This window comes from Haemaphysalis longicornis, unplaced genomic scaffold (assembly GCF_048455015.1).
Source record: "Haemaphysalis longicornis isolate Haplotype H1 unplaced genomic scaffold, Haemaphysalis longicornis Haplotype H1 scaffold_7, whole genome shotgun sequence".
NCBI lineage: Eukaryota > Metazoa > Arthropoda > Arachnida > Ixodida > Ixodidae > Haemaphysalis > Haemaphysalis longicornis.
The window spans coordinates 39089377-39233555 of record NW_027526422.1 but is presented as its reverse complement, the minus strand read 5'-3'; the positions used below and the strand labels follow the sequence as shown (position 1 = coordinate 39233555).

Below are 144179 nucleotides of genomic sequence, written 5' to 3'. Positions count from 1 at the left end.
GGGACTATGCGGTACCATCCATCACTGCTCGTAATGTCGGACTCGAACACGGCTCGTTTCTCGCACCTGTCCTCCCCACGTGCGATCCGAAGCTGAGAGCAATCGACTCAGAGGCGTGGGAAGCTCTTCGGGGAAACTGTACGCAGGGGAGCGCAGTGCTGAGAAAAGTACTGTGCGCACGTTAGAAGTTATTTCTTTTTAAGTGGCTGAGGGGAACGAAGTGAGTGTACATAGAGTAAAAAAAATAAAGAAAACTGTAATACAACGGTTAGAAGAACGTAAGAACTGCGATACAAACACAGTGATATATGGCCATTACGCGGCACTGCGATATCGTAACAGGTCGTTACTCTTTGCTGTGCAATGAGTGAAAATTAATTTACGACACAACTTGAAAGCACCGAATGTACAGAGAATACAAAGAAATTTTTAAAATATCAAGGAGGCTGTGCTGTGTGATTCTCAGGACGCTTATTACAAATGTGAACGTAGCAAAGCAACGTAAGATCACAAGAGACGGAATAGGGGTGACGTTAGCCAGGATGTGAACTTGGCAAATCGTGCAACAAGACTGGTTTCGGGGCTAACGTATAGTGATTCATGGTAGTATGTGCACCGCAGAGAAAACAGACCTGGACGTCAATTAAGCATATCTTATGGCTTGTGAAGGCGACATAATTTTTTTTTTTATCTAAACACCGCCGAGTGCTCCTTAGAGTTTTGAACTGACACTCACGTGTTTGAGTTTTTGTGTGTGCTACGTTTCGCGGTTCTGGGAGTGTATAGGTGCGGGTTAGTTTCCAGAGTCTCTACCTTACCACATCTTGACTGAAGATCAGAATCATTTAACAGCATTTTTTTTTTTTTAGAATTCAAGTGCCGTTATTGTCACGCGGTGCGTTGGGTAACGCCTACGAAAAGATCCATTCCTTAGATCCATTCTTTTGTAGCCACGATGTCTTCATCGTCCAACGGGAGGAGGTTTACACTCTATAGTGGTACCAAACGTAGTGCCGCGAAATGCGGCCTAGCTAGCTAGTAGCTCTTGAGAGCAGAATGCAGAACATTCTCATTTCATTTTCATTTATTCCATTTACTTCACGTTTTTTGGTACACGAGAAGGCGCGAGAAAAATCCACCCAACGACCGCTTGATGACGCCCCCGCCCCACAGGCAATAAAACGCGTCGTAGCCAGTGCGTGTGAGTTGGCGTTGTCCAACAACGTACTACGCCTAACATTTCGTTGCCTGATATTCCTGCGAGCCCTACGGGCTGGAGTATTTTCTTTGGAGGAGCATACAAATACTCGGAACCCTAGCCATAAACACCTTCGGTGTTAAATGCAGTCTTAGTGAAACCCGACTCTGTATTAGGAATGTACAGTCTTTGTCAAAATTTTGTCGGCCAAGCCGAAAACGCGCAGGCTGCAAAAATTCAATGTCCAAGCTTACAACCCGAGCGAGGCTGAATATATTTATGCAGGAAAGCTAGAGAAAACACCTTTTTTTAGATACTGCCTTAAAACATTTTTATAACATTAAAAGGTAAATCCGATTCTTTGAATTCTTTGTGGTCGAGAAGGCATAAGATTGGCCCACAAAAGTTTTGTATACTTCCGGAATATCAAGACTTCAAAGTCAGCAGTTTTTGCTTTTGTCTTGGTGAGTAAGTCGGTCGGTCACTTTTTTTATGACTGATTTGTATCACGAGAGGCGTATCGCAGCGAGACGTTTAATTGCTGCATGCAATGTATACGTTTCGCGCGTTGCGCTTGAGCAGTTACATTTGGTTCAAGTTTGAAAGAATGAATACAACAGTTCACACAGTGGTTTTAAAGAAAACCTTAAGTGTCCTCATGGATGCCGTTGTGCGCCAATACGCCCTGCAGGAAAGCCAACTCTCTGCCGATTATGATTTATTATCGTAGGTAGAGTGAAAGAAAATGAAACGCTTCCGGTGGCCGGAACCGATCATGGGTTCTTCGCGGTGTGGAGCCAGCGTCTATTCGATTGCTCCATGTCGATACGGTCGAAGCGAACACTAAGCAACCGGTGCCGATTCGTGCCGTACACTCTAAACCCAAACGTTAGGCCTACGGAGTGCACGCCCGAGAGTTGCAGCGGGTATTCTAGAAAAGTGGTGCGTATCTCCAGAGTAGCACATACTCCTAGTGTTGGATTGGCCGACAGATGAATCCACGGCAAGGAAGCTTCGCCTTCAACCATCGTCGTCGTTAGACGGAGGGGTGCATGATTTTTGTTTATTCCCTTACTTTGTGCTGAACAACTAATTGCCTAGGCCATGATATCCTTTGTTCATCGACAGTTTATAACCCAGTTTCGGGGAACATGCACCGACATCACAACCACAGAACAGTTTCTGTAACGCGGAAAAATACTTTCCTTTTATTACCCGCATTCTGGGCTGGTCTTTGTGCGGTCAAATTCATAAATATATTAAGAAAAAAATTCGGTTCAGTATAAAACAGTGCATTTTCCTTTTATTCTGCAACCGCAGTTCTCATTAGCAGTACTTCCAAAATATTCCTCTGATTTGGCACTCCGTAACTGACCTTTGAGTTCAAAACCGTGAGACATCTTCCGCTTTTCGATGTCGTACGCCTTGGAGACGAGCACATACATACCTAGATCACAAATCAAGATGGAGCGAAAACCTGAAGTTTTGGCGTTCAAACTGCGTCCACCAGTCTCAAGGGCTCTAACAAAAAAGCACCATTTATGGACTCGACGAAATTCGGGAACTGTTTGAAAGACACGGCACCTGTGCAGGCGTGTGTGTGTGTGTGCGTGCGTGCGTGCGTGCGTTCGTGTGCCTGGGGTGTACACGCGCGCGTTTGTTTGCGTGTTATTCTACGTTTGTTCTGTGTCTTCAAGGCGTGGTGCGTTTCCTAACGCAAGGCGTTCGTGTAGGATCGTTCATTTTTCATTGAAGCGCTCAGCGTTCTAAAATGCGAGGCGGTCGTACATCTGCATTTGTTTTTATATTTACTTTAATTATTTTTACTCTTATGCATTGTTTTTTTCTCCCTCTTTTCACTCCAAGCTCAAGAACAACGCGCCACAATAAGCAGGCGGGCAACTGCAAAATGCCAGAAACCTCTCTCTCTCTCTCTCTCTCTCTCTCTCTCTCTCTCTCTCTCTCTCTCTCTCTCTCTCTCTCTCTCTCTCTCTCTCTCTCTCTCTCTCTCTCTCTCTCTCTCTCTCTCTCTCTCTCTCGTTTCTACGATTCACGCTAACATGTCCTAGCCACTGTTCATGCACTGAAGCTAAAACGTGTGGGCATCGCAAAAAAGCGTACGAGAGAAGCCGGGTTCCTGGTGGCGACGCGATGGTTTATGTTTTCTCGAGAGATTGGGGGAGCACTCCGGCTGAGTTGAGCTGCTCGTGCAACGCCTTCGTCCAAGCGGCTGCATAAGATCAGCATAGTGAGTGAGACCTTCGCCCGACAGTGAGACCAGGGTTGGGACTGGAGAATGTAGTGGCCTGAAGGGATGAATAATGCCTCTGGACTTAACGGGTCGCCGCCTACTTGCATCGGGAAAATTGCGATGCAGTGAATTTAGTGGGTCGCGGCGTTAGGACTACAAACGCTCGAGCGTCGTTCTCGGCTCTTCCGATCAACGCGGCCATCGACCACTTTGTGCATCGTTCATATTTCGTCGAGCCTCGCAACGTCACCCCCTATATTGGTCCCCTTTTTTGTACCATATGCTCAAGTTTTGCTCTCCCTATGCAGAAAATTTCTGTCACCTCCATGCTTTCTGAAAGGTTTCGCGGATACTGAAAGCAAGATTTTCATGCAGTGCGATCTTACGGGTATGGGCCTGTTTGAGCAACTAGAAAAAGCTATTCAATCAAGAATACACTTGCTTCAGAATTATCTTTATCATTATCAGTATACATTGCTGCTTCAGTCTTTGCTTCTCGGTTTATGTGCAGGGGCACTGCCTGACGCTATAGAACAGCGTCGGGTTGTCTGAACTTTGTTGGCGCGAGTATTTATCAAGTTGTGTACGTAAAAATAGCCATACTTTGCACCACCTACTTTGTAGCTCGAGGTGTCCTGAACTCATTAAACATGCACTCTTTAAAAAATGTGGCAATCACTAATGGAACACTGACAAGATACTTATCCCTGTATACACAAGGTACTTAGTAACTGGAGGTAGTAAATGCAGCACTAGTCAGGGGGATTGGAAGGAATAAAATGGGCGCTAAGCAGACGAAGACGAAGTAGACGCACACACCACATACAGGCGCCATACAGCACACAACATACAGACACCACTTAGCGGCCCTTTTATTCTTTCCAATAAGCATGAATCAACTGGCTCAACGAGTTTTGTTTTGTCGGGGTTACTGACTGAAGCAGGGAGTAAGTACCACTACATTCATTAGTGAGGTCCTAGCGATAACACCCTTCTGAGCTACATACGTTTACCAACCAGCCATACATAACCTAGTCATACATAATCTAGTGTATACTACTTCCTACACCCAATTAATTTCCTCACCATGCATTTCCTACTGGCAGAGCCTACGTACCGTACCGCGGGGTAGTAAGGTTCGTAAGGAGTTAGTAAACACGGCCGTTAGTGCCATGTTACGACCTTTTTTTTAAGAGTGTGAGGCTATAGGATGCGGTAAATTTGTCATCTTTTTAACCCTTGGAAGTCTTTAAAAACCTATGAACAGACGCCTTTTATCTTGTAGAAAAACACGTTAAGCAAATAATTGGCCTATCAGAAAGCACGCGCCTTTCCATTCGCAGACTTTCCGGTGAAGCCAAGGGCGGATGAAATAGCATTGTGAGAGAGAGAGAAAGAAGGCTATTTAATGTAAACTGGTGAGGTCAGCCCTGCTAGGGACAAGGCTTGCTACACCAGATGGTGGGTGACTACGTTGATGAGTGGTGAATATTAGACATTAGGGTTACAGCAGGAAGAAGACAAACAAGAAGCGTTGAAAAAAAAGGAAAGTAAAAACAAGAGAAATCTGCCAGCAGAGTCCGGACATAAAAATACAATTGAAAAGAGAATCGTTAATGTAAATACTGAAACAAAACGAAAAGTAAACGACGCGAAAAAAAAAGAGTAACACCAACCCAGGAAAAATAAATAGATGAACGCCAGTGACACCAACACAAGCAAAGTAAAGTGATGAACGCCACAGTGCGAAAGAGAAGATATCACGACACACTTGCTCTGTCTGCTATCTAGAGAAATTTGTCTAGTTCAGTGTCTCGTAGGAACTGGAGTAGAACTTTTGTACCTAAGGTACTGTCAGCAGTATTGCATTTTTTGTGCATTTTATCATAGTTATAGCATAACTGGCGTGGATGCAAAAAAAAGGCGAGACTGCCAATATGACTCTTAGGCCATAAGGTACGTTTCAAAGAGTTTTGAAGAATGCCTGTTTGCTATTGTCTTTTGTCTACTACGCTACTAAGTTACCAAGAACTTGTAGCATCATTACTGTAATTGTGGTTACTTTTAACGAATTACTGCCGAAGTGCTTGGCAAACACGTTCCAAAGAACAATCACCGAAAATAAACAGGAAAAAGCGGAGGCAGCAGCAGATCAATGAGAAAAATAGAATCAAAGGATATGAGACCGCTATCAAAAGTTTTTGGAATACGGGCCATTTTCTACTGTAAGACGCAGCCACAAGAACCCCACGTGAAACAGAATATTCACTCGGGAAACAAGCCCTGGCGCTGTCCACACGTTAGTAGCTCTATTCGACGGAAGGGTAAAACAGCACAAGACCAAGAAAGCGGCAGAGACGTGGATGACATGTTCGATGGAGCGAATATAGGAGGAAACACGGCTGTCGATCTCATCGATTTTGGAAGGGGAGAAACGGAGTGACGATTTTGCAAAGCCTATCCCTGCCGCGCACAATGGACAGCCAGCTTTCCTCCCTTCCAGACAACGCCGTGCTTTTTTTATTGGCTTCGCTGAGGCGTTGAAGACACCGCAGGATGGTAGCAGGTTGTTGCTAGAATGTAGTAGTTTCTTCAGGGACTGGTTCGATCACCTCCGTCTCCTTAATGGTGGCTCTCTGCTAGTAAATGGTGGCTACATGAACCCTCGTCCTCTTCTTATTTTCATCACTAGTCGCCTTCTAGGCGACCATCGCTCGATTAGTTCCCACGCGCACATGGCGATAAAGATGTCACTTCTGTTTCGGTGTCGCTTATATCGCAAAAGCTTTATTTGCCGCAATATTGACTCTAGATTGTCTCGGAGCGGTTTCTTTCTGCTTGGTTTGTATACGAAGGCGGGCACTTACGCTCCCATGCTGCATTAAGCTGCCGAATTTCGCATTTATCATTTATACTGAGCACAGTGGGAGGGCACAAACTGAGATTAGTGTAGGCAATCAATTTCCCGACACACTCAGAGCTGTGAAAAGTAACACGTGCTTCTGTGGGATTATTGCAGCCGTCAGTCTCAAGTAAGTCGATAGGTGGTATCGCCTTATCTGCAGGCTAGAAGGAAAAGCAGGATTGATTTGTGAGGAGGAGGAGGTCAGATACAGAAGCACAAATCCAACCGGAGATATGGGGCTACAACGCGAAAGCATGAAGCTTATAAGGCGTGTCATTACGCGGGTAGCTAAACGTTATTACCAGAACGACGCGAAAAAATTGGCCGCGTATCTGTTCCTTTCGTTGCAAGTGTCGAAAAAAGAAGAAAGTCTTTTTTTTTTCTGGAGTGAATGTAGTATACAATTTCGCAAACATCCAGCATCCATATTTTTAAAAAAAAAAGAAACACTGTAAATATCACTCATGTATCGATTTCTTGCCTTATATTTGCATAATGTATTGTAACTGTTCAAAAATGCTGAGAAGTATGAACATTGACACCGGACTTAGACGTTTAGCTTTGGCTGGGCGTGTATAAGGCTGCTGCGCAGCTTTTGTTTCACTTTGGCCGGGTGGCTGAATCGAGTCACAGAAAGACCAAAATTTGTGCTTTTAAGTAGCCCAAGAAAGACAATCGTCTTTGAAAATTTATACCCAACAATTATTGAATACGGGTTGACCAGCCAACCAGTATGAGTTTAGTGGTGAGTTTAGGTGGACACTAGAACCCAGATGAGCTTAGGTGCATGGTGTCTTCTTCCGGGCCATTTAGTATGTTTTCAGGTTCGCTGTAGTAATTAAGGGAACAGTTACTTGAGAGTTAAAGTTTTTCTTGAGGGTGATGGATGTAAGCGTAGGCTCAATACACTTTTCATTTTGTGTAGTTAATGCACTCTGGTGTGTTCTACATGATGGTTCAAGCTGCAAAACTGGCCGAGATCAAAACACTGAAAACTACCTTGCCCGAAGACTGCGTTGTAAAAATACTATGCAAGAAAGTATTCCGGAGAAACGAAACATTTTCGCCGTAGGATTTTGTAACACCAACTAAAAAGCTCGTCAGAAAACCACTCCAAGCTGTTCGTATCCTTAAATTAATGCTTCTGATATGCAAAGTGGGCAATTGATCATGCACACAAAATATAATAAATGAAAGCGGGATCGAGACTTGTTTTAATATTTTATTTCTTCTTCCTGTTCTTGCGCAGACTGAAGACTGTGTAGGGACAAAAGTTTGGATGAATGTTGGTTAGAGAGGAGGAATGCCTTTATTATCAGAGGTGGCATGAATGCCCTGTTGGGGAAGGAAAGGGACATGAAGGAAGGGAGGGAATAATGGAAAAAAGAACAATGTTCAAGGTTCAATCCCCTGAAATCGTGGATGGCATTGCAAAGTCCGTGAACATATAGTTCGCAAAAACCGTGAAGAGATAGGTGCGACGATTTTTATAGGTGTCGGTCCAGGTTATTACACCAGCATGTAAAGACCACTGGTTAGTGCGTATTCAATATCTTTCTCAAGCACTGAGGGGCCCTCTCGAACGCGTTGCAGATGCGCTAGCTTCTTCATCTCCGGGTGGAGAACCGAGGTCCAATAGTGGCTCGCGACCGGTCTTGAAGTGCTCACAGTGCCATATCAAATGGAACAGGTTAGGGATACACTTCTCGTCACAATACGGGCAGCGTTGGATGTGCGAGCTAAAAAGTGTGGATAAAATATTTTTTTAAGAGGATGAGCCCTGCAAACCAAGTCGAAAATATTTTTCTGCGTTTTCCTGATGAATATTCCGGCGTTATAAATCAATCGCTAAACTGGGCACTGCAATTTCTCAAGACTGCCTATTACGCCAAAGGATTTAGTTTCCGTGGTATGGAATGAATGATGGGGGTTATTTATGCAACGTTCCGGCAAAAACACTACCGTCTTCATTATTTTCACTAAACTGTAATGGCTACCTAATCTCATAAGCATTGGTCAGAGATTCGATGTTATCTCGCAGAATTCGCTACCAGGCTTTCTTATTGAGACCGTAAGATAAAAGAATATAACGTACGCGCGCTAGATTATTATCCTTGTATGTCAAGGATAATATGTCAAGGATAATATGTCAAGGATAATATGTCAAGGATAGTATGTCAAGGATATGTCAAGGATTCCAACTAACTCAAGCCATGTGTAGCAAAGGGGAGAATGCGGCAGGTCATGAAAACAGATGAAGAATTTTTTGAGACAGAAAGAAAGTGGTGAAGAAATGCCCGCCGGGTGGGATCCTTATTAACAGCCGGTTGGAATCCTTATTAACCTTATTAACAACTGAGCTGTTTGAGCTTTTAGTTCTGCCGTGGAGCGTAACCAGAAACCACAGCCCAGCTGTGCGCCTCCTCGCGTTGCCTAGCAACCACCGTCGCCAACCGCCAGCGAGAACACTGAGCCATGTAACCTCCTTGCACCCTGCGCGCGTAGGAAAGAGCCCGCGGTTAGTGTACGCTCCACCCTCCTCTCTCCGAGCCACGGACGGCAAGTGTGAAGGCGGAGCTTGTCCGTGACGTCACATACAAGTAAAAGCTGGTAACGCCGGCGTGGTGACAGACCTCTCGCCTCCTCTACTCCGTGAGCAGGTGCAGCTTCCATGGGAAGACCGAAGGAAGTCCAAACGCCCGAAGAAGACGCGGCTTACTACGAAGAGCTCCGTACTGCCAAGCGTACTGTCCGTACTGTCACCGCCGAACTGTTTCGGAAAAACGTCAGCGAGTTGCACAAGATACGAGCTCGCGTACCTTGTACATACTTGTGTGACCGAGTGTTGATTACTCTTTGGAGGGCAAACGACAACACCACGCGGAATTGTTGACCGAGTCTCGAGACATAACCACATAGAAAACTTGGCCGACTCTCCATGCCTAACCCCGCATAAACTTAACCGAACCAAGAATAAGCTCGGTGGGTGCACCAGCTTCCCTCTTTGTTCAGTCTTTGCTCCACTAGTGCGAAGCTACCCCATTCTTTTTTCGCTTTACAGTCATGCAACGCGACAGAAGCGAACTCTTTTCTTCCTTCATCGCAAGGGAATATAGCGTAGAACAGCTATCACCTGTTACAAACTAGTCTTAATTTGAGTTTGCCACTAATAGCCGCGCCTAGATCCAGAATAGTGTAACATATAAACATTGGTTTCTTTGATTAGATGAAACACCTTAATTTCCCAGCCACAAAATGACACAGTAATAAATTAATAAATTGTGTAGGAGATCATTGACGCCCTGGGGGAAAGGTTGGGGAAAGGTTTATTCATGGTCAGGGAGGAAATGCTGAAAATCTGAGCACAGTCCTCCTCCCTGGTGATTCCTTTTCTTTGGTAGCCAATGTCCCACGTGCCCCATGGGCGGATAGCACTTGAATGGGTGTTTTACCGCTTCTTACATAGCGTGATCTCATATTCCTCGCCAGAAAATAAAATAAAATAAATAAATAAATAAATAAATAAATAAATAAATAAATAAATAAATAAGTCGGCCAATAATCACTTATTGATTAATCATAACCTCAATCAATAAATCATATTGTTCGTTGAGCTCCGGAAATGTACTGGTAAAATGCGCCTTGTAAAGCGTGCTTTGCCTGTTAGACAGGAATGCCGTGCGGCAGAAATGAACAAGACCTCTAGGACAACCAATTATTTTACACGAGTTGTGAATACAAAAGGATTAACGTCGAATTGAACGCCGATGAGTCCTCTTTGAAGTTGTGTGCTATGAGCAGCGTTTTGGAGCTTTTCTGTGGGCGATACGTTTCGCAGCATTGCCAATGAATTCGTCACTCTCACTCATAGCCGCGTCCGCCCTGCGGCCCTTTGTGGGCGCAGCGCCGAAAAGCGTCTTGATTCAGTGCACGACGGGGATTTCCCAACAGGCTTGTTTGCACCCACGTTCGCATCGTCACGCAAAGAGGGCATTCAGCGGAACGTCCTTTGTTGGTCGCTCATTTGCTACTTCGGCAATCAATGGGCTCACATTGTTTGTGTAGACCTCAGTAAACGACTCTAAAACACGTTTCGAAGTCGATGGCCACAGCGCAGTACCTAACCGTCTTTACACAGCTAAAATCATGAAAGCATAGTTTCATTCTCGATGTGCGCTCTTCTTTAAATCCGGGGGAAGTGGGTTCAGTTTTAACCCAGGAGAAATTTACCGGAAATGCTTCTCTACTGAAACATACCGTGTGCTATTTCTCGGTTGTGCCGGGTTTTCCAATACCGTAGGTTACGGAATATTCCGTATTAGAAACGGAAACCTTCCTGCATGGGGTATTTTTTGATAACATGCACACACAAACTACAGTGTGGAGGTCATGACCGGAGGTGGGTTGACCTCTTGCCGCTTTTTCATCGACGTCTGCGAAGTGCGCGCACAGGCACGTCGAAGCCTGTTCTGTTGATACTTTTTGTCAGTGCCGTCACAGCGAAACGTCATGCATATTATGGCCAGCAGATGGCTATTCACACCAGAATTACGCATAATTACTTTTGTCTGAAGATCATGACAGGGCAAAAAAAAATGAAGGAAGCTCACACAAACCCATGAGACTTGAAGGTAGCGAAGCTGTTCGCAACCTTCACGACCACATGAAGGTTTAAGTACACGATTGCAGCCGATTTGCTTCTTCTTCGCTGCTGCAACCATCTTTACTCCATCATTGTTGCTATAAGTGTGGGCTTCTTTCATTTTTTTGGAAGTGATAATCATTGAACATCACCTTGGAGGGGCCTACGCTATGACGTGTCCTTCTCGTTCCGAGCATGTGCTGCCACAAAGGCGGAGAACGCTGGAGATTTTTTTTTTTGCCAGTTTGGCCAATCTCTCAAAGTGGGTATGCTTAGTATGACAAACATGCGCCAGAGATGCTGTGCGGTCGCCGCGAGGCACGCACACACGAGCTGTCTACATACCCTTGTTTTTTTAGTTACCTACCTGGCAGTCGCCGCAGTCTTGGCCAATCTCCCGAAGTGAATATTCTTGGCTTGACGAATGTGCGCAGGGGCGCTGGGAGGCCGTCGCGAAACACGCACGCACGAGCACTAGGCATTTTCTTGGTTATGTTACCTGCAGGGCGGCAGCCCCGACGCCCGCACTCACGTGCGCGGGCTCGGCAATTTCTTGGTATTTGTAACTGCGGACACAAATATCGCGATTTGCTAAAGTTTCGTTGTTGAAAAGTGATGTCCTGCAGCCTTTCGTTCAGCGGTGAGGTTTTACTCCCTCACGCCTGGGTAGTGCATAATTAAGCAAAAAGGAGAGCGGTCAACAGCATTAGTTACTGCAGCCCGTTCTTCGAAAACATAGCTGACCTTTTCTTTTCCCCCGCTAATACAGGCATGGCAGGCAGAAGCCTTCTTTTTATTAATAGTTCGAGCCATATTTCACCCAGAAATATCTCTTTTCTCCTTTTTTGGTTTACTGATAGCTTAACGATTTTTTGGTCTTCACAACAGCGTCAGAGTCAACAAAGAAAGAAAGCATTTTGAGCTACCGATTGAACTTGCGACAGCTGCTGAAATTCTCAGTCTTCCAGGGGTAATAATGTCTGTAAAAAATGAGCACCAGTTATGCGATAATTTCTCCATAACGCGTGACAAGAGATGAATTCATTATGTATTGCTAATATGCGAACCGCCCCCCACCCCCCTCTAGAAAAGGCTGTTATCGAGATCAACAAACAGAGATTATTTGCTTCTCCAGGCTTCAGACCGTAACAAAGAAGAACGCTAAATAACACTCTACGAAAAGCGATGTTCTGCTCTACAGCAACTAAAACAACATTAAAGATATAAAATGGGGCTGTCCGCTTCTTGTTTGCGCTCGAGGTCGATGGTGGGGAAAGATATAGTTCCTGCGCGTCAGAAGGAACGAAAACCGCTTCGTCGCTATTTTTTCTCGCTTGTCTCATCTCGGTGAAGAGGGAAATGGGCAAAGGAAGGGGCTGGGATAAAAAATGCTCTTTTGGTTCCGCGGACCGGAAAAATTTGCTTCATGGGCCAAGGGCAAGAGATTTGTCCAAGGGGAATTACTTTGTCAGCCGCTCTACCCGACAGCGAGCATACATCTGCGGTAGTTTCGGAGGGAAGACGGATTCGGGAAACTACCGTCTTTGCAGCTTATAGGATGCCAAGTCTTCTGCTGCGATTCGGGAATCAAAGTGTTTTAACTAAAGTAAGCTTTCATATGGCCGGTAAGAAACAGTTTTTCAAGCCGGTAAGAAAAAGTAAATGGAGTGCAGTAGGCACAACAAAATTTAAATAAATGTTTTGTTTGGCCTAGATGTCAAAAATACATTCGTGTCCTTGACTGCAACATAAATATTGGCTAAAAATCACCGATTTGTCACACGACGACGATGGTTGAACGCGAAGCTTTCTCATGACGAATTCCATGGTTGTCGTCTTTTTGGACTTTGACTCGCAGACGATTTGGGCTCTGACTCGTTAATCTTTTAGTTTGGCTCGCACGCAGTTTGGCATTTAATCGCAACGACCTTGACTTTGACCCTTCTCCATTTGATTTCGCACGAAGAAAGCTTCGCGTTCAACCATCGTTGTCGTTAAACGGAAGGGGGCACGATTTTGCTAATTATTTTTCACTTCCATGCACCCGTCTCTAAATCCAAACTGCTTCGACCATGTCGTAATGGCGGATAGACGTTGGCTTCATAACACGAGGGACCGAGGTTTGTATGCGACCACAGGAAGCGTGTTTTTCTTCACTTCACCAACGACCAGCATAATTCATAGAGAAAGCTGGCTTTCCAGCAGTGCGTTTTGTGGTGCACACGGACGTCACACTGAGACATACAAATATTCACTTTAATATCTTACCACCCCTATATGTTTCGAAAAATGTTATAACTTCACTTACTTTACTTTACTTCAAAGTACTTCACTTATTTCAACCTCGCTCTTATTTCACAGCATAGTGGCAGCCCTTACATTTATTGACGACCATTTAAATTGAAGTTTTGAATATTACCCCCCCCCCCTTTCCTAACCACCATCAAAATGAATATATAGGTTCTTTGTTAGTTTTCCGTTGATTCAAAGAATGCTACTCGCAAATATCGCTCGCTTAAAGAATCGAATGAGGGGCATGCGAAGCGTTATACACTCACTCACTCACTCACTCACTCACTCACTCACTCACTCACTCACTCACTCACTCACTCACTCACTCACTCACTCACTCGCTCACTCACTCACTCACTCACTCACTCACTCACTCACTCACTCACTCACTCACTCACTCACTCACTCACTCACTCGCTCACTCACTCACTCGCCCACTCACTCACTCGCTCACTCACTCACTCGCCCACTCACTCACTCACTAACTCGCTCACTCGCTCACTCACTCACTCACTCACTCACTCATGCACACACACACACGATAACGCACGCACAACACACACACATGAAGTGAAAAAGCGTGGTAGTGCGAGCTTGTTGGTACGTTGGTACACACACGCACACACGCGCACACGCGCACACGCACACACGCACGCCCGCACACGCACACGCACACGCGCACGCACGCACCTATGCACGCACGCACGCAGATTAACTGGCGGTGGCTTCTTTGTGGTTTTACCACACATTGCACGCTCGCATCGTGCAAAGACGCACACACGCGCACACGCGCACACGCACGCACACACACACACACGCACGCACACGCACACACGCGCACGCGCGCGTGAACACACGCACACGCACACGCGCACTTGCACGTGCACGCGCACGCACGCGCGCACGCACACGCACACACGCACGCACGCACGCACGCACGCACACACGCACACATGCACACGCACGCACACACGCGAACACGCACACAAACACACACGCAGATTAACTGGCGGTGGCTCCTTTGTGGTTTTACCACACATTGCACCCTCGCATCGTGCAAAGACGACTCGTAACATTTAATTTTAAGGCCGAACGAACCAGCGAGTCGTGGTCGGATGGATAATTCCGTAACACCACAAGACCCGTAATTGCTAAAAAAGTAGTAATGCTTGCGACTAATCACAGGCGTTCACCACTTTGACCAGAGTGCAATATAGTGAACCCACAATCACGTGTAACACCAGGCGCCTGTAAAGGGTAACTTGGGCCATGGTACTGCTCAAAGCACGGCGAAACACTCCAATTAATTGCATCCCAATTAGATAAACAAGTACCGTACCAAAAAGGACAAAGTTGTTTTGCCATAAATGCGGATTCACTTCGTAAACCGGCACCCCAATTCATTTTTACCCGAAATCATTTATTGATCTATTACGCATAGATCCTGTGTCTGACCTCGGCGTCATCGAGAAAAGGTCCTGAAAATGCCAACGGCGTAAAGAGAATAAAACTAAATGAAATAAGGTCAGGGTACCATTAGTCATTTGATCATTCCATCATTCGTTACAGCTAACTAAATGCGCATCCAGTGCTTGAGTTGTGGCCTTTAACTTGCTAAAGTTTCGACACACAGAGTTTACCTTGTATGCCTGCGCCAGAAAAAGAACCGCCGTGGGTGGGATCAAACCCGCATCCTTGGGCTCAGAAGCAGAGCGACTTCAGCCACTTCTAACTTGGAGCTACACTGACCACCGTTATAACGACGTCTTGGAGAGAGGAAATCGCCTTCGTTATAAGCGGTGCTTCTTTAAAGCGGGGATTTTCTGCTCTTGCAGTTGAAAATGTGAAAGAATCCGGGTAATTTCAAAACGAATGTGTTCAGTTACAACGAGAGTTAACTGGATTTCAAGCTCAAACTTGCGGGCGCACGGGACCAATTATCGTCCGGGTGCTTATCTCATTCGCGGCTAACCTCTAAAGCCGTCCTCGGGGAGTGCAGCCAGATCGCAGCCAAAGTTCCGCAACATCAGTAACAGAGCTGCGCCGGAGGCCGTACGTCGCCGTGATTTTTCCCCCTCCAGCACACGCCTCGAGCCCTTTGTGCCTGTCTCCATGTCTCCGCGTGGTCGCTGTCACTGGCGCGCCCAGCGGCGGTCCCACATTATGCTCTTATGAATTGCCCATCGGGGCCCTTTTTCCGTTGCCGCTGTCAGGGGCATCCATAACGGCAATGAAAATGCAATATTGCGCCGTCCGACTTGACAGCAGCCGCTGTTCGACTAGAGAAAGAAGGCGGGGAGTCGATGTGCTGCACTGCCTCTCGCGGAACTGTCCCTTTCTTTTTTACCCCTCCGAAGCCCACCAGCAGCGATGCACCCCCGAATTCAAGGACTCGCGCCTTCTCGTCGTCGCGGTCGTCGTTGTCGTAATGGCACCGCAACGATAGCTAGCCTCGTCATTCTTCCCGCAGCTCCGGCCGTTCGCGGCCCGTGGTCGACACTCTGATGTAGTCCACTTCCCTGGAGGACATCTGAAAGCCATGTGTGCGGCCCTGACTCAGCGAAAGGCGCTCCCGTCTTATATATATTCCCGTCCACACCTTTTCCCAAGAAATTGCTATTACGCAACGTAAAAACTTGCACGTTCATGCTGCTGTGGAGTGAACAGCTCGAACTTGCTTGTGTGTATGATGCTAATATATATCACCCATCCATCAACTCGGAGGAGTTGGTCCGCTCTTATGGACGCTGCCATGAAGACCTTTGCTGGAGAAGACACGAACTGCGGTTGCTAGGCGCGTATGCTCGACAAGAAGCAGACGGCGTGTATTTTCATCGATCGATACACATTCCTTTTTTATTTCTTTGCGACATAACCAGAGCTATCTATGATGTGGAAGTTTGTGAATGCGAGTCTTTGAAATTCCGTGTTTGCTTTTCTGGGACTGCATTGTGCCCCCCTTTTCTTGTGTATTGCCTAAGACGTGTAAATAAAAACGTGTATATAAGCGAATGCGTGCGTATTTCTGTGCATGCAGAGGCCCATTTGCAGTGCACTGGTAACTGATAATTCTCATTTGTGTCTCGACTAGGGAAACGAACGATACGCACGCTCATTTATGGTGTCCATTGAATTAGGCACTTGAAAAAGTGACTTTGACTGCCGTATACGTAATTTTGTCGCGGAACAACGCAAAAAGTTGTGATACGTATTTCTGTATACGAAAACAGCCGCAATTAACAAATCAGGATTGTGAGTGTGCATAGATGTCCATGATGCAGTCCGGCGGCAACGTTTCGACTAGAAAACGTGTCTTCGTCAAGGAGTACTTTTGTCGAAACATTGGCGCCTGGCTGAGGCTGCAACCACTCCCAAACATTTGTCTCCCATGTACTTATAAAGAACGCGCAGTAGAAGGAAGTACAATATGCTTCTCATTCACCTCCTGACGTCAGCCTAGCAAACAGCTTAGCCAGCTTGATGAGGCATAAACAAAAAGCGAACAGATGTCCTCACTTTGTCATCTTTCCCTCACCTGACGAGGCTTTCCCGCTCTCCTATTTCTTTCTAAAGCACTAGGCACGTGTGCGTCCTGTTAAGAGCTTTCCCCAAAAATGTCACTAACCATGCGATTTTCTTACTGTCAATTGTCCACTGCATATGCAATAATGCGACAAATCCTGCCCTTTCCCCCATTTATCCCCTCCGCCTCCGCAACACTGTGTTATTGGATAACCAAACTCTCAACGGTACAACGATAGCATGGGAAGTCCCTGACATCCTGCCTTTTTAACAGCGAACGTGCTAAGCAAATCGTAACTTTTTGTGTCCTCAGTTAAAACACCAAACAATGCCGAGCGCGCACACGTCAGCGTGTGCCTCGCGGCTACCGGCGACCATTTAAAAAAAATTAGCAGTGGCTTAGCTCGGCTATGGCAGGGCATATACGTAGCGTGAGCTAAGTTTCAGCTGGTGATTCTTAGCTTTCCTGGTTCTCTATGGTTAGCTTGATTATCATGCTTACTGCTGCTTCAATGACGCACACACGGTATACGCATTATGTGACAAATTTATATTTATCAAGCGGCCCCGGCGCAGCGTCCCCAATCGCCCCGGCGTCGCAAACGCCGGTGTTACGACGCACGAGTCATCGGTTGCACACCCTGCCACCCCTCGCATGATCGTCAAGTGGACCGGGCCGCCACGTGCGGAACGGAGGTCGGCGAAAACGCTGGGCGCGTGGGGTGTGTAAGAGGCGCCGGGCAGCGAGCAACGTTCTGTGCGCCGTGTGATGTCACTGCTCCTCGCGCAAGCGCAATACGGTTCTCCAGGAGCCGTGCGAAACTGCTCAACCTCGGCCAGTGTAGCTCACGCTACAAAACATGAAAAAGCCCAGCGCTCGTGCGTGCGTGCCTCGCGCCGACCGCCCAGCGTCCCTGGCGCACGTTTGTCATGCCAAGCATACCCACTTATGGAGATTGGTGAAGCTTGGCCAGAAAAGAAACAACAAAAAAAGACTCCAGCGTTCGCCGTAATTGTGGAAACACTTGCTCCGAACGAGAGACACGTCATAGCGTTCGCCCATCCTAGGTGATGTTCAATGATTATCACTTGCAGAAAAATGAAAGAAGCTCACGATTCTAGCAAAAAGGATGGAGTAAAGGTCGTTGCGACAGCGAATAAGAATGAAATCGGCTGCAATCGTGGACTTGAGCATCGTGTTGGTCATGAAAGTTGCATACAGCTTACTGGAACGAATAAAATGGGCGCTAAAAAGACCAAGACGAAGTAGACACAAAAAACACACACAGGCGCTATTTCTTTGTGTCTACTTCGTCTTAGTCTCTTTAGCGCCCGTTTTATTCTTTCCAGTAAGCATGAACCAACTAGCTCATCAAGTTTTGTTTTGTTGCGTACAACTTCGCTAGCGTTCAAGTCTTACGCGTTAGTGCGCGCTTCCCTGCATTCTTTTTTTTTTTTTTTGCATCTATTCCACCAGCCAACCGGCAACTGCTTGTGTAAAAACATCGTTTCTCGTTTTCCAAAGTCCTAAGGTTGTAAATGACTCGCACACCGCCGCTGAAGAAATTACCTCGTTGGATCGAATTGGTTGTCCCCAGAGCCGTCTACGCTGTCGCATTCGCTCCTTCCTTTTGTAGGAAACCCAAGCAGCAGGAATACGTTGCTATTCGAGAGGGTCGAGAAAAAGCGACAACACTACAGGCGGCGATACGACACCGAAGCACTTGCTATGCGACACCTCCGCTGTCGTCTAGTTTTCCTTTCCGTTGACTCGCTGTCACGTTAACAACTTTAGGCTAGGTGCTCCGAGCTGACGACGGAAAACGTCGTATTTCACAAGTTACGGCTAGGCGTGACAGCCCCTCGGTACGACGTTACCTTTGCCTTACCGCCGACTAGAATCGTCTGCAATTGACAAACACTAATCCAACCGTATGGAGCCGAACATCACTTCCCTTAAGATATTGACGCACTCCTTCACTTAGGAGCGTTTCGTTCGAGCTTACATGGCGCGATTTGGCAAAAAAGAATAACCGAATGGAATTGTTAAGCCGTAGTAGTACGGCTTTCCAAATTTTTTTTCCCACTGTTGATTTGTGTTGATCGTAAAAAGGGACAACAACGGAATAGTTCAGGATCGTTTGCACCCGTTACGGTTTCCCTTGATGTTTACTGAATCAAGAAATTCTGGAAGGGAAAACCACGTATCAGCCTATAGTAAATGATGTGATCCCTGCGGATCTGCTAAGATGCAAAGCGTGAAGTCACTCGGCTTTATTAATTTTCTTGTGAAAAGCGAAAACGCTCTTCTGTTCGAGATTTCCGCGCACGTTAAAGATCCCCAGTTGGTCAAAATTAATCCGGAGCCCCCCACTACGGTGCGTCTCATCGCCTCCGTTGCGTCGGCGCGTTAAACCTCTTAGTAAGTCAATCAATCAATTTATAAATATACTCGGTCCGGATGACCTGAAGGGTATTAGGAGTGAGGGGGTGTTGTTTGTTTTCTTTAAATAGGTGAGCCGGTATGAAACGACTACTGCACGTTTATTTACACGAGTTACGACTTAGTTCGAGCCCACACTTTGACGAAGCCAATGGGGGTGCATGCTGGCAGGTAAAAAATGGCAGCATTTCTACTCCTAGGATGATGGCGAGGGTGTAGAGTACGGGAACTCGAAATGACATCCAAGTTGCTCCCCGAGTGACAACCGGTTTGCGCCCCGACCGTCATTCGATTTGAGGCGTGACTTGCACCTTGATTACTCCCTAAATGAAACTGCAACTCACGGCTCAAATTGAATTTCGCTTGATTTTTGCTTGATGGTGGTGTGCGCCCGGATGGACGCGGACGGACATTGGAAGGTCCTAAGGTACTCCGCACAGTTACTGGCGAGGGAGTACGCCGTTTGACTCTCGGGTACTAACTCCCGGTCGTGGCCCAATTGGTAAGACGGCCGACGCTAACTCTGTCTGGTCTACCAGACACAAATTCGATTCCTGCCGGTGCCTGTGTGCCTTTTTGCGATTGTAGATGCCATGCACGCGGACGCGGATGGACATTGTGGGGGTCCTAAGGTACTCCGCGCCTAAAACAATCAACCAGGCCGACTGGACCGGAGTCACCAACAAATGTGGTACCAGCAGCGCGAACTAAAGCTCGGCACTTCTTTCTATGGCTCTGGCGTGCACAGAACGCGCCTTTTTTGACGTAGTAATGTATCCGAACGAAGGAATAAGTTAGTGCAGACGACGAGGATGAAGAGCGACAGGACAAGACGAGCGCAACTTACTTCAAACTTTATTTCGCATTAAATGAGAACAGCTGCTGAGCGCGAGGTCGCGGGTTCGATTCTCGGCCACGGCGGCCGCTTTTCTGATGGAAGCGAAAAGCAAAAACGCCCGTGTGTACGAGATTCCGGAGCACGTTAAAGATCCTCAGGTGGTCAAAATTAATCCGGCGCCCTCCACTACGGCGCGCCTCATCGCCTGCGTTGCGTCGGCTCGTTAAACCACACAATCAATCAAATCAATCAATTAAATGAGAACACACATACATACTTTCCATCGGTATCACCCTCAAGTCAACCAGCAGCTGTACCACCTAATTCGGCGTAACAAAAATCCCATGTCAAATACAACAAACAATACAATTCGATAAAACGAAGTAACGAAACAGTACGCACCAGATAACAGATGCAACCTAGAGACTACACAAGGCGCCTAAAATCAACACGTGTCATACCTGCAACCAAAGATGAAAGATTATTAAAAACACCAAAACTAGAATGATAACAGGGGTGGGAGAATAAAAGTGCTGAACAACACAGCGGGTGCGTTTCCAAAGAAAATTTCCCCGAAGTTCTTTTAAGCATTACACTGTAAGAAATCTAATTCTGTGGCTAGAATTCTTACGGAGGGCATGGTAACGCAATCTTCTCCATAGTCTCTAATACCCCAGCCACACGGCAAATTTATTAATATTCCCATCGAATGTCATTCGTTATACTTAATGCCATCTTCTTGATGCTCTGCTACACGGCCAAAATAAATGTCATTTTCAAATGATGGTGCTTGCAATCGCTAAAAACTTTCGTAGAGAAAATATTTCGATAAGCGCTTCAACATCCGCTAAAACTGAGCGAAAAGAGCTTAAACAACTTTACTGCACTTCTGAATGCACTTTAATCCCTTTAAGAATGCACTTTAGGCTGGCGCCCACCACACCGGATGATGCTGGCCAGGTAGCGAGGCTAACAGTTTTATTTTTTACAACTCTATATGGCTTGTTTCACATGAATAAATAAATCACTCAGAATTATACGCATGTAAAAATATTATCATGCTACTGACGGTTTAGTCACCAGTTTTGGGCAGGCATTCCCATCGAGTCTCTGGTGTGGAGATAATACATTTGCTGCAGAACGCAGTCGAACGGGTTCCGCAAACTCATTCGGTCCCTAATGTCATTCTGATCGAATATCATTACATTTTTTCGTGTGGCAACAAAGAATGAGGTCATTTTTAAAGAATGACATTCCGTGGGAATTACCTTAAATTTGCCGTGTGGCACGGGTACTTTATTGGTCTGTAGGCTTCAGTAATTCCTCTCTCTGTTTGGTCTTTAGTTCGTGATCAGAATTCGGTATCTGCAGGCTTTGGAACGCCTACCATGCTTTGCAATGCATAGCAAGAACCCCCCCTCCTCCCCCCCAATTCATTTATTTAAAATGTCGGAAACGCACTTTGTGTTTTTCTTACCACTTCAACTCTCCAACCCCTGTTGTAATTCTAGCTTTGATGTTTTTATGCCTTGTTGGCTCTGATTTTAATCTTTCATCTTTGGTTTTAGGTATGAGACGTGTTCGTTTTAGACTCCTTGTGCAATCTCACAGTTGGATCTGTTATCTGGTGCCTACTGTTAGCTTACCTCGTTTTATCGAATTGTTTGTTTGTTGTATTTGACATATAATTCTTGTTACGCCGAATTGGGTGGTGCAACTGTTGATTGGCTTGTGGATGATACCGGTGGGAAGTACGTACATATGTGTGTTGTTTGATTGATTGATTACGAGGTTTAACGCACCGACGCTACACAGGTGATGAGGCGCGCAGTTGTGGAGGGCTACGGAATATTTTGAACACCTCTGGATATTTACATGCGCCGAAATCTTGAACACACGGGCGCTTTCGCTTTTCGGCTCAGTCAGAAAAGCCGCCATCGCGGCCTATATGCGAGTTGTCATTTCATGAAAAATAAAGTCGGAAGTAAGCGGCGCTCGTCTTGTCCTCTCTGTCTTCGTCTTGGTATTCTGCACAGAGTAATTCCTTCGTGCGTCATAAACTAACTAACTAGCAACAAAGTCTTACTAAATATAGCCGTTTTTCGACCCTATGTTTCACATGGATGTGGTGGCTATAATTTGTATTCGTAAAATACGAATCACTGAGCACTGATAATTAAAAGAACGCTGGAAAACATTCAGCTGGAACGCACGGAAACGAAGGATGGTCGAGAGAAACACGGGCACTGAAACACGGACAAAGGACACTGCTAACGAACGGACCAACGGACAGACAGACGGAACGACGAAAGGACAGACATATAGATAATTTTGCGCGTTTACCTAGTTCAAGAAGACCACCGTCTTTAAAAAAAAAAAAGTGCCGAAACGAGCAAACCACTTCTTTCGCTCAATCTGGCCATGAGCAAAAATTTGCTTTCAGCTGAATCTTTTCCTTTTATCAACTGTGCAAGTTTGGCGCGAACTTTATTAATATTAAAGAAATAAGCCGTGAGCTGCGGTTTTCGAAAGTGTGGAATTGCTAAAGCTACTAAGGAATACGCTACAACGATGAAAAGAAAATGGCCGCATATCTGCTCACTTTGCTACAAATATCGCCGACGGACGATACTCGTCTGGCGCCCCATCCAAGAAAAAGCCTCACTTCTCTTTTCCGCGCATTTTCTCTTCCGTCTCGCTTCTCCCAAGATAAACGCGCCTGAGGTTCGCTCAAGTCGACTTAAATTTACCGCGTTCCTCTTCTCCACGCCGGGTGCCTCAATGCCAGCGCCGCCGTACGACGGAAACGCGCGTGCTTGGAGGCACCGTACCGCTACGCTACTCCACGCTAGGGTGCCGGCAAGCGCGCGCATCCTAAGGTCCCTAAAATTACTAAGGTAGCGCCATCTTTAGATCTCGCCGCCTTTCGCCCTCGCCCGCGCTCCTCTCTTACTTCGTTTTTTGCCATTTTCTTTTTCGCCGGCGAACGCCGCGCGCCATTGGCCAAGGGAAAAGTCACGTGGTTTTGTTTTTTTTGCTCCGCCGCCGGGTCGCCTCGCCGATGCCTCGCCGGCTGGGACATTGCGCAACGCCGCCGCTGCGACGCCATTGCTGGCTTCCGAGCCACCGTCGCCACCGTGCTTCAGACCGGCTTTATCGTAGGCGCCAGCTAATAGCAAAGTAAGAATTAGCTGCTCGTTTCGAAAAAATGTCGCACCGGTGTCGTTTTAGGTTGCTTCTCGGTGTCGATGTGTTGTGCCTTAGGCAGCGCGAATATCGTCAGGCAGGGCACAAGACTTCGTTATTCCGTCCGGGAAACGCGACGCAGAAAGGAGAAAAGTTTGGTTGCATAGATTTGAACGGGCATACTTCAGGCCGACGCTACCATCACTCTTTTGCGAGGTAAGTTTCTGAATGCTTGTTCTTGCTCTGTTAAATTCTGCGCGAGCTTGAGCGGTCACTTACGAAGAAATGCGTATTCCCTTCGCGACCGTCGTCCACGCTTTGTTCTGAGTAGGCATTGCGCGCAGCGCCGAGTTCGTCCCGTCGTAAGCTTTGGTTTGGATAAGAGGCCGTGTATTTGTCATGTGCGCGCTTAACTTCCAGCATCAATATCAGCGGCGTAGCATGTTCAGTCAGTTGTCGTAAGGTTTTCGTGACGCGAGAATTGTTCACCTGAATTCATGCTTGTTTTGGCCGACGGCAGCTTGCGTCTGACCATGTATCGTGTGCGTTCCGAGTGCGTGTACGCTCTTTTTGGCGTGAAGTCATGTTTTGTGTGTTAGCTACCCGGGTGGTATTATAATCCCGTTGTTATGACATCGGAGTGATTTGCTGCGTAATATGGGCTTGGTCGGTGCGGCGCAAATTGAGGCTGTTGCGAGAAAAAAAAAATTGCGGCTAGGTAAAACAATTTAAGGTCAGCTAATATAGTGACCGCGCCGTTGACGTACGTTTGATGCGCAATTTCTGTTATCGCTTTATTAAATTCGCGCACGTTTGAATGAGCACTTCAAATGCATATTCGCACCGTAACGGCTGTACGCCCTTTCTTCCGTGTATGCACAGAGGAACGTTAATTACGACTTACGTTTGCATTACACGCGATGCCGTACATTTGCAGTGTGCGCGCTTACTTCATCCTAGTAGTCAATGGCGCAGCGTATTCAGTCATTGCGATTTGAACCAAAACACACTGGGCGACTATATTATTTTTAGCAGACGTATTTTTGTCCAGCAAAGCGCTTGCTAAACGGGTTTAGTGTAGCGAGTTGAGCGGACGCGGCACTGAGCAGATGCGCGAACACGAATTTGACCATGCTACGGTAGAACAGTCACTAACTCCCTTCTGCAATGCATTATTGCCTATATTTGCGGAGTGTTTGTGGCGCATCTCAAACTCGGTGGCGACATTTTTTTTTCCCTTCTCAATAGGATTATTTCACGGATCAATTTGAGCAACGGATATTGGAGAAGCTTGGCGTTAAAAAAACTAAACCCAAATGCCACTCCCAACATTTTTTCTCACGGGAAGCCACGTCAGCAGCACAAGCCACCTGCACGACGTCATTACGGACGTTTGTTCCAATAAAATATCTATTTGCTGGCACCAATTCATTTTTGTGATTTATTGTTTTCTCTTGATAATCATCGTGACATTGGTCCTCTTTCGAATTTCTTTCGGGTGTATCCCTGTGTTAGTGCAATGTGCAAATCTGCCAGAATATGTCCCAGCACAAAACAATTCTGTCCAGGCGCCTCCATTAATAACGGCTGTAAACGACCGCGCCCGGTGAAAAAACGTATTGCATGATTAATTAACTCTAGACGGGGCTCTAGAAATCCTCTAGAAATTAACGGGGCTCTAGAAATCCTATAAATGCTACCAAAGAGCGATTTCGGCGCGAAAACAAGAGCAAACTGCAGCGAGCGCCCTGAAGCGTAGCGAGGGGCGTCTGCTCTCAAGTGGCCAACAAATATGGCGGCCCCGCCGCGGAGTTAAAGGGACGGCGGCGCCGCGGGTGAGGGGAGAGAAAAAAGAGGAGGGCAGCGGAGAAGGAGGGAGCAGTTGGCGCTACCTTAGTTCTTTCAGGGACCTTAGCGCATCCAGGCATCCGACTGCACGCTAAGGTCCCTAAAATTACTAAGGTAGCGCCATCTTTAGATCTCGCCGCCTTTCGCCCTCGCCCGCGCTCCTCTCTTACTTCGTTTTTTGCCATTTTCTTTTTCGCCGGCGAACGCCGCGCGCCATTGGCCAAGGGAAAAGTCACGTGGTTTTGTTTTTTTTTGCTCCGCCGCCGGGTCGCCTCTCCGATGCCTCGCCGGCTGGGACATTGCGCAACGCCGCCGCTGCGACGCCATTGCTGGCTTCCGAGCCACCGTCGCCACCGTGCTTCAGTACCGGCTTTATCGTAGGCGCCAGCTAATAGGAAAGTAAGAATTAGCTGCTCGTTTCGAAAAAATGTCGCACCGGTGTCGTTTTAGGTTGCTTCTCGGTGTCGATGTGTTGTGCCTTAGGCAGCGCGAATATCGTCAGGCAGGGCACAAGACTTCGTTATCCCGTCCGGGAAACGCGACGCAGAAAGGAGAAAAGTTTGGTTGCATAGATTTGAACGGGCATACTTCAGGCCGACGCTACCATCACTCTTTTGCGAGGTAAGTTTCTGAATGCTTGTTCTTGCTCTGTTAAATTCTGCGCGAGCTTGAGCGGTCACTTACGAAGAAATGCGTATTCCCTTCGCGACCGTCGTCCACGCTTTGTTCTGAGTAGGCATTGCGCGCAGCGCCGAGTTCGTCCCGTCGTAAGCTTTGGTTTGGATAAGAGGCCGTGTATTTGTCATGTGCGCGCTTAACTTCCAGCATCAATATCAGCGGCGTAGCATGTTCAGTCAGTTGTCGTAAGGTTTTCGTGACGCGAGAATTGTTCACCTGAATTCATGCTCGTTTTGGCCGACGGCAGCTTGCGTCTGACCATGTATCGTGTGCGTTCCGAGTGCGTGTACGCTCTTTTTGGCGTGAAGTCATGTTTTGTGTGTTAGCTACCCGGGTGGTATTATAATCCCGTTGTTATGACATCGGAGTGATTTGCTGCGTAATATGGGCTTGGTCGGTGCGGCGCAAATTGAGGCTGTTGCGAGAAAAAAAAAATTGCGGCTAGGTAAAACAATTTAAGGTCAGCTAATATAGTGACCGCGCCGTTGACGTACGTTTGATGCGCAATTTCTGTTATCGCTTTATTAAATTCGCGCACGTTTGAATGAGCACTTCAAATGCATATTCGCACCGTAACGGCTGTACGCCCTTTCTTCCGTGTGTGCGCAGAGGAACGTTAATTACGACTTACGTTTGCATTACACGCGATGCCGTACATTTGCAGTGTGCGCGCTTACTTCATCTTAGTAGTCAGTGGCGCAGCGTATTCAGTCATTGCGATTTGAACCAAAACACACTGGGCGACTATATTATTTTCAGCAGACGTATTTTTGTCCAGCAAAGCGCTTGCTAAACGGGTTTAGTGTAGCGAGTTGAGCGGACGCGGCACTGAGCAGATGCGCGAACACGAATTTGACCATGCTACGGTAGAACAGTCACTAACTCCCTTCTGCAATGCATTATTGCCTATATTTGCGGAGTGTTTGTGGCGCATCTCAAACTCGGTGGCGACATTTTTTTCCCTTCTCAATAGGATTATTTCACGGATCAATTTGAGCAACGGATATTGGAGAAGCTTGGCGTTAAAAAAACTAAACCCAAATGCCACTCCCAACATTTTTTCTCACGGGAAGCCACGTCAGCATCACAAGCCACCTGCACGACGTCATTACGGACGTTTGTTCCAATAAAATATCTATTTGCTGGCACCAATTCATTTTTGTGATTTATTGTTTTCTCTTGATAATCATCGTGACATTGGTCCTCTTTCGAATTTCTTTCGGGTGTATCCCTGTGTTAGTGCAATGTACAAATCTGCCAGAATATATCCCAGCACAAAACAATTCTGTCCAGGCGCCTCCATTAATAACGGCTGTAAACTACCGCGCCCGGTGAAAAAACGTATTGCATGATTAATTAACTCTAGACGGGGCTCTAGAAATCCTATCCTATAGAAATCCTCTAGAAATTAACGGGGCTCTAGAAATCCTATAAATGCTACCAAAGAGCGATTTCGGCGCGAAAACAAGAGCTAACTGCAGCGAGCGCCCTGAAGCGTAGCGAGGGGCGTCTGCTCTCAAGTGGCCAACAAATATGGCGGCCCCGCCGCGGAGTTAAAGGGACGGCGGCGCCGCGGGTGAGGGGAGAGAAAAAAGAGGAGGGCAGCGGAGAAGGAGGGAGCAGTTGGCGCTACCTTAGTTCTTTCAGGGACCTTAGCGCATCCTAAGGTCCCTAGGGACCTTACTGCACGCGCTTTCTACGCGCCATCTATTGCAACCTGTTTGCATCTACTGTTTGCGTCGCGGGCGGCTGCTTTTGTAGTTTTTTGGGCGTACTTTTCGGTAAATAAAGAATCTAGTACTTTTATTAAAAGAATCCGGCAAATGTCACTTATGTGCCAGATAGGCGTAATGTTTTGTTTTTACTCAACAATTTTGACAAGTATGAACATGGCCGCAAGAATCAGATGTTTGGATATGGTTGTGCGTATATATACGTATCGTTCAACGTTTGTATTACCTTTTCCCGGGCGGCTGAATCAAGGGGCAGACAGACCGACAGACACTCATACTAAAATTTCCGCGTTCGAGTAGACCAAGAAAGACGACGGTCTTTTTAAAAAAAGCAGGTGAGTCAAAGATTGCATACCACGTTTTTACAAGCTTCTTGCTTTCTTACGTCTTGATTTCCTTCTGCCGTCCTTTTGTTCATTCTTTTTTTTTTGCGGTCTTACTTTTTCCTGCCTTACTTTTTTTTCCCTTTCTTTTTCGAGCGCTACTCCTTCATTTCTTGTTCTGCAGTGATGTGCGCTAACAGGAACTAACATACATTGCCCCAATATAACGCCAGCCCTCAAGCGAATAATAAAATGGGAGTGCAATAAAAGTATAGTTTAACTTGTCATGCTCGCCCTAAAGCCTAAAGCCTACAAGAAAGTGCCCGCCAGCGTAGCAATGCAAACTTATGTGCAGGCACCGAGCTGTTCTGCGTGCGCCCAGGAGATTTTTAGCTACAGACACATTTCAAATCCCACAAACCATAATTGCAGAGATCAGTGTTTACTTGTACGTTCAGGCATAGACTGCTTTGTTGTATCAATCCTACTACTAGTAGCTGTAATACTATCACTACGCATTGTTGTATAATTACATTTGCGAATAAAAAGCACACCGAAATTAATTGTGACTGGGGGCAAATAGCTGTTGGGTGCTACGTGAATATCTTTTTCACTTTAGCGTGATAAATCCCTCACGCACGAATAGATCATGTTGGGTTTTCACCCCAGAGAGAGAGGGGGAGAGAGAATAAACAGTTTTACTAATTGAATCGAGGCTGTTAATCCACTTTGATCGCTCCCAATCGACGCGGCAATGCTCGCCCACAATAGTACTTTGTCTGCACCAAAAAAGGATATTTGTAATTGCGTATTATTTTGCAGGGCTTTTTTTTTACTTCATGCGAAATAAAGCATGAGCACGAAAGTTGGGGGAAGGTTGTACTGGCTGCTGTGTTCATCCTGCTAATCTTTTTCTTTTCAAGCAACCACTCACAGAAAACGTGCTCCGTAAATACGACAAAGGAGCGACGCGACACAAAAAGGGAACGCTGCATACATCGCTTTTTCGACAAAAGAGCATCAAGTATCGGCGTCGGTTTGTGCGAGCCAGAAGCCAGAATCACCAGAAGAGCGCTCCTTCTCGACCCGAACCACCCCATCCGGTAGGAGATAAAAGCGTCGCCTTGTACATTCAGTTCAGCACACCCGGGATGCATGATTTATATATACGGAGAAACTACTGGGAGCCTTGGTGAGCTGTGGGCCGGGCGCATGCGTGACGAGATGCACGATTAGGTCGAACACCCTGGAGAACCCCTGCAGAGTGACGCGGCCCAAAGTCATCCATCTCCATCGAAGCCCCTTAAGACAAGCGACCTAGGTACGGAGCGGCGGCAACCTGTGGTGTTTTTGTTTCACCAGTTGGCGGCTGCAGCGCCGGAAATGGGAGAATTAACAGGGAGCCCCGCTAATTCGCATGAGCAAATGTCCCCTGAGTGCGGGGGCATGTGAGGGCGTTTTTGTTTTATTCTGTTCGTGAACACCAAATGACCTGAGAGGCGTGGTGGCTGCAGCAGGTAAGCTCTGTGCGAACAAACAAACCTGAAAAGGCAAAATAAGAACTTGATGAAATTGCGGACTGGGAGGCTATAACATGAGGTCGCTTTCACCGATTCGAACGCACATCACCCGCGGCTGGCGCTGTGAAATATGAGGCTGTATTCACACAGGGGGTCGGAGGCTTCGGTAGCGCGATAAAAAAAAAAACGTGCTTTTTCGCTTTTCCAAAACAGGAACACAGGAACCGAGGTGCAGTAGCTTTCCTGCGACAAATTACGAATGATTCAGGAGATCAAATTTGTAATCGGCGTTTGTACTGAAGGTAAGCAGACCACCTGTGGAGGGGGAGGAACGGACAGAGGTGTAATTCCGGCATACTTTTATTCGTGGCATGTTCTATTTATACTCTCTGGGACATACCTTGCGGATCCCGTAGCCTCAACTAAGCCAAGATTTTCTAAGATTCCTTTCACCGCTAAACAATGCGGACGTACGTCATGACATTGCCATCGTCATCATCATCTTCATGACCCGCTCCCTAATACGTGTGGAATGTCCTGCACCTTACTAATGAATGCAGTGGGGAGATGAGTGGGATTATGCTCCGGCTGCTGCTGTGAGCGAGAAGATGGTGGTGGATGAGCATAACGAACTTTCGCCACAACGAGGCTCTCGGTACGGGAAACTCGCTTAATTATAAGCACCAGTTCGTTAAAAGCGGCGATGTATTGCTCTCCCTGCAGTGTAGTTTGGACCATAAAAACTGCTGATCAAGCGATACTTGGAATAAAACGATTTCGCTATACAACTTTTTGCTTTGTACCTATGACAGGTATGTGTTCGCTTGTCTTCCACATCAAAATATTTATCATTTCATATAAACAAATTGTTTATCAGTGTTTATCATGGCCAGTGTTATGTCACCCAGGGGCATGTAACAGTAATGATCTATCTACTTAAAGGGGCCATTCGGACAACACACAAGTTTGGTTCATTCGAAAGATTGCTTCGTTAGAACCGTCCTTACAGCACGTTAAACGTAAACTTCGCTCGAATGAGATATATAATTAGGAAAAAAAGAATTACAATGCGACCCACTAGCTCATTTCTCGCACTAAAACATATGACATAATATACACAGCTGTGCGATTGGCTGAGGCCGGCAAAAGCAAACGCAAGTTAGACGGGGCTTACAAGCTTGGAGAACGAGCTGTTTTCGCTTACACATAATGCATATTCATTTTATAGCTTAAGGATGGAGGGATAAACAATGCAAGTTGCGAAAGTTCGCATAAACATAAACGACCCAGTGTGTACTGCTGTTGGTACTGCGTGCCCTATGCGCGTTATAGATGCACAGCAGTGCGACGCTTTGGGGTTGTCTCACGCAACACTGGCCGACTGGCGTAAGCGACATTGTCTTACGTGAGCCTGCTTTTCAAGCGTACCCGAAACGATTACTTCCAACCAAAACAAAAACAAACCAAACGCAAATATGGTCAAAAGCAAAGCGAGGGCGGAGAGCGGTCCTGCACAGTATAATGGTGCCACCGAGGCGGACTGACGGTAACGAAGACGCCGCGGAGTCCGCTGCCGACTAAACGGCGTATTTGTTCGCTTGAAGACCCGTCCTTGTTTCGTCATCGCAGACAGCACGAAACACATTATTTAGTGGTATAATCAAATTTTCAACTTAAATTGATTATTATTAGTGAATAATATTAGTTAATAAAGCATCGTTTGCTGCCGGACAAGCGCTAGGGTACTATAAAACACCAAATATTTCGAATAAAACAAAGTTGTATTTTGTCTGAATGGCCCCCTTTAAGACTGACATATCATTCGCTCCCCATTAACCTGAAAAGAGAAAAAAAAAAAAGACGGCATGTCTGTTTGCTAATTTTACGAATACATCACTGACCTGCCGTGTTTCTTATTCTTGCAAAATAGTGAGAAAGGAGAAATTTACCCGAATGTTCATATACGCATACCCATTTCCCAGTTCGGCAAGAGATGTTTTTTTGGGGGAAGAGGGGAATATGATCATTCGAGTTTAGCACACAGACCATCCCCTTTGATAAAATTGCGGTTATTACTAGCCAGCAGGCAAAAAGAAGTTGCATATGAGCAGCCTAAAAAGCTTGCACAGAATAGACTCGCGGAGAGTGAGGAGCATCTTTGTAAGAGACAGGCTCTCGAACTAGCGGAGGCTAAACGATATACATCAGCGTCTACACAAAAGTATATGGATGCAAGGGCCTCAGGATAGGGTGCCTCACATCAAAAGAAGACAGTCCACCTCGAATACCTGACACAAACGGTCGAAAAAAGAGGAGGCGGGAGACAGTAACTAGCGAAATAAAAAATGAAAAGGCTTTTATTTTTTCGTGTTTGTCAAATAAAAATGTCTAATTGCTAGAAAACACTGTGACATACTTTCCATAACACTGAAATTATGTCTAGAAGCTGCTACTCCCCCGTAAAAGACGCTGCATTCCCCTCCACTACTCCCCTTTCTCTTCCCTAAACCGGCCTTTGGCCCTCCTTATCAATAAAGGTGCTACTACGACTACTACTTCTATAAGTTGTTGGTTCGTATTGTACAACCATTTTGAGGTTAAAACTACTTAAAACGCGCTATAAATCGGCGCGCAGCGATGGAGAGCAACAATTTCGCATGACAGGGCGTCCCAAAGCCGGACACACACAAAACGCGCGGAAACTGTCAAGAGGAGGACCGAAAACTACGTCATCGCTCCGCCAGACAATGATTCCGCTACCGCTCCTTCCGAGTCCCCCCAATCGACGCCGCGCAAGCGCAGTAAAGCCTCCCCCTCGCCCTCTTTTTCCTCCTTCGCCCTTTCCCCGTCGGCGTTCCTCTTTCTTTTCCCCAGCCGGATTCATTTGAAGGGAGCGGCGCTTCTTGCCAATCCCCAGAGCGAAACACGTGGTCGAGCCGTCGGCGCCGCTGGCTCAGTTTGGGGCGACTGCGCCCGGGAGCAGTGCGCGTGAGACGCCGGGACAGACGCGGTCGCGTCTCGCGCTCTCGACCATGTCCGCTTCCAGCGCGGGCCTGTGCGCCCTGTACGGAGCCCTGGCCGTCGTCTACCTGGGCCTCGCGGCCGACTTCTACGTCACGTACAAGCTGTCCAGTGACGTGAGCGTCCTACGTGACCTGATGTCAGGCCGTGACCGTGATTGGAAGTCCCGAAGCAGCATGGGGATGGTGGTGAGTGACGTGGTCGGACCGGAGGTGTCGCGAGTCCGCAGGAGCTCGCACCGGCGGGGCAGGAACGCGGCTGGTCACGCCCGTGGTTCTCGCGACGGCGGCAGGAGTGCGGCTGGCAGCAGCGGCAACGAACACGACGAGAACAGCAATGTGCCCAGTGTGGAGTTTTTTCCGAAGCCCCAACAGGCGTCGGGAGGGGCGCACGACGGAGAAGGATACGTCTGGCTAACATCGTACTCGAGGATCCCGGTGAGTTGTGGGATACCAGATAAATTGCGATAAAACAATTAATTTTAAAACCCGTGGGAACAAATTTCAAAAATCGGAAGTAGCCGCCTATTTTAAATGTTAACATACAATCAGCACTTTTTAAACCTCCGTGGCGAATTGCGCCAGTCCTGCTTGAAAGACGGACGACAGAATATCAGTTGTCGCAGGTACATGCACGATTCTTGGGTGTTTAGAAATCGTCTTAATTTTCGACGAGCCTCAACCGATTTGCTTAATAATTCGAGATCACGGCAGAGCGTGCAACTTGCAACCAATTCTAAGAAGCCAGCTGCTGTAGTGAATTTTGCAGAAGTTGCGGTTGTGTATGTAAAATGTGAAGAAGTCTGTATTCCTTTCAAATTCTCAGGAGTATTAAGAACTGTCCACCTACAAGAATATGCCTAGCTTTAAATTGTAGCTAAGTAATATTTCACAGTTCCTATAAAACACGGAAAGCCCGGGATGCAAGAAGGCCCATTTAAATACAAGGTTGACGATGCAGGGTTTCTGCACATATCTACCGATGACCGAAGTGACAAAAGTCCCTGAAATGATTTTTGGATTTTATCAACACGAAAATGTTTTATTCCGGGATGCACAAAGATTTCGCTGACGTCATAACCGCCACGGAAATCACGCCAGTACAATGAAACAAACGGCCTGTAAAGGGTGGATTCCTGCACACAGGGTTTTTTTGTGGGGATTCAACCTTTACTACTAAAAACGGGAGTATTGCCTAGGACAGTTACCCCATGTAACAGAAAAAAAGTATTTTGTGCCTAATAAGCTTTTTGTGCCTGCCCTAAGCAGCGCTAGCATTAAACCAAGAGCGTAAAATATAGGTATACTAGTCCTTTTTGGTAAGGTGGCATGTCATCACCGCGCTACCAAGGAGAAACCAATAGCAATCATCATCAGAAGCCACCCATTATACTTAGGGTTGTTCGTTTTCGGGTTTTATATTTTAACACGAAAGTGTTTTATGCCGGGATACCCCAACATTTTTGTTCGTTTTTGGCAACGTAATGACAGCGGTGCCAATCTGAGCTCAAAAATACTCTTTAGGAGGTGCTTTGATTCGTATACTCACAAGCGCTCACATCATGTACTGGTCCAACATAGAGGAATTTCCGTCCTTACCTAATAAAGTGTTTAAAACAAAGCTCCAGGATTTGGCGCTGTCGGCATGTGGGAAACAAAGAACGAGGTAGTCGTGCTCGTCATATTTTCATTTACCGCTTTGCTTAGCTGTAAAGCAAGGGCACTTGCACAGTACGTCTTGCACAAGACTTACAGTGTTACCGCGTAATGCCAGCATCAGATAAGCATGCATTGGACAGTTTATCGCACTGGAGCAATGTTGTGCCCGTGTTTTCTTTGGATACATTTATTCCTTTGTGCTGCATCATCCGTAGTTTACGACGGAAACAAAGGTGTCGTGAACGCAAGCCGTTTCAAACTTTTCCCCGTATAGTTCGGCACACGTTTTGATCATTAGGAAACTCCACCAGGAGTAACGTGATCGCCGAAAGCTATAAACAAGAATAGGCGGAAGCAGCGACACCCGCTCACGGTCGATAGAAGGCGGCATGCATCAAAAGTGAACACGCGAGTTCTGTGGAGTCTGGCAGTGAAAGTTATTTTTTGTTTGTTTGTTTTAAGGCTGGCGATGGATTTTTTTGCCATTCGTTCAAAAAAGGGAGATCAAGAATCTAAAGGTTTCAACAAAGAGTACAACAAGAATCAATGCGAAAGAGGCAAAGAACCCAGGGTTCAGCCCTTTTCCAATAGAAGCGGCAACAACATGTAGTATGAAGCTATGTATATTCATAAACCCCAGAAAGCTCACACACACTTACTCGGACAAGGATTCAACCAGTGATGTTAGCGTGAAGCTTGTGACAGCCCATTGTATTTTTTTTTTCTTTTTATGAGCTGCATCGCAACTCGGTTTCTCGTGACACCAGATGACAGACCCGTGTCCGTCGTTAGAATGACGATCACTACTTCGCTTCCCAGAAGGCCCGTGACTTACAACTAACTTTAACTGTTTACTCATCCTCCTCGTAGTCTTTTGCGTATCAATGTCGTATCAATTTGCGTTTCGTTGCTCATTGCGCAAGAACAGAAATGGTTGGCCACTCTCTATTAGGAAGAGGGGAACCGCGGTCTCTAACATTATTCTCCGACCAAAGCTCGCGATAAGCAGATCAACTCCCACTAAGGGAGGAGCGTGGCATACCGATGACAGTGCGTCGCGACGTAGTACGTAGAAAATGCCAACATTTAGCTTGGAATCAAGCACATGTTATTTTATACGATGAAATGCCGAACTAAAGTCGTGGAATTAAGATGGCACCGAGTTTGGAGGGTAGCAGCCTGAACACTCACGTGAGGCACATGCCGCCAGGAGAGAGGCTGATAGATAGAGAGAGAAAGTTTAACAGCGCGCACTCTGCGGCTGCAGATCAGGTAACAAAAGCGTTACTCTGCGTAGCATCAGATAAAAAGAAAAAAAAAGCAAGCCTGAGCATGCCAGATTTCTGCACGCATTAAGGGAACACTCATGTGACCAAAATTAATTAGTTGTTTTCCACTGCATTATGGAGACGTAGGCAACCTTGGCTATTAGCAACACATTGGCCGGGTGAATTTTGGGCCTGTAAAATCCCGATTTGCACTTCGTGTTCATAAACAAAACTTAGTAATTATAAGTAGATAAGAATCTAAATGAGTTGTAATTTGCTCTACGTGTTTATGGGCATGAGCGCGTTTCTTTTTGATACTTTTGCCAACACAGGTTGGATGTGAAATGAGTGCTGGAACGCGGGCAAAAGAATGGGGACAGTGCCACCCTTTTTCTGTCGTACAAAAACCAGCGTAGAATCAATAACAAACGCGAACACTGGCAAACTGCCTCATTTTGTGGAGGGGGATTGGGTGGTAGAACTGTGCGCATCAATGAAAAGAAAAGTGTTCACACCTCGAGTGTGTCTTTCTTCCACCAGCGCGGCTTTTGGGGCAGTAGCGGTCAAGTCGGTGCAAAATGTAAATACCACGGGAATACGGGAACTTCAGGTCGACTTATAACACTCTAACTGTGAGCAGTTCAATGACAGTCTACTTAAATGAGTCCTAAAGATAGCCACGCCAAGTGCGAACCTTGCGGTGACCTATCGCTTTTAAATTATGTCAACAGGAAAAAACATAGTGCTCCACTGCAATAGAAAGCTCGCTTATTTAATTAATCCGTTTACAAAGCGGAATACCTCATTCCTAATTCGACCTTCGGCCCGAGCTCTGCGAGTCGAAGTAAAGAACTGATTTAGGCGTTCAATTTCCCAAATGTGTAAATATTGCAAACACGGAACAAGGGAAGCACTCGGTGCCAGATATCTACATCTGAGTTTACACCACGAGAACCCGACAGCAGACCACGTGTGGTCGGGGGCATGAATGGTTTTTACATTTCGTCTGCACGAAGCCCAGGACTTTCGCGGCCAGCCAATCAACCCATGATGACATGACTATCAGCAGTAATAGCACGCCATTATTTCGGTGTTTAACGCACTGACACTACACAGGCGATTAGGTGCGCCGTACGGGAAGGCTCCGGATTAATTTCGACCACCTGGGGATCTTTAACGTGCGCCAAAATCTCGAACACATGAGCGTTTTTGCTTTTCGCCTCCATCAGAAAAGCGGCCGCCGCGGCCGGGGATCGAACCGACGTCCTCGTGCTTAGCCGCACAACGCCTTAGCCACGTATTTGAAACAAAACAACAGTGCACAACTAGTACTCGCAGTGTTGCTCATAATTGAAAATAAATGTGTGCTTGATATTCGCAATACCAAGTAAAAATAAACCGCTTTGAAGAAAATATCTTGACCCAAAATTACAAAAAGAGCTCGCGCAAGCCTGGACAACGTGGTAGTGTTCCAAGTTCAAGAGTAACAAAAAGGCCCAGTAGATGACTCGAGCAGTGGAGCGTGGAACAATTCAATTGTCTTTGGCAAACCTCATCCATGTTTATCGTTGTAAAAGTGAAAGGGAGGGGAAAAGCATGACATCTGACAGTCGAACCCGCGTCCTTGTGCTCATCAGCCCAACGCCATAGCAACTGAGCTACCGAGGCGCGTATTGATAAAACACGTTATCCCAATACTACCACGCTAGTGGATGCGCATTGTAAAGTTGCATACTAATGCCGAGCTAGTAAAAGGACTCTGCGATACTTCCGATAAACGCTTTCACTCTTTACTTCTTGTGTGGAAGCACTGCGAAAGCTATAGTTATCAGCAGCACGGAGCCGCACTGCGTGAATTCATAGTCGCAGCAGATACGTCTTTCGTATATGCTTTGCTCTTGTGGCTCCCTTCTTAAAGGGGCTGCCGTATGCGTTCATGGCTGCAACTGAAGGAAAGCCGGCCAATAGCCGCTACACCACTACAAAAACGCCAAGATCGGAAAATAGAAATCTTCTGGGCAAGTTCATAAGTTATCTTATGAGCATAGACCAGTAATTTTTAGCTGAGGTACTTTACGAGCCTCTAATCTAAGTACTGGATGTGTTGGTTGGCTACGTTTTGCAAGCATTTAAGATTACAAAAAAAGTTAAAGTGTTGCAGGGTCGTTAAGTAGCTGCAACGTAAAGAGTAACGCAGAGAATTATGATGATGATGATGATGATGATGATGATGATGATGATTATGTTTAGCTGCTTCCCCTTTGTAACGCGGTGTTGTTGCACAGTGACTTTAGCAGTAACGCCGCTGTATGTTCCCCTCGTTCTCAAGAAATAATAATAAACGTTTACCCTGTATGGTGCTTTTCTGCTAGTCAAATATTTTTCTCGGATGTCTTCCTGTCTTATTCTCTGCTCTTTTCCCATCGACATTCTAACCTTCTCTTGCTAACCTCTACTGCCTTCCACTTCACTTTTTTTGTTAAGCCTAAAGTCGAAAGCTTCGGGAAGCTCGATGGCTCCCTCACTGAGGTCTGGTGGGATATCTCTGCTCTCCATTACAATATGCCGTCTGCGTACAATTCTGCCTGTACCTACTCTCGAGATGCACCTCTTGTCCCGTCGCCAGTGTCGAATGAACAAAGCCACCCTTTCTGCTGCTTTATGCAAGCATACCAGGTACAAAATCTTAAAACACTTCCCTACGCACCCCTATTATTAAGTGTCTTTCGTGTAAGAAAGAAGACACTTAATAATAGGCCATCTCTTGGCATTTAAAACACAATCGGCTGCTGTCTGCAATCAGCACGTCTGGTTCCGGACAAGCGTTCCGCTCACTGCGACCAAAGGCAGGCTGACGCTTCTACCGAGCTCCGCGTCAACTGAGGCGCCCGTTGTGCTTTTGGCGCCGCCGGGATGCCTTGAATTATAAATGAGACACGGCAGAGCTCTTCCTGGTTCGCGTCGGGCACGTGCCTTTGCCTTATTTTTTTTACCCGCCCCGCACACTTTTACTCGTTCATTTACTTCATTTTTATTACCTCGCTGCCACGCGCCACCCGCCGCTTCTTTGGGAATTTTCAATCAAAAGAGTTAATCTGTCCTCTTCGAGGCAGTTGTTTATCCCCGAAGTGTTTATTTTGGGTCTAAGCGACGCGTGTGTTCGTAAGATGGGCGCATGGTTCGCTTGGGCCGCCACACCTGCGGGGACGTATGCAAAGGTTTTTTCGGCGTCTTGATGAAAAACGAAGCATATAAACGGCGAATTCGAGCTCAAAGATAAGGCGCCGCGAGAGTTATATTCTCAGAAAGCCCCGCGGCGCTACCATCGGTTCAAGATATAAGAGGCAACTAGGAAGCGTTACCTTATTCGGTTGCCTTGTTCCACTTAATTTTCTTTTTTTTTTTTTTTCCAGTTTGCAAGGGCGTTAGAAACCGAAGAACTTCGCTCTGAGTTAATCCGACTTGAAGCATACTGGCTGTTTTCTTTTAACTTATCTGTTCACGGCAGCACTTGCTGCACTGTGTGCCTTTGCTCAACAGGATAACAAAAAGAAAGAAAATAGAAATCAACGAAAGCTAATCCGCTTTCTTTTGATCTGAGCGCATGCGAAGACTCTGGATTCTTCGTCTGGTTCTTAGAGTTAAAAGCCTGGTAGCCAAAGTTATCTGTCATTTTCGCAAAAGGATGCACACGCAACCGTTGAAACGACGCACTACTAATAAGCGAGCTTAACAGAAAGTACAGCACGCCTTCTGGGCACTAGACCTTTTATTTCGTAGATTATGTTCGTTCCCGAAATGTACATAACGCGAGGGAAATAGGATCAGGGAATCCTGTCCTCACGCGCAAGACTTGAATGGCGTATCTGTTGTAGGTGATCATTGATGCGCACAAAAGTTGAGTTTTAGTGCAGTTGTGGTATCGTGGTTTTCGTCGGCAGCATGGCATTTCAACGACCTTATGTAGAGCAAGGCCAGAGAAAGCTCGTCGTTTTGGTGGACGTTTTCGTACGCCCCTCGGCCAACGCTACTTATCGTCTCTAGCAAACGCTTTGCCCGCCCAGCCTATCGCAGCGCGGCCTCTTCCTCGACAGTGCCAACTATCAACAACTGGGACATGTGGAGTCAATGAGCTCCTACAGCAGCTTCGACATCGAAGTCGCGCCTCTTCTACGGTACAGAGCGCGTGCGCACGACGACACGAGGACGAACACGTTGTGGCATGTCTTTCTCGTTCCGAGCAAGTGTTCCCACAATACGGCAAACGCTGGCGTTTTTTTTTTTTTTTTTTTTGACAAAATTGCCCAATCTCCCGAAATGGGTATGCTTAGCTTGAAGAACTTGTGCTCGAGGCACGCGTGCAGGAGCGCCTGGCATTTTCTTTGTATTTTCAGCTGCGAACCCAATACACAAACAATTTGCTCGACCGCTTCACTGTTAAACAACCGTGTTGAACGCTTATTTCGAAGAAATTCGAAGAAAGTACGAATTTAGAAGAAATTACTACCAACATCGAATACGATGGCGTGGGACGCGTGTACCCATACGCATACAAGCACACACTCCTCTTCAATTCTCTTCTCAGGCGAGAGAGAAGTGACCATGACACCACTTCTATGACATTTCATTCTATTCTATTGCCTACTTGTGAGCATAGTCTATGTTCCCCACTAAGAGTTATTCATCGGTAGGGCTGCTCCCCATTATCTTATGAGGAACGGAATCGTCCGTTTAGAATGGGAGGCGCCGTAACGATCTCTCGTAATGTACATCGTTGCGAAGAACTTCGAGTGCGGATCATACTCCGGCTAGTGACCTACAGTTACGTGGATTTCGAACAAAATGTTTATCAGTATTTTAGGGGAGAAACACCTTAGGGGCTCGGGCTGACGGCGTCTCCTGTTATCGTCTCATGTGGTCACGGTAAATGAAGTTGTGAAGCGATGGTCACAAAACAACTGTATAATGAATAAAACCGGTTCAAAATATACTAACATGATGCAAACAAATTTGAAATACAGAACTTATCAGGATTTAATTGAATTCATGACAAAAATTTGTTAGATTTCGTCTCAAAATCGGTTTCAAACGCCAGGTTTTCTTCTGGAAAGCATACTTCTTAGCATGCTGCGGCGTGTGACGCGAAGACAACTTACGGCCAGTCTGTTTCATTTAATTGCTTAAATACGGTTCAAGGCATGATAGAGTGATACCACCACAGAAAGCGTGCGATTGTTCCTCCCACCGGCGCTTCTCCGGCGCCCAATCAGGTCACACCGTGTAGCGAAAGAGGGACTTGCAATTTTTGTATGCACTTTTACACTACGTGATTCGCCCCTCCCGAAGTTTTACGTTAGTGAAGATGACCCGGATTTTTTTTTCTTAAAGCGACTGTCTCCGTCTGGCCCTTGGCTTTCGCATTCACAGTCTTACGAAATTCTAAACATGCCGTAATTTTTTGTGGTTGGTTTGTATTTTAATTGTATGTGTGAGAAGGGAGGGGAAAGTTACTACCTGCGGGTACTTATTTATAGTTCTTCACTTGTTCTGTTTGACTGTCCATACCTAATTTACACACAATGCCACTGTACTAGCATATGTTGGACGCCTATAAGTACACCGGCAGCAGAAAAACAGCAGCCATTGAGCTGCAGTTCCGCCTATGCTCTGCATTATGCTGTGTATAATGCGTAAGCTTAAGCTCTGCATAACCTTATGGTCTGCATTATAGGGCGTGCTTTTTGTTTTGTCAAGATCAGAGGGCCATCTGGAGCTTGCCAACAGGACCCGAAATCTTGCATACACACAAACAGCGGAAGGAAAAAGAAACAAGCAACTTCAAGCCAAGAGTTTTGACTTTCTTTTGATATATGTCTATAACTTTTTATTATTTTTGTTGCATTTTAAGAGCTATAAATTTAGATATGGTCTTGTATACGTGCCTAGAGAAGCCCTACAGGTTGTATTGTTTATCTCGGATATTTTATCAGAGTAACGTTTTCTGTTCTTACGTCAGGTTGACTTCTGTATATTGAGGAATTTTGTTATCGGGTTACCTTCCCCGGCTACGGACCCTTGAATGGGCGCAGCATTATGAAGCGACGGGGCCGCTATTATAACCGCTTAGTAGTCGTACAAGAGCGGTACAATTGTACAAACAGGATGTGACTACGCGACTGCTTTTAAAGGGACCCTAAATAGGTCGCGATTTCAAGCGCGCTATCGCTGGATAAGCGTTCGTTTCTTTCAGTGTTTACATGTGAAGTCTTGCCACCATTCAACTGAGCTTTGACGTAACTTTTTTGCCTCTGACGTAGCCTCTATGACGCAGCTAGCGCTGAAGACAATGGTGGCGCTATTGGCGGTTACCATCAAATGCTGCAGCCAATCAGCGTTTCTGGCTTTGGGGGTAGCGGGGGAGGCTTTGGCGGCTCGGGCGGCGTCTACGAGAGCGACACTCTGGCACAGCGTATCTTAGTAGGGACGAATGTCGGTCATCGCCATCCGTCACATGAGGTTAGCTGAGCTTGTTGATATAGCGCGTCGTTTACGGGATAGGAATGTTCTTGACAAGCACGGAGCGTGTTCTGCAGGCAGAAACGCTAATCACATGACCATGAAAACTATCTGCCTTCAAGGTGGACATAGACCGCGCACGAACAGGCACACACCACAGCAGCTGAAACTCGTCGCCACCTGCCAAATCCGGGCTTTTGCTGAAAGTCAGTTTGCAAACGCATCAAAGGGGATGATAGTGCGGTTAAAGCGTGCTGGTTATCATCGTCTTCGTGGCTTCATAAAGCGGTGGCCGAGTAACTGCGGCGATGCTAAGTTTTTTGAGCGAACCGGCCTCGGACAGACCTGTTAGCCACGACAGTGTCGCGTGCAACAAGCGGCCCGCTAGTCTTAGGTGGAAATCTTCAATTATTATGGTGGGCGAGCACCTTGTTTTTGGAGCCATCCTATCTGGCGCTCCGCAATGCTAGAACTGACGTGCCATCGCTAGCACGGCCGACGCGAAAAGCAGTGCCACGCGCGCCGGCTGCTAAAAATAAGAAGCCGCACAAACCTCTGAGCGCAGCCAATGGCTGCGCGTACCTCGGATCACAAGCACCCTGACAAGTGTATCTAGGTTGTCTTGCTCGAGCGTATCATCAGCTCGTAGCATCCACAGCGCTTTGAGGCGCGAAAAAAAGGGTGAACGCTCCAGGTCTTATAGCCTTCGCCACCCTGTTTTGGGCCCCTTTAAACCCGGAAATCTAGTCATTAACCCGGATTCTCGCGGAATTTTATATTCTATCTACTCGTCGGCCTCTGATGCTTTGCCACACTAGCAATCCGGGGTCCAACTGAAAGGAAACGCGGTATCAACGCGAAGCTCCCTTCAAGAGCTTCCTTCCTCCGCCTACAGTGCGCGCCGATCCGCCGTCCCACAGCAAAGCAAGGGAGCGCGCTATCGACTCGGCGGCGGGTTCGTTAAAAACTTCCAAGCATTCGCGCTGCTCCCCTTCCACGCTCCCATTCTTGGGCCGTGACCTCTCCATTGTCGCCACGAAAGCAACCGAGGCGTCGGGAAGAGAATTGACTACCGGAGGTCCGCTTCGACCGGCTTTGCCGCGCTGCCAAGATTATATGGCCATTGATTTCCGACGAGCCAAATTTCATCCGCAGTTTGCTCCCCGCTCGGCCTTTTTCTTCAGCGACTCCCTTTCTGTGCGTTACTTCCTTTCGACCGCTCTTTGGCCGCTTACCTTAATGTCTCACAAAACGGCTCCCCACCATTCGGGGTTAACCGCCGCGCTTGGGAGATATTTGTCATTATTCGCCGTTTCAGCGAGCGCTCCGGGATTGGAGTGATGCGGCGATCGGCATCCGGTCGACGCGGGGGAAGGAAGCCTTGCGTCGAGGCATGTGCGGTTTCTTCGGAGATCTCATTAGTGTTCGTGCCGCCCGGCTATGCCGGTGCACGGCCCGTGGCGATACTTGAAAGCGGAAGCTCAGGGCGTTCGTGGCATATCTCAAGAAGCGCACCGTGTCTGCCGCTGTAACTTTCAACGCAAGAAATAAAAAATCAACCGCTTCGAACGAGGTTCCGGTTGTTATGATGAGGCAGTGTTGCGGCACACGCCTCGTCGCTCTCCAGTGAAAGCAGATGTATACGGCTCCGTGGGCCGGCTCGAACGTTAGAAGAACATACAAAAATCATTGTGGTACGGCAAATAACAAGCTTTGTGAGAGGGTGGAACTGGAATGTTTTCAACATTGCCAACTTGATAAACATCAACTTGAAAAGGTGATAATTTTATTTATTTATTTATTTATTGTTTTATTTATTTATTTAATATTTTTTTATTATTTATTTATTTATGTATTTATTTATTTATTTGTTTATTTATTTATTTATTTATTTATTTGGAGACATGGGTGTACCGTAAAAACTAGGCTTTTTAGCACGGCATCATTTATGCGCGGACACAAAGAACCAAGAACTTTCAAGTGGGGTCTCTTAGTCTTTGGTGAAATCGACAAGACGTACCACCTCGCGCAAGGACGCTCGTGTAGCCTTATCCTTATTACAAGGGGCTAAAAACGTGTCAGCTATAACCGCCCTCCTCGGCGCACCATTACGGCAATGCTGCTTCTTGTATCAATCCGGAAGACGTGTGATGAAAGGATGATGGGGGGAAATGCAAGAAGATGCGGGTTTGCCAGCTTTTGTTGAAGCATCCGATTACTCGGGAGCAGTTTTCAGCTTCTCGCAGTGGGGTCATGCAAAGAAATGGCGAGATTTAAAAGCCCTTATCGCCCCCTGTTTATGCGAAAACTCCGCATCCCGGATCGGTCGAACGTGCGCCGACTGAGCCTTTAAGCCTCGGAACCAACGCGTCACCCGTCTCATGGCAACGCTGCTGCCGATGTGGGCCGATAGGGGAGATTAGGCCGCTACCAGACCATGCCTCGCACGTCGTCCCCCGCTCTGCGTCTCGCTTTTCCGGAGCCCTGATCGCAGAAATGACGACTCCTCCGCTCTCTCTCCATCTCGGCGTGCCCTGCTCGAACGAGCTTTTGCAGAATTTTTTTTGTAACACGAAAGTGTTTTATTCCCGAATACACAAAGATTTCACTGACGTAATATCCGGCACGGAAATGACGCCAGTACCGCGCAGCAAGTGGCCTGTAAAGGCTGCACACCTGCACACAGGGTCTTCTTGCGGGGAAGCAACCTTTAGTACTAAAGAGTACGTTATACTTAGCGTTGTTCGTTTTCGGGTTTTATATTTTAACACGAAAGTGTTCTATGCCGGTATACACCAAGATTTCACTGACATCATATCCGTCACGTTTTTTGCAACCCTTGGGCTCATCAACGCGCATTTGACATTGTGTGAAGGTAGACGTTGGCGCTGAACATCAGATTCAGTCGTTCGCCGCCGTGATAAATTTGGGGCAGCATTCTTTGCTTTTCAGCGAATGGCTGAAGGTTATATTTGGCGGAGCTAGTTTAAGCAATGTAATTATGTGGGGTAATGTGGTAATGGGAAAGGGCTACACAAGGGTAAGGTGGATTTCAAGCTGGCGCGAACACATGGGTTGACTGTTTTATTAATGCTAGGCCAAAAACCCCTCGTGTGTACGTTCTACTAGAACATCCATAAAGGAGTCCTAAATATTTTTAAAACAGTCCAGTCTACCGCTTTCTCCTTCTAAATATAAAATTGGTAAAACTTTAGACCTACAGCGTAGGCATCAGGACAATTATCTCGACGAGTAAGAAGCTGACCCCATCGGCCCCAAAAGAATTTGAATTTTTTCGGTCTCTAACAAAGGCTTTGTTCGTTCATTCATTAGCAGAAATATTCACGCACCCAAAGAACAAAGCCAGTAAAAGATACGACGTCAGTCTCTGACTGATGTGAACATTCTCGTATTGATAAAGATTAGAATAGCGCTAAAGAGTGGTGTTGGGGCAGGCTTTTTGTCACCGAAGACGTGTGGCATGTTACAGTGTTATCAAATTACACACACTTTGGATGATTGTAGTTTGGTAATACCGTTTTTTTTTCTCTGAGTAAGCAGCAGTATGTTGGCGCGTTCTTAGAATCCCTTCAAAAAGCGCGTTGAGGCATCCAATAAACTCCGCGTGGAAGAATTCAACCCCGACAGTGACCAGGATCCCAGCGCCCACTGACTGCACGCATCATCCCCTGTTTATAAATGCTGGAGATCCGGAAAAAGAAAAGAGGGACAATACTCGAACAGCGGCGTCAAGTCTTGCGGCACTTCAATAAACTGACGGATGAAATTTACATCTGCCCGCAAGATCCTCACGATTAAGGTGTACCGGAATGAGTCACAAAGGCCAAGCTATTTGATCCTTTACAGTGTTTCTCTAGGGAGTTTAGGAAGCGACACCGTTTATTTGTCATCAGGACTATACACGTCCATTCTAATGTGCCCGGTAGCGAAATACAGCATGAAGCCATGGGTGCAGGGATTTGTGCCCAGTCTAAAATGACAACAGGAATACCGAAGAAACCTAACAAGATTTTGTGCCGTACGACAAAAAAACTTTGTTGTGACAACAGAAGCCCTATTGCTACGACAAAGCCGTCTGTTGTTACGACACACATTTATGTCGTAACGACAAAGTCAATTTTCTCAACGACAAACATTCCTCTAGTCACAAAAGACTGCCAGTCGGTACGACAGCCATCATGCGGTCGTGATATAGCCAGCTCCCAGAGCCACGACACAAGAATACAACAAGACGACAGTTTCGACACGCAAAAATACGACAGAGTACAGGAATTTTTCTTGTCGTCATTTGCGACTTGGTGTTGGCGCCCACAAGACGTGCACCCACATAACCAAAACATTATTGAGATTAAAACTACTTTTAATACCGTAATGCGCGGGAACAGACCGTGAAGCCCGGTCGTGAGTCAGAGAAGCAGAGTTACACTCTATTCGGCGCAACCCAACAAATCGCCAACATCTTTTGTTACAACGATGGGGCACTGACACTAGCACTCGGTGTGCGTTGCCGGTGAACTTAATCGCAGTCGCACAGACTGTCCATACTGCCTTCATTCCTGTGACTCAATTTCGTTTCTATCCCCCTTTATAGTCTTGGCTGTAACAGGGGAAATGTATGTCGGCAGTTAATCATGTCTGCGCTGCTATCATCGTCATCATCGGCCTCCCGGTTGGCCTTTGAAGGGGGCTTTGCCGCGAGCGCACTTATTTCCCAGTGAAGCTGGGAAAGCAAGGTTTTCAGCGAAAGGAGCTGTCAGTATGTTGGCTGAATATTTTAATACATGTAATTAATGTAATGGTCATTTAAGATAATTTAAGATCAGTTGTTCCGACAAGGAAGAAGCTGCACGCCAGCCAGCGCTACATAAGGGCAATACACTCGCGTTATCGTCAGGCTTATTTGAAAGTGAACATTTTCTCAGCGGGCCGAAGCGTTCTGTACAAAAAATAATGGAGTTCTCTATAGGCTGGTTGCTCGACCGAAAAGCTCTCATGCGATCACAGGACAAGCGGCGCGTATGTGAAACAGGGCTGCCATTGTGTCAAAACGGTTACCTGATATTAGCGAAAAAGGGGCGATTCAAGATAAGACAATACACGCATCGATCGATCGTGAAGAGGTAGTACAATAGTATATCTTTACCTCATAAAGGGGAATATATTTAGATCATTCGTAGATTTGCTTACCTAGTGCGCGAAAAATTGTCGCATGGGTTCGTTCTTGGTTTGCAATTTGGGTCTTTGAAAGTGTGACGATCGATTGGACGCACTTCCAGCGAAGGTTAGACGCGCTTTTAGCGAAGGTTTTGAAGCACTTTTGACACAGTTTTGATGTGAGAACGCTTTCGCGCTTCTACCAGCTCTTTTTAAAAAGGGACGGTAGAGTTTTTTATTGTGATTGTGCTGATTATAGGTGCGCACACGCAAACAAAAACTCCCAAGCAAGTATCTCTACACCATTGGTACAACAGGGCTCCCAGAATTAGCTTGAAACACTTCGCAGACAACGGGGTTTTTGGCCTCACCTTTTTGCACGAGCTGAGAGAACGCGACTAAACGCCCCAGTGAGAAAACGAAGCGTGCAAATGCCCTCCGCGGGCGCCTCATTTCCTGCAGAGTGAAATTGCGGCACCCTTCTGCAGGAAGATGCACTCTGTCTCGTTATTGCATGTCGTCGCAAACGCTCATTTCCTACTTGTTCTCGCTTCGTTTCGTGCCTAGAAATGGTCTCGCTGAACCCCGTAGGTTGGAACGGCCTGAAACCGGCCTTATATAAATGCTTCGTACAGCCGAGCCAAGAAACGCATCAATCCAGCCTTGCAAGTGCGTGATTGGTGCGCAAAAAACAGAAATGAAAAGCAAGAAGTAGTGCGAGACGTCCCTGATATATTGCATTTCCTCCTGTTCAGGATGCGTGCATTCACACTTCCGCAGAATGTGACCTGACTTGCCCTGTTCGATGTTTTTTTATCTGTTTTATGAACACCTATTTCCCTGGGTCTCAATTCGGGTACCATTCATCTGTGGCACGTTTTTGCCTTTGTGATGAACGTGCGGCTGGAATATTTACAAACACGTTTGAAACAGTTGTATGTCAAGAACGCTCATACAACATAACGTGATCACTTTATGAAATGTTACATTAATTAAGCGAGGCAGATTGTACCTGCATCAGATACAACGCGCATTGGGTGCCGGAAGGAGATAGACGCTGTTTTTTATTCTGGACGCTGGTTTTATTGGAGAAAGTACGGGCCACTGCTCAGTGCGAACTCTCCAAAACAGGATGGGTTCAACAATATTACTTCATAGCTCTTGAAGTTTGCAAAATTTTTTAGGTGGTGGCTTATATCATGGTAGATTACCCTTGTTTATACAAGTGTACTCGTCTTTAATGAGGGCAGCCGTTAGTCAGCGCTGTTTCAGTGTGTTCTCCGTCCCGTCCTTTCGCGCTGTAGAAAATGATGCCGAACCGACTGGCCCAGATTTCTATCTTCTTGAAGGACAAAGGAGCCTCCTTGTGGGACCGGTGGCCATTCGTAGTCATCGCCGAAAAGTGCGAACGGCCAATGGGACCGATAACTTACCGGGTATCCTGAAGTTCGAACTTCGTCGTCATTTTTACCGCCGTGTGCCCTAAAATCCGTGTTTATCGGATAAATCCGAATTGTCCTAAATTTCGCCGGCGAGGGTTCTTTGGATACTTCCGATTAATCTAATTAATCTAAACACAAGGAGCCTGATGAATAGCACATGCCTAGAGTCGAAATTTCACCGGCGAGTGCTATTTGTATACTCCCGATTAATATAAAAACCAGGAGCCCGAAGATTAGGACATGCATATGGTTGGGTGAGAGCCTTGCTTTGCTGGTTTATATGCAAAAGTGTGCCTACATCGAATCACAGCTCCGTTGTTGCAGCAACACATTTGAAAACAGAGCAGCCTTCAGCCTCCTGAGTGCGCCCATGCTGACTATGATTTATCAGTACCGTTCCGTTTCTCCTTGTAGTATTTCCTCCGCGCGGGTCGGACCTTCCTGGCGGTTTAACCCGCCGCGAGGAGGTGGCGCTTCGAAGAATCCGCATGGGCGCAGCTTTGACTCCGGCGATAAAGACGACGATAAAGTGGAGGACGCAAGTTGCCATAGAACATCATGCCCCTTCCAAGAAGCCCCTTTCAGTGAAGGGACTCTAGACCACCTGTTGGGGACATGTCCGGTTCTCCAGGCAGCGCGGGTTCGCCACGTGAAGGCAGTCGGGTACCACACAGGACGACCACCTGACCTTCGCCGCTGGACGCACGGACCCCAACTCCGGCCCCTACTTAACTTCATTGGGGAGACGGGACTGCTTGACTTTATTTATTTTATGCTGAAGGGCCTACTTGCGCAAATAAAAAATAATTATCTCATTTGTTGGCAGACAGGCACCCTCCGGCCCGTGAGTCTGCGTGGGCGTGTGATATTACACGGCCGTTTTTACGGCCCACGCGTGCCGCCACCAAGCAAGGTGTCTGCAAGCGATACATGTTTGTGGCTGCACGTGCGTGGTACATTTTACACTAAAAAAAACTGCCGAGAAGAAAGCCGTGGGTTCAATCTAAATGAAAACTTTCTCTCCACAGCGAAATATTCACTTGTTTTATTTATGCGAATGTATTTCAAACAACCTACCAGTAAGTTTCTTGGAACATATAGTTCTATTTTCAAAGTAGAACAGCAGACGGGATAGAATGAACTCCAGCAACAGAAGCGAACACCACGCACGCAAACGGTAGGTGTGTGCGCCGCAGCTTCGCTACGTGCCTGGGATGGTCCACATCGTTAGCCGAGCCTGCCATTCATAGCACCACACGCAGTGGCGAATAGCGTCTATTACCTAGCGTACGCCCTTTTTTGCCCACTTGATTGCATTAACAGTACCTTAACGTTTATCACGTCCTTTCGATTAAACACAGGCGTTGTCGTTCCGCCCTGCAGTTAAGCGGCACCAGACGTGGGCTCAGAATTCGTCATATTCCGCTCGACAAAGACTGCGTGAGACGAACGCTGGACAACTGCTTGTAGGCCAGCCCTGCGGCATTGGCACTGAAGTGCGAGATTAAAGGGACCATTGTATGAAGACCAGTAAATTTATTTTGTTGTGAAGGTTGGTTCAGCTTACTCTCGCATTAAAAATTCATCGTTGCTAATATACACGGTACATCCAACTGTCCAAAACATTTGTATTCCAGAAAAAAAAACAGCGCAATCTAAATAAGTATCATTCAAAAAACCAAACCGTCCCCCACCTGGAACAAAAATCAACACTCCTACCTCAACACAAACCATCAACACAAACTGTCAACACAAAACGCCCCCTACCCGGAACAGGATTCAACACGCGAAGCTTGTCCAACCCTGTGAAACCAAAAACCAATACCTTGTTAAGTCACTGTCAAACAATATGCCCCATCCCTACTTGTCGAACCTCTTCAGCGTCCCTACGTCGTTGTTTAGCCTGGATTTCCAATTGCGAAAACCTATGATTAGCTCGGCGAGCATGCTCGTGTTCAGGGACCCGCTCCTGTTGTCGTTTTTTGAGAGTGGTCTGCTCCCCAGCGCATCGAACCAAGCGCGGCCTACCCATGGCACAACTGGCTTTGAACTTGCGAGAAGCTTCGTGCGCGGAGCGAGCTAAGCTCCCTTTTACTTCTCCGGAGGCAGGGAGCGGGTGCGATTGGCTGGGAATATGGCGTGATCCGACGCGCCACTTCTGGGAGAGCGGGGGGATTCCGGCCGCCAGCTGCGGGTGTGGAAGGAGCGGAGAGATTGTGAGGGGTGGTGGTGAGCAACGCCGACGGCGACGCGAGTCAACCAATACATTCTTCGCTTGAAAATCTTCACCACAGTCGGGAGCTCATCCCTAGCTGCCTTATTATAAACACGTCTGAGAAACTAAAATCAGCTGTGGATCAAGAATCTTAGAAACAATGATAACGTGCAAGAACGAGGATCAGTAAGATACCTACAAAAGCACATTTCAGGGGGGAAACAATGACAAGAAAATATTGATTACACGAAAGATAAAATCCTGCGTCTGTCAGTTTTGGTGCACTTATTTGCATTTGTAGTGTCTGTATGAGTTGTGTCTTCGCTTCCTTTCCCTTTCCTACCTCTCATGTTCATGTGGAGCAGCAAGCCAAGCTTGCAGCCAGGCTGACTTCTTTTCATCATAAAAGGCATTCCGCCTTTTTTGTGATTGTGAACCATTTCGCACAGAATGCTAGGTGTGTTTCTTAACCAAAATTTATAATCCAGATCGTGGGGGAGAACGCGTGCTGTTGCTCAGGGATTTGCTCCACATTTGCTACGTTGCTAGATTCTGAGCTCGCGCTCAGCGGCGCATCCTCAGCAGCAGAAGCATCTCGGCCGAGTCACCACATTTCCAATAAAAATTGCTTTGATGCGGAGCAGTTTTGCGGGCGTCTACATGATGACTTCAAAGCAGGAAAGTATAAGTTATGTTGTAGTGAACTGAACGGCTACAGCTCACTTCGACAATAAGGACGGGGAATAGATGGAGGCAAACATCACTGACAACCATCCAAGTAATCTCCAAAGTAGTGCAGTCATATCGCGATACAAGGATAAAGACCGGGCCATACGTTTCCTCTAAGAGCTCATTTTTCTTCTTTTATGGGCCATCTCCTGGCAGCTGTCATTTTTTTATCCTCTGAGGCAAGAAGGATGAGAAGAGATGTGTCGTAAAAAGAGCTTCAGCCAAGAGCTGCTGAACGACATAGGGTTCAGTGTAAGTGTGTAGGATATCGCTGGAGTGTACCATTTCAAAACCGATTTCGGTAAAACGGAAATCGGAAACTATTTTCGCCGTCAACATCAAGCGCACCCAATTGTGTGAAAAAAAGAAAAAAAAACATTTCTAACTTTTATCTTTTTACTTACCTAAACGACGATGCAAGTAAGTTCTAAATTCTGGCTGTCTCGTGATCATTTCGGGCAGCCCGTTCCCAAAGTGCGAACACTTAGAATTCTTGGCGTGCCTTTCCACCATGATGGTTCGGGTTCGGCCCTGTTACCGCAACTTCACAGAACCGTGACCCAACTTACTCACCTCATACGGCGAATAAGAGGCCAAAAGCATGGTCTCACCGAAACTGACACATGCCGATTGGTACAAGCCCTTCTACTTAGCCGGATAACATATTCGACTCCCTTTATTGAACTCAAACCTCAAGAGATCAGCAAGCTGGACGTCCTCATACGGAAAACATACAAAACGGCCTTAGGCCTCCCCACTTACACCTCCAATGAAAAACTACTCCGGTTGGGGCTACACAACACTCTTCAAGAGCTAATTGAAGCCCAGCGAAATTCACAACTTCATCGCCTAACACTTACTCCTACAGGGAGGAAGGTGCTTCATGACATCGGAAGACCAAGCCCAACCACCAACGACTTACCTCAACGAATCCCGCTACACATACGCAAGAAACTCAAGGTTGCTCCCATTCCCAAGCATATGCACCCAGCCTTTAATCGAGGCCGCCGTGAGGCAAGGGTCCGCCAGCTTACGAAGAAATATGCAGACGACTGTCATACCCGATACACGGATATCGCTCAGAATCCCAAGATACCCGGCACCACCCTGGTCACGGTCGATTCCAAAGGAGAAATTGCCACTGCAGCAACGTACTTTGATTTATCCACAAGATCGGCAGAAGCTCTAGCTATAGCCCATGCAACCACCACTCACCACAATCAACCCTATCTTACCATCATCTCGGACTGTCAGGAAGCCTGCCGAATGTACCAAGCTGGGCTGGCACCACCCCAGGCCATCCCGATCCTACAGCGATTGCCTGAAGACATAGAAGTATCCATTGTCTGGACTCCTGGTCACTCGGGTCTTGCTGGGAACGAAGCGGCACACGCTTCCGCCCGAGAACTCCACTCCCGGGCATTCCCATCCTCAATGCAAGCTACCCTGAGGGGCACGGAGAGTGGAGCTACCCACCTGGCACCCCTCGACAACAGCTACAGCTCACTCTTGTCACATTACACCCACACGAGAAGAACATATCCTCCCCCCCACCACACGTTATCTAACTACGAGGCATATATCTACCGCCGACTACAAACTGACACCTTTTACAATCACACCATCCTCGCACACATATCTCCATCCACATACCCCTACAACTGCCCGCATTGCGACACTCCTCTCACAACCTATCACCTCGTCTACTCCTGCCCACGCCACCCTGACCCCGTCCCCTCCCCTTCCCCTGAGCAGTGGGAGTCTGCGCTGACCAGCTCGGCACCGGAGAGCCAAAAAGCGCTTGTGCAACGGGCCCTGGAATCAGCAAAGGCTCGCGGCCTCCTGGACGTAGGAAGCTGACCACCACCCCTCACTCCCGCCCTTTTGCTCAATAAATGTTTACTCCTCCTCCTCCTCTCGTGATCATAAAGTTTGAAGCAGAAAATTTTGCCCTAATGTCCAACTGAGCCGCACTTCAACCAGCGTGGCATCGTAGACCAATGGAAAGTTACAGGGATCTAGACAGCTTTTAGGTCAGAGTAAAAGTGTGTTCCATTCTCACTTCCCATGGCACTAGAACAAGATCAAAAGTGGACTGTGGCTGCAAAAACCCTCAGCCTACTTACTGGCAGAACACATATCTGTTTAAGCTCCATGAAAATAAACAAGAAAGACAGTACAGCTATGTAGTTCCGCTGGCTGCCCTGGGGCAAGCAGTGCAGCACATTTTCTTTTTTTTTTTTACTAGAATATGGCTCCAGTAGCACTCTGCCCTGGTCTGCACGAAAGTGCACTTAAGTGCACCAGTTCACGTCAAAAATGTATCCAGTTTGTTAAATTTGGCCTGACGAGCCACAAAAATTCAATTCTCAAGCCAGGCCAAGTAAGAACAGAACACTGCCAGCTGTTATGGCGGCACCCACGAGCGACAAATTAGCCTTCATTGCACTTAAAGCAAAACTTCATCGGTCTCACTTATAGCGGTGTCGTAACCACAGCGCACTGCAGAAAAGCCAACTTTGCACATTGGGAAGGCACGTGATGAGGGTGATGAAACAGGAAAAACATGTTTCTTGTGGTTTGAATCGAGCCTGAATCCCTATCGTCATGATGCCGATGTCTATCCTATTGCGCCATCATCGCATCCGGGTCGCTCAGCATTTGCTTTGGGTTCGTTGAGCGGGCGTTGATTTTGGGCTTTGCCTGAGTGGAAGTGGACTTTGGCTTTGAAGTTTGGCAGTTTGGATTTTGGACGACGACGACGATGGGTGGGGGGCTCTAAGCTTTCTCGTGATGAATTTATTTGCTGTAGCCTGCGTTTGAACTTTGACTCGCAGGCAGGTTGACGCTTAGACTTGAACTTTCAGGTGGTTTGCACTTTGATCGTTGACGGTTTGACCTTGATTGCAGTGGCTTTGAATTGGGCACTTCACCGTTTGACTTTCACACGCACGAAGGCTTCGCGTTTCAACCGCTGTCATCGTCAGATGGGGGAGCTTCTGGTTTTTAGTTTGAAGCTGTATGATCTTGGCAAGACAAGTTCCAACAACCCAACAACCAGACACATAGCCTAAAACATTCGGACGCTGCTTTGCACGAGCCACAGTTTCGAAGGTAAACGCACCCTTTAGGCGTTTCTTTATCCCCTGAAGGTTCAAGAACAAGCAGAAAGACACTTGAACGCCGGAAAGGTTACGCAGCAACTGGCCTGACTTCAAAAACACGGGCGGGAGAAATCGCCAGGGCGTGGTGTTATACAGAAGACCGCGTACTGGTGCTCTTACAGAAGCGAAGTCTCGAGGAACGCCGCAAGCGCTCTCCCCACACGGTAGCGGAACTCGCAGGAAGTCGATTGAGAGTTCACCGGGGAAAAGAGCGCGTGCTGTAGCAAAACAGGAAGCGGAAAGTAGAAGGAATAGCGGGGCCGCCTTGCGAACACGGATTCCGATTAGCAATGCAGATCGCGCGTGCTGCCAACGACAAACTGCTCGCGCGGCACGCTGGGCGCCATCCAACACCCCCCAGGTCACACAATGCCTTAGCGCTGGCCCTTAACCTTCTTTGCATTTCTTTTTCTACAGTTGATAACCTTCAAACGTTATCTGTGTTTCTCGCTCATTCCTGAGCCCTTTTGCTGTTAAAAATATCTCAAATCTCTCAGCGGTTTTACCATGGGAAGGCTTTCTGAGGTGTGGGGGGGTTGCTTAGCTTTGAGGCAACGTATAGCGCTTTCAAGCGCTTCAGTTGCCGGCGCCCTCCGCCAAGGAGGCACTTGCAGCCAACATGCTCCCGGGGGAACATGCTCGGAAGGGGCGATCGGTGGTGCCTGTCGCGTTGTCCTTCGTCGTGAATACCGCCTTCAAAAGCTGCGGCACTGCCGGCTCTATGAGCCCACATGCCCGGCTGGATCGGATCCGGCACTCGCGTGTTCAGATAAACCTTGTAGATAACGATCGTACTGTCAAAACACCCCGGGCCCGTTTAGGCAAGGGTTGGAACGTGCAAGCGCGCTTTTTCGAGAGTTCATCTGTTGAAGAACCTAACTGCCGGCGTTATGGTTAGGCACTATGGTTCGTTCGGCCTGCGTCTTGTTTGCAGTCCATTTCTGCAGAAGAAGACTAACAAGCGAGTTGCGTAAGTAAAGGCGAACTTAACCTCAATGATATGTTTTCATGTCATTGAGGTGAAAAACGTTTCATGTTTTAAGATATAACTCAAGTCCGGGACCTGAACAAAACAAAAAAGAACCAACGAGTAGTCCCAGGATGTGTACTTTCGGTATTTGAGTTTTCTATGAATACAAATGTAATATACTCCTCGGATATAATATAGCACATATAATATACTTCACACACCCTCTTCAGTGTCCATTAAAGCTTTCTCTGTCTCTCCCTCTATGCTTCACACATATAATATACTCCTCCGGCTCCCACAAAGCAAATCTCAAGAGATCTTAGCAGACGATCTTCAAATATGGCAAATCTGTATTTAAAGGCATCATCAGACTGCGTATTCTTTAGAGAATACTATGCTAAATCAGGGAGAAAGTAATAAAATCCTGATTGCTTTCTGATTTCGCAAAACAAGAACGCGTGCTAGACCACCTGGAACTTTACCAGCTTTAACTATGCGCAGCCAATCAGATAACGCGCAGCACCTAACTGCGGCTCATCGCACGAACACCATGGGCACAGCTATCCATCTTAACAAGGGCCAGCCACTTCGCCGGCGGCGGCGACGATGTGCCCCACAGGGAACGGAGAATGCGCCGACATCGGATCTCGTTTACATGGCACGCCTGCATGAGCCCAGCTAGAGTCACTAGATAAGATACAGAGAACCGTCACTGAGGCATGCAAGCGAGCAACGGCGGCCATTTTGTTGTGTATCAGTGTTTCCAGATTGCCGCTTCTGCGGCCTCACCGCTGACTTGGACGATGTCATTTGTAAACAACACTGCCGAACGGGCAGCAACGCACTTCGAACACACTTTTGCAGCTGAAATGCTGCGAAGCGCGTTATCTTTGATTCGCATTGGGAACGACGCCAGTCGCCCGCAGCCGCAGAGCATACAGGACAAGCTAAGTCTACCACAGCAACGCCGCCTGTGTAATCATTGCCTAACACATGGCCTGCTTTCCAATGGGAGCGGTAGGGACGCTTAGTTCAGGCACTCATCCGCTATGTGGCGCCCGCTTATGTTCAAGCGCAGTTGTCATGCTGAAACGACCGTAGCGTTACTCGACCATGCAGAGCCCAAAACAGAGTCAAGAATATTTCCTCGCACAAAAGAGTAAAAAGGACGGTTACGCACGAAGTTTAATGAAGTGTTTCACTCGCTCAATAATACACTGTGGCAGGATTACACAGCACTGGGAAGTAAACCGTTTTCTAAATGAGGCCAACATCCGCGGAGAAACTTTGATCTGTGAAGCGCTTTTAACGAAGACGACGAAACAGTACCACCCGTTTGATCCCTGTGCGAAAAAATTTAGTACGCACGTTTTAATTCGTAGCATTCTCTGCCGAGTACGCGCACAGCCAGGACCGTGTATCGCGCCGCATTTCCACAATAACGCAGATTTCGCAGAATTTCCACATTTAATCGTTACAATAGCGTAAATAGAGATACTTGGTCGAGTAGTACGTATTTTGAAAACATAATTAGATAAGAAAAATATGAAAAATAGCGGGAATGGCCAACCGTGTAACGCCTGCATTTCCATAAAGCAGATTTCGCGAAAGTTTAATTAATCGTTATAATAGCGCAAGTGGAGATAATTGTTCAAATAGTATCTTGAAAGATCAAAAAAAAAAGGAAATACAAAAATAGCAAAAACAACGAACAGGGTAATTTTCTTCATATATACATTTACACAAAAATGCAAATTCGGCGGAAGTAACACCTGTAATCGTTATAATAGCGTAAATGAAGATAATTGTTCGGGAATAATTTGGAAAAACCAGAAAAATTGGCTTTAAAGAACTCACACTTAGACAAGCGGCATAAGGATGCTACACATAAGTAGACAATTATCTGAATTTATGCAGATTTTTCTCAGCACTTACCCATCCCATTGTGTTAGCTCAAAAAATCATGCATCGTTTTGAATCCCAAGCCCGTGCTCTTACACAGAAATACCCTGTTTTCTTACCTCAGGGGTAAGAGAAAACGCGGGGGTAGCTGCAAGAGAAATGACATGTAGTGTGGTGACCATGGCGTACTTCAAAACCAAAAACATGGTTGAAGGGTGCGTCCTCAAGTTAAGCGACGCTGCGCTGCGTCAATGCGAAGATTAATTTGCTCCCACCATTAACGCCAACCACCGACTAACCAAGGAACAGAAAAAAAGACCTACTTCATACTAGAGTACCGGCACTGTCAGGATTGCGTAGATTGGCGAGTAAAATCCAGACGGGTTCACTGAAACTCCCATAGGTACGCTGCAAAGAGTCCTGAGCATCGCGTGATCACTTTGTCACGTTAAACCTTCCAAAATGATATTCGTGCTCTTGTTTTTTGTTACAATTCTCACGCATGTAATGGCGAAACATTGACTTACAGGGTACTGTTTTTCTTTCCCTATCCCCGTCTCATTGTTTGCTGATGTTTTCTATGTGACACTAAAGCATTGTAGAGTGGAATATAACTGTTCAAGTTCGTAAATATCCTATCATAGGCAGAGACGCCCCAAGAGCGAGGCCAAAAATACCCATATGATAGCGTTTTGTTAGAATCGAAACTACTGAAATGATCAAACCGCACTACTGAACACACGCGACTTCAGTAGATCATCACGGAATCCTGAAGGCCACCCTGTGCCTTTTTTCTTCCGAGCATTAGAAGTAGACTATACCGGGCGACTTTCCATAGAGAAATGAAGAGTTGTATTAATCGTTCAGTTGCACTTTTCATATACAGGGTGTTTCAGGGAAGCCTTTAAGTAGTTTCAAAAAATAGGCTTTCGGAGGTAAAATTGTTTTTCTAGCGCGAAGTGATATGGAGCTGTCTAAGGAGTTGCGCTGCTGAGCACGGGGACGCTGGTTCGATTCCCGGCCGAGGCGGCCGCTTTTCTGGTGGAGGCGTAAAGCAAAAACGCCCGTGTGTGCGAGATTTCGGCACACATTAAAGATCCCCAGGTAGTCAAAATTAATTCGGAGCCCTCCACTACGGCACCTCATCGCCTGCGTTGCGTCGGTGCGTTAATCAATCAATCAATGATCAGGGGCTGTGGCGGACGCAATAAAGGGAGTTCCAACTGCTATATACGGTAACAATTAACTAGTACTTGTTAATTAACTTTTCAAATATTGCAGTTAGGTGTGTGATTGTACTGTGAAAATTGCAGAGGATCATCAGTTGTAGAGGATCATCCAGCGTTGGATTTGGGAAAATGTGCTTGTCCGCAGAACTATGGGCTCAGCACTTCCTTCCTCCGAACACCCGCTTCTGTAGATCGGTGGCTGCAAAGCGCCGCAAAATCGTGCCCCCTGTTGACGTCACACGTCCAACGAATGCCGCGCTTAATCGCGTCCGGGCTAGAGCGGAGCTGGGCCGGAGCGCGCCCCTTCGCTCTGATTTGCCCGCCTCCGCTCCGCTCTGACCGGCGCAAAGCTCCTCTCTTTTGTTCTCTGTTCCGGTAGGGGTGTCTAGTACTGCAAATTGCAACACCTCCCCTCGCGGGAACCCCTGTGTAGATGCGACGCATAGGGGGTTCACGTTCCAGCGTTGGACAGCGGAGGAACGGCGCTGGAACGATGGAGCGGAGCGGCGCAGGCACCGCGTTTTATAGCGCGCATAACGGTGAGGGGACGCGCCGGCGCCAGTGCGTCTGCCGCAGCTCTGGCGCAACACAATGCAACCCAATCCACTTTAATTCAATCCAATCCAAATCCAATCCAATCCAAGCCAATCCAAGCCAATTCAAGCCAATCCAATCGAATCCAAGCCAATGCCCCTCGCGAGAGAGGGTTCGCTATCGGAGAGGAGAGAGGGTGAGCGGCGGAGAGCGCAGCTGGCGCGGCGAGGAGAATAGGGGAGGGGTGGACGCCGACGACGACGCCGGATGCAGGGACAAGGCGAGTGAATGAGATGCCTTCGCATCTAATAACGCCAGCCAGGGCTGAAAGGGTGCCAGTTATCACTTTTGCCTATGCCTCCACCCCGTTGTTAAAACTAAACACCGTACACAGAAGAAGCGTCGCAACAGGGAGGGGCTTTTCGCCGGTCTTCACTGTCTTGCATGCGTAATTATGCGAGCGGCAATTAAACTTCGCAGTTCGATATCTCGGAGTACGGATGCCCTAGAACAATTCTGCTAAATGCGTGCAAACACGATTGCGTCCAACGCTTCAATACAAGCATGCCTGCTTACTGCAGCCACTAAAAAGGTAATTATGAAACTTTAGTTAATTAAGCCACTGACATCAGTATTTACCCTTCATTCTGTGTCTTCCTGGTCGCATAAGCTCATTGTAGAGGTGGTCTTTACGTAAATTCAAGCGCCTAATTAAAAAAAACTGTCTACTTAACTTTGATCACCCTGCATGTACTGTCATGCATACATTTTGTCATATGTAATGACAACATGTTGACGCAGGAAGGCTTGATTACATTTACGGGCGCCTCTCGTAGTCTGACCCCGTTGCCGAACAAGTCAGCTGATACGTGTCCTCACAGGAAAATATAAATAATTCTAATCGAATCGAATTATTCTCTTTTGTTGGCGGCAGATCTTCCCGTGCATCACCCTAGGCGCAATATAATCACTGGGTCGGCATTACCGGGCTTCGATCGCGGCGGCGCTAGACATGTGACATTTTATAGTGTTTTTTTTTGGGGGGGTCCAGTGTGCGTGCACGTGGTAGGCGTTTCTTTCAGCGAACAGGATAGCGCCAGCGAGAAAGGTTTCCGTGTTGTTTTTCTCTTCCTTTTTTGTCTGCTGCAGAAAAGATGAGGCCCGCCAGACGCGTTGGGGTCCAGAACTCTGGAAATTTTCCCGTTCCAGGCACTGGAAGGCCAGTTTCTTTGTACTCTGAGGCGAATTCTCTGGTATATAGGGCGGGCTTTAGATTTATAGCTAATATTAAAAGCAAACTGGCAGTGTTATAAGAAAAAGGATTTATATCTTTTGCGCTCCGAGCTCCTCGTGGAATCATAGAACTGATAAACGTGGGAAATCTGATTTGAAAAAAAAAAGGTTTTAATATTCTTTGACATCGTTTTTTATTCTTTACATTTTTAATGTGAGTCGGATCCAGTAAGGAACGAAGGAAAGACGAATGAAAAATTCTGCGGAAATTCAGCGAATTATCTACTAATGCGTAGCATTCTTATGCCGCCTGTCTTGAGTGTGAGTTTTTTTTTTTTCAGACAAATTGTTGGTTTTTCTAAATCCTGTCCGACCAATTATCTTCGATTCCGCTATCATAAAGATTACAGGTGAAACTTTCGCGAAATCCGCATTATTGTGGAAATGCCATGGGCTATAGGCTTTGCCATCATCCGTAATTTTTAAATGTTCTTCTTATTTTTTAGTTTCTCGAAATTTCTTGCGACCAGTTATCTCCGTTTACGCTATTATAGCGATTACAGGTGGAACTTCCGGGATGTCTCAATTTTTGTGGAAATTCACGGCGTAACACGGTCCTGGCTGTGGGGGTACTCGGCAAAGGATGCTACGCAATAAAACTTTCCAAAACGGGGCAACCATATAACACACTGAATTAGCGAAACATGGATAACTGGGGGAAGTAAACCATTTAATTGTTATGATACCGTAAGAGGAGATAATAGGTGGAATGAAATTTCGAAAAGCCAAGAAATACAAAAATGGTAAAGAGAGAACGTAGTAAAATGAACCAATAAAACCAAAGAAAGGTGCATCTTATGCACCGCCCTTCTCCCCCCCCCCCCTCCCCCCTTAACAAAGACAAAAAAAGGCGCGTAAATCAACAATGGAGACACGAATAAGAATATCGCGACAATAGGCTAAGCTTGCACTATGCCTTATATCCGCATATAAATGTATTAGTACTGAGGTAAGGCAGTTAGTCGCTATTGTTGGTGAAACGAAACAAAGTAAAACCCAAAATCAATCAAATGTATTTGGCTACTTGCAAAGTCTTCCTAAGTGCGAATGCAGAATTCCTGCAAAAAAGGTCTAAGGAACTACAATCAGAAAGCAGGGCTGTGGTGATAAAAAGTTAAGGAATAAATCTAACGTAAGGATGAATAAGCATGCCGAAAGCACTCTTTTCAGCATATGTAACAAAACGCTAGAACAATTGTACAAGAATATAACGACCTCGGAAAGGTGGCCAGTGCTGACCCCACCCACGAGAGAGAAATCAGGCGCAGAATAGCTATGGGCTCAAGCGCATTAGGCAAGCACTCCCAAATAATGAAAAGTAAGCTACCTCTATCACTCGGCGCGAGTGTTTCGGCGCGAGTGTATCTCGAACCGTCTAATTACATCCAGTACACTGTAAATCAAAGAAGATTATTCTAGGCTGGTGTCGTTAGTTCAAAACACTCTCCCCATCCAAGGCGATAACACATGCGGCATAAAAAATAAAGAATGGAACACGCGCTTCGCTTGGCCCACACATAACACTGCAATAACACAGCCCGGCGCAGCCGTTTCGCCGAATGCGGGCAGGGGGATGCTCGCTGCGCGGCGGACTCGTGAAAGGGACTTCGACCCGGCCGTGTGAGCGGCGAGACAGCGGGAGAGGCGAGCGCCAGGTCTGGCCTTCCGTGCGCGACACATTCCCCCCCGAAATGACTCCGTCATTTGCCTTTAGCTATATAGTTCCAATGGGTACAGCAGTTCAACGGGTCTTCGGAGAACTGTCCCCCCAGGCAGTCGTACTTCACATGATCGGACCTTTCCGTCACGGCCATGGAATGTTGTTTCAACGGTTCCCGTTTCCCACATCTGTCTAGGCTGCATTGTTTCGCCTAACAGCACCAAGTTTCAAGGTTTTTAGCGGTCTGGGTGTGTTTCCTTGCAACTGTGAGTTCCGTAGTTCTCTCGGGTATTCTGTCGCCCACCTCTTTCAGAAATGGTTCAGCATTCTATTCCTATGAGACAGCGTTTGCTTCAATAGGGAAGAAGAAAGTGCCGTTATCTCCTGGCGCTGTACTTTAGGTAGCGATGTGAGCCGTCTTCCAGTCAAAAACAAGGCTGGAGAAAGTGGATCAGGTTCGTTGGGCTCGCTGTAGACATGTGTGAGGGGGCGCGGATTTAGCATTGCCTCTACTTCGTTCAGTGTTGTGCACAGTTCTTCAAATCCGAGGCTGCTCGTTCTAAGCGTCTTTTTTAGAGCCTGCTTAGTGAGTCCGACAAAGCGCTCATAAAAACCGCCCAACCATGGCGCGCATTCTACAATGAACTTCCATTGTATGCGAAAGTTGGCGACGAAGTTTTTCACCTCTTCGTTTGTAATGACTGACCAGAGCGCTGCTAGATCTCTACTTGTCTTCTTGAACGTGAGGGCGTTGTCACTATACATAGTGCTCGGTAATCCTCGTCGAGAATGAATCGACGGAAATCCAGTAGAAAGGAGGACGCCGACATGTCGGTCACCAACTCGAGGTGTATTGCTCGGGTGACACCGCATGTGAAGAGCACGATGTAAGACTTTGTACTCGTCGCTCCTTTAACGAGAAGAGGGCCGGAAAAGTCGACACCGGTCACCTCAAAGGGAGAGGCCCGGGTGATGCGGTCAGTCGGAAGGGGGGCGGTCACTTGGCTTGCTGGCCGCGAATGAAAACGTTGGCACGTTATGCACGTCTTTATGATTCTCTTAACCAGCTGCCTTGCTCCAATCACCCAGAACCGCTCTCTCGCTTGCGTCAGTGTATCCCGGATGCCTCCATGCAATATTTGTTGGTGACAGTGCAAAGCTAGAAGCTGCGCCACTTTACTATTCTTGGGTAAGACGGCGGGGTGCTTCTCGTTGTATCCAAGTTGGCTATGCTGAATCCTTCCCTCAACTCTTAAAAGGCCAACACTGTCACTGTTTAGCTCACCAAAAAACCAAAACATAAACAAACGCAATGCACGCTTCGCGGCAATACAACCAATGCATACTGCCGGGGAGGAGATATGGAGTGGAAACTTGGCGCCTACTGAACAACTGGAAAGCAAACTTAGGTCGGTCAACGGACTGTAGAACAAAGAATGATAGGAGCTTCACTTACGGAGACAAAACGAGCTTTCTGGATCAGGGAACTAACTCCAGTAGAGGATGTCATACTTCAAATAAATAAACAAATATGGACTTGGGCATGGCATTTCGTGAGGAGAAACGACAAGCGTTGGGCCACCAGGGTAACAAAGTGAATACCCAGGTACGAGTATAGAAGAAGGAGAAGGCCAAGAACTCGATGCACGGACGAATAGAGGAAATTTGGGTGCAAAGAATGGTCTCGAGCAGTGCCGGACAGGAACTGTTGGAGGTCAATGGGAGAGGCCTTCGTCATGCAGTGGGCCTCAGTGAGCTGTTGATGATGATGATTACGAACAACATACGGCTACAAAAAATCACAATAAACACAAGCGGTGTAAAAATGCTGCGTATTAGTAGACAATTACCTGAATTCAACACACTTAACGAATGCCGACTAACAGTGGTCAGCTGGAACGAGTGAGAACAGATATAGACACAACGCTTCCTACGCGGAAACTGAGGTAGGAGAAGCTGGAAGATACCTTAACCAGTAGTTGCGTCATTACTGCTACGACTATAAACCACAGAGAAGACGTGGAAGACGTAATAAACTCTTTAATTGCCGTATTAAAATTTGTGTTCAAGCAAACAAATAGACTAAGAAACAATTGCACAATGTAGGCATCCTTGTGATATACGAAAATCGCCGGAGGAGCCGCGTACGGCACGAAATATACGACTTGCACTACAGCTTGATTGTGGGCAAATCTCGCAATGTTTCCGGTGTATGACATTATTGTTGTTTAACATACCACGGCCTTCTGGATTTTTTTCGCAGCTGAAACAATTTGATTCAAGAAAGAATTACACAAATCATACTTCGATCTAATACGGTTGTATTATATGTGTGGTAGCAGTGAAAACAAGGTACGCAAGGAAGCCACAGATGAAACGCCAAACAAATTTTAATTTTTTTTCTGTTACACCCTTAGTCAGCAGTATAACAAGGCTCCACTCAATCGGTTTCCTTTACTGCTGCCTTTTTTAGGTGAAGCTGATCCCTCCAGGTACCAACCCACGAAAAACCTGTCAGCGTCCCTCTGACCTTCAAGCAACCGCGTCGTCCATTTAAGGTCAACCAAGCTGCTCGTGTGGTCTCCAGGCGCCGAGGATTTCGCCTGCGAGAGCGTTGTTGTTTGTTGTTTATTGATTCAGAAGGAAATGGGCATGAAAGTACGGACTGCGGATGTTATTGCGCCCATTCGCGGGGCACACATGCATGCAACGTAGTGCGTGGGATGGGATATCGGGGAAGAGAATAGCACCGAAAAAGAAAGGGTAAAAAGGGGGAGTGGAATCTTTGCACGGCCGCGGTAGCGGGGGTCATCCCTTGAGACCGGGTTTTAGGCAAATGCATATTCTGTTTCTTTCGCTCCTATTGCCCCACTTCGATATATGAGCGTGAAGTAGAGAGAGCGAGAGAGACAATTCTTTAATGATACCAAAGAGGTCAGCCCTGCATAATACTGGGCTTACTACTTCAGATGGTTGGTGAACGTGCAACAAGGGTTAAAGGCTGAAATGAATAATACAAATCAGAAAGAAAAAAAAATGAAATAAAATCCATCAGACAGACACACGCTCACATATACACAAAAAACTGAAGGAAGCTCACACTAACGCGTAATACTTCAGGCACGGAGCAAGAATAAGATAGGCGGCCAACCTAGGCTTCCTAGCGCGACCAGATAATGCCACAAGCGCTCGTCATACGTTAAGCTAGCGGTATCTGCCGTGGGTGAAGAAACTGCGTGGCCACCGCAATCGGCATTTCACTGCTCAGCCCCGGAATTAGTGCAGCCGCTTTCACTTCGTCCATCAGGTGCCGCTACCCTCTCCTTCGCCGTCGCAGCTACAAATCTTTGCAGTCCGCCTTTGGTTTTCATTGTGACATTAACTGGTCGCTCTCCCGCGCTTCGCGCAATGGGCCATTTCGCCTCCTATATATTCCTCCGTGACTTCAGGGTAGCGAAGCCGTACGCAGCTTTCACGACCATCACGATGGTTTAAGTCCACGATTGCTTCCAAATCGCTTCTTCGTCACACCCGCAACGACCTTTTCTCCATCATTGTTGCTATAAGTATGAGCTTCTCTCTCACTCTTTTTTTTTTTTTTTTTTTCGTTGTTGAAGTGAGAATCAGTGCACATCGCCTTGGAGGGGGGCATACGCTATGACCATTGTTTCCCGTTCCGAGCAATTGTTGCCACGATTACAGAGAACGCTGCAGTGTTTTTTTTTTTTTAGGGGAAGGGGGGGGGGGGGGTGGCGGGGGAAAAGGGTGGGGGGGGGGGGGCAATCTTGGCCAGTCTCCCCAGTGGGTATGATTGGCTTGCAAACGTGCGCTGATGACGCTGAGCGGTCCTCGCGAGGCCCGCGCTCACGTGCGCGCTCTCGGAAATGTCTTGGTATTAGCGAGCTCGTGCACTCACTCACTCACTGACTAACTCACTCACTCACTGACTCACTAGCTCACTAGCTCACTGACTCGTTTACTTCACTAGCTCACTCACTCGTTTACTTCACTCACTCACTCACTCACTCAGTCACTCACTCACTCACTCACTCACTCACTCACTCACTCACTCACTCACTCACTCACTCACTCACTCACTCACTCACTCACTCACTCACTCACTCACTACGCCACATTTTCGTTACCCTACTTTAAACTCATGCATTTTCCCGACCTAGGAAAACCTTTGAAACTAAATTTTCAATCACGATATAATCTGTGCTCCAGCCTGAGTGCGCCGCTGAGTTGACCAGTCTCGCCTACGCCTGATACGATATTGGCACTCATTCTAAAGATTCCATCGATTTTGGCGGAGCGCCTTTTAAAGCGTATGACGAGCAGCGGCTGCGACTTAAGACCAGCAAGTCTCCTCCAAAAAATAAAAAAAAATCCAGACACTGACAGACCTGTCTTACAACACGTCGCCTCCTGGCGACCGTAACCCGCAGCACATGACATCGTGGCCATGAGAGCCACCGTGCGCGGCCGGAGCCAAACACGCCGGCTGAATTGTTTACCGAGCTTCGGCAAACAGGCGTGAATGAAAAATATTTGCTCTCCCCTGCTACCGCGCCTCCTACCGCCAAAACCTGGATTGAAGCCAGCGCCATTTTCATCTCCGTCTCTGCCTCACCATTCAGTAAACAAAGTAGTAATGATAACTAGTCTTCATTTTTTATGGAAGGGTACTGGAGGCCTTGTCAGGGCTTGAAAAAGCAGGTAAAGGAGAGGGGGGAAAGATTTTTTTGTCAATCTCCGGGGTCCTTGGAAAAGTCCACAGGAACAGAAATACGCACGTGCGGTTTTTGTTTTTTTGCTTGCGCCGAAAACGCTCAGCTTTCTTACTTATAAAAAAAAGCCGGGCTGAAGGATTCGAAATTTTCGCAGATATGATTTTATGCGTACATTCATCCACATTGTTTAAAAATCGCTTAAGTAGTTTGCATGTTTTTATTTGGTGGCTAGTTTCGACTGCATCAAAAGTTCAAAAACAACGCAGTTCTTTTTTTTGTAGTTTTAGCATAAATGTAGTTTCTCTTGTTATTTTGTTTTGCGAGTTTACGAAGAGAATATCTGTATTTTTAAACATTCCTATGTAGATACATTTTATACTTTTTAAATAGAATTGGTAGATCTTTACTTTGAGTCAGTAAACTCACTAGTAACACAGCGTTTGTAATAAATTTAACTTTATTGCTTATATCTGACATACGATCTGAGCACCCGCGCCATCTACAGCAGCAGGCTGGCCGACCTCCTCGTGAGCCTTTCTTTTTTATCCTTCTTTCCAATTTGTCCTGCAAATAACCAAACAGCTTAAAAATAGGCGCTGTACGTTGCTGAAATCTTTGACCTTAGTTGAAACGTTAGTCCAAATGATTCAATTTTCTTTCACCCAATTTCTCTCTTCAGGTGGCAATAATCCCACGAATCACTCGCAGCTTTTTTCTTAAGTGAACAGCAACCAAACACACCTAAATAATTCTCCTTTACTTCTTTCTCCAGCGCCACATCAAGCAGTACCTCTGAAAATTATGGTGTGAATGCATCTGAAGGATCTATTTTAGGCGCTCAGCTCTTTCAAATGTTCGTTGGCACGTAGATAGGCAAAAATAAAAATTGTAATATTTTTTTTTCTTTTGATCATCGCCGATTTCTTGTGCTTAAGGGGACCTTTACTGGCCAAATTAGTTTATTTTTTATCTTTTTCTATTCTCTATCGGCAGTTTACATTGTTGGGGTCCTCCGAAAACAACCTTCATTAAACTCTACGCTCCAGCTACGCCTCTGCAAAAAGCTTTATAGTAGTCTGTTTTAAGTGCGAATGCACTTCTTAAGCGAGCCTGAAGCGTCCGCCGCCGTCCGCATAGCAACAGCTGCGGGTGCGCGCGCTCCTCGTCTTCCTTGGCAACGGGGGAGATGGGCGCGCGCTGCCTGGCCGCTGACATGGCACATACCCACGTGAGGGATTGGCCAGGAATCTCCTCGTCTTCCTTGGCAACGGGGGGAGATGGGCGTGCGCTGCCTGGCCGCTGACATGGCACATACCCCCGTGGGGGATTGGCCAAGAATCGGGCGTGAGAAGGGCTAATGCACCCGCTTAAAGGAGTACTGACACGAAATTTCAAAGCTGAGATCCGCTCTAGCAATCAAGTACAACGACAACACAAATAGGTGTCTGTGAATAAATGCATCTTTCTTTCTTTGTAGTTGTGTGTGTGTGTGTGTGTGTGTGATCTCTCTTTCGCGAACATTACCGAACCGCACAAATTCAACTCGTGCATTCGCACTTTCCCATTCTTCCCCTCGGGGAAATGCGGGGAATTTTTTTAAGAACAGCACTTTATACATGCAGCACGGCCATTTCCTTTTGAGAAAATAAATAATAATTGCAGCCTAAAAACACACCCGTGGCAGCTAAAAGTTGGCACATTTTTCTGCGATGTGTTTTTGACTAGCTTGGCCTTCTGGTCTACATACGAGTAGCTCCAGTTCACGTTCGTGGGCTGCATTTAAGCTCATCGCTTTAGGTGTCATTCATTACTGCGCCGGCACATGGTCCGGAAAATCTCAGCAGGAGTTGAATTAATACAAGTGGCACCAATTTCACTGCCTGTTCACACAAACATTACGATTGTTTACGGGCCACTCTCAATTCACATGGAAGCTGTATTACGCCTAACAAGAGTCAACCTAATGCTGGAACTAAGCGCTAACCTTTCCAAAGCCTCCGATTTTGCAGACTTCAGAGCCATTCATTTTCGAAAATCCGGCAGTTCCCCCCTAGAGAGGACTGCTGTAACTAAGCTTGCCGTTATGAAAGCGCTGACGCAGAAGCCGAAAGAATTGAGGGCCAGTTTTCTAGTGCCACACCCTGATCTAGCTTCGCGACTATTTCGTGTTGGGCCTGCGTTTTTAGAGCGAGAGCTCTACTGCGCCATGTCTCGCTAGGTCATTCATTGCCCTGCAACGACCCTGAGCCCCTGGAGGGAAAATGTGGCAGGTTGACGTCACGCTACGTCATCTGCTGCGGAGAGGCGCCGCAGCTGCGCTCGGCGAAAGCCTCGCCACTGTGGTACCACGTGGCTACGCGAGAGTTTAACGGCTGCTTCGCCGCTGCATGGTCACTCATTTTCGCCATGGAGGGCGCGCTGACTGGACCGTCTGTGCATCCTTCAGCACACGCGACTGGCTGAATCCAATTCTCCTATAGCATAGCTTCCATGAAAGACTGCGCGCTTAGTCTTCGCCAAAGCAAACCAATCATATTTTCGCTTGTAATAACTAGGTTTACAAACCTGGCCCATTTTTTAACACGAAGGTGTTGTATTCCCGGATACACAAAGATTTCCCTGACGTCATAACCATCACGGAAGTGGCGCCAGTACAACGAAACAAGCAGCCTGTAAAGGGTGCCCCTCTGCCCTCTGCTTCCGGGGAAGCAACCTTTAGTACTAAAGAGTACGTTATACTTAGGGTTGTTCGTTTTCGGGTGTTATAATTGAACACGAAAGAGTTTTATACCGGGATACAACAAGATTTCACTCCTTTGCAGAAGCGACCCGGCAGCAGGACGTCGCTCGCTAATCACACCTACAAGACAGCCGCCTACCCGCAAATCATGCTCAGCTGCACATTTCACTGCACATTTCACTTTCGTGTTTTACCGATTCCTATCACAGAGAAATCAACCACAGTTTTTCATAAATGCAGATTTTGAATTGTTTATTGAAATAGCAAGGGGGAAAGAAGTGGACTGGGCATCATAAATGCCGACTATGCCATCTATGTTATACACGAGTACAGACCCAAACGCGTCGCGCTTTGAGCACTTTCATTTCCGTTGTGATTATACTCCTCTTCCCCAAACCGGCACCTAATCGATCACCACGGTGCCCAGAAAATAATCCCCGTAGATTTTATAGTAACCTATATAGAGAACAAACAAGCTGAGATGTAGCATTCCTGCATTTATTGTACAACATTACACGACGCTCCCGTATGAGGAAGCTCTGAGTTCAGGCAGAATCTGCGCGCAGGGCTTACGGTGCAGTAACTTTGAATTGCGTCCGCGCTATCTCATTTTAACGGCGTGCCTGAACAGGCGTGCTTTCCGCCTGCTGGAGAAGATCGCGATGTGTGCGTTTGATTAGCGTAGGATCTGCACTCCCGACACCAATCGATGTGCGGCAATCAAATGCTGGCTGCACTTCTCTTGCGGGCCGTCATCGAAATTGAAATCTGCTCGGGAAACAATTACCGCCAAAATCGAACCGATGTGGAACGAAGAAGATTTCCTTTCATTCTTCCTCCTCCACTGTAATCCAACTGCCTTCACTCCTCATATCCTCATTTCGTTCCTACATTGTTTTCGTCGTGTTTTATATTTTCTGTTTTGTTTTGCTTTTCCCACTCCGTTAGTGTGGTACGTGAAAAGGCAGGCTTTCATGATTGAAAACTTGCCAGAAATGCGGAATTCGTAGACCCGTTGGTTCCAGCTTTACTACTCCTGTTCGGAGCTTCTCTACGGATATTAGTTACATATTACTTGCCTTCCAACAGCGTTGCACGCCGGGTAACTCCGCAGTGAACGCACATTTGAATTTAATAAGGATGGTACGCTGCAACAAACTTCACGAAGATATTTATGTGGCTTCTGTGTTTGACAAAAGCAAAGGTATTCATCTCTGTATGCCGAAATCAAGTTTTCCTCCAGAAAGGCTTAAATACAAAGTTATAATAAAGATCATCACAATCACGTTAGATTAAGAGGCGAGAAGTTTATATTATTGTTTTGTTTGTCTCAACGGCTGGTAACATCAGGACATTTGGCACGAAAAATAGCGGTTTGCTTTTTTTTTTTTTTTACAAAGTCGCAAAGTGCGGGAAGTATGAAATTGAACCTTCCGAGGAAAAACAAGCTGAGTGGTCGGATGACACGTGCCAACAGATTTTAACCCTTTTTGCTATGGACAGGGCCACGTGTACCTATCTAGCAGATGATTAGGTGAATGCATCTTTATGAATGCCAAAAAGAGTTGCTTTTTACGCCGCGAAGTACTTGCACATTTCTTTCGAACTCGGCCCCTTACATGTGCAAAGCGTTAAGAGCTGCCGAGATGCGAGGAGTACCTACTTTGCTTTCAAAATTATGACCGCTATTGCATCCACTTCATTGCGTGTTTGACTGATTAGAAATGGTATAATTGTCGCCATAGTGGGACAGTGGCTGACACGTTTACCTGGTGGAAGCTTGGTCGGCGGGCCGAGTAGTGGTAGGAAATGAGGTATATTGATTGATTGATTGATTGTAGGGTTTAACGCGCCGACACAACGCAGGCGATGAGGCGCGCCGTAGTGGAGGGCTCCGGATTAATTTTGACCACCTGGGGATCTTTAACGTGCGCCGAAATAGGAAATAAGGTATAGCTCACGAAAGAAAGATATGCGCGCATTTTAAATTGTTGATCGCATGCCCACGATGCACACACTCTAATTAAAATCGGTTCTGAGTCTCAGCTTAATTTTTTCATTATAGAGAACACGTCGGTGCAGGATGTGAAAGCGCAACTTTTCTCCTCTTTCACTCGCAGTTGGTGGTGTTGCAGGAGTTCTGCGAGTCGTCGAGGAGGTACTGCCCCCCAGGGGAGAAGGGAACAGCAGGGCACCCAGGCGAGTTTCTAGAGACGTGTTTTGTTAGGATACTTTTGGATTTTTACGATTGCATGAAAAGTATGCCACCGGTAAGCGCCTACTCGGTATTCGAAGGCATCGTACTCTCATTTATCATTTTCCGGTGCACTTCGTACGGCCTGGTAATGGTAGGAACAATTTTATTTATTTATTTATTTATTTATTTATTTATTTATTTATTTATTTATTTATTTATTTATTTATTTATTTATTTATTTATTTATTTATTTATTTATTTATTTATTTATTTATTTATTTATTTATTTATTTATTTATTTATTTTCCATGTCTTGTGCAGGCAACCCAGGTCTCAAAGGTGACAAGGGGGATAGAGGCGACCGTGGGTTTCCAGGGGAGCCAGGGACTATTGGACCTCACGGACCGCAGGGCATGCCTGGATTACTGGGACCAAAAGGTGAGTACCAGCTCAGGAGCAGAGACGGTCCAAGGTTACGACTGCGTAATTCCCACTTGACAAACAGAAGTTTGCGAGTATCAGACGCGAATCTACAACACATCAGTGCGTCACGATGAGTGTTCACCGAATAAATAAAACCAGAGAACCTGATTCTAAGGCTAACGGTAATAAATAATACCCGTTCAATGGTGCGCAGCGGTCTTCTGATGAAGGTCTGTTAAACCTCGATCAACTGCAGCTCAGCGCCTTTCTCACAGAGCCACCGTGGCGGGCACGTGCAGGCTATTGAGGACCTAACCTCGTTGCCCCGTATATTCATCGGGCACTGAGTTCAGCTGATTGGGCGTTCAGCCGTTCACGGTAGAGACAACCTCAGAACTTTAGTCCCTTTCATCAATTTCAAAAAATACGACCAATGCGTCAATTTTAAAAAATACGACCTAATGCGCTTCTCCATTTCCCCACCAATGCAGGTTTACGCTGACGACTATATTGTTGGAATAGGAGGATGTGTACATCCGCATATTTTAGGAACACCATACTCATACATACATACTTTGCCCCGAAACCTGGCATTAACCTCTCATATTCAAGGACCAACTAACAGTTTTGGCGCTCTTTGGTCGCAGATACCCTTGCGCCATTAACACAAACACACCACTATTGCAATAAAATAAGTACGAGTGCGGACGTTCCCGCTCCTATTTCGCCCTTTTCACCCGCCCTCTGTTTTGGACCCTCTGACTACCCCAGAGCAGGGTACCAAACCAGACCATACGCCTGGTTAACTTCATATTCTTTAGTTCGCTTTTCTCCTTCTTCCTAATGACTCCGCCATTTTGTTTTCACTGTTTCAAACCAGGGCACAACAGCACGTTTCACTGCCTTCCTTACTAACTAGGTATGCGGTGCAGGTACTTCGCCTAATATAAACAAGAAAAGCAACTTCACAAGGAAGGAAGCAAAGGAAAGAAAGTCAAGCACGATGTTTGGACTGAGAAGCATGCAGGTGTGGGTGGAGAATTGATGCGCACACTACGGCGCTCTTTTGGTATGGTCGTCGGCGTGAATAAAAGAAGCCGTCCGTGGACCGCCTTGCCTGCGTTCCTTGCGTTCCGGGGCTTAGAAGCACGTGTGCAGTTTAGCGATGCGTGTGATTAAGGAACAGCACGCGAGCGGCGTGCGTGGCTTGCTTGCACTCGCAGGTAACGTACTTGGAGCACCAGAGATTATTATTCTTCGCGCGGATACAAATTACCACGACCAGGGGTAATGCAACGTCAGAGGCGCGGAATGGCCACTTCTAAGCAAAAAAGGAACCGAAAAGAATGCTGGAAAATTACGCCGCAGCGTATTCTACTTCTTATTCAGTTTTCCATGGTAAAAATTGCGGGCACAAAAAAAGGAAAATGGGGTAGGTATTACCAGACAATTTTAGGTGAGCACTAGTTTAATAAAGAAGGCAAAAGCAGAAAGGCGGTAACAATGTCTATACTAGTTCGATAGATATTCCAACCCTGTAGTGTCGCAGACATCCCAAACCTTTTGTTTTTGTTTTGTTTTGTTTTTTTGTTTTTTTGCAAAACTAGGTCCAATGAATAACAGACACAATTTACTGTGCATTTTCTAAAATATGTTTGTCTATTTTGCTACTTCGTCAATAAATTCCTAAATTTCATTAAGTTGACTTGTACAAAAAACAGCTGATCGTGAAGGTAACACGGGAAGCGCCATCTTTTGCATATCGATGGTGAAACTAGTTGACGGGAGGGAAAGGCGCGATGGTACGCACAGAACACGGAGTTCAGGATCGATTCGAAGTTTTCTGTAGATGCTAGTAAAAGAAAAAAGTTCTTCGAGATGCTCGGCCCACCTAGTCCTCCATTTGAAGCCATTAGTCACGCAGCCCGTGTGTAAGAGATTTCGGCGCACGTTAAAGATCCCCAGGTGGTCAAAATTAATCCGGAGCCCTCAACTACGGCGCGCCTCATCGCCTGCGTTGCGTCGGCGCGTTAAAACCCTACAATTAAGCCAATCATTATTCACGCAACAAAGTTTCAGTTTTTCAACCAAAAGCAAACGAAGCGCGAACATTTACGTTCTGTCCTGAAGATATATAACCTCTTTAGTTCATTGATGTCACCTTCTGGCGTGGTTTGAGCTCATTCAATAAATGCTCTGATTGCCTTTTCATCTCACGCATCATCGATACAAATTTGATGTTCTTATCTAACGAAATTCTCCGACATGCATAAACTGACTCACGTATTCGCATTCGTGAAAACGGACTGATGACCGTACGCGACGAATAATGTTTCAATAGAACAAAAGCACCTGCATATTTAATGCAAGCATAACGGTGGCTGTACTTTAACAAAGAACGTAGTCCGAAAAAAACTTTAAATAGAGCTCGCTTCTTGCCGGATGAAATGCTAGAAATGGAAGTGGAATGCAGACATTGAAAACATTATTCATTATTAAGCTTTCATTTAGTTTTTTTTTATTTTCATTTGATAAAAACTTAAAGCAGCACCCAAGCCTTCAACGAAGGAAATATCTATTTCGCTATCTTTTGTTTTTCCTTTTTATGTATTCCTTGGCCTCGTAATAACGGACAGTAATAACACTTTTGAGACATCACCAGCCGCCTAAATTTGGAAAGCGTTTCGTTGCGGTGCCACGAAAAAAGCAAAAAGGCAACGCAACACGGACCGTCTCGGGGAAAAGGTGTAAGCTTTAATGAGAACTCCGCGTCACCTCGAGAGCTACCGCGCTAAAAGGATTAGGACCCGTCTGCGGGGATTTTTCTCGGGCTTCTAATCCTCTTCTCGGTGCTTTGAGCAGGATGTTCACGACAATCTCCCTTTCCTCCCCCGCCTCCCTCCATACATTCCCGTTATCTACTACAGGTCGCTCTTAGTGGCTTCCGCCCTTTATCTGAGTTAATCTTTGTTTTCTACTTTTTGCGTGACCCATTGCTCGGTGCACACCGAGTTGCGTCGGCAATACCGTAATTCTCCCATACCACTCTCATCTTGCGGAGTAAGAGAGGGGTCGTGTTTTGGGTTGTTCGACGTGCTACCAGCTGCGCCTGACATTATGTCGGGACATCGGGACAGGGCGGGTGGGCTTCACTCAACGCAGGATAACAAGCCAAGTGAGGTCGTGTGGCTTTCTGCCGACTTTGTCGATGACTTTATATTGGGACACGAAATAGAAGACTAATCTTGGTTTACAGATGGGGGAGTAAAAGGTTGCAGCGGTCAATCTTTGGTCAATAATTCTGCTTCGTTACAGAAATAAGCCCTTCAAATCAATGCTGTTCCGCCCATTTTATTTTTGTGTCGTCATGCAATGCGAACGCTTATGCGGAACAGAAAACCCTAATTTTACTATTATAGTTTGCAGTGGTTAGTTATTGAGCCAGTTTAATTAAGTTTGAATAAATATAGTGACTTTATTGCTTTTAGATTGGTATAAAGTAGTTCAACTCATTTTAAAAGAAAACCCGGAGTTTGTGCGTTATAGTAGCTTCGTGATCGGGCTTTATTTATTCGTGACTGCACAGCAGCGCCTGGTATGCTCATTTATCCACTCGAGTAGGTCTGTCGCAACAAAGCATACGTTATGCGCGCAAGCGCCAGCTGTGACCCCTTTCGCAGCACTGCCCCGTGACAACCAGCTGATAAGCTCATTGGTCGATGCTCCACTTATTAATTACACCAAACAAAATAATTGGCTCCAATCCACGCTGTGAAGGTGGTTGGACACCAAAACTTTAAACGACACCCACAACAATTGCCCATGCGACGTCACTGAAATTCACACACGTGGCCCTACAAAGATTGAAACCAGAGATTCTGCCAGCCGTTACCTGGTATTCGCGGAGGCAGCGTACCGAACGCAGCAGCAGCGTCGGCCACGGCCGGGCTAGAGCGGCGGCGTCCCCGAAGTTAGAGCCGCTGTAGCCCGGCCGTGAGTCAGGAGAAAGAAAACGGAGAGGAGCGTCTTTCGAAGGGTGAGACAGCGGAACCTAGACACCCTGATGTGCTTGCTTGGGAGCTACACCACCGCGCGACATAAGCGCAGACACCGAAACAATTCGGCATGTGAGCTATAGGTATTTCCAATTATACCGATTTAAACTAGTTAGTTTATTAAGTTTGAGAATTGGGAGAAAGCTGAGGGAACTTTTATAATCGTTATTTGTCAGAACCAGTTGCTCCTTTCGCCTTTTGTAATACCTCTTAAAACAACCGAACGGGTATTCATGAATTTAGGAAACGGAGTTCTATTCGTGGCAAGCAATGCGCAAAAGGTAGTGTTTCTCCAGCAACCAGATGTCTGTATGTGGTTTGTACATTTTGTTTTCCCACCCTGCAAACAAATCCTTAACGTATGTTTGCCGTACGATCACTTAATTCCGTCGGGTGCTGGTTACCCTGGAGTTTTCGAACAAGTTAATCGAGCCATGCGAAGGCACTGCGCAATTAAGGCGAAGCTGCACTAAAACAGGCCCAAAACAACCGTCGCTAAAGCAGACGACAAAGCCGTACCACCAACGCCTCCGCCGGCGAGCAGAAACTTCCGCGTGGAGAACGCTGGGTAAATTCACCGCGCCATCTCTAGTGTGCTCCGTGAGTGAAACCCTCCACCCCACCTCCCTCGTCGCCGCCTCCGACGCGTTGGGAGTTTGTTGTTCCGCAGCCACGAAAGAAACATTGGCTGGTAGTGCTAGAAATATTTGCTTTAAAAGGGGTGGGGGTAGGACACGGACGAAGGGAGGACGGACACACACGGTGCAATGGGCCATGTGTGTCCGTCCTCACTTAGGCCGTGCCCCACCACCCGTATTTTCACTATTATTTGGTGCAATTATGGAGTGCCAACGTGTCCCAAATGCTACCCTTATCCATTTATTAAAGGAGCATTGACACCAATTTTCGGCGTTAATATTATTGCACAGTTCGCTTCCTTCACTCAACAGAATACCCTGGCGGAAATATGAGCGGCCTGCGACGCGAATAACATAGTTCAATTGGATCTCATTTATCGCGCCGACGGAGCAGCGCGCGGAGCGGCACTCTGCAAATGGACATCAGCGTGACATCACTCCAGGAGTGGAAAAAGAAGTGACGTGACAGCGCTCGTCAAAAACTCGTGACGTCACTTCACGCGCGTGGCCCCACGAGCGGCGAGCGGGCGCAACACCCTCTCAAGCGGGCGCCGGTGACGTCCGCACAAAGCGGTGAGGTCAGGCAGGGAGTCTGTCATATGCGCCGTTCGGGATGAAAGCGCGGGAATTTGAAACAAACGATTTTCAGGCCGTTCAATGTAATTAACTATCGCGCGCTGAAGTATTTGAAGCGGTGTTTCAGGTTGACCAGACCATTAGGCATCGATAAAACAATAAAAGTGTAACATAAAATTTTCGTGTCAGTGCTCCTTTAAGATCTTAGGAGTTTTCAATATGACGTACAGACGTCACGTTTCGTACTTTGCTGCAGAACGAATAGCATTGAAATGTGGTGATTTCTGCATGTTGTTAGAGTACCTGTTCAGTATTTTATATCTCGGTGTAATCTTTGACAAATGTACCTCCAACTTGTGGTTGCCCCCGCACGGGGCACCTTGAGTATTCATGGTGATGGTGAGCAGCGACACCGCGGACCCCGAGCTCCCAACATAAGCCGTGTCCAACCGTGGCGATGTGTTTAAAGGTGAAGGGTAGAAGCCGTAAACGGTGGCCGTCGGAGCCTTGGTCAAGCTCCGGCCGATGGGCTCCCTGCCTGTCTACCAGGCAGGGAGCTCCGGGACCTCTTTGACTACCAGGGTAAGGTCAAAGGAGAAAGTACCCCCGTCTCCCTGCTTTCCAATGTATCATATGGCATTTTCCAAACCCACCCCCCCCCCCCCCCCCCAGACGTGATCGGCCCCCGAAAAGGGGCCGCACCGAAGTTTCCTTTCCACCACTTCCTGACTTGAGTCCTCCGAAACCGAATAACTATCCTCGCTTCATCGTGATGGAATCTGTAGACCAATCAAAACCTCTTGCTTCACAGTCGGTATTTCTCATTTCAAAGTTTCTTGACGGTATTGTAGGAGGGTCGTATAAGGCCAAAAAACATCGAACCGGTGAAATTCTTGTCGAGGTCAGTAGCCAGGATCAGGCCAAAAAACTTCTTGCTCAAACCAGCATCGCCGATCTGCCAATCAGAGTCACGCCCCACCGCAGCCTAAACAGCTCCCAGGGCGTGATTTCCGACTATGACCTACTGAATGAAACTGAAGCCGACTTGCTGGAGGGCCTTCGTGGCCAGGGCGTAACAGCGGTCAGGCGAATAACTATACGAAGAGATGATAAACACATACCAACAAAGCACCTCATCCTAACGTTTGACAGGTCGAGCCTTCCGGAATATATCAATGCAGGTTTCGTGCGATGTCCAGTCCGGCCTTACATCCCGAACCCGCGGCGCTGTTTCAAGTGCCAACGGTTCGGGCACGGCACGAACTCCTGTCGCGGCCGACTTACCTGCGCGAAATGCGCCCAGCACGACCACGCGTCCGAAAATTGTAACGCGCAACAGTCTCTTTGCATAAACTGCCAGGGTCCACACGCGGCCTACTCCAGGAAATGTGAAAAATTTCAACTCGAAAAGAAAATCATAGACATCAAGGTAACCGAAAACAACACCTTCTCAGAGGCGCGGAAGAGGTTCGCCTCCTTCCCTCTGGGCAGGTACGCCGACGCAGCTCGCCGGGGGGCGGAGTGGCGTTTGGTTTCGGCGGGGACCCAGTACCGCGAGTCGGACTTGGTCCCGCCCCCGCCCCCCCTGGGTTGCCTCTTGCAGCCCAACCCGCCTCCGCACCGCTCGCTGAGCCAGCAGCGGTTGTGGTGGCAACCTCTTCCGTCGGGACCGGTCCCGCTCCCGTCCGTGCCTCCCCATCGTCCAGTGCGTTGGAGGGTGCCATGGACACCACGAGCCCCGCACCGGCTCCCACCGCCACCACACCGCCCGTGCCACTTCTGGTGCCTCCGACACCACCGGCGGTGGCGGCTCAAACGAAGGGCCCCCGAAGGGGGGCCAAGTCCGGGGGGCCCGGTTCGACGGGCACACCCAGGACATCAGACGACGAGATGGACGTCGTGCCGTTCTTGCCTGCAACGCAGCGCAAGGAGCGGCCTCCGACGTCCAAGCCTTCAGATAGGCCGCCCAAAAAGCCCAATCCAAGAGTCACAGCCCCGAAAGACGACACATAAGCATACACACTCCAGTAGCTCTCACACTAAATAATGGGAAGAGAAAATATTGTTCAATGGAACTGCAGAGGCCTTCTGAATAATCTTGACGACGTGTATGAGATTCTGCATACCAATCAGCCAAGTGTAATGTGTGTTCAGGAAACACATTTGAATTCTAAACACACAAATTTCTTGAATAGTTACCTGGTATACAGGAAAGACAGGGATGGCTGCACACACTCTTCTGGCGGTGTGGCCATAATCGTCCGGAAATCCTTAGCATGCCACCCTGTCACCTTGAACACTATCCTTGAGGCTGTAGCAATACGCTTAATAATATTTAATAGGTTGATAACGGTATGCTCCATATACATTCCTCCTGATGTTTCACTTACGAGCTCCGACTTCGAGGCGCTGGTTGACCAGCTGCCCGAACCATACATCCTTACAGGCGACCTTAATGCTCACAACTCTCTTTGGGGCTCTTCCAGAACGGATGCCCGAGGTCGCCTGATAGAAAAATTCCTTACATCTTCTGGAGCATGCCTTTTCAACAATAAACAGCCTACATACCATAACATAGGTCACAACACATACTCATGTCTTGACTTGGCTATTGGCTCCGCAGTTCTCTTTCCTCTTGCCGAGTGGGGAGTGGGAACTGACCCATATGGCAGTGACCACTTCCCCACCTCGCTCACATACATAGGTAAAGGCCCAAGCAGTCCATCTTCCCATAATAGGTTCAATGAAGCACGAGCTAACTGGAATACATTTACAGAGACATCCAAACTACACCACACATCCATAACACACCTACACGTTGAAGAAGCTACCCAACTCCTCACGGCGCACATCCTCGACGCCGCCGAAAAGTCCATTCCCCACGCCTCTGGTGCCCCGCGCAACCAGCGGAGGCCGTGGTGGAATGAGGACTGTAGGCGGGCGCGAGAGGCCCAGAACAAGGCGTGGGGTGTCCTTCGTCGGTACCCCACGTCGGGTAACCTCATTTTGTTCAAACGGGCCAAGGCGTTAGGAAAACGTGTGCGCCGTGAGGCAAAACGAGAGAGTTGGCGTTCCTTCATAACATCAATAAACTCATACACAGACACACGGAAAGTATGGACAAGAATACGCAAACTCAAAGGACAACAAACACACAGCCTGCCTCTGGTCAGCACAACAGGGGACACACTCGAAGACCAGGCTGACACCCTCGCACAACACTTCCAACACGTGTCCAGTTCCGCACACTACACAAACACTTTCATGAAACACAAACAAACGGCCGAAAAGAAGCCTATACTAGATAACAATAGGTCAACATCTTCTTATAACTCAGAGTTTTCATTGCATGAGCTGAGGGCTGCTTTGAGCACGTGTAAACCCTCAGCTCCAGGCCCAGACAACATCACATACACAATGATACAACACCTGCACGCAGACACTCTTCTAACACTCTTACACCTATATAACAAGATATGGCTTTCGGGGCACATTCCAAACTCTTGGAAGGAGGCTATAGTTGTAGCTTTCCTGAAGGAGGGAAAGGACCCGTCATCCCCGTCAAGTTACCGTCCTATTGCCCTGACGAGCTGCCTGTGCAAGCTCTTCGAGAAGATGATAAATCGCAGGCTCGTGTACTTCCTTGAGTACAACGGTCTTCTCGAGAGCTGCCAGGCAGGCTTCAGGGTGGGGCGATCCACGAACGATCAACTGTTAGCTCTTGACTCGTACATCAAGGATGCCTTCGCGCACAAGCAGTATTGTTTAACTGTGTTTTTCGACCTTGAGAAGGCATACGACACCGCTTGGCGTTATGGGATCCTTAGGGACCTCAAGTCATTCGGTGTTTCGGGTAACATGTTGAACGCTCTTGTCAGTTACTTGTCGGACAGGACGTTCCGAGTAAGAGTCGGTGGTGCACTCTCAAAGGTTCACGTGCAAGAAAATGGCGTGCCACAGGGTGGCGTGTTGAGCTGCACTCTCTTCATAGTAAAAATGAACTCTCTTGGTAAGGCACTGCCACCTACAATCTCTTATTCCATGTATGTAGATGACGTCCAGATATCCTATAAATCATGCAATATGTCAATCTGCGAACGTCAAGTCCAGCTTGGTGTAAAGAAACTTGCCGGCTGGGCAGACAAGAATGGTTTTAAATTGAATCCGGTAAAAAGCTCCTGCGTTGTGTTCTCCAGGAAGCACGGTGTCCATCCGGACCCAGACATTCATCTTAATGGCGTGTCGCTTCCTGTGAACAAGGAGCACAAGTTCTTAGGTGTTGTGTTTGATCACAAACTCACATTCATTCCCCACATCAAGGAACTTCAAAATAAATGTCTCAAAACAATGAATATACTTTAGGTTCTCTCCCACCAATCCTACGGTTCCGACAAAGAACTCCTGCTTCGCTTGTATACTGCATTGGTTGGGTCTCGTTTAGACTATGGCAGTGTGGTATATGGGTCGGCGACTAAAACAGCGTTGCGAATGCTTGACCCAGTGCTACACTTGGGGCTTCGTCTCGCCTCGGGTGCTTTTCGCACTAGCCCTGTCGAGAGTCTGTATGTCGAGTGTGATAAGTTCAGCCTTGAGAACCAACGAACGTACATGGACTTGCTATATGCTTTTAAAATTTCATCACTGAATAATCATCCTTTTTATCCTGTCTTTAACGATACATCAACATCTCTGCTCTTTGCAAATCGCCCATCCGTTCCTCTGCCCTTTTCACTTTGAGTGAGAGAGCGAGCCTCGGATCTAAGTGCTTCGTTTTTAGATGTGTACAGGTCATCCTTTTCTAACAGTTTACCGCCTTGGCAAGTTCGCCCGGTGTCGTGCGACCTTTCTTTTATGAGACTTGACAAAAATCGTGTACCACGAGCTGCAATACTGCAGCACTTTCTGTCTTTGCAGTTTAAATACACATGTGCAGAATTTTATAGTGACGCTTCTAAATCCTCCAGTATGGTGTCGTGCGCTGCTCATGGTCCTAATTTCAATGCAGCCAGAACCATGAGTGTGCACACATCAATTTTTTCAGCAGAAGCGTATGGGATTTTACTGATTGTACGACACATTCTTGAAACTCAAATTCCCAATTCCATCATCTATACAGATTCTTTGAGTGTTGTTAGCGCACTGTCATCGCACAAGCCCCCCAAAAACCACACAGTTAATCTTGTATTCAGCACTATCATGTCCGTGTATGCACAAAAGCATGAGCTGGTCCTCTGCTGGGTCCCAGGACATGCAGGGATCGCTGGGAACGAGTTGGCAGACGAGAGGGCCGGTGCTGCTGCACTCAGGAACACTGTGGACATTACAACGGTACCCTACACAGACCTCAAGCCACACATAAGACAACACCTGCGCAGAACATGGCAAACACACTGGGACGAACAGGCAGACAACAAACTACATGTAATAAAGCCACACTTGGGACGGTACACATCTGACTCACACAACAGACACACGGAAGTCGCCTTGGGTAAGCTGCGGATAGGGCACACCCATGCGACGCACTCGTATCTGCTGACGGGATCTTCTAGACCCCAGTGCAGCAGGTGCGGAGAGGCCCTATCCGTAGTGCACATACTAATCACATGCAAGGCACTTCACACAACACGACACAAACACTTCAGAGAACTCTACAGACAACATATTCCTCTACATCCATCGTTTTTCCTAGGTGATGATGCCATTGTTTCCGTGAAACGTGTGTTTGAGTATTTGTCCGACGTCAAGTTTTTAAACCTCATTTCCTATCACGCATCATGAAATCTGGCCCTATACACCAGCCATGCTCATTGTCGTGTTGTGATTTTACTTTTGTTTTTGCTGATTTTACTTAGTGTTTAAGGTTCCACCCCTATCATCGACTATTGTTTTGGTGCTCTTTGCCCCAGTTGGCCTTGCGCCATAAACATCCAACGATCATCATCATCATCAACTTGTGGTTGCACCTGTAAGGCGTGCACCACGGCAGTATCCCCATAATAGCGGGGAAGCAAACAGTTAAAGAAATGAATACCAAAACTCGGGCGTTATACTTGTAAAGCGTGCACCACGGCAAGAAGCCCTTACTGCGGCGAAGCCAACAAATTCAACGATGAATGTATTTGTCGTCAATTTCTGTATGGCGATAAACCTGAAAGCACGGTCGTGGTGGAATCGCACGTCCATTCCGCTAAACATTTCATAGATTTGTGACCAGTACCTCTATCAAGTTTTGCCGTAGTAATGAACATTTTGTTGTCAATAGTAACCTCAACCTTAACAAATTTCTGAAGGAAAGCGCCTGCCCCATTACATTTTCAACTGTGAGTCCTCTGAAGGCAAGAGGAGTTTCTTAAACAAATATTTCGGGCCTGTGCTGCGGCTGATGCTGCCAGACATTTTACACGAGTGCCTAATACTCCTAATAGCCTAATACTCCTAATAGAGACATACAAAGTACTCCACAACTAAAACTGATTAGCATCAAATATATAAAGTACGCTAGTTGTCACAACAAGAACAAAAACCTATTTTAATGTAGCCAGAAGGATAGCTGCACCGCTGGGCTCACAAAAAACTTTGTTAGGGCACGCAATAAAAAGAATAAAACGAACTAAACTGCGGGCACCCCCACGACGACCACAGCTGCGGAAATTGCTCACAACATATTGTCTAACATTCTAAGGCTATTCAATGGTTCAGATTCGTCCAAGTGCACTCGAGCGACCAATCCATGGCACCACTAGAGAAAATTTGGCGAATTACAGCACAATGCGTGCGAATTGACTCACAAATGGGATCTGCGCTGTACCACTGCAAAATGCAGAACGCCATGCTTGCACTGCGTGGTGCCACAGCGCAAAACGAACTTCTAACGCGAACTACTAGCTCGACATCTTCATTGGGCGAAACTGTAATGTTAGCGGCATGAATTAGTCAATCGAGGGCGATGTGCCAAAGATGAACCACGGGATTGTCTTAGAGGCAAGCTAATTTGATTGATTGATTGATTGATTGATTGATTGATTGATTGATTGATTGATTGATTGATTGATTGATTGATTGATTGATTGATTGATTGATTTTGGGGTTTAACCCACCGACACTTCACAGTCGATGAGGCGCGCCTAAATCTCGAACGCGGTGGCGTTTTCGCTTTTCGCCTTCATCAGAAAAGCGGCGGCCAGCACCGCGAATCGAACCCGTGCCCTTGCGCTCAACACCACGACGCTTTAGCACCTGAGCCACCGCGGCGTGGTTTAGAGTAAAGCTACCCTTCTTAGAAAACGTTATTGCGAGGCATGCGAAGACTCCGCTGGGTAAACAGCGAAGGTCATTGTTTGAGAACAGCCTTGAGGGCGACCTTCATGTAACCACTCTGACGCAAGCATGACGTCAAGGGTTGAGGGTGCGGGGGATAACCCAATATCGTCGCGAACTTGGTGGGTCGGGCACTAGTGGGAGTGGATGGATATGGGAGGGATAAGATGGCGTTTTTACAGCAAAGCCGTACATAGCTACCCTCCAGTGATGGTAGATGTTCGTTTATCTACGCGTTGCGTCGACACGAACAAAAATTAATATCCACTTTCTCTCGAATGCTCAGTAGCTTTCAATCTAATGTAGGCATCTTGAAAAAAAAAAATCACCCTGAAATCGGCCTGAACATCGACTGTCTCCTTACACCGAGTTTTATTTCTTTGTTATAAGTAGTTCACAGGGAAGCTGTAAATGTTGCAGAATTCCCGTCTGCTGTCAACATACGGCCGTCAACGAAGGGTTGTATCTCCTGGTTTTTCGAAACTGTCCCAAAACATATTGTATGAGAATTAGTCGCTAATATGATTCTAACATTATTTCGCCGAGTTTCAACTACTTTTCACAATTACATAGTTCACACTGAATTTGTAAATATTGTGGAATTCCCGTCTGATGTGAATACATGGGCTTCTACGAGACGAAAACGGACATCTCCATGCTTGTCCGCTAGACTAAAACTGTAGTCTATCCAGGTTATATTCTGCTTATTAGTTGTGAAGTATGCTCGATTTCAAATTACGGACAAGCGTGTGTTGTTCCGTACGCTGCCTCGACTGCGCCCAGATCGACGCATATCGTCTCTCGAGATCCACTGCTCATTCTCTCACAAAGGCGTAGGGCTGATGAGTTTCCAAAATATGGGTACTGTAGTACTTCTGGCGGGCCACGATGAGGGCGATTTGGCGTGTATTAGCCCCGTCGAGATGGCGGAAACTCAGGGCCAGTCGGTTTCAGTAACCTGGGTGCCCCGGAGTGTATGTCGAGAGGATTTATTTGATACGCATAAAGATCGTGTGGTCGAGTAGAAACGCTGGAAATTGGAAAGGTTTTCCGTCAACGTAACAAACAATCACTTAGAGAATATGGTGAAGGCTTAACTGCGAACACTTTGCAACAACGTGACGATATTTAAGGTCTAAGTTGTCAGGGAGTCTAGCCAATAAAAAAGTGTGCTTATTGTATTTGCAAATATTGCCATACTTTTTCTACATGCATTGCGGGAATGACTACCTAGCGGGAGAAAAAAAAACCCTGACACAACCTCGCGAACACGGGCCATGTGAAGGTTGTACATAACAAGTTCTTGTTAAACAGGCCTCAAAGCCAAGTGATAGGATGACCCCTTTATTTTAGTTCAGCTAATGTGTGCCATGTTAAGACGTATGATTGAAACACAACAGAAAGCTTCTAATTTTCAGGGCGTAACGGACCAGGCTGCCCTTCGGGAATGAAGCGTGCCGTAGTATAGGGCTTGGTATTAATTTTGACCACAGGGTGATCTTTAATGTGGGCGGAAATCTCAACACACGGGCGTTCTTGATTTTAGTATAGGGCGGTAGATTGGTAATAATTGCTCAAAGATGACACCATGTCAGTTATATTAATCACGTCAAATCTGTGCTTCCGGCTCGAAGAGACTTTAAATGCTACTTGTAACAGGGTATAAAACACCTGTGATCTCCCTTGGCGCATTGTCACCAAGAGATTAGATAATAGCAATTAGACGGCAGTGTTTCGTAACTAGAGAATGCTAAGAATAAACGGGAGGGCTATTGCCTATTTGAACTCGCCGCGCTGTTCCACCTGCATGGAACCCGCCGAGGCGGCTCGGCAGCGAAGGCGTTGTGCTGCTGAGCCCAAGGACACGAGTTCGATTACCGGTCGCGGCTGCCGCTTTTCTGATGAAGGCGAAAAGCGAAAACACCCGCGCGTTTGAGATTTAGGCGCACTTTAAAGATTCCCAGGTGGTCAAAATTAATCCGGATCCCTCCACTACGGTGCGCCTGATCGCCTGAGTAGCGTCGGGGTATTAAACCTCGTATCCAATCAATCTACCTGCATCGAATTCTAAAGCATCGACGAGACCGAGACAACGAGGGAAAGTCACAGAAACAGCATGCCAAAAGCAGGCTTGGAGACACACCGTGAACCGTGCACTGCGGATACAGCTGACGCCCACAGACAATGAGGCTAAACGAAGTCAATATGTCTATCGATTATGCAGAAACGATGCACGCTTGAAAATACCTTGTTTTTGGGCGTTATGGTTACCGTCTAAAAACATGGTTACCGGCGCAAGTAAACAGAACACAGGTCCCCTTTCTTGTGTTCTGTTTACTTGCTCTAATAACCATGTTAACGCTTGCTTAGGCAAAATTTTTAACATATGCAGGCGCCACTAGTGCGTTTTTGGACGACAACGGCTGTCCGGCTGTTGTCTTCTGCACCCAGAACCTTTGATTATTCACATTTCTAGCTCGATCTTGTCCTTGGCTCCACCGAGCGTCCACTAAGGTCAGGCGCTTGAAATATTATATGAGGAGCCGCTTTTAAGTTCTCCCGAGAGCGTCCCATTTTCGCATGAGTCATTAGTCTGGTCTTGTCTCAGATCGATGCGCCAAATGGACTGCGTTTCTTCAAGTGGAGGATATTTTTCAGCCCCTGATAACGACCTTGATGACCATAGAGCCTCTAATTGCTTCAGCAATGAGTTCGTTGGGTGGGTTCTAGTTTTATATATTTCATTGTCGGCGCAGACAAAACCGTCAATAGTGAACACTTATATTCTGGCGTGATGCAAAATGTGACCATTTGAAAATGCATTTCTACCGCAAAGATCATATGCAGAGTCGGCCTAGCCGTTTCGATTTTAGCAAATGCTTCGTCTCTCAAGAGTTTGCGCGCCTGAAACAGAGAAATAACTTACGAAACTTCGAATTCGGATTACAGCTTCTCATAAAACAAAGCCATGTGATTACTGCATTTCCTAGGGAGAACGTGGCCTCGCTGTCACTTAGGTATATTTTATTAAGATATCTTACCGTCTGCGTTGCTATCAGTTATAATTTGAACGCCAAAACGTTTTTAAATGACCAAGTCATCGCTTTGAAGGCCTTATGTATTTAGAAAGCTCGACGTCGATATCAACGAACATAAGTTCGTTTATTTCAAGATGTTTGCAAGGTCAAAAAGTCCTGCTGAAATTGCATGCTACCGCTTTTACATCAGATGTTGAACGATCCCTTTTCAGTCACATACGCATGCTACGATTGATGTCGCGGTTAACTCACAGAGATTATATACTCGATATAGTTATATGTAAGATTAAAATTTAGGTCGTGCTGAGAAAAGCTTCGAGGCACAAGACATGTTGTATAAGGTGGAGAAAACTGCGTTGTACTCAGCTGTGGCCACAAGTTAACGAGCTAGTGTCTAGTACCACGCCACTGTGGCGTCCAAAATATCTATCATGAGTCATTATTAGCGCCAGGTTGTACGTTTTTCTCGCCCTCTCTTTTCTAGTCGTCACAAAAAAAAAGCCTGCGTAAGCAAAATAACCCAAAATGCTCAGCCACAATGAAATATGGAAGGAGTAGGGACACAGTCTTTTTCGCCTAGGCTAATGACAAGCATTTGAAAAGTTAAATGTTTGTGTCTTATTCAAAGCCCGGTCTGCGTATACACGGCGTAGAACGAGTTGTGCTGTGAACCCAAGCTCCAAGACCAGATGCTTTGCGACGAGCATGCCACCGGATTAGATTGCCTTATTCAGTGGAGCTTAACAAGTTTCAAAACCTTCTCCTTAACAAGCGACAAGTTGTTAGTTATCGCTTTCTTCCCGTGTGTTCTTATCTTGTCCCGAGTCCAGTCACTAGCCCCAGAAAAAAATATGAATGAGAACCGGAATAAAGTATAGAAAAGGGCGTAGTGCTATTAAAAAGCGCTTACAGCGCGTTCGGACAGAAGCACAAAGAGGACGAAACATAGAACACAGAGCTGTGCCCTTTGTTTCTTCTCTGCGTTCCCGTCCGAATGCACTGCAGTAACCCCTTTTTAAGAGTCATTATCAACTAGCCAACCAAGCCATCGTCGATCTGAAGCAGACTACTTCGGCTTTATTCCCTCCTCCTTTCTCCTCGTTCGCACACTGCGGCTTTCATTCTTGCTGTCTGCGTGTTCTCCCTCGTGCTGCGGCTATTAGCAGGGCGGGTCCTGCAGTACCGAGAACTGCGCCTTGTATCCCCGCGTGGTTAATTACGAAACCTTGTCCTATTCAGGCTGCACACACCATGGACCCAGCCTGTTCTAATCCCGCAATGTCAACGCTTCTAATGACTCCTCCTCCGCGCCTTTGGTAACGTCGACCTCAAACACCCACCACGTAAGAGCAAAGCCTTAGCTATACGGGTCGTAAGGTTAGCAAAACCTCTACTGGTATCATTGCACAACATTTGAATTAACTTGGACATGTTGTCCAGGAAATTGAACGTGTCGATATTACCAGTGATAGTCTCAGACGAGGCTTACGAGTTTGGCGGCATTTTTATCAGATAGGTGTCCTCAGGCAGCAGCTGCCGTCGCGACGACACGTGGGTTCGCTTACACGAAACGAACGCCATAACCCGGCATGTTCGAAATAAATGGAGGACCCGCTTCAAAGGCACGCTAGTGTGTTAATCAACGCGCTCAGCATGGCCGGCACGCCTTCATAAAGATAGTTTGCCGAAGGAATACAAAAAGGCAGTCGTTTGGAAAACTTAAAAAAAGGGAGAAAAAAGTAAATGAAAGGAAGGAGGGGTCATCGCGTATAGATGTCGCAAAAGCGGAGAATGTGGTGGGCATCTTCGCGGGAAAAGAAAACGCGATCCCCATATCCTTCATTATTAAGCGATCTTCTTTCGTGTCGAGGCTATCAATTTTATATTGCGACGATCAACGCCGTGTTCCAAATTGGAGCGCTCTTTAATTACATTCCATGGCGGTCTTATCTTCCTGCGTTTAGCACTCTTTGCCCGATTAACGTCCCTCGTTTTTACTTTGGCGCGCTGTACATAAAACGTATTTGAAATTTCTTTGAAACAAAACGACACATGTTTCTTTCTCATATTCTTTTAAAACATGAAGGCATAACCAGTTACTTTTGATTCGCCAAGCGCACTAAGTAATATGTGGGGTAGGTTGAATTGAGAATAGCCTTCTTTAAGAAGCATAACCTGCTGACTAGGATCGGCAAATGTTACAGAAATCACAACGATATCGTAATTGAGCAATGAACTGTACCTATACAACACGCGACGCTTTGAATTGGTTAGGAAAAACAATGTGGTCGGGTGAAGCAATTTCGTTGTTGGACGCCTCGTTCGGCGCAGGTGTACTGGTGTGCACGAAGGATAGTGGTAATTAATCCTCTTCCTCTCGGACGGAAAAATTGGCACAACGAACGGATTCCGCGCAAGCAACTGTATGCGGACGTATGGCCCGTTGACCAATCAGCGTCGAAGTCTGATGTTACATTTTCAGGGATTCATCACGGAAGGCTGTACAAGCAGCCTAAGGACGTTTCCCGTTATATTGTTTACTACTACTGCTAGTAATGCTACTACTACTACTACTACTACTACTACTACTACTACTACTACTACTACTATTACTACTACTACTACTACTACTACCACTGCTGCTACTACTACTACTACTACTACTACTACTACTACCACGACTACTACTACCACTGCTGCTACTACTACTACTACTACTACTACTACTACTACTACTACTACTACTACTACTACTATTACAGCCTGTTCGGGCCTACCAGAGCGCGTGCCTCCTCTTGCTTTGGAGTTTGCGCCTCACGCGAACAACGGTGAGCACGAACGATTACAGTTAAAGCACCAGTTACCGATTCGCGCCAATAAAAGCGTCTGTAGGCCTCACAGGATGTATATACCTGGGCAAGGCGTGGGTGTGCTACCCAAGTTGATCAACTTCACAAAAATGACACTGAATAGACGCTCCAATCATCTTCCAGTCCAGCGCATTACTTTAGTGCGCCGCGCTTTCTGTCCTGGGTCATTTTTGTAAAGCGCCATGGCTGTACTACATCTTTTCTTGTGTTAATTATTTGGGACGCGCTGCTACCAAGCTCAAAACAGCTGATTACAAAGCCTATACAAAGTTTTGCAGTCGTTTATCACGGTTAAATCGGGTTTGTTTAGCGATTGCTTGGTTTTCGTGTCGAAAGCGCTCAGTGAGCCCGCACACAGCCACACCGAAATACAAAACATACATGCTGCTCGGCGCAGTAGCCGATCTATGCGCCACCGCGCAGTGGAATATTCGGATGCACACAGCACCTGTTTGTATCACTATCTCGTGGCACGCGCCCTTAATCTTTCTCCTTATCCCCCTCTCCGCATCCTTCCCGTTGGAAATAACGAGCCGCAAATTCTTTCACTGCGCAACCGCACGAGGCATTGGCTTAACCTTGGCTGAGCTTGAAGGTCAGATTGACACTACGAGTCGGTTTTTGTGGTTGTAAACGGAGTATTACAGCTATCGCTCCAAAAAGCAGTAACCATCTGGTGGACCAGGCAGCTTCTAGAACTTGAACGTACCTGCAATTACTCACTGCATAAAAAAACGTGTTCCGCGACGCGTAATCTACGTGTTGTTCCGAAAATTCTGTCGGCAAAATACGTTCGGTTGCAAGATATGCACCACCCTTTTGATCCTTGTAATTATCATTAACGGTAGTTGGGCTACCACTCGAATCCTAGAGGGTATATGACCATTACATAAAACTCCGTAGTCATCACCGATAACGGATCGTCTCCAGTTGAAACATCTCCATTGCTGCATTGCTCTCGTCCTTCACATTGCGAGTGGAGGAACGAATTCCTAAACCTCATTTGTTGTTCCCGACGTTCCGCCGCGGGAAATCTCGGAAAGTTCGATCGCTGTGGATCGATATCAATCTCAGGATCGTTTAATTGAAAAGTCACTGAAGCTTTGTCTGGGTTAAAGGAAGTAAGAACAAAAGGTCAATCTTCCAGTTCTCACAGCCTGAAGGAATTCAGATTCCTTCCCTTTCGCATGGATCTATCCGAGAAAATATCAGTTGCTGAATAAAAAAAGGACTGGGAACCCCAAGGCTTCCACTTTTCGTTTGGAGATAACCCGGAGAGGGCCAGGAGAGCCGTACAGAGGTCGTACGTTTTTTTTTTTCTTGGTGTATATTTAGTCATTTCTAAATCTTGCCTCAGCCAATATTGATACCTTAAACAATCAAAAAGTAAAATACAAAATCATGATTGATGTCTCGGAAAGTTGCTCAGACGAGGAAATGCATATATTTACTCCAGCTTGTCGAGATACTTCCTGTGGTTGATCGTTTGTCCCGGCGTTTTAAAAAGGGCGTTTGCGGAATACGACTAGCGCATTTGTGTTTAAGTGACCCTCAACTTTCGCTGAATCATCTTGGAACCAAGCGAACTAATACGCATGAGCAAGTGGGAACCAATAAAATAGATGGACTGACCGCAGCTCTGGAAATAGAGACTCTCGAATGGTATGTCACAGATAGCCGCGACTGTGCCATGCCCAAGTGATATGAAGAGTGTGAAGCCAGCATTTGTTTTAGTGCGCAGGCCTGTGGCGGTCGCTACTGTGGTTTGGCGGCGTCGATGGCGATAGCGATGGCAACGGCGTTGTATCCGAGCGAGTGAAAACATAAAGAAAATGGCGGAGGAAAGTGTGGCGCAAAGTGTAAGGTGGAGGGCGTTATGCTGAGCCCTCACGGGACGCTCCGGTGAGCGTCTCGCGAAAGTGTGAAGGGGAGGCCGGCACGCGCTGCTATGGCGTCATCCTTCTCACTGCCCCCCCTTCACACTTTCGCCAGGCGCTACTTCTCCGCTCGTGGCACATCCGAACCACGAGACATTTGCGCGGAAGGTTCAAACACAATTTGCAATAACATGCTCGCCTGCGAGGTAACGGCAGAGTAGCGCGCGCTACCGCGATTTCGCTGACCACGCGACAACTTCCTGAGATGCAACAGATATGCGCCGTGACTGAGAAGACTGCAGTTCACGCTGCGCACAAATTTTGCATTTAGGAGTGTAGTAATCGCCAATGTAGTAATCGTTTTTACTCTGAAACGGTTCCCACCTGCTTCGACGGGCTTCGTTCATTAAGAGCGGAGCAAATGAAGAGAGTGAAAGCGAGAATGGAATATTGGAGGAGGAAGAGGAAGTGAACGAGGGGGCGGGATCCCAACCGTGACCTAGACGCAACCGAGTACCGTTAGAAGCAATGAGGGAGAGAAAGCGAGAGTGTGATGGAATATTGATGTCTCACCAGAGAAAGCAAGCGCGGCGCTCGAGTGGCGTGATTGGCGGAGCACTGACCGTCATATGCTAGACATGGCAGGAGCGTGACGGTTTCCTTGACACCTCAGTTTTCCTTCATGAGACCTGCAGAAGACAAGCGCCGCGGGGCCATAACCCTAGCCGAATGAGCTCATCATCAGGTTAACGGTACAGCGAATCCAGGTCTGATAAGGCTTAAAAATAGAATTAATCAAAAGTCAATTAATTTTCCGTCTGCCCCACAACTCACAAGAATCGTTTCCCGAAACTCTGCACAGTGGCTTGTGCGCTTTGCTTTTTTGGAAGTTAAATTAGGCGGAGTAAACAGGAACTCAGACATTTTCTCAACAGGTGCTCTCTTGCGGATCGTGCGAGCCAGTTTTTGTTGTTGTTGTTGTTGTTGTTGTTGTTGTTGTTGCTGCTGTTGTTGTTGTTGTTGTTGTTGTTGTTGTTGTTGTTGTTGTTGCAGCTGCACTGCTTCTTTTTGACACTTTTTTAGACCTAGGACGGGTGGTTGTAACTGATACTTGTGAAGACCAAACCATTCTGTATTATTATTCAAAAAGCCCTTCCCAGCTCGATTATGTACTTGTATTTTCGCTTAAAGGCACATTCACATTTACTACTTCTCACGTCACGGGACGTCGCGCGACATCGCAAAGCGATGAGCCGGCCTTCGCTTTTCGTCGTTTTGCGACGGCGGAGCCGATGGCTCTCGGACCAAAATCCCTCCTCTCGTCACGATGTCGCAAAACCGTATAGCCAATCATGGCTGCGGAGTCGGCTGACGTAGCCGGAAACGAAACGTTTGGTTACATCCGGCATTCCAAACGGCGGCCGCCGCCACCCGGCCCGCCGAGGCGGCCCCGCTGGGCCGACAAGCAACGCCCTGTGCACTTCGGTTCTTTGGTCAGTGGCTTCAGCGTACACATGTATGAATCAACGAACAGCGCGGGACTCATCAGTGCGTAGAAACGTGTTTGAATTGCAAGATGGACAGCAAGACGGTAGGCACTCTTGCAGCCTTTTCCTGCCTCTGTCGGCGAGTACTAAACACCGAGGAGTTTGAAGGTGCCAGAATTTCTGTGTCTGTGACAAAAAATGAACGAACTTTGCGGGCCGGGATACAAGTGTTGTAGCGTCGAAGCAAAGATGTGTTTTTCCCCTGCAATAATATGATAAAAAAGAGTCGTTATTTTCGACTTCTCCCGTAACCCGCAATGCTTTAGACACTGTTCCAGGTTAGTAGCTTGTTTTCTAGAGTAATTTCTACCTGTTTTTATCTGGCCCGTCTAATACATTTTCTTCTGACTGCGAATTCTTGAAGCACCAAGGAAGTCGAACAAGTCGGGTAACAGCTCCCCTGAACCCTGTGCATCATCGCTTGTCGCAAATGCGAAAACCGCCTCATCGCGCGACATGCGTCGCGATCCGTCGTGCGACATGCCCGAGTCACAAGTGGTAATGTCTCTTAAATATGTTGTTTCTTTACGACTGAACAATGTTGTCATATTTGAACCGTGCCACCAGTTCTAATTGTTGGGAAACCCGCCGCGGTGGCTCAGTGGCTATGGCGTTGTGCTGTTCAGCAAGAGGTCGCGGGTTCGATTCCCGGCCGTGGTGGCCGCTTTTGCGATGGAGGCGAAAAGTGAAAACGCCCATGTGTTCGAGATTTTGGGGCACGTTAAAGATCACCAGGTGGTCAAGATTAATCCGGAGCCCTCAACTACGCCACGGCTCATCGCCTGTGTAGCGTCGGCGCGTTAAACCTACAATCAATCAATCAATCAATCAATCAATCAATCAATCAATCAATCAATCAATCAATCAATCAATCAATCAATCAATCAATCAATCAATCAATCGATCGATCGATCGATCGATCAATCAATCAATCAATCAATCAATCAATCAATCAATCAATCAATCAATCAATCAATCAATCAATCAATCAATCAATCAATCAATCAATCAATCAATCAATCAATCAATCAATCCAGTGGTTGGAAAAATTGTTCGCCCATGTGTCCTTACATGTTGTTGCGGCAGAAGTATCTTTGGCTGCGGTCGCTCTCTACCAACCGTATTCGTCTTCGAGAAACAGGTGGAAGAAAACGTACGCTAAAAATTACGTGGGACGCTTAGAAATTCCTAGTAATGTCAAGGCGAAAGCCCAGTTGGACACTCTGTTGATCTGCGGTTCAACTTTCTGTTTAACTTAGCGGCCGCGCCCGTCCCCACTTTTTTTTTTTTTTTTTGTGAATACCCTCAGTGTGAATACATTGAAGAGGGGAGTGGGGTACGAAATACAACAATAATAAAACGTAGCAGCGTAAGTACAAAATATGTAACAATAGACATTGTACAGTGGCTCAAATTGCACGTACATGCGATAACAACAGCAAAAGGTGTTCATACAACGCACGCCGCTTTGTTAAAAATAAGGTTACACAACGGTATTATGAAGAGCAGCATTAAACAACTCGGAATGAACGATTGCAGCAATGTCACGGGGAAGGTGGTTCCAGTCTTTTGACGTTGACGGGATAAATGATTTAGAAAAAGTTGTTGTATGGCATGAAATTTGGCCTACTTTGTGGGAGTGGTCAAGACGTGAAGATACATATGACGGCGGGGTTATAAGAAAGTCGTGAAGGGTATCATGATAAAAGATTTTATGGAAAAGGCAGAGCCGAGCGATTTTACGACGCGTGGTGAGCAATGGTAATCCCAAGTTCAATTTCATTGTAGACACACTGGATGCTCGCTGATAATTTGAAAGAATGAAACGCGCAGAGTTGTTTTGTATCATTTCTAGTTGATGAACAAGTATTTCTATGTGAGGATCCCATATCGATGAGGCGTAGTCGAGTTGGCTGCGGACAATGGATTTGTAAAAAAGTAGCTTGATAGATGAAGGAGCAGACTGAAAGTTTCGTTTAAGATAACCGAGCATGCCATTTGCGTTGTTGGTGATGAAATCAATATGTTTTTTCCAGGAAAGATCGGTTGTTATATGAAGGCCGACATATTTGTACGATGGGACTGATTCAAGAGCAATGTGATCCAGGTGATACGAGGGTGGGATTGTCGAAAGACGTGAAACGCGCATGAATTTACATTTTTTAACGTTTAGCTTCATCTGCCACGTGCTACACCAGTTGGAAATGGCATTGATGTCCCTTTGAAGAGCATGAATGTCGTCATTAGTTGTTATTTCTCGGAAAAAAAACACAATCATCGGTAAATAAACGAATCGAAGAGGAACCAGCCCCCTGGACAGGGTCCTCCGAAAATGGTTCCGCTCGCTCGCTCCTCGAGTCAGCTTATACTGCGCGTGCGGTAGCAGCCTACCCTCCTCCGGTGATGCAGTTTCCCTTTCCCTGCGTGAGCTACATTTCCCTAACTCAGAGTCCTCCCCCGACCCTCCTCCTGCTCTGCTGTTTCCCCTTCCTAGCTAGGGCTTTCCAGCATGCGATCGCTCCAACCAAAGCTTCAATTTCTTTTTTGTACCATCGATTTTCTGTACCTCACAACGAACATGCTTTAAATACAGACATCTAAGGCTCTCGCCTTAAAATAACCTTCCAGGGCTAACCAAGGTGAGCAACACACTTTTACTATGTGAGAACGTACAGAAGCTGCATCAACGGTTCTAAATAATGGGGAAGAATTTCAAGATAGAATCCATGTAAGCTTTGGAACCCTTTCGTGGCTGTCTCTTGATATCGTCACTCGGCCAATGAAAAGGCGAAGTTCTTGATTAATCGAAGTTTATTGGAGTGGCCTTGGGCTGCGAAGAAGATAAACCTCGAATAAGCAGTCAACAAAGTGGCGTGCACAGTTGAGCATTGGTGAATAGAATTCTGCGGAATTTGCTCTGTATGTATTTACCTTGGTGCGCTTACCTTTCTAAAACCACCCACTTAGATCCGAAACATTGCTAAGTAAAGGAAAACGGTCGATGTCAGTAGGGTAAGGAATAGTGCTAGTTGGTTTTGTATTATTGTAGACTACTACAGACGTTTTGCCGCCTGCCTGTGTGTCAGTGAAAAGTTAGATACATTTTACCTCTTTCCATTTGTATCTTGTAAGTCTTTCTACGGGTTTTCAGCACCACGCAAATACTGTACTTGTAATATATCACTTGTTAGCTCGCGCTCATGCTGTCCGCACCGTTAGTGTCTCCATTCTAATTCTTTGTACCGTGTAACCCAAGCGCAGTCTACAATAATCGGTCTGTGGGAGCAGTGAAGGGGAATGCACTTTCTGCGACAAACGATATTTCTGGGTGCGGTTTAACGCCAGAATGCCCATGGAATTCAGTTATACTATCGCAAAAAAAAAAACGGTTTTAGCACGTGATAGAATACCCTCGCGTGGCCAGGGTCCGGCAACAAAATATCAACATAACGAGCCCCAACGCCCATAGTTCGTGGTAATATTTTCTTTTTTCAAAGGGTTCGAGAAGAATGTTTCACCGAGACTTCCGCCTTCCTTTGTTCTGATGCGGTCGCTTTTACGCGTGGGCTATTCAGTTTCCATAACGGAGGGTGGTATTCGTCAGCCAACCTAACAAAACATGCACAGAATCAATTGAAACTATGACGCTGGTTTGTGCTATGGCGCAGCGCAGTGCTATTTATGCTCCCGCCGCCATTCTTCGAAAGAATTCCATAACGATCGAGTTGCTTACAGCGCTATAGTTGGGAGTTTTTCTTGCTTTGCCCGTTGTAACGTTCGAAGTTAGTTCTCGCGAGTTTCGGGAAGGAACTCGAAGGACGAAAGGAGGAGGTAGGAGGAAGTGAAAGAACAACTCTACATTTTGTTCTTTAGTTGCGAACCACGCGAGCCAGTTTAGCGTCAACAGTGTGGGGATATTTTTGCTGTTTTTGTTTAGGCTTCCATTGCTCGCCGAAAGTCTGCAAGTTTTCTTAAACGTATGCCGGGGTATTATTCCGCGCAGACGTGTTTTTTTTTTGCCAGAGTGGTAGAGATTTTGGGACTCAACATCCCTGAAGCCTAATTAATAAAATGTAAAAGATGCATAGTGGAAGCCTGTGGAAGCCTGTGTATCATAACATGCCGTGAAACATCAGCTCTGTACTGAATTCGAAATTATTATTTTAATGAGATGAATGAAAGTGTGGCGCTCAAACAAACAACTATTAGCTAATATTAGATATCATATAAATGCTAAGCTGCACGTAGCATTTATATCATATCTACTATTAGCTATACAGGGCGATCAAAATTAAGTCGACAGGTCTTTTTAAAATTACGCGCTAAAAGACCACTTCTACAGCGAAGTTATGCGCACAGAGGGACAGAGATTTAGGTGGTAAATATTAATGCCTGTGGCTTAATTGACTAAAATTGAATATTTACCTTTTTAGTCGCTGCAGTAAGCAGGTTTGTTTGTACTAAAAAGTTAGACGCAATCGTGTTTCTACGCAGTTTCATTTGGCAGAATTCTTCTCACGCATCCTTATTTCCAAGTATCGAACAGCGAAGTTTAATTGCCGTACGCATGATTACTCATACGAACGACAATTCCTGACTTAAATGCAGGATAAAGACTATTCTAATGATTCCCAACTTGCCCTTAACCATCGTCTGCAGCTTTGCTACATTGAGAAAACAAGTAATATATAATATACAAAGTTCTGTTTGTTTTAACCAGATATTACAACAACAAGAGAGGTCGTTTATGCTTCCTTCACTTTGTCGATCTTTATGTTTCGTCTATTGTCACACCCCACCGTAGTATCTTCAGTTTATATGCCTTCCGGTGCATAAAAATTCCATGAAATTATTGGACATCACGAATGCTACAAAGTCAGAGCCAAGAGATGTCGCCGGCTCGTATATTCGGCGGGATATACTATTGCCAGCCGAGGGGAAACAAACAAAAAAAACGCCCTTCTCGGCAAACCTCTTGTTCCTCTTGGTAGCCGAAGCGAATGCTTTTTCGCAGAGACAGCAGCAAAACGCTCCTTTCTCGTATCTTCTGTCGTGTCTCGTTGCTTGTTTTGTGTGCTCTGTGTCGGGGGAGAAGGAGAAGCTAAAACCAATAAGCGTGAAGGTTTTTCATTGCCCCTCCACGCTTCTGGAAACAGTATCCTCCTTCGTCATCGACCTCGTGTGCAAACACCGTGCGAACATCTTCATCCCTCTGCGTTCGTTTTATCTTTCGGAGATCTTTGTAAAGATAATATTACGAGCGTTTGTTGCTTTGTACCTGGCTTGTATATTTTAGAACATTATCAACCTAGTGACCTGAGCAAACGCTGTTGTTTTTAATGAAATTGCGAGTGGACTATTTATGTTTGTCCAGGGCAAACGGTGGAAAAATTAAAACTGCTTGCGCGGCACTCGTCCTTCTCCAAATAAATGCCTGCGTGCTCAACCACTTTCGATTTCTTCAATAACTGCCAGGTCTGATGAGAAAACACACGTGTAGGCCGGGCGAACGCAGTATTCTCTCACGTGTGAGTTGTGTTGGAGTGATGTTTCTGAATCTCTGAAAGTTGTTTCTGACCGTATTGTGGGCGCCGCCGTCTTCCTCAGTGACGAGTGGAGCAGAAACAGCGGCAGCGTGGGCAGTGAACGTGGCGGTGCACCGCGCAGAAAGCTATGACATGCTGGTGACTGGTGCGCCGTTGGGTAAGGCAGCGGCGATAATTTGGAACCGGAGCCACGGCCGGACCGCTCCTTTAACGCAAAAACAATAAATTCCCCACTAAGTGATAATGGCGCATCCGGGGTCGACGTCATATGTTTCTAAACATGATCGGCAGCGCAAATGGAAAGGAATCAAATAAAAAACCTAGGGGTACAAGACTCAGTTCATGCACCGTCGCTCACCCCTAGCTTTAGAAAACAAAAGAGGGACCTAGGGAGACTGTTGTGTGCTTCGACTTAGAAATGTGAATTAAAGGAGGACTTACAAGGGCGCAGAAGAAAGAAAAAAAAGAGAAGGAAGTCATTTCTTTTGGTGCGTACACGCGAGTACCTCAAAGAATAAGAAAAGAAGGAATCCGGAGAGAAAGAATCAGAAAAGGATAAGGACAATGGTAATGAGAGACCCTGAGGAGTAGTATCTTGAGCATGCTAATTGCGAAAGTAGAGAAGCATGTTCACGATAAGAACGTACACATATGTTGGGCTAACCAGGAAGATTGGCACAGACTTTCAGTCGTATATAGTTACAGAGAGAAAAAGGAAACGACGCGAAGGGAAAAGGATTGTGAGGATCATAACAGCACACAATTGCGCCAATGGATACCTGCATGAGTAATTTGTGCATGCTAATTACAAAAGAAGCAAAACACGAGCACCCTTATAGCGCGTATGTGTTGCTAAAAGAGGCGATTGGACAAGCCTCCCAGCCCCTCGGGATGAAGGCATTGCGCAACGGGAGACGACATGATCACGGCAGACGTACCATTAGGCATAGGGATGGAACAGATTGAAATAAAATGTGATGCTTCCGCAGTCCAACACGTAAGCATTCTTTAGTGCCTCCGTACACTTTTTTTTTATTTTACGTCTGAGGGTCGTCACGTGCTTGGGGATTTATCTTTATGTACACCTTAAAGGGACCCTCCAACACTTCTGATAAACGCTTACACTGTTTTCTTCGCCCCTGGAACCACTTCAAAACCTGTAGTTATCGCCAGCACGGAGCGGTACTTGGTGGTTTTCTCGTCGCAGCGGATACGCCTTCCGTTTCTGCTTTGTTTTTGTGGCTGTATTCTTAAAGTTGCTGTCGAATGCGTTTATTGCTGCAACTGAATGAAAACCGGCCAACAGCCGCTACATGGCTTGAATAACGTAATTTGAGTTGTTGAAAAGCGCCAATGTTGGGAAAGAGAGAAATTTCTTTTGAGCGAATTTCCAAGTAATCTCATAGGCATAGAGCAGTAATTTTTGGCTGAGGTACTTTGCGACCCCCTAATCTAAGTACTGGGTGTGTTCGGTGATTACATTCTGCAAGCATTTAGGATTTCAGAAATATTTGAAGAAAGTGTTGTAGGGTCCCTTTAAAAACAAAACAACGCCGATACCGCGGTTTTTTTTCTTTTTTTTTTTTTTTTTTTTTGTAATGGGGCATAAGGGTTTCGCCTTCGAACGGCGAATTTACCACAGGCTGTGCCCAGCATATTAATTTCGCTTTTTTTTTCAGCCCTATAAACAGCAAAGCATGAAGCCCTCGCTGAGGTGAGGCTGCAGTCTCCGTGAGACTATGGGTTAAAACACCGAGGAATAAGAATTTTAATCTTGGAACTTACCCGCACCTTGTCGTAAAATTAGGGGGGCAAACGGCGAATACACCAGTCAACAATACACCATAAGGCGTACAGGGCTGCTCGGGGTATCTCGTTATCGTGTTTCCGTGTTCAGGCAAGTAACAAAAAGAAAACAAAAGCGCATTCACAGAGTAATGAACGCGCCTGCGGGCGTCCCGCCACTGTCATAGACGTCAAACAAAATGCGTCAGAGTGAATCACGGACCTCTGAGTCTACGCAGACCTCTGGTCGTCCTGGCGTGCACGCTGCACTTCCGCGGCGGCACTCTCGGAAATTACCGGGCACAGGAGGGACGGCCTATCAGCGTGCCTCGAAGCCATCCGCAAAACATCGGCACAGCGGCAACACCTCTTACATAAGAACAACGCCTCCGCAAGACGTCATTAGTGTCGGCTGAACGAAAAGCTCTCTTTATTACCCGATGTTGATGAACTACGTTAAATTGCTGTGACGAAACTAGCCAATCATAACACGAGATATCCGGTGGGAAGGAACTGATGCGCCGGTTTCAGTCTTATCTTGGGGGTGTGAAAGAAGGCAACGCTCCCGCAAGTCGGATCTGCCTCCTCGCGTGTTGGCGATGAGGGAAAACAAACGCAGCAGGAGCCTCTGGGGCGTTTGCGCTGCTTTGATTGCCGGTTACGAGCTTCGGTGCTTCCTGCTGTCAAGCGCGGCCTTGAGCGCGCTGGGGAGGGAAGCCGACGTATGGGAAGTAGCGGATAATTACGGCGGACAAAGTGGCCTACTTCTTACCCATCGGTGAAAAATGTTGCTGCGTACGTACGGCGCAGAAACCAATTTAAAGTTAAACGAAGTGTGCGAGGTTGTCAGCGTTGGCGTCGCCAGGGCGATGCAGCAACGGTTTTAGGCTGGTTGTTTTTAGCCGCTACACGGCAGCATTGCAGAATACAACTAAACTGCTTTTTTCTCGTGTATTCCGATGACGTGCGACGAGAAACCGAAAACACGAACAAGGGAAACAGAAAAGAAAAGGGTGAAAGGTACAAAGAAAGAAAGAAAGAAAGAAAGAAAGAAAGAAAGAAAGAGAGAGGGAGAGAGAGAGAGAGAGAGAGAGAGAGAGAGAGAGAGAGAGGGGGAGAGAGAGGGAGAGAGAGAAGAAAGAAAGAAAGAAAGAAAGAAAGAAAGAAAGAAAGAAAGAAAGAAAGAAGGAAGGAAGGAAGGAAGGAAGGAAGGAAGGAAGGAAGGAAGGAAGGGGGGAAGGAAGGGGGGAAGGAAAGAAAGAAAGAAAGAAAGAAAGAAAGAAAGAAAGAAAGAAAGAAAGAAAGAAAGAAAGAAAGGAAGAAAGAAAGAAAGAAAGGAATAAAACAAGGAAATTAGAAAAAGGAAGGAAGAAGGCAAAATACGAATGGTAGGAAACGGAAAACAGCAGATAAGGTAGTAAGAAACGTAAAAAATATTAAGGAAGGACCATAACAAGGAAACGAGGAAATGATAAAAATGATTGAGATGGAGAAATAGACGGATACAAAGCGAGAAAAGCAAAAAATTGCAGTAAATAAGAGGGCATATAGAGAAAAGAAGCATGTAGCCACCAAAAGGAAGGGTTATATAAAAGAAAGAAATGAGGCCTTGTTTCCTAGGTAAAAATATAAAATCGTTTGAGTTAATGAAACATTTCGCAAACGAACACTTAAGTAGTGCAGAGCGCAGATGTAGAAAAGATCAATCAATCAATCAATCAATCGGTCATCAATCAAATAATCAATCAATCAATCAATCAATCAATTAATCAATCAATCAATCAATCAATCAATCAATCAATCAATCAATCAATCACGTGACTGAGATAAACGCAGGACCCCCTCCCCCCATTTCTATAGCTTATCCCACGACCTTTTTTGAGTGGACTATCGTGGTCTATCGGTTTCTTATGTACTGCAGGCCGAAGCTACGAGGCGTACAGGGGCTGTCTCTACCACCTGCCGGTAGGGGGAACGGGAATGTCCTTCCCAAAGCCAGTTAACGCTTCTCCTGAACTCCCTTTCGTAGAAGGCAATACCTAGGTAGAAGCCGTTGTTCGCCAGCTTAGGATCTATGAATACCTTGTTTCGACACAAACACAAGCTGGGGTATACTCTTAGAATATACCAGCTCCCCTGATTGGTTCCGGGCCGTGCAGCAACATCACTGTTGCATGCGGCAACACCTGAGCAAAGACATGTGGCCTTTTTTTAACTCAGTGTCCCAACCAATCAGTGTTTTTTCGTTGATGTTTTCTCCCTGATTAGGCAAATGCACACACTCAAGTAGGCCGCCGAAATGTTGTTATTTACAGCGAAGCTGTTTAGCGAATCGTAATTTTTTGTGTCCGCAGTTAAAAATACCAAGAAATCGCCGAGCGCGCGAACGTGAGCACGGGCCTCGCGGTGACCGCACGGCTGCTAACAAAACCAAGAAATTACGAGCGCTCGTATGTGCGTGCCTCGCGACGACCACCCACAACGTTCCCTGCACACGTTTGTCAAGCCAAACATGCTTACTTACGGAGATTCGCCAAGTTTTGCCAAAAAAAAAAAAAAAAAAAAAGACTTCAGCATTCGCAGTAATCGCGGCAAGACTTGTTCTGAACGAGAAAAATACCAGCGTTCTCCGTAATGGTGGCAAACCTTCCTCGGAACAAGAAAGACACGTCATAGCGTACGCCTCTCCAAGGTGACGTCCAATGAGTATCACTTCCAAAAAATAAAGGAAGCTCACACTCATAGCAACAATGATGGAGTAAAGGTCGTTGCGGCAACGAAGACGAAGCAAATCGGCTTCAATCCTGGACTTAAACCTTCGTGAAGGTTGCGCGCAGCTTCGCTACCTTCAATTCTTCCGCGTTATTGTGAGCTTCCTTCATTTTTAGCTGTTCGGACATTTTGGCACAATATTTTATGGGAAATAGACCATCGCACGGTGAAAATACGGCGATGCTTTCCCGCAAGTACGCTGCAAATCGGAGATGCGACTGAGAAAAGAATGGGCCTTTACCGTTCCAGCGGCTCACACACGCGAAAGCCCCTTCTTGTGTTTTATTGTCCGCAATTCTATATTGCCCCGCGTCGCCATAAATGTTTTGAAGAATTAAGCAGAGTGCAGGGTTCCACGAGTTGGTAATCCATGATCAACTACATCGCGTCAATATAAAGCACAAGGACGAAAGAGAGGCCCGTGGGATGAACGCTTACTTCCAAGTTTTATTACAAATCACGTGCTTGTAATGAAATTTTAGCAATAAGAAATAACATTTAGTCGAAGACGGCACTCATCCTCTGTGCCGTTCTTTCACCCATGTGTCCGTCTTCTTTTGCCGCACTGTAGTTCGTAATGCTGTGACGAAACAGACAAAACAATCTTGCGATACTGACAATGCCTTACATGGGTAGCTTTATGCTTGAATAGGAGGTGGAGCCGTCACAACTTCGGAAGAACTTAACTCAAAAGAGAAAGCTTCACCGATTCCAAGCTTTGTTTTCGCATTTATTTACGTTGTATTATACAGTAAGAGATTTACTGATCGAGCGAAAACAGGACATAAGTAGAACTACCGATTCATCTTAGCATTGTGTTGTATGGAATAAAATTCACGCAACACAATAGCAATCTCGCTATCCGCAGACTCTCAAACTCCTCTTCGCAGCACTCGAAACGGAGTAGAAAGATGACTGCATGTCACAACGCACCAGTCAAATATCTTACCTTTTATCTCAAATTAGAGAACACCCACGTACTTCTAAACGCCAGACACGCAAAATAATAAATTAATAACAAGTTACCAAGAAGCCAAAACCACATTTTTTTTAAAACCGGGAACTGGGATCCTCGGCATTCCTGAGCGCCTCGTCTTCCAGGCACTCACACCGCGTATCCGTTTTCTCACTGAGTTGGGGATATAGAATGTGCCGACTGCGTTCTTCCTTTTATCTCCCCGCCTCTAAAGGCGCTTATGCGCCGCCGTGGACGTTGGTGCTGCTGCTACTGCCAATTTCTGCTCTTGTCGACAAAAATAAATGACAAGGGAGACAGGACGTCCCTGCGTGCAACGTGCAGTGCAGATCCATGCGGCGCCTTTTTCTCAGCCTCCGCTCTCTGTCTGGCTGCCGAAAGGGCGTGGCTTTCGCGGAGGATGGGGAGCAAAAGAATGCGCTGAGGCACACAGTTTTTACCTAGAAATCTGGCAGCTTGTAATGCTCAGAATGACGCGACCGCGCGCACACACGTACACACACGCGTAGGAAGCGAAAGAGGGTATAATATGACGTTCCTAGACAGTCTTTGGTGTTCGGACAACTTTCCCTATATCTTTTTTTTTTTCTTTTTTTAGTGGCAGGTATAAAAAGGGGTGGTGACGCCGTCTATTTCTTTGCCGTTCACAAACTGAAAAAATGCACTTTAAAGAGGCACACGAGTACAATTAGAACAGCCCAAGCATGCAATACCTGTAGCCCACTAGTCGAAATTGACTGTAAATACTTCATGCGTAAAACATTTTTGTAGCGTCAGCTACGCTGGCCGAGGTTGAACAGTTTCGCGTGGCTCCTGGAGAGCCATGCTGCGCATGCGCGAGGAGCAATGGCGTCTCACGGCGCATAGCTGGCACACCGGAGCCGCCGCCACAGCCACCGCGACTGGATTGGATTGAATTGTATTTGTCGGGGTTGGAATTGATTGGATTGGATTAAACATCGTTTTAGCAGCAGTAAGCATGATAATCAGCTAATCCTAGACAACCCGGAAACCTAAGAATAACCAGCTGAACCTTAGCTCACGCTAGGTATATCTTGGCATAGCCGAGCTAAGCCACTGCTAATTTTTCACACATGCACAAGAAAAAGAGGTTACGTGGGTTAAATATTTCAACAATGCTAATGTAGGTTGCGGGAAAATACATTTTAGATGACAAAGAAGCCGTGGTTACGAAAGTACAGTAGAACAAACCCGGACTTGGATTTTCCACGTAGGTTATTTTAATTTTCTTTTACAAAATATGCGCAGTTCATGACAAGGAGACCGCAATTGAATCCTACCTGACGTTGAGAATTAATTTTGAACGTTATGGAAAAGGGAATCAACGGAAACGAGGCAACGGAAACGACAATACACTAGATCGCACCTCATTCAAAAAATTGTAGAAGATTATGTTGTTTTGTTTGCCCAAAACAGGCGCTACATAAGCCTACTACGAAAAGGAGAATTTTCAATCTGTCTGATGCTCAGCGAAGTTCGATGTCCCCTAGCAAACCCTAGAAGATGTGACTTATTTCGTACCGCGTGGTTACAGCGGGTCGCATAGACAGTGGGCAGCTTGTTACCCTTAAACCAGTTTCGAAACAAAAAACGAATTTTGGCACGAAGTTAGTAAGGAATCACACAATTATCTCAGCATAGCAAAGCGCACATGTGCGGGCTCCAAAAAGAACAATAAAAAATGGCTGCGGCTCTGCTCAGCTAACCTTGGATATGCAAAGCAAAGGCTTGGCCTAGTCTGGTTGAGTCTTGGTTTCGCTTGGTTAACCTTTGATGTAGCTGTATTGCCGACCACGGCTGAAAGCCGTTCGGTCCCGTGCAACGCTCACAGAAAAAGGCCCGGCCTCGCTTTCATTCACGGCGAACGCGCCGCCAGACGAGTCGCGTAGCCCGAGATGACCCGGCGGCGCATGCGCGTGACGCTGCGATGGTGGTCGGCTGCCGATCAGCTGATCAGCCGCAACCGTCCCGGCGACGCCGCTCATGGTTTAGCAGAACGACTGAAAACGGGGTCTTGTGCGCAGCGCCGAAAGCGGGCCCGGCCAATCATGCGATGCTCTTCGAGGGGTGTGTCGCAAGGGGGTGTGTCTCCGGTTAAAAGGTGAACTTGCGCATCCGTAGCGACACCGCTGACAAGAGTAGTAGAGCTTCGCTTTAAAAAATAAGCCTTTCCAGCACCCTGTTCTCTATATGTCGAAAGTAAACAATAAAACAAAACAAACCGATGACATCCCACATATTCAGGTGAACCTGGCTCGGCGGGCTCGTCGGGACTGGACGGCCGAGATGGCATCCCTGGAGAGCCCGGCCTCGACGGTGTGCCGGGTCGAGACGGCGTGGACGGAATACCAGGGCGAGACGGATACCATGGCACACCCGGTATTCCGGGAAGGCCCGGGACCAACGGCACTGATGGTGAGCCACCCTTACAGTTTCCAGCCTAGATAGCACGCTGGCGTTCATTCTAGCAAGAGTTTCACATCTAGGTTCTGTCGTACCGTTTAAAATGATGGCCTCCCCACTTGCGGACCCAGAGAAACGCGTAGAATTGCGAAATGATGGCATGTTGAAACAGACTGACTTAACACGCAGAATTAACTTTTTGTTGCTTCAGTATTTCCTTTGTTTACGAAAATTTAATTCAAATAATTTGTATCTCAGCTCAAAATCGTATGTGACAAAAGCTGTTGAGCTGACCGAGAGGATGTCGAGCTGAGCCGAAATTATAAATTTAATTCTCGGAAAAGCTATGGTTGCTCTTTCTCGCCACACTACAGCAGTTTGTACAATAAACATGAGTTATAAAAAAGCTTGCTATAAAAATCAGTCAGAAAGAAGGGTGTTTTTATAATTCCCAGTGAAGTTACGCGATTTCTTTCTTGGGTAACTCATGCCGCATGTGCCTTGTTTTGTATCGCACTAGCCCTAAGGTCTGACGCACACGATCTCTCGCTTCTCTGAAATGAAATTAAGTCTGCGCTTGGGAATATGAATAGATTGTCTTACAAGCTCCGAGAATACATTGAAGATAACTAGACCAATTAGGGTGAACAGTAGCATACGCCTTTTATGAATGCCTGTCGTTTGAATTTTTATGAGAACTTAGCGAGGCGATGTCCTGTAAAATTTATTTTCAAACGTTAAGAACGGTATCTGATATTTTCTTAGTCCTCGTTGGCTGGAAGTTGTTTCTGCTTGCTTTTTATTTTCTGTAAAGCTGTTTCAGAACGGAAAACACGCTCTAAGCGCACTCCTAGCCAGAAAGGACTAAAAGTTCCTCTTCTGGTGAACTAACAGCCTTTGCTATAATTATTACAACCTTTGGGGACTAAGTGTGAGTGGACGAACGGTTAGTCCGCATACCCGGTTGGTCCGTTCCGAGACTGCCCAAGGACAAACTGCTGAAAGGGAGTCGCAGAAAAAAAAAAACGCAGCACCGGTAGGGATCGAACCCCGAACTCGCGAAACAACACCCAAGGAATCTAATACACTACTACTAGGCTACGCTTTTTTTTCTTCATTGCCTACTTGGAAACAACACAAAACGCACTGTACAGTAAACCACCGCATGGAAGTTTCACTAGAAATAATGTACGTATTGAAGTGTACAGCGTGCAGTACTGTGCACAATGCGACATATTCATTGCAACTGGTGCCCTAAATGCTATCCGTGCAAAAGAACGTGACCGCGATTTGCGTTTTGCGCTTTGCGCTTTGCTAATGGTAGGGACTATTGCTTAGTTCTATTCTAAGTAGAGCCTCACAACCATAGTTTTCCCTCGTAAAGGACAACCAACTCGTCGCCTAGTTGAGGCAGGTGGCAGGGTGATCGGACGACTCATTTTTTTCCCCACAAATTAGCGCAAACTAAGTGTATTCTTAGTGTTCTCTGCATATGTTAAGTGCTTTAGGTATCGTATGTGAAAGCGGGCGTCTGTGTGAGTGTCAGGATATGGAAAGAGGCCATAATTTCCTGAATAGGCGAAAACAAATTCGGTGTTGCTTAGCGATAAAACTTCGTCAAGTTAGCGGTGCTAGACGATCGGGACTGGGAAATGCAGCCGGGTTTTACAGCAGTTGCAACATTGTCATAGCTTTGGTAGACAAGGCAATAATGTAGCGAGTGTAAAAGACAACTTCAAGACGCTTATCTGTAGCGAGCCTCTTTAATTTGCAGTTGTTATCATCAGCAACTAATGCGTTTTTCTCGTTTGTAAACATATACCTATTCATTTTTCCTCCTCCTCCTCATTTTCCTCCTCCTCCTCATCTCGTCTGTAAACATGTACATATTCATTACGCTTGGAGATTAACGTTTGCTATTGTCCCTAAGATTTGTCTTATTGTTGAGGCGCTTGAAATCTTTCATTGATCGTTATTACCTCGCGCGAATTGTATTCAACACAGCGTACCTAATAACATAACCTCACCGAAAAGCGTTCGTTCATCGAGCTTCGCCGCTCTTTGCCATTACCTGCCGCTCGATTAACCCTAGGTGTTTCTCTTATAATTACCATCGATATTTTCTCTTGTGGCACTATGTAGAGGACCCACTGACTACAATAACTTGGTTTAGGAAATCTAAAATGCCCAGTGACATATGCGCAAAATGGCAACAACGACGCCATTACAGGGGATTAACGACGCAGCAAAGAGACTAAATGCATGCGTTCCGGCTTCCAGTTACTTCTTATAGATCAGCGGGGACGAACGTTCAGTCCACATTCGTACACTCAGCACACACTCTGCCACAGTTATATTCCACAGTTATATTCCGCGAAAACTAACGGCCGTATTTTAGACCCTCTTTTGCTCCCTTTTGCCTAAGAGTGAGTCCTGTCAGTATAAATTTATTATCTATCCAGAACGAGGCCTCTGTTTTACGGAGCAATGCCCGTTGTAACTTATTTGTTATTTGTCTGCTTGTTATAAAATATATTTGGTATCTCCTTTGCTGAGAATTAGCTCCGCCTGTTTTAGGGAATAAAACGCACGCAGTATTTGCGCGTTGAAGGTCGGAATGAACTTTAATAACAGTTAAGACCAATAAAGAATACAACAAAAAAATGACCATCCTGTCAAGCGTTTGCTGTCTCAAGTGGTCGTGACATCAATTTCTAAACTCTATGTTTTTGGTAGCTCCACTTGATGGCTCAGCTTTATAATGGCATTAAAAGTAGCTCCACGACCTTTCTACGTCACTAACATACTCCACCGCGCACGAAATTGTAACGAAGGGTGACAGGTATGTACCGAACGCCCTTCTACAGCCTCCAATTTTTCCAGTCTTTAGTTTCTCACGCTACTGTTTTGAAACTACTCACCGCGGTGGTGCAAAGGCTAAGGCGTTGTGCTGGTGAGCCCGAGGGCGCTAGTTCGATCCCGGCCGCGATGGCTGCTTTTCAAATGGAAGTGAAAAGCGAAAGGCCCTGTGTCAAGGTTTCGGCGCACGTAAACAATTCCAGGTGGTTACATTAAATCCGGAGCTTTCCATTACGCCGCACCTTATAGCCCACATGTAGCTTGGGCCCATTAGGCCTTCGAAATTTGAAAAAAGAAATCGTAACTGAAGACTTACCTTCAAAATGATACTGTCCACCACTCACCCTGCTCTGTTCACTTGGAAGTCAATTAAAGGGAAACTGCAGAGAGTTTGATTTCTGGCTGCATTGTGTAATTCCGCTATCTTCTTGTCCCTTAATATTAGACCTATCATCTTCCATTCCATTGCGCGCTTAGTCGTCCTCAATTTAAGTTCAACCCCCTTACTTAGCCTCCAAGTTTCTGCCCCGCAGGTGAGTACCGGTAAGATGCAGCTGTCATACACTTTCTTCTTCAGGGACAATCGTAGGCTGACATTCTTACGTTTATCTGTAATGGGTGGCGTAGCACAGCATACGTCATTCATGGTAACCGCACCAACCAGCGTAGCGGCCTCAAGTAATTAATAATCCATGGCGGCGCTACCTTAGCCATCACAATTTTTAACGCATTGTTTTTGCGATTGTTTGATTAGTACTTGAAATCAGGGGCCCAGCTAACACCGCCTTTTTTTTTTTCATTTTTGTAACAGCGACGCCGTTATTCGTGCGGTGGTCTGAATTTTTCTCGTTGTCACTGAACAGGTCAGTCATGAGTTGTGGCCTGCGCTGGATTTCTCCGAGAGAACCGAACGAAAGGAGAAAGCTGCGGGGGCAAACACTTTGAGAGGGCGTAATAAGGAAAACACTGAAGGAGGCGGCGAAAGCCGCGGGCAGGGAGCAAATAAAGAATACGGCCAGTAGGGGAATGCGGGGGGTCGCTGTTTCCCCGCGTGCCTGTGGTCCCTCCCGGAGGGAGCCAGCGAGCCGAGAATGGGCTCCTAATCGGGCCGGTGCACGGGGTGGCAGCACCTAACGAAGCGAGCAGCACACACGGTGTCGCGGGAAATAAATAATTGCCGGAGCCGGCGTGGTTTGTTTGCAAAGCGTCCCACGGCAGCAGCCATGATTGAGGAGCACGCGAGGAGCAGCTTCGCTCCCGCGTCGGCGGCCTAACAAGATTTCGTTCAACACGTCGCGTGCCAAGCCGCGCAACGACGCGCCACGAACACCGCATAACCCGCACGCACTTTCTTCCGGAAAGAGCTTTCCCGCACATCGACCGGTTAGAAATGCGTGGAAAAGTACCGGCGGGTTAGGAGGATACGCCGCAGTGCGCCGTCTAAATTTCTCGCCTGTAAGGGTTAGAGCTGTGGAGTGGTGTCCCTGGAGCCGGGTTAGTCCAAACGTGCATATTTTCAATCTCAGCGTATCTGGCCTCCACATCCGAACCACTGGACCGTTCCATGACCGTAATTCGCCGCAACGAAACATTAGCGGTCACCAGTTCAGTGCACCAAATAAAAGCCACGCGGAAGCTTTTTCGTTCGCACCCTAGGTTCTTTTACGGCGCAACTGATCACTACATACCATTCAAGGTAGCCCAATCCACGCCTAAAACCCACCGGTGACCACCCAGAGCGTTGCCATGGCAACAATGTTTTATCGTACCCCCTGGTAGAAAAGCAATGGCGAATCGCGGCGGGTGCTATTTTAGCATTTGGGCCAGGGAACTCAAACGCGGCGAAAAATCAGCAGCGTTATTCAGTATCTGGCCACCTGTGCATCAGTGCGCGGTCGCTTTTTATTTTTTCGTTTCACGAGATGTGATCGCGGTATGCACTTGCTCTCATGTTCATTCAAGGAATGGGTAGTGTTAAAAACTTCCGGAGTTGATCACTCTGAGTAATGTTGTTATTGCGGCTCTCGGCACTAGCTGCAATCTCTACAATGTAATGGCCCGATAATACACGATAACGGCTTTGCAAGAGTGGAAGGGTGGTCTCTAAAGGGCCAGTAACCGTGACGCAGCCATTAAGTGGAGATAGGCAGAATTAAAAATTCCACGTCCTGAAAATCCAGTAGCGCGTGCCCGTGAGCTATAGGAAGAAAACTGCGGCTCCGCCGATGCACTGCTTCAAGGGCAGTTTGGGGACAATCCGTTTCATGTTTTTAACGCCTGTGACAGATTGTCGACGTACCAACGGTGCCTTAGACTTTAATGCCTGCGCTTGAAAAATGTGTAAACCACCGCAATAGCACTTGCAGTATCGCGGGTTATCTGCGAAAATGGCATTTATACTGTATCACCGCTATCGCCTACAGAAGCCGCAGAGTGTCGTATTATCTTCTCGTAATAGTTCTGGGTGTTTTGTTTGTTTGTTTATCTTATATTGGTTTCAGTGGCTTTCTATTTCTTCTGATGTATGTTTCTGTCGTCGTGGCGTTTACGTTCTGAGGCATACATTCAGACACGGGACGGCATCCTCTTCTCAATATGACGCAGGAATCCCTGGAATGCCGGGACCCCGAGGTCCACCAGGCCTGCCTGGTCCTCCAGGTGAGTCAGCCAATACAGAGGGGTCCGAAATGTACATGCGTACTTCCGAGATATTTGACGATATTGCCTTGCTGTTTTTTTTATCACGATGGTTTAAATATCCCGGTGGTAAAGGTGTAAATCTTGCCGTAGCTTTTTCCCACTTTCCAAAACACCAGACTTCAATCTGCCTCGCTTCTTCCTAAATGTAATTATGTGCTGAAAAGAAAATAATGTTTAATAGAGTTACAGCTCCCTTTGAAGTGCCCATATTCTCTTTAGCTCTGAGGGTCACTGAAAACTCGTCTGTGATTGTAAGCTCCAGTGTTTAGGTATTTTGTCAGGAAGTTTTGTTACCTCGAAACACAGTGAGTACCGATGCACACGTTTCGCTCTGAACGGAGCGCTACAGCGTAACTTCGGCAATTAAATTGAGATTTCAACCTCCTGTATAAATTCGCCGTTAAAGTTTACCATTTCAGCCACGTAGCCTGTGTGCAAAGAGTAGGTATATCTAATCATGCTGCGAAACGCTGCCTACGTACTGTGCTAACTTTCATGTTCCAACACTGCAACAGTTAATCCCCTTTGATCTCTGCACTTTCTCTTCTTGCACTGCCTTGCGTTTCAGGGCTTCCAGGAACACGAGGCAAGAAAGGAGCACCTGGCCACCCTGGTGCCGCAGGTAAATGGCTGGCGGGGTTCACCTGCCTCACTATCCTCTCCCCAAATGTGATCGTTCTGGCCCGAGCTAAACAAGGAATGATAGTTTAAAATTTTTGCGCATTCGAAAAGAAAATGTAAGGATGAAGGTTAAGTCAGATGCACGCTGAATTTCTGCGTTTAAGAAAGGCCGCTCGCTCTTAAGTGTACGCCTCGCTTTCTGTGAACAATCTCAGGTAATGTTGTACTCATCCCCTAACTAGTGACATCTGGTGTGCTTAGAAGCGTAAATTCTGGCCCAGTAATTTCCCCCTTTTACGGCACAGTGTAACTTGTGAAGGCGTGTTCACATTGTCCTATGCCTGATTCGTTTCAGATCGATGAGCTGTTAATAGCTTACTGTGAGGGGCCTGCCGACGCCGTCGGCTGGAAGCGGTAGCGTGTAGCCGTTATCGCGAAGTTCAAGGCGCATGCACCCATCTGAAGCCAGGGCCAGGCGGCACGACGTCAAGGTGTCCGTTCACATAGGCGGAAAGGCACGCGTTCCCGCACGCGTCTCCGCGACGAAAACCGGTTTGGCTGCCGGATGACCCGCGCGTCGCCCTCCCCCGCGCGCATTCAACCTGCCAGATATTTTCACGCGCCGCGTCGGAAACCGGATCGCTCGGACGGATATGTGTCGGACGGATATGTGCTTTAACGCTGACGCGGATTCACGCTCACGAGTAGGGGGGGGGGGGGGGGGAGGGGGTTTCAGCTGTTTCAGGTGGTTTGTAACTTGCAACCCGTTAGGTTAGAGAGTCGTACGGCGGGAGGAACTGAGTCCAACGTAAGACAGCGGCAGGTGTTCTTCAAAAGGCGCCGCAGATTCATTGTTTCTTGCGGACATGCACGGATTTCGTGCTTACTTTGGGCGTGTAGGCACGTAGTGCGTAATGTGTTTGAACACTTCTAAGTGTAATAAGAGGGTGTGAATTCATGTAGAAGACAGCCGCTCGCGGTCTTTGAGTAAGCGCAAAAGGTGGCGTTATTACTGTGGATTTTAAGTGCGAATGCACTTTATAAGCGACCCTGAATTCCGGTGACCGCCGTCCGTCCACATAGCAACAGCTGCGGGTGCGCGCGCTCCTCGTCTTCCTTGGCAACGGGGGGAGATGGGCGCGCGCTGCCTGGCCGCTGACATGGCACATACCCACGTGGGGGATTGGCCAGGAATCTCCTCGTCTTCCTTGGCAACGGGGGGAGATGGGCGCGCGCTGCCTGGCCGCTGACATGGCACATACCCACGTGGGGGATTGGCCAGGAATCGGGCGTGAGAAGGGCTAATGCACCCGCTTGAAGGAGTACTGACACGAAATTTCAAAGCTGCGATCCGCTCTAGCAATCAAGTACAACGACAACACAAATAGGTGTCTGTGCATGGCACATACCCACGTGGGGGATTGGCCAGGAATCGGGCGTGAGAAGGGCTAATGCACCCGCTTAAAGGAGTACTGACACGAAATTTCAAAGTTGAAATCCGCTCTAGCAATCAAGTACAACGACAACACAAATAGGTGTCTGTGAATAAATGCATCTTTCTTTCTTTGTAGTTGTGTGTGTGTGTGTGGGATCTCTCTTTCGCGAACATTACCGAACCGCGCAAATTCAACTCCTGCATTCGCACTTTCACATTCTTCCCCTCGGGGAAATGCGGGGAAAATTTTTTTTATTGTCTTCTTCCGCTAGCCATTCCGTTTTCACAGAACACATTCGTTTTTTTTTAAACTATAGTGACGACTTTTGTTATTACTGTGGATTTTCAATTGAATTCTTCAACGAACCATTTTGATTCAGAAAAGAACCCATTCGTTAGGCAGCACAACTTCCCGAAACATGCGCACGTGTTTCGGGGAATTCATATGGAAAGAGGTTAGTGATTGTCATTACAACTCCCAGTGAAACCGGAGAGAGGCTGATCAAATTTCCCAATATTCGCAAGCCATTAGGCGTTTTTTGAAGTCCCGGGGACACCCCATTGCAGACGTTCAGTACACTCTCGCTATGCCAACTCGAAGAGACCCGGTGACAAATCGTTTCACTTGCTCGACGCTCAGTGACACACAAATTCAAACTATACCGTGGAACGACTCTAAACCGTTAGAAGTCAAATAATCTCAGTAATCTAATTTTTAATAAAACAGTCATTTGGGTTCGTGTTACCGGAGAATTCAGACCTTTTCTAAATACCCACAACTGTTGTCTTTATGCCAGTGCTTTATGGACACGGTTAAGTTTTTGAACGCCTCCTCAACACTAAGAAGGACGGAAGAAAAGGGGCAGTGCTATTACACAGTGAAAAACTGTGTGGGTTTTTCTTTGGCCAAGGATTCAAAAATTAAGTGAGGAGCTCTCTTCCTACATTTAAAACGTTGCTTTGATTTTATATTTCTTACCGTGCAAGTTGCGATAAGAAAAATGAAGAACGATGTGTGAAGTGCTCAAGCCTTCCGAAAAATTTTGCAAAATGTGAACGGTTCCGTCTTGTTTTGCGATCCGATTATTTATTCTACTGCGAAAGAAAGATTAAAGAATAACTATAAAAGAATTTATTTACTTGAAGGAATCTACCCACGTACTCTCCAGCTCGGTCACGCGCCCTCATCAGTTATTCCAACCAAATTCTCCCGCGCAACTATTCACTTCTCGCGATCGCGCGCAGGCGCTGTTTTCGAGCCCGCGAATATCGCACTTGACTTCTGCCGGAACACAAGAAACGCTGCTTAGAAGAACACGCAAAATATTCCCTAAGGAAACAAACGCGAGAGCAGCCGGGCTCCGCCACGCGGGAACTCTTCTCTGCGGAGAAAAATGAGGCACCGAATGAGGCGGAGGCTCGGAGGTTAGAAGAGACAGCGCCGCAGTATAAGAGGGGAACTCGCTCGGTGTGTAGAGCGCGCACAAAACGGCTACATTCTGCCGGCTGTATACGGCCAGAGCCGCACGGCGCTCGCCTAATTTGCGCGGCGGCCTCTGTTCTGCCCCCCTTTTGACTTCCTTTACACGTCCTCCCGTTGGTGTCCTTTTTTCTCTCCGGTTCCTTTCATCTTCTCCATTCTTTTGCCGCAGCCTTGGCGTGCCACGCGGAAGACGTCTGGGGAAGAATTCGGTCCCTTCGCAAGACAGTGAGGCAAAACACAGGGCAGTAAAAGACCGCTGGATATCCCAGACATCGCCCGCTGGCTCGCTCCATAACCAGCGCACTTTTGGGGAGCGCCTGCGTGAGGGAGCTACACAGAGCACTGTGAAGAAGGTTGTAGTGAGCTGCGGAGGAATCGCAGTTTCGCGCGATTGGAGAGCGGTGTCTCGTGGAGGAAGTGAAAGCTCGAGCCGAGCTTCTTGCGCCAGCTAGCGACGGGGGCGGCGGCGGCGGCTTTGTTGTTTCGTTCAGCCCTTCACTGGGAAGACTTCTTGGCAAAGCGTGTTTCCTGCCTCAGGCTCTGCAAATGAGCTGTAACACGACCGCGTTCCGGCAAATAAGCTTCATGTGCATGCGCGAGTGCATACGGGCGTAATGGAAGAAAAAACCGCAGCCGGAAGCAGATAAAGGAGACGGCATTCCGGAAAGCCTAACAAAAGGAAGTCAGCGGGGAAGTTGAGGAAGCCCCTCAAAGCTTATCACGAGAGCTAAAGCCGACGCCAGGGCGCGCTCGGAAGGAAGCTGCGGCGGGGTTTTAGGCCTACGTCAGCTCGCTCAAAAAACAGAAAGCTCAGGTGCAGGCTTCCATCCTTATGCGCTGATACGACCCTGAACAGCAATAAATTGGACCGGATTACCAGAGTCCGTTCCCTGTCGACAGCGATGCCGGGAGCTGGAAACGAACCCCAGGTATCGAGCCGGTTTCAGCCGCGGCGCTTCTCACGCGACCCGAGAGCTCGTGGTCTGGGGGGCAGCCTACCGCTCCGGGGGCTTGAGCAGCTTCGCGCGGAGGCTTTAGCCAGTGTCGGTTCACCGCAAATTCCATCCTTCTGTCTTCTTCTTCGTGGGGCCTTGCACTCTTTTCTCAGCGGCCTCCATACGACGCTTTTGCCTATTCACTACGGCCGTTGATCCGCGGCTTCGTTTTCGTACGGTGGAAGTCACAACTGTACTGCTCCAGAGTTTGTCTTCGCCTCTGTCTGATGCCCGGACATTCTGAACAAAGTTTCTTTTTGTTAGTTTTTTTCTCAATCTCTCGGTGGCGTTTACTTGGTTGCGAGCTTTATTGAACCCAGAAAAATCAGTTGTTGTATTAGGACGATTTTGTTTTTTGAACAAGTCTCCCTTTCTGGACCCCAATATGCAGGGCCGACAATTGGGTTTACATTATCCCGGTGTCACGTAAGCCTTAAACATATCCCAGGACTACTTGTATTTCCTTGTTTTCTACACTTATAAGGCCATCTTTACCGCTTTTTGTTCAATTGCGTACTCCTCTAACGATCGAGCGTAATTGATACTCGTTTTTTCTCGATATCTAGCTTCTTGGGAGTCCCCACAGAGTTAAATTTTGCTCAAACGTCATAATCATGCCCATCACACACTTCTCACAGATTTTGGAAGTTTGATTATAAGCGTTATTGCTATTTTGAAGCACTGTGAAATTTTCTCCGGTAGAAAAAACACCATGTTCAGGTTTCCTGGAGTAATTATTGTCTATCGGTTCCAAGGAAACCATGCAGACAAAAGCACCGAGAGAAATGGAGTTTACTGTATATTTTGAAGCAAACATTTGCAACCCTCAAGTAATACAAATGTGAATCTGGCCCGTTATTCATATAATAACGCTGGTAAAACTTGTACGCGGGGTCATTTTGTGCCGGCTATGACAAACGCTAAAGGCTTTTCCAGTTTATTGGTTACTGAAGATAAAAATGAACACCTTGGGTTTTTGTAAGGGGGTTTAAAAAAGAGCGTGCATTTACTGAAGATGTCATGACTGAAAAAAACGTTATTTCACCGTCTCTCCTTCAGAGTAAAGGCGACATTAAATCTAGCTCTGGCTTCCATGACCTGCTAAATATAACTTTCTCGTATTTCTCTTCGCAAGGCCTTCCTGGCGTTGCTACCTGGAAATTCGGCACTCACAACGTGTCGGATGCCACTAAGCTTCTAAGTAAGTGTTGTTTTCTTCTTCTTTTTCTATTTTTTTGCGAAAATTAAAAATTGAAGTTTGTGGCTCAAGACAATTTCAGAGAGCCCTATCCCAGCCATTCATTCTCATCTGTGCTCTATTCCATTATTTCTTCTGCTTCTGGAGCATATGACGCATTATACACGCTGAACATGACCTTCGATTGTTTCTCCAACAAGTAATCACAATAGCAATTACCAGGCATCGGAGACCCCGAGTGTCCGCATTGATATTCGAGTTCCGTAGCTGCTTCAAATGGTTGTCTCTTGTCTTACTTCAGATTCCGTATAACGGATACCAAGTTTGGGTTAACAGGAATTAGCAAGAACCTGAAGCCAGGCGTAATGCAAGAAACACGTGGGTTTCGACCATGAGTCTAGAGAAGGTGCCTTTTGGGTTTGAAAAAAATCCCGGGCCACCTTCACTAACGTGAAACGTGGGGAGGAGCGAAGCATGCAGTGTATAAGTGTATTCAGAGATTGCAAGTCTCTCTTTTGCCAAACGGCATGCGCCTATCGGGCACCCGAGAAGCGCCGGTTGGAGGAGCAATCGTGCGCTTGCTGAGGTGGTGGCGCCCTCTCTAGCGTTGAACCGGATTTGAGCAATTTGCATGCCACGTCTGCCACAGTTTGGGAAACGGCAGGGGTCAACACGAGCGGAGTGTAATGCCCGCGCCTCGCCCTGGGGGCTCGTCCTCAGTGATCAACGAGGCCCCGGCACAAATTAGGTACGCCTTTTTTTGCTTCGACCGACCACCCAACCCGATCAGGTCTAGCGTCGAGAGCCGGTGGGTATACCTCAGTTTAACACAAATTATAACCTTCTACAAACAGCTTCTGCTTGTGCTCGACGATTGCTGAAGCGGACAGGGAACGTTTTATTCAAGCCGGTTAGCCAAGTTTATTTCAAGCCGGTTTTATCCATCACACACTTTTCTTTTAGTACCCGTTCCGTTCTAGCGTGAGGCGTTGGAAAAAAGAGCGTTCCGGTGTATTAGTGCCCTGACTACATGAGACGACGACGACAGGAGACGCCGATAGCCCCAGCCCCCAAGAGGCTTTGCCCCTAAAAAGAAAGGAAGACCGCATTGCGAAGTTTGCCGATGTACGTGTCATATTTGTCACGCAAGTTGCATTTCCCGCAAATTCGTCCGTAACATTCTTAAAATTCCGCCTCGTGTACCCTGCTTTCCCGCACAGCTCAACTATGTGATGATATGCCAAGTTTGTAACATGTAGTATGTGGAGAAATAAATATTTTAAAAAACGTGCGTGCCTTATCTTGAAGCCACTGTTTTGCATTGCTTGTGGTTTGGCAAGAGAGGTAAAAAAAGGAGGAAGAGAGAGTTTCGTGGAGGACTTTACGGATTTCATGGAATGAACACTGATACTATTTTTTCCTGCCCTTCCATTTTGTAGTGCTTTGTTTATATGATGTTTTGCTGATGGGCTTTTCTTGGTGTATGCACTTCGTATGTACAATTTGCTGAGAATATTTGTTCCACTTGTGGAGCGTGTTACAGACTTTTACTTTTTTTTGTTTCCCCCGTTATGTAATACCCCTATCTGGGTCCCTTCAGGGCACTTTCAATAAAAAAAATTGATAGGCGCTAATCATTAACTATTCAACGTTGACCTCATCAAACAGACAAGCTGTCCTCATGACTTCTCTAGTAGACACGCCAGTAATATTTTGAAAAGTATCTGACGCATTTCACATGTTTACGCAACCGTTACGCGTTTTGCAGCCCTCATTACGACTCTCCTCGCAGTTCCCCCGTCGATCGTGGACGTGGAGGAGCAGCAGCAGGTGGTGCTGATGGAGGGCGAGCGGCTCAGCCTCCGATGTCCTGCCACCGGCCAGCCGCGGCCCACCGTCACCTGGAGGAGGGATGACTCCGCCGCCATCCCTTTCGGCGCATGGTACCGTACGTATACTACGACGCCCATGCAACGCATGCACTACGGTCACTAGACTCACTACCAGCACTACATCAGGACTACACGAGTGCTTCACCAGGAGCACTACACGAGCACTATACACCAGGTCGACAGGAGCGAATCACAAAAAAAATCTACGAGCACTATACGAGCACTACACCAGAACTACACGAGCGCTACACCAGGAGCACTACACGAGCGCTACACCAGGTCGACACGAGCTCTTCACAAGAAAAACTACGAGCACTACAGGACCACTACACAAGATAAACACGAGCGCTACACTAGGACCACTACGAGCATTGCACGAGTGCTACACCAGGAGCATTGCACGAGCACTACACCAGGCCGACACGAGCACTACACCAGGTCGACACGAGCAGAAATACTACGAGTACTACACTAAGTCTACACGAGCGCTACGCTATAACTACTACAAGCACAACACGGGCACTACACCAGGCCTACCCGAGCGCTATACCAGGAGCACAACGAGCACTACTCGGGCGCTACCCCAGCCGGGCTTTCGGATGCGAATGCCGTATCGCCAGCTATTCGCGAACGCACAAGCCGCTCTTCCAACGCACGGGTTCAAATCTTATGGCAGGAGACAAACTGCAGCAATAATTCATTACCCACTGAACCCACTTTACAAGGAAGTCCTCAGGACGAGAAGCTGGCTTCGTTATAAGCAATAGGTTGTTAAAAGAGGGGATGATTTGCTCAGTATGCACTGCAGCGTGGACCATGAAACACTTAGAATGAAACGACACTTCGCGTGAAACAGTTTCGTTATAACGAGGGTTGGCTGGATGTGTCAAAACCAGAATGAAACAATAAATTCAGCTGAGCCAATGGCCAAAAGTGAAATAAAAAACATTCAAACTGACATGATTTTGAAGCGAGGAACTCTTGCGGGCAGTGCAGGACAAGAGCGATTTCAAGTCCATGGAGAGGCTTTCATCCAGCAGTTCACCTGAATATGTTGTTTATAATGATAAATTCTTCTGGGATCCTTATTTTACTCTACTGAAATAACAAAACTCATTTGACATAACAAATAGTTTTTGTACACAGTACGCTGCGATAATCCCGAGCACTGTATCGTTAATAGTAATAAAAACTAAAGTAGTGTTTGTAACCATGCATGATTGATTGATTGATTGTAGGGTTTAACGTGCCGACGCAACGCAGACGACGAGGCGCGCCGTAGTGGAGGGCTCCGGATTAATTTTGACCACCTGGGGATCTTTATCGTGCGCCGAAATCTCGAACACACGGGCGTTTTTGCTTTTCGCCTCCATCAGAAAAGCGGCCTCCGCGGCCGGGTATCGAACCCGCGACCTCGTGCTCAGCAGCGCAACGCCTTAGCCACTGAGCCACCGCGGCGGGTAATCCATGCATGCAAGGCGTGGTTCTATATTTGCGCTGCTAAGCCTCATTAGAATTGAAAAAGTTTATACTTACTGAACTCGAATCAAATTTAAAGTATTCCTTTGCATTTTTACCGCTCTCATTTCTCCCAGAAACCCGCCACGGTGGCTGAGTGGCAAAGGCGTTGCGCTGCTGAGCACGAGGTCGCGGGTTCGATTCCCGGCCGTGGCGGCCGCTTTTCTGATGGAGGCGAAAAGCGAAAATGCCCGCGTGTACGAGATTTCGGCGCACGTTAAAGATAACCAGGTGGTCAAAATTAATCCGGAGCCCTCCACTAGGGCGCGCCTCATCGCCTGTGTACCGCCGGCGCGTTAAAACCTACAATCAATCAATCAATCAATCAATCAATCAATCAATCAATCAATCAATCAATCAATCAATCAATCAATCAATCAATCAATCAATCAATCAAGCAAGCAAGCAAGCAAACAAGCAAGCAAGCAAGCAATCAATCAATCAATTTCTCCCAGAAATCTTGATTACGCGTGCAACAGAAAAAAATAGTAAAAGAACATGCTAGACAGCCAGAGTGCAAAATTGATTCCGGATCATCGTTTTTAACCCGAAAGTATTTTTTTTCCTGGATACACGAAGATTTCCCGGACGGAAATCTTCGGTGAAATCTCTGTTGTATTGACGTCATTTCCGCCACGGAAATAACATCAATACAATGGAGCAAGCGGCCTGTAAAGGGTGCACCCCTGCGCACAGGGTCTTCTTCCAGGGAAGCAACTTTTAGTATTAAAGAGTACGTTTTACTTAGGGTTGTTTGTTTTCGGGTTTTATATTTTAACACGAAAGTGTATTATGCGGGTATACACCAAGATTTTGCTGGCGCCATATACCTCACGGAAATGACGCCAGTACACCTTTGCCGAAGCGACCCGCCAGCAGGACGTCGCTCACCAAGCACACCTGGAAATCATGCTCAGCTTCAGATTTCGCTGCATATTTCACTTTCGTGTTTTACCGATTCCTATGACTTAGAAATCAACCAAGGTTTTTTTTTTAGTGAACACTACTCAGAATTGTCCATTCTCACCGCTGTCTATGGTGTGGCGCTCGTGAGCGAGCTTGCGTAAGTTGCCTAGAATAGCTATTCTAGGGTACGTCGGCATACATGCTTTCCAGAGTCAACTGTGGAAGTCAGCTGCCGTGATGCACCGGGGCTGGAATAGAGTGAGTCGTTCACGCTACACAAAGGAAAAGCCCTTGGGTGCGCGCGAACCTCGGCCGGGCATTTAAAATTTTTCCATTGTGAGCGCGCAGACTCATTGTACGGAGAGTGATGAATCGCTGCCTCCTCGGGCAGAACCAAACTCATTTTAAAGGCTTAGCGCACAGCGCCGTAAAGAAAGGTCACACAAGTCGAACCGCCTCTAATGGATCGCCTGTTGGTTTTACGGCATCGGCGTCTACCGTTCTTTCGCCTGCCTTCGCATTTCCCCGTTATTTTTATTCTGCTCATTGAGAGAAACCATCTTTTACCCTCAATCGCCCATTCTTCTGACACCCTTCTTGTGGCTGTTTCGTCGATATTGAAGTCGCTCGCCGGCAGCGATTTACGCGGGACAATGGGTCTACTTTCAACTTAAATGGCCCCAACACCTTGCACGGAAGCAGCTGTTGCTATTAGGTGTGTACGCGCTACAACAAAAAAGCCAGAAATTGCATTGAAATTACTGAGATATACAATACAATGATATGAAAACAAGGTGTTTCAACAATTTCTGTCAAAAGTAAGAAAAAAAGTCGAAGAGGGTGTCTTTACTATTACAGTCGCTTTAAAGCTGTTTTTTTTTTTCAGTAGCAATAGTAATAACTTGAAAATTTTTGACATAACAATTGACACAACCTTATTAAACATGGTATTTTGCCCGCAGCAGTCTCTAACATTTGAGGCGAGCGAAGAAAGAAAGCCAGTTAAGAAACCATCTAAAACGATTACCCCATTAGCACTGTACTGCTTATTCGCTTTCAAAACTCAAGCCCAAGCTCTTGCCTCTAGCTAAACGAGGTCATGTTAGAAGACCTGTGACATGACTGCAATTACTGCACCCACTTAGCGCAATCGGAAGCCAGTGCACATGCTCAGCATGTCGTCGTGGTTACGTCCACAATCTCGTTAGGACTATCTACTAAACTAATACATGTGCTACACGGCCGTTTCAAAGGCATTTTAAATGCATGCGAACGAATTGCAGATCGAGTGGCCGATTGGCTATCCACTTACTTGACTCTTAAAGGGACGCTGCAACACTTTCGATAAGCGCTTTCACTCTTTCCTTCGGGCCTGGAACCAGCACGGAGTGGCACTGCGTCATTTGATCGTCGCACCAGATACGCCTTCCATCTCTGCTTTGTTTTTGTGGCTTTTTTTAAGTTGCTATCTTAAAGCGTTCATTGCTGCAACTGAAGGAAAACAGGCCAACAGCCGCTACATGGCCTTAGTGACCTAATTCGAGCCGTCGAAGAACGTGAAGACCGGGAAAAAGGGAAAAATTTTTGAGAGAGTTCCGGAGTTGTCCGATGAGCATAGAGCAGTAATTTTGGTTGAGGTACTTTGCGACCCATTAATCTAAGTAAGTACTGGGTGTGGTGGGTAACTACGTTCTGCAAGCATTTAAGATTAAAAAAAAAAGTTTAAAGAAGCGTTTCAGGGTCCCTTTGAGTTAGCGTTCAACTGCATCTCGAAAGTTTTCTTGTAGCACAGGGACAAGACAGCCTATTTTCGCAGTAATTTTCATGCGTTGGGGCTTGCGCTAGTCTTTCTGATCTCTGTGGAGTTCTCATTTTCTTTCATTCCGCAGTTTGTATTTCATAATTGGAACCAGTTAGTTCATTACATAAATATCGCACACCACTTCCCGAAATCGGCGGCCGTCAACCAAAGCAACCGCCAAGATACTTGACTGTGCATGTGTAGCGCAAAGGGTCCTTTAGGTGTGTTCAACGTATCACTTTAATGCTATGACTATATTTCTACTACCGACGTAACAGGCATATCGGGAGCTATGGACGCAAACAAACGGCGTGTCACGCAGTTCAGTTGGTTCAGACGTGAAATGACGTCATCCTTCAAAGATATTATGACAGGTGCAGCAACAGTCTGAGCCCGGCCTAACGCGCAGTTACGAGACTCATCACATCACACATCATTTTCAGTACTCCCCCTGATACGACACTGCTGATGCCGGGTAACGCAAATTTTGAGTCTTTCGAAATTTCTTTCCTTTGTTTTCTGTTAAAAACGCTCTTTCTTGAGTGAGAAGCGGGCGTTGCCAAAGGATAGTTCTTTAAAATAAATAAGGCCATCCTTTTATCTTCATAATCCATTTAAACCTCAGTAGCAGGCTGGCTACAATGTAGAGATCACTTCGTACAACCATGCTTTTCCCATCGGCCGACAAAGGGCGTCCATCAGTTCAAAACACTTCGATTTCAGCTCGTTCATTCATCACAGCCCTCATCTGTTTACGCAATCTAATTTCCTCACGTTTGAATAAAAAAGGGAAACAGCTTAACTAAGGGAGGAAGATTTTAAGTCGATAAAACCTCCAGCTCCGTGCAGATAAAGTAATATTATAACAAAAAATGCATGAACAAATTATAAGGGAGTATATCTCGGTGTTCATAACCGAAACTGGAGATTCGGCTTAATCTAACGTAAATCTTTTATTACCCAGTCATTGATCGCTCAAATTCCGCGCGGTTGGCCTGAATAGTTGCTCACCGTTAGTTAACGTCTTCGTTACGTGCTCTGAAAAAAAAATTGCCAGCGGCTTCAGACTGCCGGACTTCATACGGGAGGCCCAACGACTAACATCACGCATTTTCTATCTTTTTTTCTCACTGCATCTCAGGCTATCACGTCAAAAACAAACGGCAGGGCTTGGGTGGGCGGAGCATTATAGGCTAATAGGCGGTTATATAAAGCGAAAAAGAGTGGAGAATCATTCTTGTGCTTGCGGTCCCTGCCTTACGTAGTGCTGTACCAAAGTCTACCTTTCTAGGATTGTTCATACCGTTGCGTTCAGTGAACTTGATACCTGCTGAACGTTTTCATCACCTCATCCAAAGCTTTAACGTGGCTATCTGGGCGTGTTCGTTTAACATGATTAGGAGAAGACAGCGCGGTTTACACACGGACAAAGGGAAGAGTACTTGACACACACGAGCGCTGAATGTGTCGTGTGTGTCAAGTACTCTTCCCTGTGTCCGTGTTTAAACGGCGCTGTCTTCTCCTAATCGTCCAAAGCTCATTACGCTCGCTTTTGCCCGTAAGGTAGCCATGACGTATTTGTCGCAGCGTCACCGGTCACGTATATGACTGCTTTTATATGAAACTTTTTTTTTCCTTTTCAGTCACCTCACTAGAGGGCGATACGTTCAACGTTAGCCGGACAACCCGGGACCATATGGGGTCGTACGTGTGCATCGCTTCCAACGGCGTTCCACCGCCGGCAATGAAGAAAGTCAGCCTCGAAGTCACGTGTAAGCCCCAATGTCACCTGCTTGCGTTCACCGGGATTGTTGTCAGTGATAGAAGATATATATGCATGCATTGCCGGAAGATCTAACCGTTGCACAGCCAACGACCTCAACTCAAATGGCGTCGTAAACAGTGTCGCGATGGCTAAATGACTTCCATACCTGGCAAACAGCCACGATAGCCAGGTATAATTTGATCTCTCGGCGTCTCACGTAATCGCGCAGTCCCGCCGCTGATCAAGATCCACAACTGGGCCGTGGGCGCGACTAACGGCTCCAGTGCGGTGCTCGAGTGCCTGATCGAGGCCTATCCGCGCGCCCTGAACGCGTGGCTGTTCGGGGACCAGGGCACGCCCGTGCAGCCCGGGGCGCGACACACGCTGCGTGAGGAGGAGGCCGGCCCCTTCGGCAGCCGCCTGCAGCTACGCATATCGCCCGTGCTCCCGCAGGACTTCGGCATGTACAAGTGCGACAGCCGCAACGCCAGGGGACACGCCGCCGGGGTCCTGACCGTGTTCCGTGAGTGTGTTGACTGCGTCGCCACCCTACCCGTCGTTCGCCGTTAACTCGTTTTGTTTAGGCCTGCTAACCCGCCTGCTCGGTCATATTCCTTTTTAAGTGAGCGGTACATTAATTGTGCGGAATGTACTGCAGCATGGCAGTGAACTTTAACTTACAGTACACAAGTATTCCGGGCATGCGCCTGAAGAAGTGGAAAGGAATCTAATACAGCGCGCTATCACAGCGTCTTACTCTTAGCCCAATGAAGAACCTGTGACAAACCACAGGTGAGCGTTTGAAGCTCTGCACCGATTTCGAGAAGAATGTTGGTAGCACCTATTTACGACCTGCCGCTGTGGCTCAGTGGCTAAGGCGTTGCGCTGCTGAGCACGAGGTCGTGGGTTCGATTCCCGGCTGCGGCGGCCGCTTTTTTGATGGAGGAGAAAAGCAAAAACGCCCGTGTGAACGAGATTTCGGCGCACGATGAAGATCCCCAGGAGGTCAAAATTAATCCTGAGCCCTCCAACACGGCGCGCCTCATCACCTGCGTTGCGTCAGTGCGTTAAACCATACAATCAATCAATCAAGCAATCAAGCATCTATTTATGTCTGTGAAGCTGAGTAAGGATAATAAGCTTTAACAAGTTGTGCCTAACCACAGCCCCGCGCAGATGAAAGACAAGTTAAAGACAGCCATTGGTGTATACAGTTTTCATTGTTATTCATGTGGAGAAATGGATAATTAAATATTGGATCCTTGCACTTTCCGGTTTTTTCTTATTTCTACTGCCCGACAAACATACGTAATGTAATGTCAAGTGTTCATGCCCGTAAGCTGCAGATTAAACCAGAAGCATTTAGCGTAGCCGCGAATATGCGACGGCACACTGGTCCTGCCATATGAAACGAAATTTTTTCGCAGATTCCTTTCAATGCCGCGAAATTTGCCTTGCCTAGTTTTTTTTAAAAAAAACAAAAGAGCATAAAAGCGTCGCATTTGTTCCCGCTTTCGCGCCCTAACATTTCAATGACAATTTACAAGGTGCGCCTTGCAGGCGAGTGATGTACTGTGGCACCCAAGCCAGAAGCGGCGGAACTCCTGCCGATCCCTGAACCAAGCCGCAAACAGGAAATGACAAAACTAATTGCGGAGCCCTTTCATTTTCTTTCCTTCCTTGCGGGGGGCCACTGATGAGATTAGCCCCGGCTGTTGTCCTCACTTGCCAGGGTTAACTTCGTTCCATCGCGCGAGACGGCAGACTGCTCACGCAATGCTTTCCTACTCAGGCGGGCAAGGCAGTTACGGGCGTAATTAGTTTTGTACGCCGCGCTGCCCGCGCAAACGTCCGAATGGGTCAAACAAACCTTCGCTCGCCATTGTTGCGCAGTGAATGAAACAACCTCTCGCTCGTGCCTGATTCCCCTCAGCAGCGCCAGTGGTACAATGAAAGAAATATCTGCCCTCCATCCATCCAATATCCCCGTTGCTACCACTCTCTTTCTTTCTGCCATTTTTCATTGCTTTTTTGCTCTATGGCCTCGCCTTTTTTCTCCCAGTTCAACCCAACACCAAAGCAGCACCTACTCTGGCGGGCATTATTGAACACCTGGCGGTGTAGGTTAATCCGACCTCGACTGGTACGGCCAATTCTTCTACCGAGCTGCCCCGGAATCAAATGCATGAAGTTGGTTTCTTCCTCATGTTTCATATAAGCACTCGGGAAGAAGAGTTGAACTGCTTAGCTCGTATATTAAACCATACGTAATTCCTCCTGCGGAGAACCCCTATAGATGTCTGTACGCCATGCCATTTTATCAGCTCGGTGGAAAACACGGTAATCGCTCGGAGAACGGGTTCTTTGTGGGTGACTGGTTACAGCCATACGTTTTGGGCGCTTTATGGTAGTGCACCGTCAGAGGCGTGGCGCCATTCCTAATTTTGTTAAATATGCCAATTAACATCCAGCTTCAAGCGACAATACTATAAAAAATAAATATTTTTCCCTTTCAGAGCTGGACCCGTCTAAGATGCCGCCACCTACCGAAGAAACTAGCTATACGCTCTACGGACACGGTAAGCTTACGGGAGAAGTTTTCGGTAATTTCAAATCGAAAGAAGCGCGCTTCGCAGCGTAGATTCTGTTTCAGTATCGTGCGGGAAAGGGGATTTGCGTTCTACTTTTTGTTGAACAGAAAAGCGCCGTCGCCATAGGTACGAGTTTGACACCACATACTACGCTCTTAAACGCTCTGAGTCTTGTGCATCATCTGATACAGAAAATCAACTGGCTCAATATATTTACAAGAAACTAGTCTATAATCTTATTCACTAGTCTCTCTTTCTTTCTCATTAACTACGCTTTTGGGGGGAAAAAAGCATGCGATTGAAGCTGCACACACCAGAAGGTGTTAAATTAGGAGCTCTTGTTTGTTAACATAATCATTAGCAAGAGGAGGGATCGGGGTCGAACAAAGCATACACAAAGGCCGTGGCCAATCAAAGAACACAAATCAAAATATTTCGAAAAATCTACAAAATGCTGGGATTGGTTCCTCTGTCATTGGAATCGGTAAAACACTAAAGTTAAATGTGCAGCGAAATCTGCAGTTGAGCATGATTTGCGGGTCGGCGGCTGTCTTGTGGGTGTACTTGGCGAGCGACGTCCTGCTGGCGGGTCGCTTCAGCAAAGGTGTAATGGCGTCATTTCCGTGACGGATATCACGTCTTGGGGTATCCCAGCATAAAACACTTTCTTGTGAAAATATAAAACCCAAAAACGAACAACCGTAAGTATAACGAAAACTTTAGTACTGAAGGCAATTGCTTCCCCGCAAGAAGACCGTGTGTGCAGGGGAGCATCCTTCACAGGCCGCTTGCTTCCTTGTACAGGCGTGACTTACATGACGGATATGACGTCAGCGAAATCTTCGTGTATCCGGGAATAAAACACTTTCGTGTTAAAAATTAAAAATAAAAAAAATTGTTTGCAAAGCTAAAATACGCATGCAATATGACGCTAAGGTCTTGAAATTTTGAATGCACTTTGAATTGAAGTCTTGAATGCATTTTGAGCAGCTCTTAAAACTTAAAGGAACTGCGTTCTCTGACTACTGGATTTGGAAGCCAGCTCGAGTCCTAAATCGTGACTGGAAGGAATGATGTGTTGACAGTATTCGTCGAACCTGTAATGTGTCTGACACTTGTGGAATTCAAAAGAAAAATTTAACCACCTATTCTATTGTTATAGACGCCCAATGATTAGGTCAAGCTGCCGGTGCAGTACGCTGGGGAAGTTATCATCAGCTTTTTATTCCCTTCCGGTGCGAGGGTATGGGTTAGACGTTGAGCACTTTTCCGATTGCCAGCCTGACAGCGGCTTCTGTTTACCGAGCTCCTCGCTGTCTCCCGCAGCGCCACCTCCCCGCGCCGTCGAGGCCGAGTGCCCGGTGTGTCCAGACTGCCCTGCGAACCACGAGTGCTCTCCCAAGAGGAAGGGTGCGTTGTACAGCTGCGTTTCTCTTTGGCTGCCCCCCTACTCCTTGTTATTGAGAGCCTTGTTCAGCCGAACACCCGAGCTAACAATGTCAACGTTGGCGTGACGCCCAGCACTGTTTGGATTTGGCGGTACAATAATAATAGCACGAAACTTACGAAGTGTTGTACCGTCTACCCGTCTGGAAAGCTGGTTAACAAAATGACGACATAACGTTCGGAAAGTTAATTGAATGGTAGGACGTTCTTAGTGACATAAACTCTGACTGGAGTACGAGCGTTTCTCATTTCTTTGTTCTGCGATATACGGGCCGGGTTAGTTTAGTTTTCCTTGTCAAAGCTCATAGAAGAACGTCAGTTACTTCATAAAAAAAGCTCAACCATGGCCTCTATACGGACCCGGCAAAACAGAGCAACACTTGAATGGTGCCGCTACGCTATATTCGTGTACAATAAATTAATTTACTCGTCTAGTTAGGCACCTAAATTTGCCTTCCCTTGCTAGTTTTTGTACACGTGATGTGATGTTTTCCAGCGGGAAAACCTGGCCTGTTCAACGTCGAAAGCATCGAAACAGTCTACAACCGGTCCCACTGGCTCCCTTTGAAGCCGCGCGACACAGGTGAAAGCTTGATAGTGCCTGTACATGTTTCCCTCATTTTCTGTAGGGTTGTCGGGAGTCTATGTAGTTATTGACATTCCCTTTTTGTCGCGCCCATCTGGCGTCGCAAATAAGGGCGCCCTTGAATACTAGTCTAACATCAGCAGTATAGATTATAGTCGTTTCTCTCTCTCTCTCTCTCTCTCTCTCTCTCTCTCTCTCTCTCTCTCTCTCTCTCTCTCTCTCTCTCTCTCTCTCTCTCTCTCTCTCTCTCTCTCTCTCTCTCTCTCTCTCTCTCTCTCCCTCTCTCTCTCTCTCGCACACACACACACACACAGACGCCCATGCGCACACACACGCACACGTACACGCACACATACGCTCACGCACACGCGCACACGCGCACGCAAGCACGCACGCACACATACACACACACGCACACACGCACACATGCACGCATACACGTACGCACGCACACACGCAAACACACACAAAATAGAATATCTCCCTCACGCATGAATAGGTCTCTAGGGCCACCCTTTCATTTTGTTGGCATCCAAATGAAAACGCAGCGGGCTATACAAAGATTGATGAAACAATAAAACATATCAGACGGAAAAGACTCCCGTCCCAAATATTAATTTCTGTTCAGAACATTTCTGATGTGGGCTGATTAGGCCTACATGGAGAACGCGAAGTGCCCTCAATAGACACAGGCTAAAGAGACGTGCAAGTAGCAAGCGTCTGCTTATCGGACGTGCATCTTTTATCCTTGCAAATATCGTCATTTTCTTCTGCCTAGTAGGCTATTTAAAAGAAGGATTTTTAGACAGACTTTTTCTTTTGTATATAACGCCATCGATGGGGCACTAGCGCATGCGTTGTCAGCTTCCGCGTTCATAAAAAAAAACTCCTCTTTTCTTGCATCGCCTGATGTTTCCCCAACTGTACTCTGGCAAAAATAACTCGAAGAAACATCTGGGACGATGGACGGCCACCCTTCCTGCTACTGTTTCAGCGTTGTGTACGTTCGAAGGTGTTCAGGCAGCTTCGGGATCCCAACCTTTGACTACTGTGTAAAGCAAACTTCATCTTGAATACTGTAGCTCAGCAAAACGATAAGCACTAAAGTAAAGTCACACAGCTGGAACGCTGTGTTTTCTTTTTCATTTTTGCCAGTTTTTTTTTTTCTGCACACTAGTATTCAAAATGAATTACCAGCTCGCCCAATCTTGCCCTCTACAAATCTGATGACATAGCCTTGGCTATAAAGCCATCGCTTTCAATGTTATTTAAGTAATCGGCTCCGAACTGCCCTTGCGCCGAGTCTGTTCTCAACCTGCAGCGATAGCACAGCTAAGCTTAATATTGATAAGCAAAGAAATGCCATCTAGTACGTTCACACTCAACTCACGCGTAAGATACGGTTTCTTGGTACCGTGATTGGGTGACATACTTTTATTTGTTTTTACTACGCAAAGCATATTTAACGCAAGCCTGCTTAAGGTTTAAAACATACCTCAACACGCCGAAATTCTAAAATAAAGAGATATATTCGAGCCAAGTCTCCCGAGTTTCTTTTGTTTTTTTGAATGCAGATCTATGTCGTGGACCTGCAAACGTAACTGGAATATTTTTGTCGTTAAGCCTACTCTCCGACCCAAACCATAAATGTAACCAAGTGAGACTTGTGACTGGTATTTAACAAATTTCGTATAGAGCTGCAGAGGAACGAAAATGGGCGCGAATCTGCTTGATTTGTTGCAAATGTCCCTGAAAGACAATAGCTTTTCTGCGCACTTGCCATCTAACTCCTACCTACTCTTTTCTGTACATCCCGCCCCTCACGCACTTCTTTTTTGCAACCCAATCACCGCCCTTCTGTCCTTCTCTCCTCCTTCCATCACCACCCTTCACTCAATTCTTCACTCATCACCACCTTTCACTCAATTCCCTCGTCGCTTACTTGCGGAACTCCTAATCCCCTCTACCTTTCTCACCTCTCATTCCCCTCACCATCGCCTATCCAAGTTTCCCTTTTCCTCTCCTCTGCTCCCGTCCCCTCATACTACCGCACTCCAATCAATACGTTTTAGAGGGTATTTATTGGAGCGGGGCCTAGAGGGTGTTGCTCCAATCGCACTCATTCCCCTCCTTTACGCTTTCCCTGTCATTCTGATCCATCCTCGTCCTCTTCCCGAAACACTTTTCTTCTAATCTTTCCCTCTTTTCACCTCTTTTATTCACCTCACTCTATCTGCTTAATTCTCCATACTCACTTTCCCCAGCTTTCTACTCTTCGCCTCACCAATCACTCTCCGGGCAATTCCCTGTGTGTCGGTAACCCACTACTGAGCCGGCTGACCTGTTACTTGCTTCCCTGATTCTGATTACAGGTAGACCAATTTTTTTGTGGTTTTAAATAGCCATAGCCCAGGAGAGTCGACCACTTGTGTTAGCGTTTTTTTTCCTGTGTGTCTTACCAGATCGCTTTCTTTGTGGCCCACTTCCCCTGCCCTGTGCAGAGTGCCGCGCAAAGCGGCGGTACCTCCTCAAGGTCGGCAAGCCCGTGCTGTTCCGCCACAACAACGCCTCGTGGGGTTCGTGGATGCGCGACTCCTTCAAGCGGGCCTTCGACGCCAGCAAGTTCTGGGTGACGCTGGACGGGGACCGGACCTCGCTGCTGGAGTACGTGGACGGCGCCTACGCGCGCCGCTACTCGTTGCCGTACGCCTTCAGGGGCAACGCCCAGGTCGTGTACAACAACTCGCTGTTCTACCACCACGAGAACACCGACAGCATCGTTCGCTTCGATCTGGGCAACAAGTCGACCGCGGCGCTGTCGCTCGCTCGCGACTTCTCCAGTGGCCGGCTACTCTACGGCACGCAGCACAACGCCATGGACATCCTCGCCGACGAGAACGGCCTGTGGGCCATCTACGCCAGCAACAGAACCAACAACACGCTCGTTGTGAAGTTCCACGAGCGGGCTATGATGGCCGAGCGGGTGTGGAACCTCACGTTAGACCACAGGACTGTCGGGGAAATGTTCATCGTGTGCGGCGTTCTGTACGCGGTGAACAGCGTGAGTGAGGCGTCCACGCGCATCACGTTCGCCTTCGACCTGTACGAAGAAGCGGCGCTGGAAATGTCGCTGAACTTTAGCAACCCGTTCCGCAATACCTCCATGGTGAGCTACAATCCGAGTGACGGGGCCATCTACACCTGGGACATGGGTCACCAGTTACTCTACCCGCTCCTCTTTGCGAACTCCACGTCGTCGCACGCAGCCAGATGAGTGGTCGCGCCTCCCCGTCGCCTTGTCGCTGTCTTGCTCGCCGCTGCTTCTGCTGCTGCTGTTGCCGCCTTCGGCCGCCTCTTCCTTTGACGGGGCCTTGCTGGAGAGACTTGTCTAACGCCTGAGAACACCAGCGGACTTTTCATGGCTCCGGTGTGTTCTCCGCATCAAAGTTGCCGCTAGTGGTTTGGACCAATAACACCTAGTGCGCCGGCTCTTGAGCCTTTAGGCACTACGTCGCCATTACAACGTGTGGGTCAACAGGCTGGGAGACATCGCAAGCTTGGCACTTTTTTTCCAGTTGTAGGCACCACAGACATTTCTTGTAAAACGTTTTCTCGGCAGTGCGATAATGATCTAACATTACAAAACCACCGAAAAGATACTGATAGTGTAAGCTAAATTTAGAAGCACAGGCCACAAGTAAAATTAATGATTCCGGACTCCAGCTTCCTTTTGGGGGATATATGCATAATTTTAGTATACCCCTTCATCATCTATGCCACATTACATTTGGTAGATCGACAAAGGTCGGGGCCTCCAAACCTTCAATCAGTACGGAATGTAGCCACCGTTGGAGCAAATTGTGTTTGCAATGATGAGCTATCAGTCAGATCACAACACGCTACCGTGGCATCCACTTGTTTAGAAAGCTTTTAATTAGTACTTAAAGATTTTGTACGTTCGTCTGAGCCCCATGCAGATAAGAGAATCACAATCTTCAGCACCCAAGGACGGGCTCATGTTGCCGGATATTTACGGAAAGCCTGAAGCGTTGACTGCTTCAGAGTGTGGACTGTGCTGGACCTGCCATGATCTACGCCCGGTTAGTTCTACCATAATAGCGTGACAGCCAGATTCGTTTTTTGATGCGCTTCACGTCAAAGAATCTAAACCAGAGTTACCTCGAATGCAGCTCTCGACCAAGAGCGACGATGAAAAGACATATAGATGAAGCGATGATATAGCTTCGTATTTGTAAAATATGACCCAGAAGGCCACACGTCTCGCCAAATTCACAAAATGTCAGAGTGTTGTTAGGGATCTCTGGGCAAAACGACTGAATACTCACTTTTTTCTTGTGAGCTCGTTCTTCTTGATGCAGTTCCTACAGATAAATCATGCGTAAATGAGAGTTTTGTTTCGAGTTTTATGTTCACTTCGTGTTTTTAAGTGCAGTAGCGCCTCGGTTTTGTCGCAGTGCACGACCTCATGCGAAATATTCCAGCCGCAGTTAATGCAGTCGAATATGCTGTTGAGTTCACTCGACACTTGTAAGAAAATAAAGTACAAGGGTTGAAAAATTCGCTAATTTTGTAGAACATCTCGAGACGTCACGAAAGCACGGGGCTCTGAGATTAAATGATAGGCTTATCTTTCAGTTACGAGTTACACAATTTTTTTCTTTTGACTGCATATTTCAGGAAACAAAATAATGAAATCGTCTTACTGCAATAGATCGCGTGAGGCCCACGCAGCTTCAAAGTTCTGCACCTCTCTCGGTACTGATCTCCGACAAGAAATACGTTTCCCCTGGGTTGAGAATGTCTTCATTGCCAAAAAAAAAAAGAAGGCCGTTGCGAATGTCGTTATCAAACTCTTGGCACCCTCCCTTCGTGCTTTCGATAGCTCCTGTACTTTAACACCTTCGTCGGTGTTTGCGACAAATGTTCGCACCGAACGAGCAGGAGCGGGTACAAGTAGCAAAGCAAGCGAGATGGTCCCAAGGTAACCCGGTAAAAATTTATGAAACGCAAGCGCTTCACCGTTTCTTTTCTTACCCTCTCTTTTCCCTTCATTGGGGACCCTGTCGGGCCTCCTGTTCTTACTGTTTATTTCCCTTTGTCCGCTGCGCAGCACAACAGGTTTTCCTATAGGGGCCTATCCTCGTCGTCGGCGTCCTTCAGAGAAAGCCTGGCGTATCGAGCGCGCCCTCCGGGGTTGCGGGTGCGATTGAAAGCCGACAGGATGGCTCCACACTACTCCCTTTTCTAAAGTGCCGCGACCTCGGGGTCCAAACTGGCGCTATAACGCGATTCAACGGTGAAATCCCATGCGAGGACTATCTCGAACCGGCTGTAGCCGGTTTTCTCTGCCCTATAGGTGCGCTGCTGATACAAGAACTGATGCCTCCGGGGAAAGCTGACGTCGTTGAAAAAAGGACAAAAAAAAATAGTGACTTAAGCGTTCGCAAAGCGTGCGGGAAAAGAGGGATAGGCCACTACTTCGTGCGTCACAACTGGAAATTTCTAGGCGTTTTCGTTTGTAGACGCTCCGTGAGGGATCTATTGGACAGCGAACACTTTTCTGAGAACGTCTTCCAGAATTGTCAGCGCAACGAAAGGTGAGAGCTGCCGGGGGGGTGCACGTTGCGTTAACCTTATTTTTTATTTACGAAGTAAGCGTTTATGTCTAAAAAGGAAGAAAAATGTGACGAAGATTCCAGGGATGTAAAGTGAGTCGCCTGCCTAGAGCACTGACCAAGCGAAGGAAATGCACAAGTGTGTTTTGTATGATGAACAATAAAAAAAATTCTTTGTTACACATAGCGTTCGTGAGAAATTTTGTTGTTTCGCAAGGTGCTGGTGTCTTCAAGGACGGCTCCTTGGATGCACACCTTATATGGAAATATATAAGGAGCATATAATATAAATAGTATAATTGGCAGAAATAAAGCTTTTCTGCGCCACTTAAAGATCAATATTTTTTAAATGCAGAGCATTTCTTTAACTCACGATGTCACCCGGCGTTGTCGGCGTGCCTCGGCGTCCGCAACAGCCGTTCCAGGTGCGCCCTCTCCCCCACTCCTCCTCTCCCGCATCACGCTACCCTCCTCGCTGTCAACAACAGGTCCGCACCCCTCCCCCTACACTATATAAAAAAATAATACTTACCGGCGCCTGGTTTCGATCCCACGACCCTGCGGGCGGAACGCCAGGTACATGGTGCTCTACCCACTGCGCCGCAAAGCCGACACAGAATGGAAGGCTACGAACGCGCCTTATATCCTTGACTCATTCAAACTACGTCAAGAAGCTGCTGATACAACGCATTCACTACCTGTGGGCGGAACGCGAGGTACATGGTGCTCTTCCCACTGCGCCACAAAACCGACACAGAATGAAAGGCTACGAACGTGCCTTATATCCTTGACTCATTCAAACTACGTCAAGAAGCTGCTGATACAACGCATTCACTACCACCAACTCCCCAAACACTAAACGTTAACGCAATACACCCACCCCCTATGCGACGCATTTACTCTAGTCCCCCTCGCGGGGAGATGGGCCCTTTCTTTTCGAAGTATGTGCCAAGAAACTAAAGCTTGAACTGTACTTCATATTCCTTCAACTTTTTGTGCGCTTGGGTTACTATCATAGCATCCTTTGAAGCGTATGGGCCTTTAAATTCAATGAATTTAAAAAGACACATCCAAATGGAAGTGCTTAGGAACAGACACAGAATTTATGCCCTTAATGTTTATCGACCAAATTTAGGGGAAATCCCCAAGGTGGAGTAAGTTTCTTAGAAAGAAAGTTTAACATCCACATGAATGCAGCCGTACGGCTACAAAGGAAAGCTATACAGCTTTCCCAGAAACTTCGTAGTTGAAAAATTGGTCCTGGTCCAGGATTCGAACCCGGGACCGCCGCTTAAAAAGAGCAGTCGCTCTACCAACTGAGCTAACCAGGAGGCCAGTCGATCGTAGCGCGAGAGCGAATTGAACAACAACTCGAAGTGAGGAGAGGTGTTGATAGACCAGATTTAGGGGAAATCGCGAACTCCACCTTGGGAATTTCCCCTAAATCTGGTCAATCAACACCTGACCTAACTTCGAATCCTGGACCAGGACGAATTTTTCTTCAACTGCGAAGTTTCTAAGAAAGCTGTATAGCTTTCCTTTGTAGCCGTACGCCTGCATTCAAGTGGATGTCAAACTTTCCTTCACAGCCCTTAATGTTTCTGGCTTGTTTTGAAGTATATAAATGCTCTAAAGGCATTTATGTTATGGAAACTATTTTTTCAATACTTTCGCTCGCGTTCGTCCGCGTTCGTTGGTCTGCTTTAGTTAGCATAAGACTATCTCTTAACAGAGCTGCCAGTTGGACGTGTTGCTATACGTTCATGGGTGGAAAAGCGCTATTCAAAAATGAAGATGGCGCAACAAACAATAGACGAAGCGCTTGTGTTTCTTGCTTTAAATTTGTCTTTGAATAGCGCTTTCCCACTGATGAGACTATCTCTTTTCGTTCTTGCCGGATTTGAGTGCAGGGTGCAAAAATGAAGATAAAGCAATCCTGCAATTGGGAAGATTTTAGGTGAAGAAAGACAAAGATGACTCTTTGAGGAGTGAAAGAGTTTCCGAACAAAGAAGCGGAATAAAAATTCACAAGAATACGTAAGCACATTTTATGACGCAGTGATCGTGAAACCATTGGTATCCAATGGTAGAACCTGTGGTCACATTATTATTATAATCCTTCTGTTTATGTGTCTTCATCTTCTCTTAGTTACCACAGCTCGGCACCAGGGGCGTAGCCAGGCAAGGTGTTTCGGGGCCAGAACACCACCCGAAATTTCCTGAGCGCTGGCTCACCGTATACTCCTTTCGGCCTTTTTTCGCCCATGCTATTTACAAACTGCTTCGATATATTAAAATCTGAAAACTAAAATAAAACTCAATAAGATGAAAAAAAATGATTAAGATATTGCTTCACCGCAGACTCTCTTCCCTTTTATGTTTCATGCAATATAAAGCACCCCCGGAAAACTTTTTCTGGCTACGCCTCTGCTGCTCGGAAAGTACTCGCATTCGACTCCCCAAGAGAGGGCATATAGGGGAAACGTCATTGCGTACTCGCCTAATCACTACATCTGTAATTAGCACGCTCAAATAACTTCTGGAGGCTTCAGTATAGGTCTTTAAAATACGTTTTTATCTCAAACGCCACAACGCATTCCCTGTGTCCGCCTTGAGCCAGTTACAGTAATCGAACTGGGGTGAGTTGGGGGTGCGGCCGCGTCTCGCGTCCCGGGATCCTGGGGACCGATTCTCTGAACCAAACTTACCCTATTTTTTTGTCAACCCAACTACTTCACTTTTAGTTAACAAGATTGTTTATACGATTTTTTTACGGGAACCGCATTACTTTTGCTATCGCTTCACTTCGAGCATTCTTTCAGCTGCTTCTATTCTTTGAGCCGGTGGCCATTTCGTGTGCCATTCGTCGGCCACTTTGTTGGATATCTCTTGGCCACGACGCTGGATTTGTAACCTGCCAAGTCAACTAAAGTTTTCTCGTTAAAATATATGTACACAAGGTTAATGTCCCATGCGTTTAATCTGGAGCCAGACAAAGGTAAGTGTGATGTGAGGATTGTCTTTTCTTCTGTCGCTTTCGTACAATAGATTTATGCACAGTATGTAATCAACAATGCTACTTGATATAACAGTACGCCTTTATCCTGTTACTGACCCCCTGTGAGCGTTATGTTCAGTCGATTATTTACTGCCTACCGTAAACTCAGCATCTCTCCATCATATTATTTGAGTCAAGTGGCGTAGTTAAGGCGCGTGCAACATAAGGCCACAAGTACGAAAATTCTTTTCCTTAAACGGTTGGCTTTACGGAAACTTACGCGACATTAGGCCACCTAATAATCTGAGACGTATTGCTTCGTGCTTTGTCCAAATGCTTTGTTCACCTCAGTAAATGTTGAGCGCGCCACTCGCATAATTTCTGAACAATTGTCATTTACCACAAACTTTAGTAAGCAAAAAAAATACGGGGTTGCGTAAGACAACTTACTTGTTTTGAATTCGAAAGCACTAGGGCAACGAAAATTGGCTGTTCCGGCGTAAACCTTCGGCGGTAGCGGTGACTGTAGCTGACCAGTCCACCTGAGTGGGTATGGGACCATTGTGGGTTGGTACCTTGTCGTCACAGGCAAAGTGGAATTGCGGAAAGCTGTGTCTACACTGCCGTCGACGGTACTATAAGCAGTCCACTAAAATGACGTCCCCTGGCGTTTCGCGAAAAAGTGCCGCGTCTGGCATTCTTTTGCTCTCCCTAAGGTTACATAACGTAACCTAACCTAAGAGGACATAACGAACAGAAAGCAGCCGTTTAAAACTCTAGCAACTAACCTAAACCATGTAAATAGATAATAAACACAGGAGTCCAGGAGGCAACAACCGGACTCGAACAACTGTTCTTGATACTGGGAAGATAAGACGGAACGTCTGCAACACAACGGCAGACGGTCTGCCCCTTGTAGTCTGAATGTTGATTGATTCTGGGGTTTAACGCGCCGACGCAACGTAGGCGATGAGGCGCGCCGTAGTGGAGGGCTCCGGATTAATTTTGACCTCCTAGGGATCTTTATCGTGCGCCGAAATCTCGTACACACGGGCGTTTTTGCTTTTCGCCTCCATCAGAAAAGCGGCCGCCGCGGCCGGGAATCGAACCCGCGACCTCGTGCTCAGCAGCGCAACGCCTTAGCCACTGAGGTAGTCTGAATGTCATCGGACGGCACACAAGCACGCCTGCAGATCTGAGCTAAGATGATAGGCACTGCGATTATGGAAGCGGCATGAGCTTCGAAGGCAGCTATCATCGCCATTGGCCTATCCCCTTGAGTGCGTATTGGGCAAGTTCGAAGACCATTTGGAGCTATGAACTAGGACTATACAAATCTGTATTGTTATCGTCATGGAGCCAGCATTGTATACACGCGATGCAGCAGTAAAGTATCGCCAAGGGAAGCTATCATGATTTTCGCGCAGAGCACGTAAACAAACTGTAGTGCACCGCTAAATCCGTGTTTTGGGTCACGTAGGCGTATAGTAATGGTTAGTGTCACTTGCGTGTCACCGCACGTGCCTGGTTCTGATTCCCGTTCCTAGCCCGGTTTCTTTTACTTGAGGTCCTGTATTTGTAACCAAATCAACCGTTCACAAACGGTTATTTGCCTCATGGGGCACAAAAAGGTGTTTACGTTGAGAGTTGGGAAAGTTGGGACTTAATCGTCATACGAGCACAGAAAGCAGCCAGCACATGACGAGTAGACTCAAGTGCTCTGTGTACTCTTTTATTTGTGTTTTTTTTTTGTAATTCGCACAACATTTTAAATGAACCAGGGATAGAAGCTCACACACTTAAGATTTGCCTAAGCCGTTTAAAGCAAATAAAAAGCAGACAGACACCCACGAGAAACCTAAACGACGGCGCAGAGCTCATTTCTTACGAATGTATTCGGTATAAATCACTGATGTACAAACCATCCGCCTGCATACAGCTGCAAATATAAATAACTACGCGCTAAGCACGTTCGAAACGAGGGGGGACATCGATGGTACTGAACAGTGTGGGCTAAAGCGAGATGAAATATCTCCGCGTGTCGTGTCCAGGGATCGGAGCGACAAGACAGAGCGTCGCCGCCGCACCGTCTATTACCCGGAGCACACGCACCCCTTAGAGGGACACCAGACTGCGCCCCTCCCACAGGCGGTAGCGACGACCTGCCAACGGCGAGGGACGCCCACAGATGCGTACCCGATGCCTCGCAGATAAAGCACTCGCAAACCGTCTCCGATGATGGACTTTTCTGAATGAATAGTTGGCACAGCAGGATTAGGCGCATTGAGTGTTTTTATCTCTCTGTCCGATCTTCTTGCTCAATGACGTGGCGAAATTTTCTTTTGTATGGCGAGCTGCATACAGGCATCTGCAATGGGGCATTGCACTATCCCAGAAGGTACAACAACCCTAATGGAAAGGCGTAGAGCTCCTCTCTCGGTGGAGAGGGGCGCGTCGCGGCAATCGGAACTTGCTGGCGATCATGAACCACAGCCGGGTATCTCCCACTGCGAAATCGATGGGCTTCCACTGCCGTCGTGTCTCGCGCTAACAGTCCCAATGATCCCGCCCACTAGCGCTCTCGCGTATTGCTTCACCCGGTTATCTGCTTTATATCTCTTTCTTTCTCTTTCTTCAACAGTCTACAAGGTTGGAGGGTGGTGAAGGGCTACAGGATCAAAAAGCGGGAGATAGATGTTGCAACGTACGCGAGCACAAAATGATTCTAGCGAAATTAAACTTCGCACCACCATTACCTCTGACTACGTATGCGTGTCGCGGTACCGGGACAGCTTTTCAGATGAATTTTTATTGCATTCGACTCTCGTTTTAATGAACCGCGAAGGTCCAGTGGATATCGTGTCTCCTGCACGGAGTATGTTACGTATATACCAGAGAAAACAGCACAGAATTTAAAAACGCTCTCTAACACGGCACAGCGAAGGTTTAGGACGACGAGAGCTCGCTTGTTGGCTATTAAATCTTTACGAGTTATAATTTACAAAAAAAACTGTAAAAAAATTTAACGTTCTAACTAACGGCAGTGATTTCTCACGACAACAGGGATTTTTCAGCTTTCGGAAGCACCAAGTAATTGTTTCGACATTCTCAGGGACTCCGTGTTTAACCTTGCTCCGAATATATGCTGTCGTTTCTACGCTGGCGTGGTTATATGGTGGCTTTGAAAGGTATTTTAACTTTACCACGATGTCTTAATTCGTAGCTTTTCACTCTTCAAAACAACGCCATCGGAGCTGTTACAGCCACAACATATTTTCTACGGCGCTTTCCAGAAGCAAGGGGGAAAAAGCACACGCGCAAGCGCACGCACATGCGCGCATAAACCGACAGTAAAAGCTTCACTCTTGGCGTATATTGCCGGTGACTGGAGAACACAAGACCGTCCAGGGTTTTGTCCACATCCTTTTTATTGTTGTTTGTATGATGTTACAACAGCTGGCATTTTAACTTCCCATAAGAAACACGTCTGCCGTCTAACAAAAATACATTTCATCGTCATAAATTGTTACTGGAGAAGCTCGCGTCGTCGAAAATGTCGTCGCTAAGCAAATCTCACCTGAAATTGAGTGTGCGGCTGCCGGTAGCCTCTTGATACCAGTTCTACTAAGTCTAATCGTGTTCTTTTTAAAGCGTACATGGACCTGAAAACATCAATAATACAGCTCATTATATGCAGATTTCACTTGTCTTCAACAAACCGATTGGTGCCTGCGGTGGGTATCGCGAAACGTGCTTTACGGCTTAAGGTGTGGTACTTTGGGGAAGCTGTAGAATTCATTCATTCATTCATTCATTCATTCATTCATTCATTCATTCATTCATTCATTCGTTCATTCGTTCATTCGTTCATTCGTTCATTCATTCATTCATTCATCATTTTATTTTTGTCTAGTGCACGACGTATTTGGCATTTGTCTTATGTACAAGTAAGCAGCAGCGGGGGAGTGTAAAATCATGGGCAGACATATAGTCATTACTGAGTCTTTGCTGGGACGTTTCCGCCCAAATATCTGCCCCGTGGACTTATTTCAGGGCGAGATAGAGACTCCGTGCCCCACT

The 144179-nt window shown here is 46.8% G+C and overlaps 1 protein-coding gene and 1 non-coding gene across 2 annotated transcripts; one reads left to right on the top strand and one right to left on the bottom strand.

The window, feature by feature from the left end:
- Positions 1-32297: 32297 nt before the first annotated feature.
- Positions 32298-137254, top strand: LOC144145284 (uncharacterized). Its single transcript, XM_077676834.1, has 14 exons — positions 32298-32837; positions 71749-71827; positions 72147-72263; positions 107511-107681; positions 113133-113186; positions 113797-113850; positions 118898-118963; positions 120753-120908; positions 126721-126849; positions 127072-127365; positions 129359-129421; positions 130760-130843; positions 131376-131462; positions 133967-137254. Exons 1-14 carry the CDS (start codon positions 32412-32414, stop codon positions 134737-134739), a joined length of 2553 nt encoding a protein of 850 aa, XP_077532960.1. The 5' UTR covers positions 32298-32411; the 3' UTR covers positions 134740-137254.
- Positions 137255-138358: 1104 nt separating this feature from the next.
- Positions 138359-138432, bottom strand: Trnak-uuu (transfer RNA lysine (anticodon UUU)). Its single transcript has one exon. It is a non-coding gene; the product is annotated as a tRNA-Lys (tRNA).
- Between the last annotated feature and the right edge of the window lie 5747 nt (positions 138433-144179).

What these genes read in the sequence shown, in the direction of transcription:
- LOC144145284 (XM_077676834.1), top strand. Translation starts at nt 32,412, where the DNA reads ATGTCCGCTTCCAGCGCGGGCCTGTGCGCCCTGTACGGAGCCCTGGCC. An exon ending in CATCGTACTCGAGGATCCCG is followed by an intron (nt 32,838 to 71,748) that starts GTGAGTTGTGGG and finishes TTTCACTCGCAG; the next exon opens with TTGGTGGTGTTGCAGGAGTT. An exon ending in CGGGACCAACGGCACTGATG is followed by an intron (nt 107,682 to 113,132) that starts GTGAGCCACCCT and finishes AATATGACGCAG; the next exon opens with GAATCCCTGGAATGCCGGGA.